The 144,179-nt window shown below is 42.3% G+C and overlaps 2 protein-coding genes and 2 pseudogenes across 25 annotated transcripts in view; all 4 read left to right on the forward strand.

Annotated features, from left to right (window-relative positions):
* The first annotated feature begins 852 nt into the window (after nt 1–852).
* On the forward strand, nt 853–31,500 carry LOC139393272 (BRCA2 DNA repair associated). 12 transcript variants are annotated; one of them, XM_071141777.1, is made up of 29 exons: nt 853–985; nt 1,744–1,769; nt 5,125–5,199; nt 5,327–5,575; nt 8,268–8,328; nt 8,502–8,551; nt 8,652–8,680; nt 8,777–8,888; nt 8,977–9,038; nt 9,277–9,367; nt 9,479–10,252; nt 10,385–14,098; nt 16,111–16,209; nt 16,321–16,390; nt 16,572–17,098; nt 17,365–17,543; nt 19,447–19,631; nt 19,995–20,165; nt 20,634–20,762; nt 21,012–21,270; nt 22,818–22,973; nt 23,287–23,434; nt 23,845–23,996; nt 24,520–24,724; nt 24,945–25,114; nt 27,387–27,519; nt 28,746–29,020; nt 29,218–29,337; nt 30,617–31,500. In XM_071141777.1, the coding sequence occupies exons 3-29, from the start codon at nt 5,148–5,150 to the stop codon at nt 30,995–30,997; spliced, it is 8,553 nt and encodes a 2,850-aa protein (XP_070997878.1). In that variant the 5' UTR covers nt 853–985; nt 1,744–1,769; nt 5,125–5,147; the 3' UTR covers nt 30,998–31,500. The 12 variants fall into 12 exon arrangements, with proteins under 12 accessions (XP_070997878.1, XP_070997882.1, XP_070997887.1 ...); XM_071141781.1 differs by having other exon boundaries at nt 872–985; nt 8,505–8,551; nt 8,780–8,888; XM_071141786.1 differs by having other exon boundaries at nt 872–985; nt 8,505–8,551; nt 8,780–8,888; nt 16,572–17,050; nt 23,884–23,996.
* Nucleotides 31,501–32,239: 739 nt separating this feature from the next.
* Nucleotides 32,240–66,096, forward strand: LOC139392531 (NEDD4-binding protein 2-like; annotated as a pseudogene).
* Nucleotides 66,097–84,241: 18,145 nt separating this feature from the next.
* On the forward strand, nt 84,242–91,691 carry LOC139392532 (uncharacterized; annotated as a pseudogene).
* Nucleotides 91,692–138,077: 46,386 nt separating this feature from the next.
* Nucleotides 138,078–144,179, forward strand: part of LOC139393152 (protein IWS1 homolog) — a 35,738-nt gene continuing 29,636 nt past the window's right edge. For 4 of the 13 annotated variants that reach the window (XM_071141542.1, XM_071141541.1, XM_071141533.1 and 1 more), the window contains exons 1-4: nt 138,078–138,144; nt 138,426–138,472; nt 140,315–140,400; nt 140,767–141,316. In XM_071141542.1, the coding sequence (XP_070997643.1) occupies nt 138,430–138,472; nt 140,315–140,400; nt 140,767–141,316 (679 nt within the window). In that variant the 5' untranslated portion in view covers nt 138,078–138,144; nt 138,426–138,429. Of the gene's footprint in view, nt 138,145–138,396; nt 138,473–140,314; nt 140,401–140,766; nt 141,317–144,179 lie in introns of those variants that run through there. The other 9 variants (XM_071141530.1, XM_071141528.1, XM_071141540.1 and 6 more) reach the window with 5 other exon arrangements.

Here is a 144,179-nt window from a genome sequence, read left to right on the forward strand (position 1 = left end):
CCAAAATTCAAAAGTCAGATTAGGAAGGAAGAGGTGGCATTTGCTAGATTGCGCCTAGGACATTGTACAAAAGCTCATCATTAGTTTTGGTTGGCAAGCATGTGAATGGCACAGATAGAACAACGAGACAGATATTTCACTGGATGTATAAATATGTAGCATCCGCTTGGTGTTTCCACCAAATATGGTAGTGAAAGGAGGCCCAGTGGCCAGCAGTTGGAGAAGACAGATTTTGGCCTACATTCTGCAAAAGTCATAGATTAAACATTGGATATCAATAGTTTTCTGTTCACAAAACTAGAATATGTTATGAACATAGTTGACGAAGTTTTGTAGACTTTAGCTTATGCCAAAGTATATATTTTTATTTTAAATGCGTTATTTAGGAGTGCAAAGGCGAATTGAACTATTGAACATGCGTATTTCACAGACTAGACTTGGCCCGTTCGTGCTTGCCTTTGCCCACCTCCTTGATTGTTCTGCCCACAAGGACTAATTTGTTACCATTGGAAACGACAGGCTGTGGTCTATCTTTGTTTAGTTATAAAACATGTTTGTTAATGTGTCGTTATATTGTTGTAAGTATTTTGAAGTGACTGAAAGATTGAAGTGTAGGGTCACTGAGGTTGGACGAGATTTTGAAGATGGGCTTATTTGAAGAGTAGGGCTCTTTTTTATTTTCTCAGAAGTACTGCGTTAGGTAGGAGGATTTAGAAATGTGGCGCTAATGTTGTAAATCGTAATTGACCCACACACTCCAGCAGAGTAGGTGTCGGCATGCACCTTAAACGTATGTTTGCGGACCGCCCATTGCACCATGGAAAAAGAAGGTTCTGACTGATACAGTCTGACAAACATTTTACGTTACCTTATTAAGCAGTCAAAGGAAGTCATAGCTATCGGTCTGTTTTCTGTGTAAGGACTGCTAGCTACAGTGCACTCATGTTTACCCCTGCTGTGAGAAGGAGAACAAGACATTTGTTATGTAATTTATTTTTATATCTTGCACCTAGCGTGCTAGCTGTCATCACTTTTTTTTAATCAGTGTTGGTTTGTTGTTAGCTATCTAGCTAGTTAACGTTAGATGTCTTTATGTAACGTTACCAATCTTCATATCGTTAACTTTTCAGCTTACTAACGTTAGCTCTCTCTAGCTAAGTATGGACTAACAGTGGTAACTCGTTATCTGTTGTTAGCTATCTTGCTAGTTATCTTTAGATGTCTTTATGTAACGTTACCAAGCTAGTTAAATCTTCATATCGTTAACTTTTCAGTTGACTAACGTTAGCTCTCTAGCTAAATATGGACTAACAGTTAGTGGTAACAACTCCTTGTGACAACTGTATTAGTTAGCTACTAAGCTAGGTGCGTTTTAGCAACGCTAGTATTTAACTTACGAACTAGTTGTTTGACCCCCTGAAAAGTCTGCCGGAAGCCAGCAGTGAAATACAGTTCAATTTCAATTTACTATGTTTACTATGATCATTATGCAGGGGGAATATGGAACATATACCGTGGGTCTTGCAGTTCCTCCGGGAGGTCAGTTCCTTACTGCTTACCTCAAGTCAAAGTCCCCCACAATGTCTTGCTTTTTTGTGCCGTTTATGGCGCACTTGCAGGACTGTTATTTTGACATGAGGTAAGCGGAGAGGAAGTGGGTCTACAACTGACCCATGTTTGGAAAGTTTAATTAATGTTCTATTATATGCTTTTTCTCAACTTCAACTTCGCCCCCATCATAAGGACCAACCTTACGGACAATTGGCAGAGTAAGTTGAAATTACATTTTTATTTAACGAATGGCTTTCGGCTATGGAACGCCATTTGGGTATTTGCGTGTCAAACAATATACACGTCAAAAAATATATGCACGTCAAAACACTATTTGACTCGTCAAATAAACTTTTAATTTGACACGTCAAATAACACAATTCTATTATAGAAGGTTGTGTGTACTGAATTTGCACGTGCAGGCCAAGCGCCACCACTGTCAAAGCTGTACAAAAATATGCCTGTAAACAAGTACACCATCCACGAACGATGTGTTTACCATACCGTGTTGGTAATAAGTAATTATTTGTTCGACCGAATGGGATAACGTCTGTGTGAGCATTTTTAAATACGATAAGGATCCAACGAACATGATCAATGTTTGCATGTATATTTGATATTTGATGTTATTAGCAACTTCTGGGGTAGCTAGCTTTAGCTTGGTACCTAGCTTGCACCAATGCAACCAGCTTGAAAACAATGACCAGTAGAAACTGCAGTCATTATACATTTTCTTAGCAATGATTTAGGAATCCATGTGAGTAAGTGTTAGCTAGGTAGTCACTTGTTGTTCTATTAAAATCGAACTTCAGTTCATGAAAATAACTAGCTAGCCAGCTACTTAACCTTGTTGCCCAAAGCTAACGTTATAAACAGCCAGCTAGCTGAATTTGGCTAGTGAGGCTTGACCAGACCGGGTTATTGTGTTGTGAAGTTAGCCACAATAGTGGAATGTGCTTTTCACCTTCAAAATAAGTCCCTTTTTGAAAGTGATGCAGAAGGAATCATGCCTAATTTAGACAAAACAATGTTAAACAAGGTTGGAATGTGGAGCAATGAAATGGGTTATCAGTCTTCGGTGACACCCACAGAACACAACTGAAGAGTTGATGCAAATATTGGCATCATAGCTCTTATTAAATTAAAGGTTAAATAAAATAAAAAGTAAAACATACAACAAAAAATGCAGGACTTTGACTGTGGGAAATTACCTCCCCAGTCAGAGTATTGACATTAATATTGCACTGTACCGCCTTACCCCCTTAGCTAACATGCTAAGTAGTTGCAAAGTATCTTAAAAGTAGCTAATAAAATGCTAAAGTTGTCTGTGAGATTCTAACTTGCAAGACGTTACTGTTATATGCCCACCTACCCACCCCGACCAACCACCCAGTAACCATTTGTCTTATGTTACATTTGGTATGGTTATATTTGGTATGGTTACATATAAAACTAATTTGAGTGTCCCGGATTTACATTTACTATGTCACGTCTCGTCTATAAGAACAGGCTGAGCTAACAGATGGCTTGCCACAGAGTGTATTCAGAAAGTATTCAGAACCCTTGACTTATTCCACATTTTACGTTACAGCCTTATTCTAAAATTGATTAAATAGTCTGCCTTCTCCCCCGATTGCTCAGTTTGGCCGGGCGGCCAGCTGTGAGAAGAGTCTTGGTGGTTACAAACTTCTTCCATTTTAAGAATGATGGAGGTCAATGTGTTCTTGGGGACCTTCAATGCTGCAGACATTTTTTGATACCCTTCCCCAGATCTGTGCCTCGACACAATCCTGTCTCAGCACTGTATAGACAATTCCTTCGACCTCATGGCTTGGTTTTTGCTCTGAAATACACTGTCAACTGTTGGCCCTTACAGGTGTGTGCTTTTCCAAATCATGTACAATCAATTGAATTTACCATCTCAAGGATGATCAATGGAAACAAGATGCAACTGCGGTCAATTTTGAGGGTATACCGCGGTCAGTATTCAGGGTCTGAATACTTACAGTACCAATCAAAAACACATATGGAATCATGTAACCAAGAAAGTGTTAAACAAATCAAAATATATTTTATATTTGAGATTCTTCAAAGTAGCCACCCTTTGCCTTGATGACAGCTTTGCACACTCTTGGCATTCTCTCAACCAGCTTCACCTGGAATGCTTTTCCAACTGTCTTGAAGGTGTTTCCACATACTGAGCACCTGTTGGCTGCTTTTCCTAAACTCTGCGGTCCAACTCATCCCGAACCATCTCAATTGGGTTGAGGTCGGGTGATTGTGGAGAACAGGTCCTCTCATGCAGCACTCCATCACTCTCCTTCTTGGTCAAGTAGCCCTTACACAGCCTGGAGTCAAATGATAGTCCCGCTAAGTGCAAACCAGATGGGATTACATATTGCTGCAGAATGCTATGGTAGCCATGCTGGTTAAGTTTCCCTTCAATTCAAAATAAATCACTGACAATGTCACCAGCAAAGCACCACCACCTCCATGCAGTGGGAACCACACATGCAGAGATCATCCGTTCACCTACCCTGCGTCACAGGCACGGCGGTTGGAACCAAAAATCTTAAATTTGGACTCAACAGACCAAAGCACAGATTTCCACCAGTCTAATGTTAATTGCTTGTGTTTCTTGACCCTAGCAAGTCTCTTATTGCTGTCCTTTAGTAGTGGTTTATTTGAATCAATTTTACAGCGAAGGCCTGTTCCACAGTCTCCTCTGAACAGTTGATGTTGAGATGTGTCTGTTACTTGAGCTCTGAAGCATTTATCTAGGCTGCAATTTCTGAGTCTGGTAACTATTGAACGTATCCTCTATAGCAGAGGTAACTCTGGGTCTTCCTGTCCTGTGGCGGTCTTCATGAGAGCCAGTTTGATCATAGCGCTTGATGGTTTTTGCGACTGCACTTGAAGAAACTTTCAAAGTTCTTGAAATGTTCTGCCTTGACTGACCTTAATATCTTCAAGTAATGATGCTGTCGTTTCTCTTTGCTTATTTGAGCTGTTCTTGCCATAATATGGCCTTGGTCCTTTACCAAATAGGCCTATATTCTGTATTCCACCTCTACCTTGTTACAAGGTGACTACCTCATGAAGCTGTTTGAGAGAATGCCAAGAGTGCAAGTCTGTCATCAAGGCAAAGGGTGGCTACTTTGAAGAATCTCAAAAATAAAATATATTTGGATGTGTTTAACACTTTTGGTTATTACATGATTCCATATGTTAGTTAATAGTTGATGTTTTCACTATTATTCTACAAAGTGGAAAATGTTAAATAAAATAAATACCTTGAATGAAATGAGTAGGTGTGTCAACCTTTGACTGGTACTGTATGTAAATAAGGTCTTTGTTTTTATTAATGTCTAAACTTTCGCTTTGGCATTATGGGGTAGTGTGTTTAGATTGCTGAAACATTTTAATTGATTAAAGTTTAGAATAAGGCTGTAAAATAACAAAGGGTCTGAATAGTTTGCGACTGCACTGTAGGTTTGCCAGTCGTGAATGCTGCATATAGACTAGCTATTTGCTTATCTAGCTAAGTAAACTTTAATAATCAACTCGTTTCAGGCATACCACAGATGACCTAAGACATGGACATAAGGAGAAACATGTTTGATGCTTTCAAGGATCAAATATGGGAAGGTAGCAAGTCATGTTTTTAACTTTGCATCTAATTTTCTCATTATAATCATATTAATGTACCTGCTAGCAATGATATTGTCATATAATTTATACTGACTCTTCTCTATTCCATATCCTTTCAATGAAGAGTTGGGACCTTTGAACCCAAACTGGTTTGAAGAGCTCACTGCTAAAGCTTCCAGTCGGGATTGGGGTGATACAGAGAAAGATAATCCCGGTACTGCAATATCTTGTGGACAAGATGGCAGTTTCAAAACACCATTGGGGAAATGTCCCCTTGATGGTGATATGTTCTCTACCCCGAAGATTTTCAGGCAAAGAAGACCACAGTCTCCTGAGACATTGATAGAAGATGCAGTGTTTTTTCCTGATCAAGGTAGAGAAAGATTTGTTTGCACTGTTAAAATAAACTATTCTAAATTTCATCATTGACTTACCCTAGCCCAAAATGTACTGTTAAGGATTGTTGGCAAGCCTACTCCTTTCACATCCAAGGACCTACACTACTGTTTAAAAGTTTGGGATCACTTAAATGTCCTTGTTTTTTAATTTGAAAGAAAAGCAGTACAATTGTCAATTTTAAAATAACATTGTATTGATCATAAATACAGTGTAGACATTGTTAAAATTGTAAATTACTATTGTAGCTAGAAACACCTTTTTTAATTATAATTTTTTTTGTTTAATATCTAAATAGGTGTACAGAGGCCCATTATCAGCAACCATCACTCACTTCCAATGGCACGTTGTGTTAGCTAATCCAAGTTGATCATTTTAAAAGGCTAATTGATCATTAGAAAACCCTTTTGCAATTGTTAGCACAGCTGAAAACTGTTGTCCTGATTTAAAGAAGCAATAAAACTATTGAGATGCAACTTACATCTTGATGTTGGTCACACAGAAAACATTGGTGAAGTGAAATTAAAACAACTTATTTAAAAAATGGAAAAGTGATGCATGCATATGTAATCACCCTTTTGCTATGAAGCCCCTAAATACGATTTGGTGCAACCAATTACCTCCAGAAGTCACATCATTATTTAGATTGCACACAGGTGGACTTTATTTTAGTGTCACATGATCTCAGTTTACATAGTTGAAGTCGGAAGTTTACATACACATTAGCCAAATACATTTAAACTCAGTTTTTCACAATTCCTGACATTTAATCCTAGTAAAGATTCCCTGTCTTAGGTCAGTTAGGATCACCACTTTATTTTAAGAATGTGAAATGTCAGAATAATAGAGTGATTTCTTTCAGCTTTTATTTCTTTCATCACATTCCCAGTGGGTCAGAAGTTTACATACACTTAATTAGTATTTGGTAGCATTGCCTTTAAATTGCTTAACTTGGGTCAAATGTTTCGGGTAGCCTTCCACAAGCTTCCCACAATATGTTGGGTGAATTTTGGCCCATTCCTCCTGACAGCTGGTGTAACTGAGTCAGGTTTGTAGGCCTCCTTGCTCACACACGCTTTTTCAGTTCTGCCCACAAATTTTCTATAGGATTGAGGTCAGAGCTTTGATGGCCACTCCAATACCTTGACTTTGTTGTCCTTAAGCCATTATGCCACAACGTTGGAAGTATGCTTGGGGTCATTGTCCATTTGGAAGACCCATTTGCGACCAAGCTTTAACTTCCTGACTGATGTCTTGAGATGTTACGTCAATATATCCACATAATTTCCTGCCTCATGATGCCATCTATTTTGTGAAGTGCACCAGTCCCTCCTGCAGCCAAGCACCCCCACAACATGATGCTGCCACCCCCGTGCTTCACGGTTGGGATGGTGTTCTTCGGCTTGCAAGCCTCCCCCTTTTTCCTCCAACCGTTATGGTTATGGATGGTCATTATGGCCAAACAGTTCTATTTTTGTTTCATCAGACTAGAGGACATTTCTCCAAAAAGTACGATCTTTGTCCCCATGTGCAGTTGCAAACCGTAGTCTGGCTTTTTTATGGTGGTTTTGGAGCAATAGCTTCTTCCTTGCTGAGCGGCCTGTCAGGTTATGTCGATATAGGACTCGTTTGACTGTGGATCTAGATACTTTTGTACCTGTTTCCTCCAGCATCTTCACCAGGTCCTTTGCTGTCGTTCTGGGATTGATTTGCACTTTTTGCACCAAATTACGTTCATCTCTAGGAGACAGAACACATCTCCTTCCTGAGCGGTATGATGGCTGCGTGGTCCCATGCTGTTTATACATGCGTACTATTGTTTGTACAGATGAACGTGGGAGCAATTTCCAAACGCCTGAAGGTACCAAGGATGAGCCAGACTTGTGGAGGTCTACAAAAATCGTTTTCCCCTGAGGTCTTGGCTGATTTATTTTTGGAATATTCCATGATGTCAAGCAGAGACACTGAGTTTGAAAGTTGGCCTTGAAATACAGCCACAGGTATACTTCCAATTGACTCAAATCAAAGGCTTCTAAAGCCATGACATTTTCTGGAATTTTCCAAGCTGTTTAAAGGCACAGTCAACTTAATGTATGTAAACGTCTGACCCACTGTAATTGTGATACAGTAAAATAATCTGTCTAAACAATTGTTGGAAAAATTACTTGTCATGCACAAAGTAGATGTCCTAACCGAGTTGCCAAAACTCTAGTTTGTTAACAAGAAATTTGTGGAGTGGTTGAAAGACGAGTTTTATTGACTCCAACCTAAGTGTATGTAAACTTCTGACTTCAACTGTAGCTAATTGGAACTGATGGGCGCCTCTCTTCCGTAAAGCTTTAACATGGAAATATTCCTTTTTGGGAATCTTGTTAAAAATGTGTCGTCATTTTATAATTTCTTTCATGAAAATAAATGAAAGTGAAGTTCCAAAAGTTTCCAAAACCGTATCGCAAGTGAGGATCTTTAACGTGTGGACAGAGCGTCAGAACAGTTGTACAAATTCCTGCTCCGTCATAAGTTCTTTAACTGAGAACCCTTCTTTGGTGAACGAGTGCTAGACCTACCTCTAACCAGTTGGCCTATCTCCTTTTTCCTGATTTTCTATGTTATCCCTGATTACGTGGCTGCGGAATGTGTGCACTGGTATTTTCCATTTTGCTGCTCAGGAACCTCTGCAACTGAAAAAATGGACACAAGCCCATGCTTATTTGGAAAATCAATAGACAGGTGAGAATGTCTGTCTCTTTTGTGCTGATACGTTGGCTTTTCACAAATGTGCTCATCTAAAAGTATACCTTGCTTTGCTAATGCCTGGATCCTGATATTCTGACCACCTGCTCAGAATGTGATGTCAGAACACCTGCTCTTGTGATGGTTGACATCAGTGGTTCTATTTTCAGCAGGACCCCCAGTAAATCCTATAGAACAAGGCTGCATGGAGACAGTTTTGGTAAGCTGACTGGGGACTTTTCATTGTTGATCGATGTTGATATTTATTATATTGTTATTTATTGTTTTGATTAAAAATTTGCACAACTTTCTTTTTACAGGGCTGCTTGACACACCGAAACACTCTACGGTAGGTGCAGCTGTTCTTGGGGAAATCTTTTTAAAACCAAACTAGTGTTTTTAAAGTTCCAATACACTTTTTTTTTTAAAGATCTTTTTATTTCAGCAGGCACACTCTGCCAAACGTATATCTGAAAGTCTTGGTGCACAGTTAGACCCTGATATGTCCTGGACCAGTTCTCTCAATACACCTGTCATGTCGCCCACCATAATTTTGAGTAAGTATGATACTGTATGAATTTGGGGTTTTATTATAATGGGAGTTTTACATTGGTTGTCTAAAATGGCATGTCCTCACCCTTGCAGCTAAAAGTGAGGAGCATAGTCCTATGTGCCCAGTAAGAATTGCTACCGATGAGCAGGTTATGGTGAGTATTCCATACAATCCTAGAAAAACTCATGGCAGGTTAAGGATAAACAGATTTGTCTTCTTCTAAAGATGTCTAATGCTATTGACTTGCTTTAATTTTAAAAACTAAATTGGATAAATAGTACAATATTGCTCCAGTACATTGGTGTCCCCTTGATTACACTTGGATACTCTACCCATGCTCAAGGCATTTGTGTATCAGACTTGTAGAGAAGGATTTGTCTGCCCTCATATAGTTTGTGCGAAAGCTTTTCCCTTCGGCCAAGGAGTCTAGAAGCACAATGCTGTCACCAGAACAGAATGATAGACCTCTCTGTCAACACAATGGTGAGTATTTGTTGAATGGTAACTACAGTAGTAAATATTGTAGAAGTTACTCTGCACAATAACACTGTGTAACAGATACAAGTACTGATTATTTCTCTGATATACCAACAGGACTAGATTCCCACTTGCCTGGTGTGATTGACATCTCCCCTGGCTTTCAAGACACGTTACCTGGTGACAGTGGCAGCCATTGGAAACAGACTTTACCAGATGCTATTGAGGACGGAGAAATCTGCAGCACAATGACCGGTGTCCTAGATGGAGCCGAGGATGTCCTCTCCATATTCTTCAGCAACAAAAGTTTGGCTTTACAACGGGTGAAGACCAACGAGAGAATCAAAAGGAAGCAAAGTGGCGCAACTAAGGAACACGTACCTACTTCTACAACGGAACATGACAAAGTATCCAGTGGGAGAGCAGGAGAATACCAACACACCAGGGAAACATCTGAGCCTCTTGAGTCCAGGACTGACATGAAGTCTGGGGATTTGGCGACTTCTCAGTGGACTCCAATAAATGTACCTAACTTTTTAGGCTATGATATGGATTCATTTCACCATGAGGGGTCTTCCTCTACTAAACACATAATTCCACAAGGTGGCAAAAGTGAAACATTCCGTGACTTCACTGGAAGCCAGCGGCCGGATCGTGGTTCCTCGAAGCACACTGTCCAGGTGGAGTCTGCTCTTTCCAGAAGAACATTACCATGCACCAGCCAGCCAGAGGGATCTCAATTGACAGGGTCTGTAGTCGAAAGCTCTCTAGAACACACATTTCCCAGGAAAACAAGGACATTTGTTTACTGTGTCCAAAATCCACTTCTGTCAGTGCAAGAGAAATATGTTACTCAGATGTTACCTGCATCACCTGGAACTGCTCCCAGAGGTAAGATTGTAATGCTGTTTTTTAATCTCATTCCATTTATTGTATTGATTTCTTTCATTCAATGAAACGATTTCACTGATATATATTTATATATATTGATACATATGCTTTTATTCTCTTCCATCATGTTAGGTGAAAATCAGAACATGAAACAAAGTAAAACCATACCAGATGAAGCTGAGTTTAATAATCTTAACAAAACTGCCTTGGATGGGAAAAAGCCGCTAGTTCAGAAAAGTGCAACTGAAGAAAATATTGTTTCACAAGCACCAACCAAAGACCCTGATCTTGATATGTCACAGCTTTGCAGGGTATTTGCGCAAGATTTTAGCCAAGTAATTGACTACAGTCAACCATGCAGCAAAAGAGCAGATGCTATTAAAAATGGCTTCTCTGCATCAGCTTGTCTCTCAGCAATGAGACTAAGGAACAGAAAACTGTTGAATAGACTAGAATGGGGTCAGAAACCTGAACATTTGAACTCTGGCATCAGTGATGAAATGCATATTCCTGGTTCTCAGTTTAGCAACTCTGCAAACACATCTAGAATGAAGAGTACAGTGTGTGATAGCGGCTTCCCCCCCTCCACCCTTTCTGATGTCACACAAACAGAATCATCCAACGTTCACCCTAGCTCTGAAAAAAGTTATGGAAATCAATCATCTAGAGGGTTTAAAACGGGTAACAACTGGATTATCTCTTTGCCTCCAGAAGCAATAAAGAAAGCAAAAGCATCATTAGATGACTTAATTGAGGAAAATATGACTGATGTTGTTACTGCTGCCAGTGAAGTGAAACCTGTGTTGTCATGTGTGACAGGAAGCCGACTGTCCACAGAAGTGAAGTTCATTAGTCCACTCAACATTGCCAAAAGGTCAAAGCAAACCAGCGTAAAATTGAATGGTCAAGTTCATGTTCCGACCCATCAGAGCATCAATGTTTCGATTTCCTCACACCCTGGGTCTGGTTTCAAAATGGCCTCCAATAAGAAGATACGCTTTTTTTCAGCAAATCTGGAGAAAGACGAGGATCTGTTTGAGATTAAGGATGAAATACCTGCAGTCAATATTCCCGAGATAAGCCTTCCTGAGGAAGGTAACATGTCATGTGGATTGGAGCTTGTTGATGGATCTCATTTACCACCTCTACTCTATACACACCAGAGGTCTGTTAATAGCCAAGGTCCATTGACAGCCTCACAGAGAGCTGATGTTTCAGAATTGTGCAGTCTCTTAGAAGCTGCAGACAGCCAATTTGAGTTCACACAGTTTAAACCAGCAAAGCTGAACTTCTATGTTCCAGATGGTAGCCCCCCTCATCAATCTGAGAAAGAATTGGATCCCGACTTTCTCACAGGCATAGATTTCGATGACAGTTTCAACTCTGATGTTGAGACGCAATCTGTGAAGATGGTCACCCCTGACAAAAAGACAACTATTTCTCATTGCAAGGAAATTTGTCAAGTAACAACCACCAAAATTAAATCTAGTGGGGCATCATCCAGCAATTCAACAGAGAAATCCAAAGAACATGTTATCCACAGAAGAGTACTTTACATTCCCAGTTATAGCTCTGAAAACATAGCTGAGCATTCCTTTGGTTTGTTGACAAAATCCACAAACAAGAACCATCTACTCGATATGGATACGAACACCAGTGGAATGGAGTGTGAACGCAAAAAGTTGGATGTGGGTTTTAAAACTGCTGGCGGAAATGCTATGATAGTTTCAGAGAAGTGTCTGAGCAAAGCAAGGGCCTTGTTTGCAGATTTTGAGGAAAAAAACTGTGCACCCAAGTGTGCAGTAAAAAATACGGAACAAGTTGAAATTTCACCTGTTCAATATAGAGGCGAAGTTGACACAAATGTTGATTCAAATGTGACACATTTTCATGGCCCTGAAAAGAAAGTAGATCTGAAGGAACCAAATGATGAATACATTGACAAGATTAAAGTGGACTTTACACATTCTCACACACATGGGGATGGTGGTTTCCAGACAGCCAGTGGTAAAGGAGTGACCATCTCGGCAAAGGCCCTTCAAAACACCAATGCAGTCTTCAAAGACTGTGACGCTATGGAAAGTTCAGGTTGTGCATCAGAAAAGCTGAGCAAAACAAGTGTTGTATCAGAGACTGGCAGTAATAATTTTGAGAGAAACAATTGTGGCTTCAGCACTGCTCGAGGGAAGAGACTTGATGTTTCTGCAAAATCTCTACTGACTCTCCTGAATGACTGTGATGAATTGGAAAATTCTAAGCCAGGGAAAATCCCCAGCTTGAATGCAAAGATACCAAGTCAGAATATTCAGCAGAAAAGTGACTGTGATTTTAAGAAACCCAGTATTAAAGCAGCCTCCATATCAGCAAGGATCCCTTTTACAGCAAAAACAAAATTTGATAGTGGCATGTCACATGATGTTCTAGGGGCAAAGAGCAAAATGCTTGAACCAGAAAATTCTCAAACCCATGCTAAAGATCCTTTGAAAAATGGATGTGGGTTCAGCACTGCCAGTGGTAAAAGAGTGTCTGTGTCAGAAGGGGCGCTATTGAAAGCACAGGCTCTTTTGAGTGAATGTAATGTAGATGGAGAGGAACTTTCTAAATCAAAGAAAAAGATCAGAGTAGATCTTCATAACCCAACACAGAAGCACAGTGGATTTAAGACTGCTGGTGTCAAAGAAGTTACCGTATCACCTAAGGCCCATAAGCAAGCACAGGCTCTTTTCAACAACTGTGATTTCAATATGGACAGCTTAATCAGTGCTGAAGCAAAGCAAGCGAATATAGACGTAAAATCTGCTGATGGTCTGATGAACAATCCAGGGAAAAGCTATTGTGCCTTCATGACAGCTGGTGGAGAGAATGTGCATGTATCTGAAAAAGGTATTTTGAAGGCGAAGAGCATTCTGAATGAAAACCTTAACTGCACAGACTCAAATGCCATTGAGGAGGCTTGGTTTTCAGATGGTAGATTTTTGTTACTCACTGAAGATGGTACAGGTGTCAAAAAAGGAGCAAGGAACAAATCAAATGATTCTGACCTCAACGGGGATGAAAAGAGCTGTGATTTCAGCACTGCCGGTGGGAAGACTGTGCATATGTCCGATGGAGCACTCCAGAAAGCAAAGTCTATTCTGAACGAATGTGATGTAATTGAAAATCCACAACCTGAGAATGGCCACAACGTGCATCTGGAAAAGATTCCAACAAAGGAAACGCATGAAATCTCTCATGGTAGTGCAGCCAGTGGGAATGGGGTGTTTATTTCAGAAAAGGCTCTTCAGCATGTGAAGTCTGTGTACGTTCTGGGTGAGACTGGTAATGTAAAATATTCAGTTGGCAGTAATCCAGTCAGAAGCCATTTTGGTTTTAGCACAGCCAGTGGTAAAGGACTGTCTGTTTCAGAGAAGGCACTTCAAGAAGCGTGTGATGATACACTTGCCAGGGATACTGACCCTCACAAAAGATCTGAAGGAAATAGGCCACTGAAGGTCCCTTCTCCCCATATTAATGTTCAGCGTGTGCCGGTCAAAGCAGTTCGACTGGAGGACCGTGAAGTGATCCAGACCATTGTTGGAATGGAATGGAAGTCTTCATCTGTAGAATGTCAAGCGGAGTATTCCTTGTTAAATTTTGAGTCCCTTGGATTCAGTGGCTGCTCTGTGACCCAGAGGAGGTACTTTGCCCAGGAGGCCATGGATTGTACCAAGGCTCTTTTAGAGGACGAAGACTTGACCGATCATTGTCCTGGAACACCAATCCAAGCTAACCCCATGTCCTGCAAGGGGGGTTTTGAGATGAGAAGTGGAATTGGGAAAAGGTCGGCAGAGGATTTAGGGATGACAGGTAAGATATACAGTACCAGTCAAAAGTTTGGAAACACTTACTCATTCAAGGGTTAGTTTATTTATTTTTTAAATTACATTGTAGAATAATAGTGACTACATCAAAACTATGAAATACCACATGGAATCATGTAGTAACCAAAAAAAAGTGTTAATTAAATCAAAATATATTTTAGATACTTAAAAGTAGGGTTCGTTCCTTGTTCCTTGTCAATCATTGGATCATTTTTTAAATTAGCATTCAGACTATCTTTAATTAAATCATTCTAAAACCTTTATTAATGCAATTGCAGACAGAAGTTGACAACAGGAACATAGCATGCATGTTTCCGAGTAAGTTCTGCAAAATAGAAAGGGGTCCGAGTTGTTGTTTTATTATTCCTACAATCGTATATCTTAGTGATGTCACTGCCTACGTCATTACCTTTACTCATGAGACCAAAACCATGCCTACACAGCTATATAAACAAGTTTTAGTGTTCTCTAAAAGCTCTGCAGTAAATGTCCACTCCCCAAGTTGATTTATAGTGAAATGTCTGACTAGTCTCTTATCTCTTAACTTCTTATGGTATAGGGGACGGTTGCGTCCCACTTAAAAAAAAAAAACTGGGAGAATGCAGCGCGGCAAATTCAAAAAATGATATAAAAATCACATGTAACATACTCAATTAAAGCTACACTCGTTGTGAATCCAGCCAACATGTCAGATTTTAAAAAGGCTTTTCGGCGAAAGCATAAGAAGCTATTATCTGATGACAGCACAATGTCAACCAAGAGAGTAGCATATTTCAACCCTGCAGGCACTACACAAAACGCTGAAATAAAATACAAAACATGCATTACCTTTGACGAGCTTCTTTTGTTGGCACTCCACTATGTCCCATAAACATCACAATTGGACCTTTTGGTTCGATTAATTCCGTCCATATATATCCAAATGTCCATTTATTTGACGCGTTTGAGCCAGGAAAAAAACAGCTTCCAAAAAACGCAACGTCACTACAAAATATTTCAAAGTTGCCTATAAACTTTGCCAAAATATTTCAAACTACTTTTGTAATACAACTTTAGGTATTTTTAAACGTTAATAATCGATCAAATTGTAGACGGCGCAATCTGTTTTCAATACAGGAAGTAAACAAACCATGCTCCTTTTTACGTCTTACGCAACTCTCGATAGTGTAACGTTGTTGCTGGATGTGCTTCTTCTTCATTGCACAAATGAATAACTTCAACCAAATTCCAAAGACTGGTGACATCCAGTGGAAGCGGTAGGAACTGAAAACAGGTTCCTAAGAAATATCCCATGGCAATGACAGCTCAGGGAACAGTCAGATGCAGCAACAACAAAAAAAATCTGAACAGTTAGTCTTCGGGGTTTTGCCTGCTACATAAGTTATGTTATACTCACAGACATGATTCAAACAGGTTTAGAAACTTCAGAGTGTTTTCTATCCACATCTACTAATAATATACATACAGTGCCTTGCGAAAGTATTCGGCCCCCTTGAACTTTGCGACCTTTTGCCACATTTCAGGCTTCAAACATAAAGATATAAAACTGTATTTTTTTTGTGAAGAATCAACAACAAGTGGGACACAATCATGAAGTGGAACGATGGAAATGGAACATTTATTGGATATTTCAAACTTTTTTAACAAATCAAAAACTGAAACATTGGGCGTGCAAAATTATTCAGCCCCCTTAAGTTAATACTTTGTAGCGCCACCTTTTGCTGCGATTACAGCTGTAAGTCGCTTGGGGTATGTCTATCAGTTTTGCACATCGAGAGACTGAATTTTTTTCCCATTCCTCCTGTGTGTGTGTACACACTGTATCTATCAGATCTAAAATAACAAAAATGTGATCAGATATTGTAATTGGGAGGAGTATTGTTAGACATAACCTTTTACTTGCATATATATATACAGGGTTGTGTGTTTACCAATCTTATATTGTTTTGAAGAAAATGATTTACAGCATTGTCCTTTATGTGATATTATATTCAATAGACCAGCCTCCTCTGAAAAGAAAACTCTTGACCAAATTCGACAGAACTGTGGATTGTATTCGACGGTCAAAACTCACTCCAGCTAAAAGCAGTTCAGATGGTAAGACAGTTGACCTTTTCTAAGTAACGAATTATCAAGTAACACAATTCCCTGTACAATGAAAATGAACATTGACAAGATGGTTCATCAATGCATATTTGATTGTTTCAGGTATATTTAAAGACAGGAGAGTCTTCAAATATAATGTGGCTCTTCAACCTAATGTCACGAGGCCATATCGGTAGGTAATCAATTTAAAACAATGGTATTTCTGAACTAGAGTACAGTACCTGTGTGTATTTGTTGTTTTCACGTAGTTCAAACAACATATGTATTTTGAAATTATTTATCAAATAAAATGCATTCATTCATTCACCTAGCATGAAATCTGTCATTCTCATCACCTATGTTTGTCTTTCCAGCGCTATTCAGAGATGTGTAGACACAAGGCTGAATAAGCCCGAGCCACAGAAGACAACGTCAGATCCAACTGCCGAAGACCGTAAACCAGTTAGCTCCAAGACAGCTGTATTTGTCCCCCCATTCCGGAAGAATGTCAAGCTTGAGCCACAGGGGAGCAGTGGTCTTCAGGACAAGACTAGAGCGCCTGGTGTGTTTGTTTCCCCGTTTCTAAAAAACAACCGCTTAACCAGGGAGGGTTCCTTTAAGCCTTCAGAAGATAATCATTCTCCCTTCATCTCTGAAATGCCTACCAAGACCACATCTGTTCCACTTCCTGAGTACAACCCCATCACTGACACTGGTAGTGATAACGCAAAGGAGTCCATTAAGGAACAGGACCCACAAAATATTGACAAAACGGACCGAGGTGATGATTGTGGCCATTGCCTTCCTGTCACCCTAGGAGGAGAGGGTGCCACTGCAGAGGATTCTATTGCAGGTCAGCTAGCCCCTGATGCCACCGGTACCCTTCTAGATGTTGTTTATGGTACAAATATAATAATTTATCTTGCCTTTTTATCATCTTTGGGATATTGTAAACAATATTATTAGTTTCAACATGGTGTGACAACACGTGAAAGAAATTATGCTGATCAATTCACTGGCTTGGGACTAAATGTGTGTACTGAATCAGAACATGTATTTATCCGGAAGTAATTAACAAGAAGGCATTTGAATCGGGACTGATAAATTGTAACCGATGTGCACTTATCAGGAGTCGACTTAATGTGAAAAAGTAATGTGTGTGTGCAGATGCAGAGTGCTTGCAGCTTGCCCGAGACATGCAGGACATGAGGATCAGGAAGAAGAAGCGGCAGACCATTAGACCTCTCCCTGGCAGCCTGTACCTGGCCAAGACATCTGGGGTGGCCAGGCTGACCCTCAGGGAGGCTGTTGGAGGTTGGCACCCTGTACAACACACACACAAACAGGTACTGTAACTAACACACAAACATACTTTTTTTTGCCACTGTATGTGAACCCTTTGGAATTATCTGGATTTCTGCGTAAATTGGTCATAACATTTTGATCTGATCTTCATCTAAGTCACAACAGACAAACAGTCTTCTTACAATAATTTGTGTATTATTAGTTTATTTGTTTATTGTCTTTATTGAATACATCATTTAAACATTCACAGTGGAGGTTGGGGAAAGTAATGTGAACTCTCAGGCTAATGACTTCTCCAAAAGCTAATTGGAGTCAGGAGTCCGCTAACCTGGAGTCCAATCATTGAGACGAGATTGGAGATGTTGGTTAGAGCTGCCCTGCCCTATAAAAAAACACTCAACATTTTAGTTTGCTATTCACAGAAAGCATTACCTGATGTGAACCATGCCTCGACAAAACCGATATCAGAAGACCCAAGATTAAGAATTTTGGACTTGCATAAAGCTGGAAAGTGTTACAAAAGTATCTCTAAAAGCCTTGATGTTCATCAGTCCATGGTAAGACGAATTGTCTAGCACTCTTGCTACTCTCCATAGGAGTGGCCGTCCTGCAAAGATGACTGCAAGAGCACTGCGCAGAATGCTCAATGAGATTAAGAAGTGTCAGCTAAAGACTTACAGAAATCTCTGGAACATGCTAACATCTCTTTTGACGAGTCTACGATACGTAAAAAACACTAAACAAGAATGGTGTTCATGGGAGGACACCACGTAAGAAGCCACTGCTGTCCAAAAATAAACATTGCTACATGTCTGAAGTTCGCAAAATATAATCTTTATGTTCCACAGCGCTACTGGCAAAATATTATGTGAGCAGATGAAACTACATTTGAGTTTGTTTGGAAGGAACACACAACACTGTGTGGAGAATAAAAGGTACAGCACACCAACATCAAAATCTCATCCCAACTGTAAAGTATAGTGAAGTGAGCAACATGGTTTGGAGCTGCTTTGCTGCCTCAGGGCCTGGACAGCTTGCTATCATAAACTTGGGAATTCATTTTTCTGTTGACCAAGACATTTTGCAGGAGAATGTTGGGCTATCTGTCCTCCAGTTGAAGCTCAACAGATGTTGGGTGACTCAACAGGACAACGACCCAAAACACAGAAGTAAATCAACAACAGAATGGCTTCAACAGAAGAAAATATGCCTTCTGGAGTGGCCCAGTCTGAGTCCTGACCTCAACCCGATTGAGATGCTGGGGCATGACCTCGAGAGCAGTTCACACCAGACATCAGAAGAATGTTGCTGAACTGAAACAGTTTTGTAAAGAGGAATGGTCCAAAATTCCTCCTGACTGTTGTGTAGGTCTGATCCGCAATTACAGAAAACATTTGGTTGAGGTTATTGCTGCCAAAGGAGGGTCAACCAGTTATTAAATCCAAGGGTTCACATACTTTTTCCACCCAGCACTGTGAATGTTTACACATTGTGTTCAATAGACATAAACACATATAATTGTTTGTGTTATTAGTTTAAGCAGACTGTTTGTCTATTGTTGTGATGAAGATCAGATTAAATTGTATGACCAATTGATGCAGAAGTCCAGGTAATTCATAAGGGTTCACATACTTTTTCTTGCCACTGTAACACACACAAACAGATATTGTAACCTACACATACAAACATACTGAAACACACAGACAAACAGGTAGTGGAACACAGACTGACAAACAGGTGTTGGAAGACACACACAGACTGATACTGTAAAAACAGACCGATAAACACACTGGATTGGTAGAGGTGGAACAGGGCTTTTGAAGTCTGATTTAGAAGATGAACAATGCTGAGGGGCTTGGGGCTTGTCTGTTGAACTTGATAAGTGTGTTCTTTTTGGGGGGGGGTAATGACTGATGTCTAATCCTCATTGTGGATATTACTCAGCTGTATGGCTATGGAGTGCACCGGCATGTTTGGGATATCAGCAGTGAGAGTGCTGAGGCGTTCCGCTTTGTTTGCCGACACTTCTTCAGACGCGAGGCGTTTGTAGAGGGGTGCATTCAGCTGGCCGACGGGGGTTGGCTCATTCCTCGCAACGATGGAACTGCAGGGAAACATGAGTTCCACAGGTACAGTTTTATTGATTGTTTGGGACAGGTAACATTCGTTCCAGCTGATGAAATTGTTAATTTTCAACTTTGCTATGTATTCCCTTGAACATATTTATTATTAATTTGGATTAATGTATGTATATAACAGGTATACTGATGCTCCATCTACCGCTATATCGAAATAGTTTTTAGAAACAAATGTAAATAAATTTGTACTTAAATAACTAGTTAAATCAACTTGAATAAATATTTGGTTTATAGGTTACATCACTGATGCTGCAGTTAACACTACATCGGAATACTTCGATGGTGAACTTGATAAAAATGTATACATTTTTAAATAATGAATTAAACTGAACATAAGCTCCCCCTCTACTTCAGAGCATTGTGTGACAGCCCTGGCGTGGACCCCAAGCTGATCAGTGAGGACTGGGTGTTCAACCACTACCGCTGGGTGGTGTGGAAACGGGCCTGCATGGAGAGGGCATTCCCAGAGGTGATGGGCAGCCTCTGTCTCACACCAGAACAGGTGCTCCTACAACTGAAATACAGGTACAGCAGCAACCAAAAAGTTAGCTCTGGTGCAGGTCGTTGGTGCACTTTCCTTCACTAACGACCTGTATCAATGTGGCACATCGGTACAGGACGATAGTAGGGGAATGCGCACTCATGCCCTGGACCAGAGCTACCAGCAAGTAACCTCATACTGCGTAAGAACATTAAATGATTTTGGATAAAGAGTGTGTATGTGTTTTGTGTAATGTACATGCCTATTCAGCCTTTTATGTGACCAGGATATTTCAAATTCTGTTTTTATATGGTGAACCCATAACAATGTGTACAGTGCAGTGAGGTTGAAGAGAAACTTGCATACATAAACTGCAGACAAAACAAATTATTGTGCGAACTAAATGTAACACTTATTTGTGTGTGTGCCACACACAAATAAGTGTGCTGTGATTTTTGCTGTGAACCACAGCAGCAAGTAGCAAGGCTATTGAATGTGTGTGTGTGTGTCAGGTACGACTTGGAGGTGGACAACAGCAAGAGGTCAGCTCTAAGGAAGATCATGGAGAGAGACGACACGGCAGTCAAGACCCTGGTGCTTTGTGTATGTGGTGTTGTCACCAAAGGCCATAACCCAACAAGGTGAAACGGAGTAGAAAAATAAATGACTTTGTTCAATGTGAAGTTTGAAAAAAAAAAAGGCGATTGACTTATTCAAAATTGACTTCATGTCATATAGTTCTGTAGAAATTGTTATGTTATTATTGTTTATAACCTCGGTTCTATGAAGGTTGAGAAGGAAATGCAACAAACTGGTATGGAGCTTGCTTCCCCATGAGTGTGTTGCATTTAGTAAGCCGACTGAAAGAGAACCCTATGTGCATCACATAGGCAGAGCTGGAGTGAGACCAAGACCAAAACCCCACCCGGGAGCGCCGCAGGGTCTAAAGCGAAGTCGTCCCCTGTAGGCTTGATCTGGCTGACGGATGGCTGGTACGCCATCAAGGCCCAGCTGGACGTCCCACTGACCGCCATGCTCCACCGGGGCCGCCTGGCGATTGGGGGAAAGGTGCTGGTCCACGGGGCCGAGTTGGTGGGATCTCAGGATGCCTGCTCCCCACTAGAGGCTCCTGACTCCCTCATGTTGAAGGTAAGAACTGGGTTGTGTTCATTAGGCACCAACCAGAAGAAAAGAGGCTGTAACTGGGAGGAACTGCTTGCACTTGTCTAATAAGAAACGCTGTTTTCCATTGCGCCCCGCAATGAACTCAAATGTAAGAAGACAATATAGCCGATATGGGCTTAGAAGACACTCAGTATTCAGAATGATATATTCCAACTACATATTACTGCATGTAAATGTACTGTAAATTATTTTAGAATTCAGCCTGACTGTGCTACCAGTAGGGCTGGCACGGTAATTCTTTAATCGTGTAACCGACGATTATTGAACGTGATAAATCTTTGTTGCTCCTTGTTTTAGCAAGGTGTTGTAGCAAACAAGTCTTCAGTTGCCTAGGCAAAGCACCTCTCCCTGCAGCAGCCAGGAGCAGAGGAGAGTAGAAAATGTGTGTAAACCAGGCTTTGTTGGTAATTTTTTATGTGAATGTATGTATATATATATATATATGTGTATATAATATAAACATTTTCAAATAGCAATTATTAACTGTGACCGACAAATAATTCATCCAAAATTCCAGAACTGTCACATCCCTAACTACCAATAACAGCTAGTACTACTACTACTACTACTACTACTACGGATCTTCCCGGGTCATTTTCAGTAGGGCACACGAGTCCTGCACAGGCATGATTTTTAAGCCCTACCCATGCCCGATTGCTTCTGCCAAATTTAAGGCCTTGCCCAAAATCAAAAATAACTTCCTCCATTAGTAAATCCATTAGCTGTTCCTCTCTGTCACTCGCTCTCTGAACGCAGCTCGCTCTGCTCATGGATGCTCTAAGTATCCATAGCACCGGCTCTACTGGTGCTGCTCTGCTCAATGACGAGACATGAGAGAGCAGTTAGCTACTTTTCGTCACTCTAAAATCGGACAACTCAAGGACCGTTATTTTTTTCTGTGAAATAATCTGTCCTGTTTTATACTGTATTTGACGAGGTTGAAGCACTTCTGACACCATGTCATGATCTTAGTCAAATAAGACAGCAGCAGAGCACGAGCAAATGTGTCCGCTTTAAAATGTTAGGGATCAATTTAGTGATATCTGAGCCCTACATGGCCCTAAACCGATATATAATGTTGGGCTCGGTTCGAGTAGGAGAGCTCTGTAACAAAACATTTTGCCACTGCTGTCGGTGTATGCACACTAGGGACCCCAATGGTATAGCAACAAGTTGGGTTGTACCCACCCTCCCTTAGCCTGTATTTCCATTAACAGTATTGTCCCTTACACACTAGTTTGGGATCCCATTAGTTTGGGATTGGGCATAACCTAAGCGAAACATTTTTGTTTTGTTTCAGCAGCGATTTTGAATGCTATTGCTCTTACCAAGCTCCGGGGACAAAAGCAGTTGATAGGCTACAGGGGGAAGCTGTAAGATAATGAATTTAACTGATTGGAAGTGTCTCATATTGGATAAGTTCCGATGGTACCTCCGCATTACACTCCATTTTGGACTTATTTCTTCTGTTTTGTGCCTAATGAACACGACCCTGATGTATGTGGTTTCAGATTGGGGCCAACGGCACCAGAGCGGCGCGTTGGTACACCAGGCTAGGGTTCTACAGCAACCCTAGTCCGTTCCTCCTCCCCCTCTCCTCCCTCTACAGCAACGGAGGCCCCGTGGGCTGTGTGGACATTGTGGTGCTGAGGAGCTACCCTACCCAGGTGTGTTTCACTGTACACATTAGCTCTGGTCCATTGTGTTAGTGTGCGTTTACCATTTAGTGGAGGAACATGCACTAACAACCTGAACCAGAGCTAGGCACACATCATCCACTTAATGAATCACCTAAGAAGGCATTGCTAGGGCCAGGAATTTTTCCCAGATCACGTAACCTGAACAAGGAGAAACTCTGGACCCCTAGCTGTGAGTGATGTACTCTGAAAGGGCGTGTTACATATGTATAACTTAGGCCCAGGTAACACTCCTGGCCCTTGGTGAGAGGTTTATTCAGAGAGGTTGTGTGTGTCCCTCCAGTGGATGGAGAAGAAGTCGGATGGAGGGTTTGTGTTCCGCGCAGGCCGTGCAGAGGAGAGGGAGGCACGGCGTCATGGCAACGCCAAACACAGAGCCTTGGAGATACTGTTCGCCAAGATCCAGGCCCAGTTTGAGAAGGAGGAGGATGGTAGGAAATCCTGGTTCCATCTCAAATGGCAACCTATTCCCTATACAGTGCACTACTTTTGATCAGGGTCCATAAGGAATAGGGTGCCCCTATTACTGTCTATTATTATTGACAGGGATTGTTGAGGTTAGATGAGATCTGTCATATTAACAGTTACATTTTCTAGTTTAATTTAGTCCATAGACTTGTTCAGGTTCCTATATCTCAAATATATTTACAATATTATTTTCATCTTCCTGCATCTATTATGTATTGCAAATTCTTATAGAATTTAGTCTGACTGCTACCAATAACATCAACTACTACTACTTCCTACTAATCTTCCAGTCGTTTTCAGCAGGGCACACTAGCAAAACATTTTGCGATGTACATCTGTGTAAGTTCAGGTCCCGCCTCCCCTTTTCACTCAGTTACAAAACCTTTTCCGCCTACTGAAAATCACCCAACAGTTTGCGGTAAACCCAGAGGCCGAAGACGGACCCTGCGTGGTCGAGACATTGAGACACTGCTGGACGGGGAGGAGCTGTACGACGCGGTGGAGAATGACCCAGTTTATTTGGAGGTGACCATAATCACCCTGTCCAAAGCCATTTGATCAACATTGGTGGGTTTAAATAAAGCATCAGCCTAATGGGACCTGATCAAAAGTGGTGCGCTAAATATACAATAGGGTGCCATTTGGGGCATAGCCCTTGCTAGGAAGGAGTCTTAGTTATGGTTAAGGATACATGACTGACCATATCAAATCAGTTATGTATAGTCACTTTTATATGTTGCTTTATTTCAATCCCACCAATGTTGATATAACTGATTTGGTTAGATGGATGTCCGAAACAAGTGTAAAAAACAAAACAAATTATGACAGACAACCATCCATGATTCTGGTGTTTGATGTTGACAAAACATGACTATTTTTGGTCTCTTTGTGTCAATATATCCTCATAACAGTTGAGCAAAACATAATAATTTCAGACATTTATTTATACAGGGAAAAATGCCAAGTGTACAGTTAAGTTCTTTTAATTCCCAATTTATATTTTTGAGTCCTAAGTAAACCTACTGACTTTCATATTGTTTTGTGCTAGGGCCGTCTGAGTGAGGAGCAACGGGAGGCGTTGAACAGCTATAGGCGTTGTGTTGGTGAGAGGAGGCAAGAGGCACTGCAGGAGCGGTTTCGCCAGGCTCTGGAAAGCACCCAGGAGGGAGAGGGCAGGAGCTGTCACAACCGAGACGTGACTCCCATCTGGAAGCTCAGCATCGCTGACTCCAGGGCCAAGCCGGGCAGCAATGGTGTGAATGGATCTTTGTATATAGCACAATCAGGGATGTAGTGGAGCCTTTTTTCGAACTTTATTCAGACCAAGGAGAAAGTAAAAGGGATACAGATATGGGAAAAGATAAAGTTATAAGGTCAACACAGGGATTTAACCCTGGACCCCGAAGGGGTAGTAGACCAGCGTAGTCCTTGTTTAATTATTGGTTCCTCACCTAACCAACACACTCCTTCCAGCAGTGTACCTGTTGAATATCTGGCGCCCCTCCATGGATCTGCAGTCCTTGCTGAAGGAGGGCTGTCGATACAGGGCCTACCAACTATCCACGTCGGAGGGCAAGAAACGAGCCGGTAATACCTCCATTCAGCTCACCGCCACCAAGAAAACCCAGTTCCAGAATTTACAGGTAACACTGAACTTAAACGACAGTGTGCGAATACAAATGTAAATTCTAAAATAATTTCCCAATCTCAAATCAACCCTAAACTATACCCTAGGCACTTGTGTATACACTCACCGACCATTTTATAAGGTACACCCATCTAGTATTGGGTCAGGCCTCCAGAACAGCCTGAATTCTTTGTGTCATGGATTCCTGCCAGGAAAACATTCCCCACACCAGTAAACCACCAGCCTGTACCAGGCAGGATGGGTCCATGGACTTGTGCTGCTTTAGTGAAATCCTGACTCTGCTGTTGCTATGATGCAACAGGAACTGGGACTCGTCGGACCAGGCAACGTTTTTCCACACCTCAATTGTCCAGTGTTGGTGATCGTGTGCCCACTGGAGCCGCTTCGTGTTTTTAGCTGATAGGAGTGGAACCCAGTGTGGTAATCTTCTGCAATAGCCCAATATGCCCTTCTGCACACCGCGGTTGTATTGGGGCCCGCCTGTTAACTTGCACAATTCTTGCCATTCTCCTTCGACCTCTCATCAATAAGCTGTTTTTGAACACAGGACTGCCACTGACTGGATGTTTTTTTGTTCGTTGCACCATTATCTGTAAACCCGAGACAGTCGTGCGTGAAAAGCCTAGGAGGACGCCCTTATCTAACAATCAATCAAACATTAACTGAAAGCCTTGATGCCTGTCCGCCTGCTTTATATAGGAAGCCACGGCCACGTGACTCACTGCTGTGAACGGGGTGGTGTATGTAATAAACTGGCCGGTAAGTGTAATAAACTGGCCGTTAAGCATAAACAACCTTTGACTTTTTCCACATTTTGTTGTTCCTAGTTGGAATTAAGTCTAAGAGTGTTCCACACATGGATTGTGCAACATTTGTCCATTAATCTTAAAAATAAATAAAAAGTCAGGCTCTGTTACATTGGTTGTTGACCAGTAGCTAGGTTTAAATCCAATTCGCTACAGATTTTCATGCATAAATACAATATGGTTATATCAATATTTGTGCATAAAAGCAGTTCCACTGCCATAGATTTAAGTCAAAACACATTGTAGAAGTCTTGCAAATTTTACTCGGCCACTCACAAACATTCACAGTCTTCTTGGTAAGCAACTCCTGTGTAGATATTGCCTTGAGTTTTAGGTTAATGTTCTGCTGAAAGGTGAATTCATCTCCCAGTGTCTTGTGGAAAGCAGGCTGAACCAGGTTTTTCTCTAGGATTTTTTTTATCCTGGAAAAACTACTCAGTCCTTAACAATTACTAGCGTACCCCTTAACATGATGCAGCAACCACTATGAGTGAAAATATGGCGAGTGTTACTTACTAATGTGTTGTATTGGATTTGCCCCAAACATAACACTTTTGTATTCAGGACAAAAAGTAAATTGCAACAAGGCACTAAAGTAATGCAGCAAAAAATGTGGCAAAGGAAACAGAATGCAGATTTTTGATTATTTTTATTCTATACAGGCATCCTTTTCGCTCTGTCAATTAGGTTAGTATTGTGTAGAAACTATTGTTGATCCATCCTAATTTTCCCCCTCACAGCCATTAAACTCTAATTGTTTTAAAGTCAGTTGGTCTCATGGTGAAATCCCTGAGCGGTTTCTTCCGGCAACGGAGTTAGGAAGGATGCCTATCTTTGTAGTGACTGGGTGTATTGATGCACCATCCAAATTGTAATTAAGAACTTCACCATGCTCAAAGGGACATTCAATGCTTTTTTTTTTTTTTTTGCCTTTTTTTTGTTGCTTTTTTTTACCAATTAGGTACCCTTTGAGGTATTGGAAAACCTCCCTGGTCTTTGTGGTTGAATGTGTTTTGAAATTCACTGTATGTGTGGGGGGTACTAACAGAGTCATTCAAAAATCATGTTAAACACCATTATTGCTTACAGTGAGTCCATGCAACTTATGTGTCTTGATAAGCAAATGTTTACTCCTGAAAGTATTTAGGCTTGCCATAACAAAGGGGTTGAATACTGACTCAAGGCATTTCAGCTTTTCATTTGTAAAAAAAAAAAAAAACATAATTCCGCTTTGACATTGTGTGTGTGTCTAGGCCAGGGACCAAAAAATCTAAATGTATCTATTTTGAATTCTGTCTGTAACACAACAAAATGTGGAAAAGGTTGAGGGGTGTGAATACTTTCTGAAGACACTGTATTACACTGATTTGATCCTCCCAGGTCCTCACAAGTGCCTAGTGGCAAGGGTTTTAGGGATTGATTTGGAATTGGTTGTCTCGTGTCATTTTCTCCGTCACCCAGGCTTCTGCAGGGTGGTTGTCTGAGATTTTCCAAGCCCGAGAGGCGGTCGGCTTCCGCGTTCTCCTGAACTTAAAGCCGCTCTGTGGAGAGGTGGATCTGGTAGGCTACGTCATCTCCATCACAGACAGACAAGGTGGGTTGTTCATCAGGGCACACAACTGAAATGTTTTGTGACAAATTAGCGTCTCTAGGTGCCTGATGGACAGGACCCTGTTTGGTCTGTAAAGAGTTCAGTTCTCAACTAGGTTATTCAATTCAATTTATTTGATTCATCCCAGCTACCACTAGAGTGAAAGCACCGCCAGCATTCAAAAGTGACCAAAACATCAGCCAGGAAGCATAGGAACTGAGAAGTGGTCTGTGGTCACCACCTGCAGAACCATTCCTTTATTGTGGGTGTCTTGCTAAATGCCTATAATTTCCACCTGTTGTCTATTCCATTTGCACAACAGCATGTGAAATGTATTGTCAATCTGTGTTGCTTCCTAAGTGGACAGTTTGATTTCACAGAAGTGTGATTGACTTGGAGTTACATTGTGTTGTTTAAGTGTTCCCTTTATTTTTTTGAGCAGTGTGTGTGTGTGTGTGTGTGTGTATGTGTGTGTGTATGTGTATATATATATATATATATATATATATATATATATATATATATATATATATATATATATATATGCATATTTGTGTGTGTGTATATACATATATGTATATGTTTTTATATAGATGTGTATTTATATGTATGTGTGTAACAATTAAGTACCTTGTAATGTGATTGCTTTTCAACAACAAGCAATTTCTCAAGCAAGATTTTTTCTGGAGTGGTCTGAGTGGGGAGGGGAAAACTAGCTGTTATTGGCAGAGATGTTTGGAACTGTCTTTCTTATTGGTCTATTAACTAATTTAATGCTAGGTGATGTCAGCAGTCCGGACAAAACTCCATCCCACCAAGACAGGCTAAAATTTCAGGCGGTCTTTTCAAACCGCTCTTATTCTAAAAAGGCATAGTCATTTAATTATTATTATTCCAACCTTGTAGTATGGAAATATGTAAAACACAGGAAAATCACATTTTTGACTGCACTTGGCATTTAAGTACTTTTGTGTGAGCATTTTTTAGATGTTTGAATATAATTAGTTGTAAATACATGCCAATACTTTCCACGTTTTTTTCCAAATACATTCCAATGTTCAACTACTTGTATTTTCAAAGATATTTTGTCTAAATACTTACTTCAAAATGTGATCACAGGTCTTGGACAGGTCTTGGACAAATACATAACCATATATGGCAATGGTATATCAAGAACAAGAGTGAACAGATGGATTTGACCAACTCTGTTGACATGCTGTTGCCTGCAGGTCACTCTCCAGTGGTGTATCTAGTGGATGGCTGGCTGGACTTTGTCGAGGTGCGCTGCTGCAGCAGTCTGGTCCAGCAGGGCTTGGAGGAGGTGGTCAAGCCTTTGGCTCTAGTGGCCCTCAGTAACCTTCAGCTCAGAGCCCATCCCTCCTCCCCCACCCCCATCCGCAGCGCCATCCCTGGCCTATACGCTGGAGATCTAGTCTCGTTTTCCACCAACCCTAAGGAACCACATCTACAGGAGGCTGCTGCTAAACTCAGGACCCTTGTCCAGGTAGCTAGGGATTGAGGGCATTTGAAGGTTTCGAAACATCACAATCAAACCTGAAGTGTGATAGACAGAAAAGCTATTATACAGGGAAATTGGACACGTTATTCCTGTGAGGTCAATATTTGTCTTCCTCACTGCCACTGATTTGAGGATATTTGCAACAAACTGATGTTTGAATTTATTGTGTGTGGTTTGAGCAGGGCCAGGAACACTTCTTCAGGACTGCAGAGGAGAGGTTATCTAACTTAGTCCAGGTGTCTGTCCAGTGTCTTCCTCCGCTGCCATGGAAAGCAGATGCCAAACCAGATTCAAGGACTACTGTGAGTTTTTGTTGGTTTCCCAATTCTGGTCAAGCTGGAATGACAGTTGATAATAAAATAAATAATAATGTACATTCCTATGTACACAACACAAGTCTGTATCAATGTTATTCACCACTACACATCAAGTCACATCTACACATTGTACATTCAATTAACAAAGAATGTGTGTCAGGGTTCGCAGAAGGTGCTTGAAGTACTGGAATTTGGCACTCTGAAAATCAGACATTTTCTCAAGTTGGTAATTGAAAAGTACTTGAATTCAAATGAGAGAACAGACAATGAATTTTTTTTTTTAAATTAAAAATGTATTGGTCTTGCGAATTAATTTCCGGGCAGACTACAGAGTATTATTTCCTCGTGTTTCGTGCTGTCGTTGCCAGGCGAGCTCGCTCATTCTACCCACACTGCCACTCACACTGCCAGGAAGGTACAGAACTGACTGATTAGGTGCCGCCGAATGTCACATCGATAGCTAAAATGCTGGGTAGATTCAATCCTGCCTTTTATGGGTATGTCTGGGATCTTTCATTTCAGCTCATGAAACATGGGACCAACACTTTACATGTTGTGTCTTATATTTTTGTTTTGTGAGCATGGGTGAATCGGCCCTGAAGAGTCACATGAAGGGGGGGGGGGGGGGAGAAGACAAATTGTGACTTTCTCAAAAACAACCTCCTGAGATTTTTTGCCAATCGCCTCATTCATATATCAAGCGGGTTCTGGTGACTGTTCACATGCCGTTTTCCTCACACAGCCCACCCACCCTTCTCCCGCCGGCGACACTAAAGCTGCCACTCGGAAGCTAGGCGCTTTTTCGTAGCTATTAAGTAGGAGATTCAAAAGTAATTCAGCTGTAATGGGACTCCCAATCACGGCTGGTTGTGATACAGCCTGGAATCGAACCATGGTCTGTAGTTACGCCTCTAGCACTGAGATGTAGTGTCTAAGACCGCTGCGCCTCTCGGGAGTAATGTAAATATGAAATGTGTGTTCATCAGTAGGCATCTCCCAAAATCATCAGTACTGACTTAACACTCATGTATATGTAGTGAAACAACATATTATTGAGTAGAACTTGTAAGGTAGTGATGAATCGTTAGAATTTTTTTCCATGAGGTTATCGATCTACTGGCAGCAACGAGAAACAATTGCATAGTACTAACTATTACAAATTGATGGTCCTTGAAAATAAATATTAGTGCTTGAAAAAGTACTTAAGTCCTTGAATTTGACTTGCCACTCTCTGTACGAACCTTTAGTGTGTGTTGTCTTCCAGATGAAACCCCAGCAGTCAGTTCGAAGCGTTGGCCCCTTCACCCCTCTGAACAGTGTCGTCCCCCCTCCACCCGCCTGCTTCTCAGGGGGGGACAACAAAGTCCCCAAGAGCTTGAAAAGAAAGAGGGGCCTGGACTACCTGTGTCGCATCCCCTCTCCCCCTCCACTCTGCCCCTTGGGCACCATGACATTACCCTCGCCGTGCGTCAACAAGACCTTCAACACCCCTCGGAGGGCTGAGACCCACCGGATCCTAAAGACACCTCTGGCCCCCGCTCCACAGCATGTCCACCTGCCCCTAGAGGATGAGTGGGTGGAGGATGAAGAGCTGTTCATGATTGACACTCAGGCCTTACACGATGGCATAGAGAGAGACACGTGACAGAGAATGTATTGGACTGTTATTTTAAAGGTTTCAGAAAACATCAGCACAAAGCTGGTCAGCTTCTCCGAGCCCACATGTTGAATTTGTGTGTTGGGAATCCACCTGGAAAGATGTAGTGCCTTTTGTAAGCTACGGGAGGGGGGGATTTTAGAGGCTAACCATGACATGATTGGTGCCAGATGAATGTCAACACTAGCAAATGTTGGAAAATTATCATATGGAGTTGTTTGTAACATCAGGCTGAATCAAGTTAGGATTTGGTCCATCTTGCCTTTTTGGGCCAAGGTATTGATGCCAACAAGGAGCCCAACAAAATGCATCGGACAGAAAAGGGGTTGTCTTGGAGAACTCCTGAAATAGTTTAGTGAAATGGCATTCGAAGAACCGTCACGAACTGTATGATATAAATGAAAAAATACTGTAACATTTACGTCCTTGTGTTTATGACCGTTTGTGCTCACATCTGCATGTTCACAATAAATGTTCTAATGTATTGGTAATATGAGTATTTTGTGTAATTTATGAACAGGATTTTACTGGTGTGGTCAAACACTTAAACAGCAACAGCAGGTGGTGACGTTGCTACAAAACTGCCTCCATTTTTTTCACAAACAGTCGGTCTTTACGATAATTCCCATTAAAATAATGTTACCTAGCTAATTTAAAATCATGAAAATGTAACATGTAATACTTCATCACTTTATGGTAAGTAGCTAATATATTAGCACAATTCTGGCAGCTGCCTATGGCTATTTTATCAGTTATAAAAATCTTGCAACGCAGTAACTTTGCAAGACTTGCTTTAACATTGGCTAGCTTGCTAATGTTTGTAGCTATACTCTGTTGTAGCTGTATGCTCTTAGTTTCATCTAGATTGTATATTTTGAATTGCTTTAACTAATATAAATATGTTTTCTCATGTTGTTTTGTCTAGTTAACTAACCTCAGCCATTCTTTGAAACTAGCTATAGTTAAAGCTTGATGCTTGTCAATGAAGTGCAGAAATAATGTTTCTTTAAAAAATATCTTAACTTTCTGGCACTGATTTCAGCTTTAACTAACAAGCTAACTTGCTTGGCAAGTATTTGCTAAGTATTGCTAATCAAACCCATGAACTACAATATGTAGTAGAGGGATTTTTTTCCTTCGTAGCATGCTGATTCAAAGGATTTACCCCAACTTCTCGATGGCATTTCCGTGAGACAAGTCTGAAACTTCTCTCACTGGAAAAAATGGAGAATGGCTGGAGTGTTTAAAAGTGGAGACAAATGGAGCCTCTGCAACAGACAGGTCCCGGCATAAAGGGCAGAGCCAGTTATCAAAAAGCTGGTTACCAGCAGCGCTGCCTTCATTGGACCTGTACAGGTGAAGTCGGAAGTTTACATACACCTTAGCCAAATACATTTAAACTCAGTTTTTCACAATTCCTGACATTTAATCCTAGTAAAAATTCTCTGTCAGTTAGGATCACCATTTATTTTAAGAATGTGAAATAATGGTATAGAGTGATTTATTTCAGCTTTTATTTCTTTCATCACATTCCCAGTGGGTCAGAAGTTTACATACACTTAATTAGTATTTGGTAGCATTGCCTTTAAATTGCTTAACTTGGGTCAAATGTTTCGGGTAGCCTTCCACAAGCTTCCCACAATAAATTGGGTGAATTTTGGCCCATTCCTCCTGACAGCTGGTGTAACTGAGTCAGGTTTGTAGGCCTCCTTGCTCGCACAGGCCTTTTCAGTTCTGCCAACACATTTTCTATAGGATTCAGGGCTTTGTGATGACTGCTCCAATACCTTGACTTTGTTGTCCTTAAGCCATTTTGCCACAACTTTGGAAGTATGCTTGGGATCATTGTCCATTTGAAAGACCCATTTGCGACCAAGCTTTAATTTCCTGACTGATGTTGCTTTAATATCCACAATTTTCCTCATGATCTATTTTGTGAAGTGCATCAGTCCCTCCTTCAGCAAAGCACCTCCACAACATGATGCTGCCACCCCTGTGATTCACAGTTGGAATGGTGTTCTTCGGCTTGCAAGCCTCCCCCTTTTTCCTCCAAACATAACGATGATCATTATGGCCAAACAGTTCTATTTTTGTTTCATCAGACCAGAGGATGTTTCTCCAAAAAGTACGATATTTTTCCCCATGTGCAGTTTCAAACCGTAGTCTGGCTTTTTTTTATGCCGATTTTGAAGCAGTGGCTTCTTCCTTGCTGAGCGGCCTTTCAGGTTATGTCGATATAGGACTCGTTTTACTGTGGTTATAGATACTTTTGTACCTGTTTCCTCCAGCATCTTCACAGGGTCTTTTGCTGTTGTTCTAGGATTGATTTGCACTTTTCGCAACAAAGTACGTCCTTCCTGAGCGGTATAATGGCTGCGTGGTCCCAATAGCATACTATTGTTTGTACAGATGAACGTGCTACCTTCAGGCTTTTGGGAATTTCTCCCAAGGATGAACCAGACTTGTGGAGGTTTACAATTTTTTTTACCATAACCGACCTACTGTAATAACGAGCCTTGCCCACACTGGTATGACAACGAGCTATTCCAGCCCAGGAGACTGATGCCTTGGGGGACCAGCTATGGTCCTAACTCAGATCACAATCACTGGCAACCTCCCCCACCTTTCCACACTCAGCCATACCCCAGGTTCCACAGACTTCCACACCACCTCCCGCCACCACCTCCAAACCCCTGCCTCCCGCCACCGCCTCCCGCAGACCACCAGTAACACCCCCAAAGAGAGGGCTCCCAGCAGGTCCTACATTTCCACAAGTTCCTTGTCCCTGATGGGTACAGGAACTCTCCAGTCTTGGATGACCATGGTTTTCCCCCACAGCACTCTAAAAGAGTGGGGGCTATGGTTGGAGTGATGAGTATGAACAGCAGGGTAATGACCAGCAAGGTTCTTCTCAATGGCAGCAGAGGTTTGACAGAGGATCAGCACCAACCACCAGAAGATACAACATATGACTATGATCCTTCTCTGGTTCTCATTCTGATGAGGGGAGCCCCGGGATCTGGGAAATCAACACTGTCCAGGTGTGTTTTTATCAGGGAAACGTTGTCGGGTAACAAAGGTTTTAGAAAAAGTATATAGACCGTTCAATAATCAGTTATAAAACTGTTGAAATTGGTTGAAATTGTGTGATTCTCTATTTGTCAAGCATCAAAATGACAACAAAAACTACGTTGCCCTTTAGGGTGAGGTTTATAACCCCCCCCCCCCCCCCCCCCCCCCCCCGTTGGTGCATAAAGAATATGATATCAGTTCAGTTGGTGTCTGGGACATTATATCTGATGATAGGACAACATAAATTGTATCTTGGAAAGTCAGATTCACATGGAATTGTTGTGCAATTTCAATGTTTAAATATGAAACTATTTGTGAAAAGATTAAATGTAATTTTAGCCTCCTAAATAAGATAAATGTTTCATTGTAGAATGTAGGTCCACTCAGTGGCCACACCCAAGTGAACAGACATTTAGTAAATAAATAATTAAGACAATTTGTGTATTGCTGATTCAACTTGTTAGCTAGGGTTCGTGCAGATAACCGAGTACTTACGACAATCAGAATGAGACCGATCGAGGTGACGATTAATATTGATATAAAAGATCTTCAAGAGTGGATTCAGGAGATAACCGCTCTATATAAATTAATGCTAACCTGGTGCCCCAGGTTATTAATGGTTTACTTGTCGCATGGTTTAATTCAATCACGTAATCAATTAAACGTTAGGTTATCGATTTGATAAAATAGCATGTCATATAATTAATCATAGAGACTCTACTCATGTTTGAATGTATTTCTCTCTTCTTCTTTTTTTTAAAGCATTTGTTTTGAGCCATTGCATGTGTGTTACTCTAGGGAACTGCTGTCCACAGGCTCCAGTGGGCTGAGTACAGATGACTACTTTTCCCTGGAGGAAGGCTACCCCTACGACCCCAGTCTGCTTGGGGCCGCACACTATTGGAACCAGAACAGAGGTTGGCTCATAGCAGTGTCTTTACAAAAGTCCATCGTTGCTATAGTTTTAAAATTTGTTTTTAAGCTATATTCTGATTTTATTGAACACCCAGAAAGAGAGAATGACAGTGGGAAAGATAGAAATTGTGTCAAAGGGTAGTAGGCCTGATTCAAACCTATGCCGATACTGAAGACGCATGTTGGAAGCTGAGGCATTCATGTTAGACCAGCCAGGCCACCATCATTGGTATTAATATGATGTATTGTTTAATTGGATATAGTGTTTGTTTTGTAAACATGTAAAAAAGATGCATGGATTAATAGTTTTACATCAATGCTTTGTATTCTTTCAGCCAAAGAAGTCGTGTAAACGCTGTTCTCCTGTCATTATTGATAACACAAACATGCAAGCTTGGGAAATGAAGCCATACGTTAAACTGGTAAGTTTTTATCCTGTTATATTGTCTGTGTTGCAGAATCCATTGTTCAGTTATCAAAAATCAACCCATTTTATGTAAATTTTAATAAATATGATGAATACTTATTTTTCACAATGCAGGGCTTGGCAAGAGGATACAGTATCAACTTTAATGAGCCTCACACCAGTTGTAAATGTAATTCTGTCCATGATTGTCTGCATTAAAAGATACCTGTACTAATGTCATGTAAGATGCCATGCCCATGTATTTAGAGAATATGCATTGTACAAATTATATACAGTACATCAAAGGGCATTCACTCACAGAGGAAAACTGGTCAATTTAAGAGTGTGCTACTAAATTAATGTCAACCTAGTTTTCTTTGCCCCATGTCATAAATCACATACAATTATTCATTACATTATTCTCTACAATATTATAACCTTACTTAGCAGTGATGATGAAATAAGAACTTTTTTTTTTTTTTGTGACCATGCAAGTTTAGACTGACTGTCGCTATCAATTTCGGCGTTTGAACGTGGTAACATTTGGAGGCGTTTCCACACTGGACCAATCAAAATTAACTTGATACCCTGGTCAGTTTCATCTCCAGATCATTGGCTTTCTTTGGCTATAACCACGATCAATCTATGTTGAGAGGCTGTTTATATGGTGATTTATACGCCCACACCAGCAGAAATACACTTTTTCGATCTGAAAGACGATGGCCAGAGTTTACCCATGTTGTAGTACATCGAAATATTTCAAAAGGTTGTCATTTTAGCCAGTAAGTATGATAAAGTTGGAAATCCGAAGTGAGACATTCGGGTAAATCTGTGTCAATGCGCTGTCTTTTCTTATGAGATGACATGTGTCGTGGAAATATTCAGTCAATAATATTTCTCAAATACCGGAGCCTGAGCCGAGCTGGTTCATGAAGTAACTCCCTTTCCAGCCTTGGCACACACAGGTTTCATCCTTACGTCACACACATAATAACTCCTCTTTATGTTAATGATTCATCCCCTCTGGCATTTAGCCACCATTATCTTTTTGCCTTGCACAAATTTTTGTTTGGTTTCATTTTAGGGCATAGAAACATTGGAGCCAAAGCAATAGTACAAAAATAAACAGACATGCCCACTCCCAAGACAGGTGCATGTCTAATGCCGTCTAATGACCTAGACACACAGAGTGCACTGATTTTACTCTAAGGTGTCACATATGTACTAGAAAATGTCCAATACGTGCAATTTATTTTTAGCCTGTTATATTTCATGGCTGGGTTTTATTTGAATGTTCGCAGCACTGCATTGGTTATTAATCAGAAATACCTGAAAAGTTATTCCTCTTTACAACTGAGTGGAGCTAAACAGCCTTGCAACCACTTAGCTGCCTGAGCCCATTGTACAAATTAAAACAGTGGTTGCAAACTTGTGTTTTTTGTACCTACACTTTTTTTTTTACCAGAATTATTCTAATCCATTGGATAATTTGTCAATTTTCACTTATTTTCTAGCTCGTCTGTATTAATTATATATATCTAACCATTTTATAAATGGTGTAAATGCATTATATGATTGCATTTTGTATCCCCTCTCCCCCCGTTGCCCCAAGATCAATGTTTTTGACAACGACAAGTTTTTCTTTACTACATGCTCAATCACTGCTTTGATTGTGTCTATCCTATAATGAAAAGGCACCCGCTAAAGAAAATTCAAGGAACTTGTTTATATACACATGACCAAAAGTATGTGGACACCTTCTCATCAAACTTCTCATTCTAAAATTATGGCCATTAATATGGAGTTGGTCCCCCTTTTTGCTGCTATAACGGCCTCCACTCTTCTGGGAAGACTTTCCACTAGATGTTGGAACATTGCTGCAGAGACTTGCTTCCATTCCACCATGAGCATTGGTGAGGTCAGGCACTGATGGTGGGCGTTTAGGCCTGGCTCGCAGTCAGAGTTCCAATTCATCCCAAAGGTGTTCGATTGGGTTGAGTTGGGGGCTCTGTGCAGGTTTTGGGGTCCATTTCCTTGTTCCTTGTCAATCATTGACTCATTGGTGAAATTAGCATTATGACTCTTTAAATCATTCAAAAACATTTAATGCAATTGCAGACAGAAGTTGACAACAGGGACATAATGCATGTTTCCGAGTAAGTTCTGCATTAAAGAAAAGGTCCCACGTTATTTTATTAAAGTGCTTTGATGCACCTGTACTGACCTCACCTTCTGGGTGATAGCGGGATGAACAGGCAATAGCTCAGGTGGTTGTTGTCCTTGATGATCTTTATGGCCTTCCTGTGACATCGGGTGGTGTAGGTGTCCTGGAGGGCAGGTAGTTTGCCCCCAGTGATGCGTTGTGCAGACCTCACTACCCTCTGGAGAGCCTTACGGTTGTGGGCGGAGCAGTTGCCGTACCAGGCGGTGATACAGCCCGACAGGATGCTCTCGATTGTGCATCTGTAAAAGTCGTGGGAGAACCCGGGAGTACAGGAGAGGGCTCAGAACGCACCCTTGTGGGACCCCAGTGTTGATCAGCGGGGTGGAGATGTTGTTACCTACCCTCTCCACCTGGGGGCGGCCCGTCAGGAAGTCCAGTACCCAGTTGCTCAGGGCGGGGTCGAGACCCAAGGTCTCGAGCTTGATGACGAGTTTGGAGGGTACTATGGTGTTAAATGCTAAACTGTAGTTGATGAACAGCATTCTCACATAGGTATTCCTCTTGTCCAGATGGGTTAGGCAGTGTGGTTGCGATTGCATCGTCTGTGGACCTGTTGGGGCGGTAAGCAAATTGGAGTGGGTCTAGGGTGTCAGGTAGGGTGGAGGTGATCAAAGCACTTCATGATGTCGGAAGTGAGTGCTATAGTCGTTTAGCTCACTTACCTTCGCTTTCTTGGGAACAGGAACAATGGTGGCCCTCTTGAAACAAGTGAGAACAGCAGACTGGGATAAGGATTGATTGAATATGTCCGTAAACACACCAGCCAGCTGGTCTGCGCATGCCCTGAGGACGTGGGTGTGGATGCCGTCTGGGCCTGTAGCCTTGCAAGGGTTAACACGTTTAAATGTTTTACTCACGTCAGCTGCAGTGAAGGAGATTGCGCAGGTTTTGGTAGCGGGCCGTGTCAGTGGCACTGTATTGTCCTCAAAGCGAGCAAAAAAGTTATTTCGTCTGTCTGGGAGCAAGACGTCCTGGTCCACGACGGGGCTGGTTTTCTTTTTGTAATCCGTGATTTGACTGTAGACCCTGCCACATACAGTGGGGCAAAAAAGTATTTAGTCAGCCACCAATTGTGCAAGTTCTCCCACTTAAAAAGATGAGAGGCCTGTAATTTTCCTCGTAGGTACACTTCAACTATGACAGACAAAATGAGAAAAAAAATCCAGAAAATCACATTGTAGGATTTTTAATGAATTTATTTGCAAATTATGGTTGAAAATAAGTATTTTGTCACCTACAAACAAGCAAGATTTCTGGCTCTCACAGACCTGTAACTTCTTCTTTAAGAGGCTCCTCTGCCCTCCACTCATTACCTGTATTAATGGCACCTGTTTGAACTTGTTATCAGTATAAAAGATACCTGTCCACAACCTCAAACAGTCACACTCCAAACTCCACTATGGCCAAGACCAAAGAGCTGTCAAAGGACACCAGAAACAAAATTGTAGACCTGCACCAGGCTGGGAAGACTGAATCTGCAGTAGGTAAGCAGCTTGGTTTGAAGAAATCAACTGTGGGAGCAATTATTAGGAAATGGAAGACATACAAGACCACTGATAATCTTCCTCGATCTGGGGCTCCATGCAAGATCTCACCCCGTGGGGTCAAAATTATCACAAGAACGGTGAGCAAAAAACCCAGAACCACACCTAGTGAATGACCTACAGAGAGCTGGGACCAAAGTAACAAAGCCTACCATCAGTAACACACTACGCCGCCAGGGACTCAAATCCTGCAGTGCCAGACGTGTCCCCCTGCTTAAGCCAGTACATGTCCAGGCCCGTCTGAAGTTTGATAGAGAGCATTTGGATGATCCAGAAGAAGATTGGGAGAATGTCATATGGTCAGATGAAACCAAAATATAACTTTTTGGTAAAAACTCAACTCGTCGTGTTTGGAGGACAAAGAATGCTGAGTTGCATCCAAAGAACACCATACCCACTGTGAAGCATGGGGGTGGAAACATCATGCTTTGGGGCTGTTTTTCTGCAGAGGGACCAGGACGACTGATCCGTGTAAAGGAAAGAATGAATGGGGCCATGTATCGTGAGATTTTGAGTGAAAACCTCCTTCCATCAGCAAGGGCATTGAAGATGAAATGTGGCTGGGTCTTTCAGCATGACAATGATCCCAAACACACTGCCCGGGCAACAAAGGAGTGGCTTCGTAAGAAGCATTTCAAGTTCCTGGAGTGGCCTAGCCAGTCTCCAGATCTCAACCCCATAGAAAATCTTTGGAGGGAGTTGAAAGTCCGTGTTGCCCATCAACAGCCCCAAAACATCACTGCTCTAGAGGAGATCTACATGGAGGAATGGGCCAAAATACCAGCAACAGTGTGTGAAAACCTTGTGAAGACTTACAGAAAACGTTTGACCTCTGTCATTGCCAACAAAGGGTATATAACAAAGTATTGAGAAACTTTTGTTATTGACCAAATACTTATTTTCTACCATAATTTGCTAATAAATTCATTAAAAATCCTACAAGTGATTTTCTGGATTTTTTTCCTCATTTTGTCTGTCATCGTTGAAGTGTACCTATGATGACAATTACAGGCCTCTCTCATCTTTTTAAGTGGGAGAACTTACACTTTTTTGCTTCACTGTACCTCTCATGTCTGAGCCATAGAATTGCGACTCTACTTTGTCTCTATACTGACACTTAGCTTGTTTGATTGCCTTGCGGAGGGAATAGCCACACTGTTTGTATTCGGTCATGTTTCCGGTCACCTTGCCCTGATTAAAAGCAGTGGTTTGCGCTATCAGTTTGGTGCGAATGCTGCCATCAATCCATGGTTTCTGGTTGGGGAATGCTTTAATAAACGCTGTGGGTACAACATCACCGATGCACTTGCTAATAAACTCGCTCACCAAATCAGCGTATTCATCAATGTTGTTGTTTGACGCAATATGGAACATTTCCCAGTCCACGTGATCGAAGCAATCTTGAAGTGTTGAATCAGATTGGTCGGACCAGTGTTGAACAGACCTGAGCGCGGGAGCTTCCTGTTTAGTTTCTGGCAGGGAGCAACAAAATGGAGTCGTGGTCAGCTTTTCCGAAAGGAGGGCGGGGGAGGGCCTTATATGAGTTGCGGAAGTTAGAATAACAATGATCCAGGGTTTTACCGGCCCTGGTAGTACAATCGATATGCTGATAGAATTAAGGGAGTCTTGTTTTCAGATTAGCCTTGTTAAAATGCCCAGCCACAATGAATGCAGCCTCGGAATATGTGGTTTCCAGTTTACATAGAGTCAAATGACGTTCGTTCAGGGCCATCAATGTGTCTGCTTGGGGGGGAATATATGCGGCTGTGATTATAATCAAAGAGAATTCTCTTGGTAGATGCGGGCGGCATTTGATTGTGAGGAATTCTAAGTCAGGTGAACAGAAGGACTTGAGTTCCTGTATGTTGTTATGATCACACCACGTCTCGTTAATCATAAGGCATACCCCCCCCCCCCCCCCCCCGCCCCCGCCCCCGCCCTTCTTCTTACCAGAAATATGCTTGTTTCTGTCGGCGCGATGCGTGAAGAAACCAGCTGGCTGTACCGACTCCGATAGCGTGTCTCGAGTGAGCCATGTTTCCGTGAAACAAAGAACGCTAGTCTCTTATGTCTCTCTGGATTGCTACCCTTGCTCGGCTTTCATCTATCTTGTTGTCAAGAGACTGGACATTGGCGAGTAGTATGCTCGGGAGCGGTGTGCCCGTCTCCGGAACCTGCCCAGAAGACCGCTTCGTCTGCCCCTTTTACGAAGTCGTTGTTTTGGTTCGCTGGCTGGGATCCAATCCATTGTCCTGGGTGGTAGGCAAAACCGAGGAACCACTTTGGGAAAGTCATAATGTTGGTGAGTTGACATTGCTCTTATATGATTATAATACTCTGTCTGTTCCTTCCTAACCTGCGTTTGCAGCTGCTGTTGCTAACTCAACGGCTAGGAGGTATCACTTCTGTCGTGAATAAGAGTTCAAAGTTCATACCATTCGCAACCAAAGCTCACGCTGATGTTGGCTTCGTTCTGTAGTTTTTATCTGAACCATTCTGACATTGGACCTTCGTCCTCCCATCCTCGGAACAGGAATATTGTCGTCAAGGCTTTATATAGGAATGGAGAGGAGGGTGTGTTTGAAAAGTTTTATAGCCCATGTCCCTTCACAGGGGCGGACCACTGATTGAGCAGAGCCCTAACCTTATAAAAATCCAATTCTCACATTTCATCCCATCACGAATAATTTCATATTCAAACATTTAAATTGAACAACAATTCCATGTGAATCCGATAACTCTGATGTGTAGACTTTCCACTGTAGAGTTTGTCATCTTATCATTGATGAGAATGTCTCAGATGACAACCGAACTGATATCATATTCATTAAGTACCACCGCATATGTTCAATTGGTCGGATTACCAGAATATAGTTAATTTCCCCCACCTTCTGATGTTCCCAGAATCTCTATGTTAACCAAGGTGTTTGCAAATGTAACATCAGTAGGGTAGAGAAAGGAAAAAGGGGGGAAGAGGAATTTATGACTGTCATAAACCTACCCCCAGGCCAACGTCATGACACCAGCCTTTCAAAGCACTTCATGGCTACAGATGTGAGTGCTACGGGTCGGTAGTCATTTAGGCAGGTTACCTGAGTGTTCTTGGGCACAGGGACTATGGTGGTCTGCTTGAAACATGTTGGTATTACAGACTCTGACAGGGAGAGGTTGAAAATGTCAGTGAAGACACTTGCTAGTTGGTCTGCGCATGCTCGCAGTACACGTCCTGCTAATCCGTCTGGCCCTGCGGCCTTGTGAATTTTTACCTGTTTAAAGGTCTTACTCACATCGGCTGCGGAGAGCGTGATCACACCGTCTTCCGTAACAGCTGGTGCTCTCATGCATGTTTCAGTATTATTTGCCTCATGGCGAGCATAGAGGTAGTTTAGCTCGTCTGGTAGGCTTGTGTCACTGGGCAGCTCGCAGCTGTGCTTCCCTTTGTAGCTGTGCTTCCCGTCTGGGTTAGAGTCCCGCTCCTTGAAAGAGGCCGCTCTACCCTTTAGCTCAGTGCAGATGTTGCCTGTAATCCATGGCTTATGGTTGGGGTATGTACGTACAGTCACAGTGGGGATGACGTCATCGATCCACTTATTGATAAAACCAATGACTGATGTGGTGTACTCATCAATGCCATCAGAGGAATCCCGGAGCATATTCCAGTCTGTGCTAGCAAAACAGTCCTGTAGCTTAGCATCTGCTTCATCTGACCACCTTATTTTTTTATTGATCGAGTCACTGGTGCTTCCTGCTTTAATTTTTGCTTGTAAGCAGGAATCAGGAGGATAGAATTCTAATCAGATTTGCCAAATGGAGGGTGAGCTTTGTATGCGTCTGTGTGTGGAGTAAAGGTGGTCCAGAGTTTTTTGTTTTGTTTTTTCTCTCTCTCCTCTGGTTGTTTATTTAACATGCTGATAGAAATTTGGTAAGACGGATTTAAGATCCACTGCGTTAAATTCCCGGGCTACTAGAAGCGCTGCCTCTGGGTGAGCGTTTTCCTGTTTGCTAATGGCGGAATACAGCTCGTCAGTGCGGTCTTAGTGCCAGCATCAGTCTGATCAGGAGGCATTTCCGCACTTTGGACCAAACAAAATCAACTTGATACATTAATTTTCATCTCCTGATCCTCTAATCATGGTCAGTCAATGTTGAGAGGGCCGTTTCTATGGCAATTTTAAGAGGGAAGACAATCAAATCTGGAACAGATTTTTTTCGGGGATGGTACATAATGAAATTCAGTCTGTTAGCTCTGTTATTGCCTGTGTTTCATTTAGAAAAAGCCCATGTTATCACACACAAACCTGCAGCCACAAGCTAGCTTGTCAGTTGGTGTTCGAAGTTGATGCTGTTCTGCCCACCGAGCAGTGACAGAGTTCTATTGAGCAGAGAACACTTTTTGACCATGTTCGTAATAACATTCTTTTCACTTTAATCATGCTAAATTCACTGATGAAGTAGTAACACTTTTGAGCTATATATGGTAGAGACCTAAGGTTTTTCTGGTACAGTTTATTTTCATAAACATACAATTATTATTTCATTCTATGGATGAACACCCCATAATATTAACATTTGACATATTTTGATAGACCAAAGTATTAGCTATCTCACCATGTAAAAGAACAAGCTAATATAATGTTGTTCCTTAAATGCAACTAACTGGATTTATTTAAACTCCTTCAGACACCATAAAAGGCATTTCATTTACAATTACTGTCCAACAAGTATTTAAAGGCCTTGATTGTTTAATTCTAACAATAGATTATTCAAGTATGTAATACAAATATCCAAACTTAGTTTTCTTTCATAGCACTATTAAAAGCTCCAGGGCTAATTTCGTTAGCATTTTGACATGTTTTTTTTATTTTGTTTAGAACATAAAACATTTCACAAAGCATCATTTATCAATGTCGCTCTTGCTGCGGGTGATTCTTTGATCCACCTCTACACAGACGACACCATTCTGTATACATCTAGCCCTTCTTTGGACACTGTGTTAACAAACCTCCAAACGAGCTTCAATGCCATATAACACTCCTTCGTGGCCTCCAACTGCTCTTAAATGCTAGTAAAACTAAATGAATGCTCTTCAACCAATTGCTGCCCACACCCGCCTGCCCGACTAGCATCACTACTCTGGACGGTTCTGACTTAGAATATGTGGACAACTATAAATACCTAGGTGTCTGGCTAGACTGTAACTCTCCTTCCAGATTCATATTAAGCATCTCCAATCCAAAACTAAATCTAGAATCTGCTTCCTATTTCACAACAAAGCCTCCTTCACTCATGCTGCCAAACATACCCTCCTAAAACTGACTATCCTACTGATCCTTGACATGGACGATGCCATTTACAAAATAGCCTCCAACGCTCTTCTCAGCAAACTGGATGCAGTCTATCACAGTGCCATCCGTTTTGCCCCATATACTGCCCACCACTGCAACCTGTATGCTCTCGTTGGCTAGTCCTCGTTATACTCATCACCAAACACTCTGCCTCAAGGTAATCTATAAGTCTTTGCTATTTAAAGCTCCGCCTTATCTCAGCTCACTGGTCACCATAGCAACACCCACCCATAGCACGCGCTCCAGCAGGTATATTTCACTGGTCCTCCCCAAAGCCAACACCTCCTTTGGCTGCTTTTCCTTCCAGTTCTCTGCTGCCAATAACTGGAACGAATTGCAAAAATCACTGAAGTTGGAGACTTATATCTCCCTACCTAACTTTAAGCATCAGCTGTCAGAGCAGTTTACCGATCGCTGCAGCTGTACACAGCCCATCTGTAAATAGCCCATCCAACCAACCTCATCCCATATTTGTTTTTGTTTTTCTTCTCTTTTGCACACCAGTATATCTACTTGCACATCCTCATCTGCTCATCTATCACGGCAGTGTTAATCTGCTAAATTGTAATTACTTCGCCACTTTATTGCCTTATCTCCTTACTTAATTTGCACACACTGTATACAGATTTTTCTATTGTGTTATTGACTGTACGTTTATTTATTCCATGTGTAACTGTTGTTTTTGTCGCACTGCTTTGCCAGGTTGTAGTTGTAAATGAGAACTTGTTCTCAGCTGGCCTACCTGGTCAAATAAAAACATTATCCCTTAGGTCTAGCACAGCAAATACATCAATTGTTTAAGCATATGTTGCAGAATGGTGTTAAAAAATATATTTTTTCAGAATACTGCCAAAAACATATGGTCTCCATCAGTGACGGAGTTGACAACAGATACTCAAAATACATTTTTGTCTGTTTAATACAAACATTTGGAAATTACCCAATAAAAACAACCATTCTGTCTGATCTTTCAGCACTGTGACTGAGTTGATGTTTCACACTTGTCAAAAAAAAAATCTTAATTCAGGAGGTATACACAGTAGCAATTATTCCCGAATGAGTGAGCGTTCATGTGCAAAGTATTAGCATTTCAATTGTTATAATTTTTAACTTTAGTGTCTTATCTCAGTCGATCCCCACTTCCCTTTTGTCCACCAAGCCGCGATGCCGGTTTAGCCCACTAGGGCACATTCCCCTATCATTTCCTTGTACCAATATCTACTTGTTTGTTTGTGCATTTCTGTGATTATTTAGTTAGTAAATAAAGGATTTAAGACAATTGATGTATGGATGACTCATAGTGAAGACTGGGTTTGTGCAGATAACCAACAATTTACGATGCCTGGAATGAGACTAACGTGAGGTAAAGAATAACTCATTAATTAGAAGACTAATTGATCAGATATTAAAATATCTGAAAGTTATATTAGGAAAATTATAACTTTGTAATCTGAAAATTTTCCTTGGTGCCCCGACTTCCTAGTTAATTACATCTACTTGATTAGTTAATCACGTAATAATAATTACAGAGAATTAATTTGATAAATTAAAAATAAGTCTTGAGTTTAATGATGCCAAAGACACGACAATGTGTTCTAAGATTATCCCTGTCTAGGGGCCTGTCTGCTCCTCACTGTTCTCATTGTGGAGTTTACAACTAGATTTGCTTTCTGCTCTTGCGGCCTAGTACGGTTTTGCAAGTGGTCTCGACCACCCCACCGGCCTCGACAAAGCTTATCATGGGCGAGTATTCCCCCCCTTTGTGTCTCGGGACCCCCCCACCAGCGGGGGATGTTGGTATACGAGGCACAAACGAAAAGGTCGGACCCTATGTACAAGTTGTCAGCGACCGCGTCATGAGAATGGCTGTAACCTTTTCACCAAATCTCCTGGTGTTTGTGCTTCAAAACACTCAGTGGCTGTCGAGGCCTGTCAGTCACCACAGCATCCGTGTTTGGCAACCTCTTCAGTACCTGAGAACTGAGACAAGGATATCTTTCTGTGATATTGCAAAGTGTTTCACCAGTGGGAGTCATCGGGTCAGTTGCTGGACTGACGCCATTAGTGTCCTTGTAAGGGGTGACAGTCCACCACAAAGCGGAAGATGTATAATCGGAAGCAGAGTACACTTTGCGCGCCGACGCTTTTACTGCTTTGGTGGCTGCGGTGCTTGCGGAAGTGTCCGAAGGACAAGAGAAGTTCATCACAGCAACAATATTGCATGACTCCAAGGAGAAGGGAGGATGCTCATTCACAGAGACTGCTGGCTCGAAATCATAAAAATAATGGTCAATCAGGTTTGCTGATGGAATGTATTGACATCTCGTAATATCTCCTTGGATCGGATTCTGCACCAAGAGGTTTCTAAACGTCTTTTTCCCAAGGGATACTTTCAACACATACCCCTCATGGATGACTGCGCTGCAGCTAGCGTTGGGGGAAGACAATGTGGTCAGTGGAAAAGGCAATGTGGCCTGTGACCATAAATGTCAGTGGTAGTAACCGATCCATAAAGTCTGCTCCAAGTAGCAGGGGTTCAGATTCGAGGCTGGTAACATACACAGAATGAACGAGCAATACGTCCTGGAAGTGTAGTTTCAGCATGAGACTCAATGTGAGAGGCGAGGTAGTCTGAGTGAAACCTCGAAGTGTAGTGTCGCATCGTTCCACTTTTAACCAACGTTTAGTTGGCTTCAAAGCCCTTTTGAGATCATCGAACAATGTTTGAGAGATGAGCGATATTGTCGCGCCCGAATCAATTAAGTTAACTTCTTTGGGGTAGGGGGCAGTATTTTCACGTATTTTCACAGTATTTTCATTTTTAAACTGCCTGCTACTCAGGCCCAGATGCTAGGATATGCATATTATTTGGATAGAAAACACTGAAGTTTCTAAAACTGTTTGAATGATGTCTGTGAGTATAACAGAACTCGTATGGCAGGCAAAAACCTGAGGAAAAAATCCAACCAGGAAGTGGGAAATCTGAGGTTTGTAGGTTTTCAAGTCTTAGCCTATCCAATATACAGTGTCTGTGGGGTCACTTCCTACGGCTTCCACTAGGTGTCAACAGTCTTTAGAACCTTGTTTCAGGCTTCTACTGTGAAGTGGGAGAGAATGAGAGCTGATTGAGTCATGGGTCTGCCAGAAGGACATGTGCTCAGTCAGGCGCGCGCCCCCGTGAGAGATAGCTCCGTTCCCTCTCATTTCTAAAGACAAAGGAATTCTCCGGTTGAAACATTATTGATGATTTATGATAACAACATCCTAAAGATTGATTATATACATCGTTTGACATGTTTCTACAAACTGTAATATCACTTTTTTGACTTTGTCTGGACCTAGTGCCTGCGCATTTCGATTACTGTACTAAATGCGCAAACAAAAATGAGGTATTTGGACATAAATGATTTACTTTTTCGAACAAAACTAACATTTATTGTGGAACTGGGATTCCTGGGAGTCCATTCTGATGAAGATCATCAAAGGTAAGTGAATATTTATAATGCTAATTCTGACTTTTGTTGACTCCATAACATGGCGGGTATCTGTATTGCTTGTTTTGGTCTCTGAGCGCTGTACTCAGATTATTCCTTGGTGTGCTTTTTCCGCAAAGCTTTTTAATAATCTGACACAGCAGTTGCATTAAGGAGAAGTATATCTTTTAATTCCTTGCATAACAGTTGTATTTTCATCAACATTTATAATGAGTATTTCTGTAAATTGACGTAGCTCTCTGCACTGTCACCGGATGTTTTGGAGTTCAAACGTAACAATGCGCCAATGTAAACAGAGATTTTTGTATGTAAATATGAACTTTATCGAACAAAACATACATGTATTGTGTAACATGAAGTCCTATGAGTGCCATCTGATGAAGATCATCAAAGGTTAGTGATTAATTTTTATCTCTATTTCTGCTTTTTTGTGACTCCTCTCTTTGGCTGGAAAAATGGCTGTTTTTTGTGACTAGGTACTGAACTAACATAATCGCATGGTATGCTTTCGTTGTAAAGCCTTTTTGAAATCGGACACCGTGGTGGGATTAACAACAAGTTTATCTTTAATATGGTGTATGTAAACATGTATGTTTGAGGAATTTTAATTATGAGATTTCTGTTTGAATTCGTCGCCCTGCACTTTCACTGGATGTTGGTCAGGTGGGATGTTAACGTCCCACGTACCCTAGAGAGGTTAAGCAGTCCTCCAGGACTGTTTCCAGGTATAGCCATTCAGATTCGCGTTTAGTGGACATATTTCCCACAAAGTGGAGTGCTCGTTCGCAACGACGTGATGTGCCATTTCGGTGAAGGTGAAAGCAGATCGACTTTTTGGATATTGAGTGGGTTTGGCTTTAACCTGTTGCGACTCTAGGGGCAGTATTTTCATTTTTGGGAAAAAAACATTCCCGTTTTAAACGGGATATTTTGTCAGGACAAGATGCTAGAATATGCATATAATTGACAGCTTTCGGTAGAAAACACTCTAACGTTTCCAAAACTGTAAAGATATTGTCTGTGAGTATAACAGAACTGATGTTGCAGGCGAAAGCCTGAGAAAAATCCAATCCGGAAGTGCCCCATATTTTGAAAGCGCTACGTTCCGATGAGTCCCTATTGAGCTGTGAATACCCTATCAACCAGCTTACGCTTTCTACGTATTCCCCAAGGTGTCTACAGCATTGTGACGTAGTTTTACGCATTTATGTTGAATAGCCGTAGGCGGCTACATTGCGTAAGTGGTCACATGATGGCTCCCAGGGTGACTCTCACGTAAAATACAGAGGTAGCCATTACTCCAATCGGTCCTACTGAAAAACGAATTGTCCCGACGGATATATATATATAAAATTACCTTTATTTAACTAGGCAAGTCAGTTAAGAACAAATTCTTATTTTCAATGACGGCCTAGGAACAGTGAGTAGATAGATATTAGAAAAACACTTTGAGGATTGATTATAAACAACATTTGCCATGTTTTTGTCGATATTATGGAACTAATTTGGAATATTTTTCGCCGTTTTCGTGACTGCAATTTCCGGGCGATTTCTCAGCCAAACGTGAAGAACAAACGGAGCTATTTCGCCTACAAAAATTATGCCTGCTGCTAGCAAGGCATAATGCTATGCTAGTCTATGATAAACTTACACAAATGCTTGTCTAGTTTTGGCTGTAAAGCATATTTTGAAAATCTGAGATGACAGGGTGATTAACAAAAGGCTAAGCTGTGTTCCAATATATTTCACTTGTGATTTTCATGAATAGGAAGATTTTCTAGGAAGATTTATGTCCGTTGCGTTATGCTAATTAGTGTCAGGCGATGATTACGCTCTGGACCCGGGATGGGGAGTCACAAGAAGTTTTAACAAAGCTTTTGACCTTTTTCTTCGCAATCTTTGTATCAGAGTCTATAGACAAAGTCTGTGGGCTTGTTTCTTGATCAATCAGGCCCTGGATAGGGTCTTGAGTGAGAGCGGGAGAAATTCGATTTTTAATGTCCTTGTAAGGGTGTTAATTCTTGCAGACCTGGTATCCGGCAATTCCCCGTCTAGTCCTATCTTTTACCCTTTCTCAAATTTTTCTCGCTTTAGTTCTTCATATAGTGGAACTTCTAGAGAACATTGGTCTACGTTTTGATCATCCTTTAAAACCCTTTGTTACCCTTGTGCTCTGACACTTTGTGTGGGTTGGGTGCAAGAATGTAGAGAACAGGTCGATTGTAGTGGTAGTCATTTCGATGGCGATGTACTTTACAGTTATTTCGACCGTGGTTATTGGTTTCATCTCTCAATGCTCCAATACCTGATAATGCACCCTCCTAACTGGAGTGAGTGCTCCTGGTCAAACTTCAAGCCGAGTGGTCAGGGCTCTTAGCGTTGCGAGCTTTTGGTGCTTCAATTGCTGTGCTTGCAAGCTCCCTGAGTTATAAGATAGGCAAGCCAACGTGGGCTGTAGGGCCCAAGAAGGTAATGAAAGTGGGATACATGTTCGACAGAAACATTTGTTTGAATGGTAACAGCTCTTCCATTCCTGTTTCAGTGAGTAGGCCAAAGTAAACTGAACGAAGCCTATGATCTGAGCATGTTTAACATTGTTAGCCAGTGAGCTATCGTGTTTGCGAGTCACAACCACTGAATTCTAATTTCAAAGCTGTGGCAAGTTTAGCGTAGTCGTTTAGCACGTGGTGCTGTTTTAGACGAATGAACCTAGTCAAGTCTATTTGGCATTTGCTTCAACAAGATAAAGCCTGTCAGAACCCGTAAGCATTCAGGAACCCATCCAATGCGTCCTCTATGTCAGCTAGGAACGTCTCAGTATCGTTTGGCTGACCTGGAATGGGGTCTAAAGTGGGGAAATTCTTGACGAGTTTGTCAAGGCGTTCCGTGGCCGCTGGCGGAGAGGGGAGGGTTGGCTTCATCCTGTGAGGAAATTGGCGCCAAGAGGAGAAGCAAAGCTTTGGCTGTGTTGGCGAAGAGGCGCCATATTACTCAGTTACGAATGGCCAAGAGAAGACTGAGGGACACATGAGGGAGGCCAAGTCTGAAACCTCCAATCATCTCCACTTCTTTGAGTACCGGACTCCGGTTGCTTGGTTGGGTAGTCGCGTGACCGTTCTGGAATTCCACCAGATTGTACCTAAGGGTGGTATTCTGCTGCATTGCAGAGTCCACTTGAGCGCTTAGAGTACTGATTTTGGACACATGAGTGTCACACTTGCTCCTTTCGGTCTCAAACTTATCTGTCATTGTTTGCAGATAGAGCTCCTGAGTACAGAGCGAGAGATTCAGTGATGAGATTTCCTCCGCATGCTTAGAAATCAATATTTCCATCTTCATCACCTGAGTTCTCTCATCATTAATTTGGTCAGCGACTTCAATGAGTTCTGCTGATTTGTCGTCCAACTTAGTCATTGTGTTCATTATCTGATCGTCTTTGGTCTGCAGCATTTGGAGTAGAACATTGTTACTTTGAGTAACGTTCAACCAAACTGCATGCATGTTATCAAATTGCGTGCTCCTGTTTGTAGATAACTCAACAGATTTATTTTGTTTGGAGTGGACTACATCGTATTTAGTTTTGGCTAAATCGAGTTCTTCCTGGAGACAACGATTTTGTTGAAGAGTTTGTGCTCGTTCATCATCATAAGTATTTGCCATTATTTTTAATTGTTTAGATTTCAAACACAGTTCCTTGGCTAGCAGAATGTTTTAATTTCCTGCTTTTGTCAATAGTTGCTCGGTTCTCTCCACCTGTCATGTCAGTCATGTCTTGCACATGCTTCAGCTGTGCACTGTGGTATTGGACCGATGGCAGTCTTTGATGGCGATACATAAGGGCTAAAGTGGAGAGTGTTTCGCAATTTCTGCTGTTTTTCTGCTAATGGCATAGTTAGGGTCGGTATCGCTGCTGATGTCAGATATCAATCCTTTTATGGGAGGAGGTTCACTAATTAGAGGAGGAGTGGTGACCACCTCTGATAGCTTGCACAATAATATTTAGAGGAAAAATTAAGCTTTTTTTCAAAATTTGGGTTGGGAATTCATTGGAAGCTGAAAAGATGATTTTCATCTATTTATAGATGTTAATGAACCATCAGTACTGTATCAGTAATGTGGGAGTTGGATGTGAATGAATTTATCAAAAGCAAATTGATTAATCAATGATAATGATTAATCATACCTGGTTAGGCTATCTGGCAATTAAACTTTAATAAAACTGAGTTCATATAGGTTAATATGGGAACGTTTAAAATGTAACCAATTAAATTGAATGAGACGATGATATCCAATCAATTGAGATTGTCTGGATTATCATAAGTGTAAACAGTAGTTTAAATGTTAGGGTACATTCATCACCAGGTTCACATGTCCCTAAGGCCGAAGCCACATGGGATTCCCGCTGGAGGCAGGACTTCATTCAATACTGGGTAGTCCTGAATGAACTTTGATTAAATCTGTCAAATTTGCAAATGCAAAGTTAATGATACATCAAAACTGTATAGGTTATTTGGGAATTAAACTTTAATTAATCTGAGAGCCTTGTTGCTCTAGGTTAATGTGGAAAAGTTGAAATTGTCTCATTGTAGAAAACCAATCAATTTAGATATTATTTAAAAGATCTATCTGAAAAGGTAAGTCTGGCAATTTTACTTATTAGTTCAATTGAATGAGATATCGATATCCAATCAATTGCGATTGGCTGGTTATCATAAGTAACCACGTGATGCACTTTTGGGTGTCACCTAAATTAAATACAGAATCTTATGTATTCTAATAACTGGCCATTCTGAAAAGGAAAATGCAACTTACACTTTTACAATTTACACTGAGCTGTGCTTCGATAAATGGGTCGAAGATGGAAGACTGGTTTCCCCAGCAGAGATCACCATTGTCCTTAGATTCTTCAATCTGGTCATAGTGTTGTAGAGTGGATACGTTGAAGTCCCTGTCGTTCTCAGGAGATTGTCTGTCCTTTCCTAGGTCACGTACGTTTACAGCTGCAGCTGATAACTCAACGTCTAGGATGTATCTTCTTCTTTAGTGAATAAGATTTAAAAGTTCATACCAAGTTGCCATACTCAGCTCGTGCTGTATTCTAGCAGGTCTAGTCAAAATTCATCCTTCCAGCGTGGTGATCGTCACCTCCACGTTGAAATGAGCCCTTTTAAATGTATGGACACCAGTCCTTACGTCATCGGGAACTGAGGTTGACTTCCGTACTGTGGGAGAGAAGGGCGTGTTACATAGATCTCAACCAATGTCTGTTCACTTGGGCGTGGCCACTGAGTGAGCATAGTTTACTTATGAAAACAATTCTCTCATTTAGAAGCTAAAATTACATTTAGTCTTTGCACAAATAGTTTCATATTTAAACATTTAAATTGCACAACAATTCCATGTGAATCTTATCACTAGAATGTGTAGACATTCCAATGTCCAATTTATGTCATCCTATCATCAGATATAATGTACCAGACACCAACTGATTTATCATCATATTTTTTATATACCAATGGACACTTTCAACTGGTTGAGAAAGGGAAATGTTGTTCCATTCCCCAACCTTTTGATGTTACCGTTCATCTCTGTGTTAACAAAGGGCTTTCCAAGAGTCCATTCTGTATAGTGAAGAGAAAAGGTGAAAAGGTATTTATGGTGTGGGAGGGGGGTCATAAACCTCACCCAACAGGGCAGCGTCATGACAGTGCCTAGGGTCGTTGTCTGTTTAAAGGTAAACTTTCACCCCAGTTTGAGGTCCTGAGTGCTCTGGAACAGGTTTTCATCAAGGATCTCTGTACTTTGCTCCGTTCATCTTTGCCTCAATCCTGAATAGTCTCCCAGTCCCTGCCTCTGAAAAACATCCCCACAGCATGATGCTGCCACCACCATGCTTCAACTTAAGGATGGTGCCAGGTTTCCTCCAGACGACACACTTTACATTCAGGCCAAATAGTTAAATCTTGGTTTCATCAGACCAGAGAATCTTGTTTCTCATGGTCTGAGTCCTTTTAGATGCCATTTGGCAAACTTCAAGCGGGCTGTCATGTGCATTTAACTGAGTAGGTGCTTCCCTCTGGCCACTCTACCATAAAGACCTGATTGGTTGAGTGCTACAGAGATGGTTGACCTTCTGGGTGGTTCTGCCATCTCCACAGAGGAACTTTGGAGCTCATTCAGACTGACCATCGGGTTCTTTGTCACCTCCCTGGCCAAGGCCCTTCTCCCCTGATTGCTCAGTTTGGCCGGGCAGACCAGCTCTAGGATGAGTCTTGGCTTGGTTTTTGCTCTGACATGCATTGTCAACTGTGGGACCTTATATAGACAGGTCTGTGCCTTTCCAAATCATGTCCACTCAACTGAATTTACCACAGGTGGACTCCAGTTTGGTTGTAGAAACATGAAGGATGATTAATGGAGACAGGGTGCACCTGAACTCAATTTTGAGTCTCATAGCAAAGGATCTGAATACTTATGTAAATAAGGTATTTTTAGTTGTTTTCTTATATTTGCAAACATTTCTAAACCTGTTTTTTGCCTTGTCATTATGGGGTATTGTGTGTAGATTAATGAGGATTCATAGTATGGTTTACTGTAGATATAGTAAGCCATACCTAGACTGTACAATGGTGAACAACCATCCCCCAACACGTAACAAAACCTTACTGTCTGCGTGTCTCTCTTTGTCTGCCTATGTGTCCATGCAGATCCAGGGCATCAATTTGCTGGTGCGGTGGCTTCTCGGAGTGAAGAACAACCAGAGTAAATCGGGCAACTCCACTCCCCCCAGCCAAATAAAAATGTGGTCCACTTTTTTAAATAAAAAAACGCTTACATTTTGGGGGGTTTAAATTTAATTCTTCACATTTTCAAACAGTCCATTTATATTTTCCAACGGGGCTATACATTTGGGTGAGTTTTTCTCGCCTAAGTAGCCCCAGTTTCACTGGCAAAAAATAATCTAGTGTTCAGCGAAATAACAACACAATGCCAAATACAAGTAGCCTAGTCAAATAATGAACATCCAATCACATTAACCGTTACTCCCTTGCTGGAATTCCACTAACGGTCCTTATGTAGCCAAACGTAGCTGCTGCTCATTCCGTTTGCTGGCTCGAGACACAAACCAGCTCTACTGGTAGTATTACAACTACCAGCAGTGCTACACCTGCACCTGATGACAACACAAGTCGTTCTGCTTCCCGAGCACATCCAATGCTAGCATCAGTAATTTTACATTTGTTGTTAGCCCAGCTATTATGGGCACTGACAGTTGTGAATCTGATGCAGCTGAAGAGCTACTGCCCCCTTAACCGGGAAAGCACCGAACAACAGACAGGGACGTAGGACCATCGAAGAGGTGCAAATATGATGAGAACTACATTGATTTGGGGTTCACTTATATTGGGAGGTAGTGCCTTTCCTCAGCCACAGTGTATATGTGCAAAAAGTACTATCTCGATTAAACCTCCACATAATCTTCCGGCGCCGACAGAGATGGCCGCCTCGCTTCGCGTTCCTAGGAAACTATGCAGTTTTGGGGTTTTTTACGTGTTATTTCTTACATTAGTACCCCAGGTCATCTTAGGTTTCATTACATACAGTCGAGAAGAACTACTGAATATAAGATCAGCGTCAACTTACCATCAGTACGACCAAGAATATGTTTTTCGCGACGCGGATCCTGTGTTCTGCCTTTACAAACAGGACAACGGAGTGGATCCCATGCAGCGACCCAAAAAAACGACTCTGAAAAAGAGGGAAACGAGGCGGTCTTCTTGTCAGACTCCGGAGACGGGCACACCGTGCACCACTCCCTAGCATTCTTCTTGCCAATGTCCAGTCTCTTGACAACAAGGTTGATGAAATCCGAGCAAGGGTAGCATTCCAGAGGGAAATCAGAGACTAACGTTCTTTGCTTCACGGAAACGTGGCTCACTGGAGAGACGCTATCTGAGGCGGTGCAGCCAACGGGTTTCTCCACGCATCGCGCCGACAGAAACAAACATCTTTCTGGTAAGAAGAGGGGCGGGGGCGTATGCCTTATGGCTAACGTGACATGGTGTGATGAAAGAAACATACAGGAACTCAAATCCTTCTGTTCACCTGATTTAGAATTCCTCACAATCAAATGTAGACCGCATTATCTACCAAGAGAATTCTCTTCGATTATAATCTCAGCCGTATATATCCCCCCCAAGCAGACACATCGATGGCTCTGAACGAACTTTATTTAACTCTTTGCAAACTGGAAACCATTTATCCGGAGGCTGCATTCATTGTAGCTGGGGATTTTAACAAGGCTAATCTGAAAACAAGACTCCCTAAATTTTATCAGCATATCGATTGCGCAACCAGGGGTGGAAAGACCTTGGATCATTGTTACTCTAACTTCCGCGACGCATATAAGGCCCTGCCCCGCCCCCCTTTCGGAAAAGCTGACCACGACTCCATTTTGTTGATCCCTGCCTACAGACAGAAACTAAAACAAGAGGCTCCCACGCTGAGGTCTGTCCAACGCTGGTCCGACCAAGCTGACTCCACACTCTAAGACTGCTTCAGATAACAATATTGACGAATACGCTGATTCGGTGTGCGAGTTCATTAGAACGTGCGTTGAAGATGTCGTTCCTATAGCAACGATTAAAACATTCCCTAACCAGAAACCGTGGATTGATGGCAGCATTCGCGTGAAACTGAAAGCGCGAACCACTGCTTTTAATCAGGGCAAGGTGTCTGGTAACATGACCAAATACAAACAGTGCAGCTATTCCCTCCGCAAGGCTATCAACAAGCTAAGCGTCAGTACAGAGACAAAGTAGAATCTCAATTCAACGGCTCAGACACAAGAGGCATGTGGCAGGGTCTACAGTCAATCACGGACTACAGGAAGAAATCCAGCCCAGTCACGGACCAGGATGTCTTGCTCCCAGGCAGACTAAATTACTTTTTTGCCCGCTTTGAGGACAATACAGTGCCACTGACACGGCCTGCAACGAAAATATGCGGTCTCTCCTTCACTGCAGCCGAGGTGAGTAAGACATTTAAACGTGTTAACCCTCGCAAGGCTGCAGGCCCAGACGGCATCCCCAGCCGCGCCCTCAGAGCATGCGCAGACCAGCTGGCCGGTGTGTTTACGGACATATTCAATCAATCCCTATACCAGTCTGCTGTTCCCACATGCTTCAAGAGGGCCACCATTGTTCCTGTTCCCAAGAAAGCTAAGGTAACTGAGCTAAACAACTACCCCGTAGCACTCACTTCCGTCATCATGAAGTGCTTTGAGAGACTAGTCAAGGACCATATAACCTCCACCCTACCTGACACCCTAGACCCACTCCAATTTGCTTACCGCCCAAATAGGTCCACAGACGATGCAATCTCAACCACACTGCACACTGCCCTAACCCATCTGGACAAGAGGAGTACCTATGTGAGAATGCTGTTCATTGACTACAGCTCGGCATTCAACACCATAGTACCCTCCAAGCTCGTCATCAAGCTCGAGACCCTGGGTCTCGACCCCGCCCTGTGCAACTGGGTACTGGACTTCCTGACGGGCCGCCCCCAGGTGGTGAGGGAAGGTAACAACATCTCCTCCCCGCTGATCCTCAAAACTGGGGCCCCACAAGGGTGCGTTCTGAGCCCTCTCCTGTACTCCCTGTTCACCCACGACTGCATGGCCACGCACGCCTCCAACTCAATCATCAAGTTTGCGGACGACACAACAGTGGTAGGCTTGATTACCAACAACGACGAGACGGCCTACAGGGAGGAGGTGAGGGCCCTCGGAGTGTGGTGTCAGGAAAATAACCTCACACTCAACGTCAATAAAACTAAGGAGATGATTGTGGACTTCAGGAAACAGCAGAGGGAACACCCCCCTATCCACATCGATGGAACAGTAGTGGAGAGGGTAGCAAGTTTTAAGTTCCTCGGCATACACATCACAGACAAACTGAATTGGTCCACTCACACAAACAGCATCGTGAAGAAGGCGCAGCAGCGCCTCTTCAACCTCAGGAGGCTGAAGAAATTCGGCTTGTCACCAAAAGCACTCACTAACTTCTACAGATGCACAATCGAGAGCATCCTGGCGGGCTGTATCACCGCCTGGTATGGCAACTGCACCGCCCTCAACCGTAAGGCTCTCCAGAGGGTAGTGAGGTCTGCACAACGCATCACCGGGGGCAAACTACCTGCCCTCCAGGACACCTACACCACCCGATGTCACAGGAAGGCCATAAAGATCATCAAGGACATCAACCACCCGAGCCACCGCCTGTTCACCCCGCTATCATCCAGAAGGCGAGGTCAGTACAGGTGCATCAAAGCTGGGACCGAGAGACTGAAAAACAGCTTCTATCTCAAGGCCATCAGACTGTTAAACAGCCACCACTAACACTGAGTGGCTGCTGCCAACACACTGACACTGACTCAACTCCAGCCACTTTAATAATGGGAATTGATGGGAAATGATGTAAATATATCACTAGCCATGCTACCTTATATAATGTTACTTACCCTACATTATTCATCTCATATGCATACGTATATACTGTACTCTATATCATCGACTGTATCCTTATGTAATACATGTATCACTAGCCACTTTAAACTATGCCACTTTGTTTACATACTCATCTCATTTGTACATACTGTACTCGATACCATCTACTGTATCTTGCCTATGCTGCTCTGTACCATCACTCATTCATATATCCTTATGTACATATTCTTTATCCCCTTACACTGTGTACAAGACAGTAGTTTTGGAATTGTTAGTTAGATTACTTGTTGGTTATTACTGCATTGTCGGAACTAGAAGCACAAGCATTTCGCTACACTCGTATTAACATCTGCTAACCATGTGTATGTGACAAATAAAATTTGATTTGACTCTTACGCAGACATTTAGAAACAAAACATGGCAATTTGAAAAATAAGCCACAGGAGTTTTTTGAGCAAAAACTTTGAGTAGTAAGACATGTATAAAAGCAACAGATAACATTAATAGGAAGGTGCTCGAAGTGTCTTATATGGCGAGCTACCGAGTGGCTAGGACAGGCAAGCCCCATACTATTGTAGAGTACTTCATTCTTCCTGCTGCCGTGGATTTGGCTGAGACAATGCTGGGAAAAGGCCAAAAAAACTATACAGACAATGACTTCATCAAACAACACTGTTTCACAAGGCATCAGTGGCATAACAGGAGATGTTTTGAATCAATTATTGCTTCGCATACAAGCCAGTGAATTCTATGCGTTACAGCTGGATGACTGAACAGACGTGGTAGGCTTGGCACAGCTCCTGGTATATGTCCGTAACGTTTATGGGGGGGTCAATTAAGGAAGACATCCTCTTCTGGAAACCAGGACAACAGTAGAAGATATTTCTTAAGTACTGGACAGCTTTGTGACATCAAATGGACTTTGGTATCTGTACTGATGGCGCAAAAGCCATGACAGGGAGACATAGTGGAGTGATAACGCGCGTGCAAGCAGTTGCTCCCGACACCACTTGGGTACACTGCAGCATCCACCAAGAGGCTCTTGCTGCCAAGGGAATGCCTGACAGCTTGAAAGACATGTTTAGCCAATGTTTAAAAACAGAATCCTGAACCTCTTCCTCTTCCTCACTAGAGTTTATTCCCCCGCTCCCCATAATTTGTCCTGCCTCAATTCAAACTCAGAAAATAAAACTCCTAACATTCCATATGTGAGTGTACCCCTTTAAGATTTATTGTCTCTGGGAAACATGGAAATCCCCTTAAACCCAAACGTTTACTACAAACAAAACCTAATAATTATGATAATCCTATTGTACTCCCTCAAATCATTCGTTTTAAATTTCCTCAATGTTTCATGTAACTCATTCAGTCTTTCTCCAAATAGTCTCCCCCAAAATGCTTGATAGGAACACCCTGCCATTAGACCCACACAACTGTGATAAACGTGCACTGTCCCATTTTAAAATAAAACAAACTCAGCCTGCAATCCACTTTGCGGACCTTTCATTGTTCCCCGTAATGAAAACAGATAATGTTTAGAATACGTTAACTTCTTGTTCAAATTCACTGGTGTTACCTAAACAATCAAACCAAAAATCAATAACCGGGAACTACCACAACTTTTTACGATTCAACTATTCAGACCTCCCTCCCTCTCTTATAGCCAAATATAGCCCAGTGAACGCCACCAATCTGTGATGGCCACCTAGCAATTGTGTTGCTAGTTTTAGCATCTTTTCAGACTACCCTGACGATATTCAGCTACTTTTAAAAATGTATTTGGAACTTTTAACAACTTCTGAAAAGTGACAAAGCTATAATGCACACATTTTCCCTCTAAATGACACAAACTATTTTCTCTGTCACCCTCAGTCACAACATCATTGCCTGGCGGCAAGAGTGCATTGTGAGTGATGTCAGTAACAGGCGCTCAACCCGTGCCCAAGCCGCAGCGACTTTCAAAGGAATTGCAAATCATTGTTGTCTAACTGCAGCAGCAGTAGTACGGGTTCGATAAACCAAACCCAATTTATCACAAATGTTGGATCTTGAATAGAACTTACAACATCAATCAACATCTCTCAATCAAAATTGTACTGCCAGAAGTACAGAAAAGAGTGTACCTGAACAACAGTCAAATCAATTTGAGTAACATTATTGCGTATTCAACGTAATGACGCAGTTTTACGTTATCACGAAACAATTCAACCTACCTCTTGGCAAAGATGTATCCCCTATTTGGATTGAGTTTTGCTTTAATTCTATCGTAAAATCAAACTTTCACTACTCCAAAATTTAAACGTAGCATGTACTTCGCTAAATTTCTAAGAACATTTCAATGGGCACAAATCTATCATAATTGTCTCTTTATTATGATTTAGAATTCATTAGATTTAGGTAACTGTCTCTTCTATGATTCAGTAATTTAAATTTGACTCAATACGTTATTCGAGTAGGCTATTTAGGCAAGACAGCGAACAATCTATTAAAAAGTTCAATTTACCCCTTCTATCAATTTAAAGCAAACAAGCTATTAAAACGTTCAGTTTATATCTTATACAATCACTAGCGACCGTATCTGTTCAGGCAAAACATACAAATAGTTGAATTACAATCAAAAACTCCAAATTTATTCCCAGCATTGGCTGGGAACAGAACCCGGGCCTCGCGCATGGCAGGTGAGAATTCTACCACTGAACCACCTAAGACATGTGAATGATTAAGACTCTCCGCAAATAAACCCTCTTTACAATTGTCTGTATTCGTAACTCCGGCACCGAGACAACAAAAATAGCCCTAAATTAAAGGTCCAAGCTTTTCCTCAGCGAGGATTCTCATTAATCTCGCTTTTGTTGTTTCTGACTCTCTCTTTTTCTCCCGATTGTCGCGCCTGACCTTCCCCTTAGTTAAATTACAATCTCGGTGATTATGTCCTACTCTGTCAAATTTTTTGCAGGGAGCATTACACTCCTTGGCGAGATGTCCTGTCTTATTGCAATTGAAACACCCTCTATTTTTCTTTTGACTCACCCTATCCACTTTTCTCTACTTTTTTCCTTCCTCTACCTCTAGGATCCCTCCCTCGGCTCCAGCAGGCTCCACATATGTGGGTGGTGGTTGTGCGGGTAGCTCCTGCAGCCTTATCCTCACCACCACTATTTCATCAACAGGATCACCTCTGTATGGTTGGTATACTAGAGAAGGATATAGTTTTTTTACTCTAACTTTTTCAGCTGCGGTAGCGGAGGGCAGCGTATCTTGGCTCTCTTTGCCTTTTTTTTCTCGCCTTCTACTCTTTTCCTGGCTTCCGAAAGCCAGACTCTAGCTGTGTACAACCCCTGTTTATTCTGCTTCTTCACATCCTTACCGTTAATCCCGGGACCTCCTTTGAGGTCCGTTACTAGTAGCTATGGTATTTATCACTATCTATGTGTATGTATTTATATGATCTATGTATGTTCTGTTTACCGTTACCTAGTTACAATCTATGTGTATGGATTTATATGATTCTCTTCCCTGGAAACTTTATCATAGCGTTGCTGTCGATCGGACATTAGATCTCACTTGCACAACTATAAATTATTACCCAGGGGCCATACATCCCTAGTTAACCTCGGGTTGTGTTATCCAATCTCACTCCGCTACATTAAGTAGCGGAACTTGTCCTCCTTTTTTGGATATTATTTATTTCAGTATTGAATAGGTGCAGTTATCCCATTCGCATAGAATTACCTTTCCTTCTCACCAAGCCTAGTTTATATCCTCACCTGTTTTACTACTTAGGTTAGGACTTTATTTAGGTATGTCTTTTGAATTAATGGCTGTCCTATTTGTACAAAACGAAAGTCCTATCTAACAACACTTACTATATCCCACCCCTAATAACCCTCATGGCTTGCAAGGCCCGGATCTATTAAGATATTTTATTTATGGTAGCGCACCTTACCTCAGGTCATTTCGGACCTGCGACACACAAACCCTTGCATATTGGTCATACAGGTAACCCACCAAATCTGTTTGGAATAGCGAAGCTCCTATTATTGATAAATTATAACATTTTTAGAACATCAAATCAAAGATAACTTACATCATTCCCCCCAAATTCGAGAATAAAGACTATTTACCGTCGTCTTGTAGACTGGGAAAAGCAATGTTCATGAAATTCCGTCACCGTCTCTGTCGGCCTTAGATATTATATCAGCCTGTTCTTTGAACCCCAATCCAGGGGCCAGGTCTTTAATTTACGGGTCAATGACCCGCCCGTACACGGTTTTCGGCGTACTACCTTCTGACGACAGGGACAGATTTTTGGAAATCCGCTCGAAGGACCAAATTGTCAACGGAATTTTACAATTCCTATATGTGTTCATTAACCAATTCAATTAAAATCACTCTGTCTGTTTCTAAGAATTTGTAAGATCCTTATTTGCATAAAATAGACAGAGTCTTATCAAAATTAGCAAATAGCATTTATTCTCGGAGCGCACATAGAACCTTGTACAACTGTTTATATATCAAATATGATGTCATAGGTTATAAAATGAATCTCCTCCTCTCGACCAGGACAAAGCAGGTTCAAAAGTTCATTCCAACTTACTAGCGCACACTCATGACACACACTATATAGTCCACTATAAGTCTCGCCATAATTTATCACTACTTAGCAGACAGTTCCAGATACGGAAAACCTGGAGAGGCTCTCGCTGTCTTATTTGATCGCCACAGAGTTATAAATGAGTCGGTTCAAACATAGGTTAATGAACCTCTTTGCTTACTTAAGACACACACACACACATTCCTTCCTTCAATGGTTATCATTTCCAATTACCCCTTATCCATGCTACATATCCTCTTTCTTAGGAACTAACATTATTAATCAGATATTGTAAAACAGGGTAGAGTTTAATTAGTTATAGTTCTATTTAAATGTAGATATTGTTTAGTCATTATTCATACAATTCCTAACACCTGGACTCCATCACCTCCTTGATTACCTGCCCTATATATGTCACTCCCCTTGGTTCCTTTCCCAGGTGTCATTGTTTCTGTTGTTTCATTGTTTCTGTCTGTGTGTTGTTCGTGTTTTATGTTGCGTTTTTTTCATTAAAAACCTCGCTCCCTGACTTTGCTTCCCGGCTCTCAGCACACATCGTTACACCTAGTTCTTAATTTAATTGGCAATATAAATTTATATTTTCGTGCTTGCAGCTCTGTCTCTTTTAAGTTGGACCAGTTGATTATGCTTTATCTGGGTTGTGTTCGTTTTGGCATACTGTGGCAAAAGGTTTTGCAACAGAAAACCATTGCTTCTTTTCAAAGTTTAGTTAAAACCTTCCTGTTAAACTGTTTTGTACCATTTTTATCCTGTTTTGTACATACTGAACATGATCCTGTTTTCGTGTCTTTTTCTTCCTTCAGGACGAGCGTTATCAGGTGCGGCAGGCCTTTACCCAGAAGCTCCATAGGGGTCTATGTCGTCTGCTGGAGTACCTGCCTGTGTTCGCTCTGTGCGCCAAGGAACCCATGAAGGAGCGGCGGGCGCATGCACGTCAGTGACTGGTCAAAAACATCAACTCAGGAGGAAGTACCTGAAACAGCACGCCGCCATCAGTGGTAAGACATGATCAGGAGAAATGGCAGTTTAGGGCCTGGAGTTTTAAAGTGATAGTTCACAGTTTTTCAATATAAGATTATTTGTTTGTAGGAATATGAATTACATTTACATTTACAGTATTACATTTTCACAATCATTGTTACATACTCGAAAAATGCTCGCCAGGAGATTCTGGTAATTGCTATATAAAACTTAAAAGCTGTTGAAAAGAAGCGAGAACAGCCTAGGTAAATTGAAAATAAGCTAATACCTAGTGCCTTCCGGAAGTATTCAGACCCCTTGACTTTTTACACACTTATTCTAAAATGGGATAAATAAAAAAAATCCTCCGCAATCTACACACAAAACAGATATCTTATTTACCTAAGTATTTAGACCCTTTGCTTTGAGTCTCGGAATTGAGCTGAGGAGCATCCTGTTTCCATTGATAATTCTTGAGTAAATTCAATTGATTGGACATGATTTGGATAGGCACACACTTGTCTATATAAGGTCCCACAGTTGACAGTGCATGTCAGAGCAAAAACCAAGCCATGAGGTCGAAAGTAATGTCCGTAGGGCTCCGAGACAGGATTGTGTTGAGGCACAGATCTGGGGAAGGGTACCAAAAAATGTCTGCCGCATTGAAGGTCCCCAGGACCACAGTGGCCTCCATCATTCTTAAATGGAAGAAGTTTGGAACCACCAAGACTCTTCCTACAGCTAGCCGCCTGGCCAAACTGAGCAATCGGGGGAGAAGGGCCTTGGTCAGGGCGGTGACCAAGAACCCAATGGTCACTGACAGAGCTCTAGAGTTCCATTGTGAAGATACACCTAGAGAACCTTCCAGATTGACAATGATCTCTGCAGCACTCCACCTATCAGATCTTTACGGTAAAGCTTCCAGACGGAAACCACTACTCAGTTAACGACACATGACCGCCCGTCTCGAAGCTTGCCAAAAGGCACCTAAAGACTCTCAGACCATGAGAAACAAGATTCTCTGGTCTCATGAAACCAAGATTGAGCTCTTTGGCTTGAATGCCAAGCGTCACATCTGGAGGAAACCTGGCACCATCCCTACAGTGAAGCATGGTGGCAGCATAATGCTGTGGGGATGTTTTTCAGCGGCAGGGACTGGTAGACTAGTCAGGATCAAGGCAAAGATGAACAGAGCAAAGTACAGAGAGATCCTTGATGAAAACCTGCTCCAGAGCGCTCAGGACCTCAGACTGGGGTGAAGGTTCACCTTACAATAGGACAATGCAGGAGTGGCTTCAGAACAAGTCTCTTAATGTCCTTGAGTTGCCCAGCCAGAGCCCGGACTTGAACCCGAACATCTCTGGAGAGACTGAATATATCCAACCTGACCTCGCCATCCAACCTGACAAAGCCTGAGAGGATCTGCAGAAAGGAAAGGGAGAAACTTCCCAAATACAGGTGTGCCAAGCGTGTAACGTTATACCCAAGAAGACTCAAGGCTTTAAACGCTGACAAAGGGGCTTCAACAAAGTACTGAGTAAAGGGTCTGAATAGTAATGTAAATGTGATATTTCCATTTTTTATATACATTTGAAAAGATTCTAAAAAAGCTTTTGCTTTGTCGTTATGGAGTATTGTGTGTAGAATGATGGGGGGTGTGGGGGGAACTAAGGCTGTAATGTAGCAAAAAGTTGGAAGCATTGTATACAACAACAAATTCTAACAATTTCTTTAAATGGCTCTAACTAGGGCCTATGGGTTTTCCTGGACTCGTTATGTTATCAGGAATAACTCTTGACCCTAGGGATGGATCAAACATCGTAATTGTTGATTGCCTGCCCCACACTGTAGTCAGCAGTGTGCCATAGCGCTGTGTGGCATGGTCCTCATGATTTGTGTGTGTGTGCTCGTATGTGTTCTTCTTGTAGAGAACCTGTTCTCGCTGCTGCCAGAGTACGTGGTGCCATACGCCATCCACCTTCATGGAAAAATGTACCGATAAATTGCCCAGAAATGCCGTCATTGTACGAAAAGGGGCACACCTCCCCACACCAATGAGCAAAAGCATATATTGTTTACCTTAAAAAAAGGATCAGTGTGGTTTCATGAGATAACACATTGATAGCATACATTGAAGGCTAAATTGTAATGGAGATGTAAAAAATGTGCAACTCAATAACATACATAAGCCTACATAAGTACAGTGCCTTGCGAAAGTATTCGGCCCCCTTGAATTTTGCGACCCTTTGCCACATTTCAGGCTTCAAACATAAAGATATAAAACTGTATTTTTTTGTGAAGAATCAACAACAAGTGGGACACAATCATGAAGTGGAACGACATTTATTAGATATTTCAAACTTTTTTAACAAATCAAAAACTGAAAAATTGGGCGTGCAAAATGATTCAGCCCCTTTACTTTCAGTGCAGCAAACTCTCTCCAGAAGTTCAGTGAGGATCTCTAAATGATCCAATGTTGACCTAAATGACTAATGATGATAAATACAATCCACCTGTGTGTAATTAAGTCTCCGTATAAATGCACCTGCACTGTGATAGTCTCAGAGGTCTGTTAAAAGCGCAGAGAGCATCATGAAGAACAAGGAACACACCAGGCAGGTCCGAGATACTGTTGTGAAGAAGTTTAAAGCCGGATTTGGATACAAAAAGATTTCCCAAGCTTTAAACATCCCAAGGAGCACTGTGCAAGCGATAATATTGAAATGGAAGGAGTATCAGACCACTGCAAATCTACCAAGACCTGGCCGTCCCTCTAAACTTTCAGCTCATACAAGGAGAAGACTGATCAGAGATGCAGCCAAGAGGCCCATGATCACTCTGGATGAACTGCAGAGATCTACAGCTGAGGTGGGAGACTCTGTCCATAGGACAACAATCAGTCGTATATTGCACAAATCTGGCCTTTATGGAAGAGTGGCAAGAAGAAAGCCATTTCTTAAAGATATCCATAAAAAGTGTCGTTTAAAGTTTGCCACAAGCCACCTGGGAGACACACCAAACATGTGGAAGAAGGTGCTCTGGTCAGATGAAACCAAAATTGAACTTTTTGGCAACAATGCAAAACGTTATGTTTGGCGTAAAAGCAACACAGCTCATCACACTGAACACACCATCCCCACTGTCAAACATGGTGGTGGCAGCATCATGGTTTGGGCCTGCTTTTCTTCAGCAGGGACAGGGAAGATGGTTAAAATTGATGGGAAGATGGATGGAGCCAAATACAGGACCATTCTGGAAGAAAACCTGATGGAGTCTGCAAAAGACCTGAGACTGGGACGGAGATTTGTCTTCCAACAAGACAATGATCCAAAACATTAAGCAAAATCTACAATGGAATGTTTCAAAAATAAACATATCCAGGTGTTAGAATGGCCAAGTCAAAGTCCAGACCTGAATCCAATCGAGAATCTGTGTAAAGAACTGAAAACTGCTGTTCACAAATGCTCTCCATCCAACCTCACTGAGCTTGAGCTGTTTTGCAAGGAGGAAAAAAATTCAGTCTCTCGATGTGCAAAACTGATAGAGACATACCCCAAGCGACTTACAGCTGTAATCGCAGCAAAAGGTGGCGCTACAAAGTATTAACTTAAGGGGGCTGAATAATTTTGCACGCCCAATTTTTACGTTTTTGATTTGTTAAAAAAGTTTGAAATATCCAATAAATGTCGTTCCACTTCATGATTGTGTCCCACTTGTTGTTGATTCTTCACAAAAAAATACAGTTTTATATCTTTATGTTTGAAGCCTGAAATGTGGCAAAAGGTCGCAAAGTTCAAGGGGGCCGAATACTTTCGCAAGGCACTGTATATATCGGTGAAGATATTTGAATTTATACGAATTATCTTTGAAAGACAGGGTCCTGTAAAAGGGTCTTTTCTTTTTTTGCTGAGTTTAGTTAGTATACCAAAAGTTCCCGGATGTTGTACTACATATGCCAAAATATAATAAGTACACAAGCAGTGGACACTGGATGCGTTCGTAAATTCGCTCTGGCTATCTACTCCGATTTCAGAGGACTCTTGTCTGAGTGTTTGAGAGCTCAGAACATCTGATGAATTTATGAATGCTCAACACCCGTTGAATTTGGCTGGTGTCAGTAAACATCGGTATAAAAGCGTAATTAAATTGTTGCTAGCAGCACAGTTAGTCAACAAGGCTCTGGATAACATGAAAACTATCTAACCAGCTATGCTAGGGCGAGTAAAATGGTCAGAGAGAGGTGTTTTCTCATTTGTGTCTGGAAGTGGCTGGCAAGCTAGCCAAAGTTAGACAGTTAGCTTGGGTGCTTGACTGACGTTCTGCGCTTGGACCAACCCTACTCCTTGGCCAGAGCATCCACTGTGCGCTCTAAACACTCCAAGAGCAAAATACTCAGAATTTCTGAATGGACAATTGGACAACGCTCTGAATATACTAACTTCCAAAGCACTCTCTGAGCGCACTCTGGCACTCCAGATTGAATTTATGAACACACCTAAAGTCGTAAAATGTCTAGCTAGTAATTTATTAGGCTAACAAGCTAGCAAGAGGTTGCATAGCAATAGCATCAACTTCCGGTAGACAGGCGTAGCGCTAGTATGCTATCAGTTATCAAGCCGCAAGTATTTTGCGGAAGAATCATTGCCACAGTTATACATTGCTACCTGCGAAAGAGTCACGAGAAGCTGGCAAATGTGTCTTACTTTTCTACTGATCGATCAGAACGTCGGCGCCATACCTAAGCTTGACAGTCCACTATAAAGATGAAGAATGGACATTTCAGACTTCATACTTCCCGTTGACCATACGGGTGAAATAATAGCCCAGGGTCTCAGATGCACTGGCATCGTGGAAGCTAAGCGAAGCCAGACGGGTGTGCATGACAACCGACAGCGGGGATAAAAGCACTGCGCTTGAACAAGTGGACCCGCCTTCAAGTGCTTTGGACACAGGCTTCACCTCGCCATCGGTAAGTGTACTATTGGATAATAAAAATGCGTTCCAAAAAATGAATCTTCAGACCAGCTGTAATCTTTTTTTAACCTTTAGTTTTTTGTGATTGTGATTCAACTAATCCAATAGCAAATTAACCACAGGCATGTTTAAATAATAACAACAATATGGACAAAATGTCACTGATTTAAATACATTTTCAATCAAAACTATGAAATATGTAAACATACACACGGCCTATGCAAACTGCTACAATGGTCAAACATTCCTAAACAATAGCATTGATCAGTGTTTGTGTGTTCCTTCTTGTGTATACATGCATAATTTTATGCAGGGTGAAAAGTTTTTGCCAATATGTTTTCTTTGTCAAATAGGAATTAGGTTTATCAGGAAATGTTACATCATGATGTGTGGGAATTCTGTCTTTGTCACATTGCTGAAAATGGTGCTATTCTAAATATCCTTTCATTGTTTATTTTTTATTCTTTTTTATTTTACAGAGAATGATGTGAAATACCCTCAGATTGACCATGCAATCGGGTGATATGCAAGAAGGTTGTCAGTAGCTTCTCCAGCTGCAAGAAGAGGAGAGATATGTTTTTGGTACAGGCTGAGCTACCCACTCACCAGCTCATCACAGTGGCCCCAACCAGGTGGGGTTCAAGACAGAAGATGGTTGAACGAGTCCTGGAGCAGGAGAAGGCCATAGCCCCAGTTTCTGGCCTCAGAGAAGAAAAGCAGGCACCTGGTGCCTAGCTGGCAGGATAGATGTTTTGGAGTCAGTAACTAAAAAGATTGGTATTGGAGCTCCAGTCTCTGCTAGCTGAGAAAGCACATCTCAGCCTGGCACAGCTGTGCGCATGCACCAAGAAGAAGAAGCTGAACCTGTGGCTAAGAAGAGCAAGAAAACACTTGCAAGCTTCTTCAAGAAGACAGTGCCTCTGATGGGGTCATGATAGGGCTGCACCAAATGTTTGATGTATTATAATAATTGATTATAATATGTTGTATTAATAGAAGGGGAGGGGCTATGGGACTCCTCCTCCTCTACATTTATAGGGTCCTAGACTACAGATGAAAAGATGTCACAAAGCATGCCTCAAGCCAGAGTCAGTAGACAGGCTTGTGTTCCTCTCCAGAAACCTATAGGAGCAAAGTAAAATAACATTGTTTTGTATGATAGCAATTTAGTATGTATTATTTTGCAAATTTTCAGGGATACATGAGGCATGTTTCCATTCTTATTTAAAAAATGGTATGTACAATGATGACAGCCTGGCAAGTTGTGTTGTTAATTTGTTTGTTTTGTACATATAGGCTTAGTGGCATTGTTTATTTCTTCATTTTAATAAAGAAAACACTTATTTGAAGTATGTCTTTGTCTTTTTTTGTTTGTTTCGACAGAACAAGAAAAATGGAGATTAATATATATCGTAAATTGTCCAAATTTCTGAAAAATATAGAGGTTACTTTTACGCCATTATCGTCCAGCCCTAGTCAACCCCCCCTCTCCCCTTGCCTCCAGAACAGCCTGCATTTTTCGGGGCATGGCTTCTACAAGTTGTAAACGCTCTATGGGGATGTTGGTCCATGCTGACGCGATGGCATCATGCAGTTACTGCAGATTGGACGGCGGTACACCACTGCCACCAGCCTGTACCGTTGACACCATGCAGGATAGGTCTATGGACTCATGCTGCTTACGCCAAGTCCTGACTCTGCCATCAGCAGCAATTGTCCAGTGTTGGTGATCACGTGCCCACTGGAGCCGCTTCTTCTTGTTTTTATTTGATAGGAGTGGAACCCGGTGTGGTTGTCTATTGCAATTGACCATCCATGACAAGGATCGACAAGTTGTGCATTCCGAGAAGCTGTTCTGTACACCACTGTTGTACTGCACCATTATTTGTCTGTTTGTGGCCCCCTGTTAGCTTGCACGACTCTTGCTATTATCCTTCGACCTCTCTCATCAACGAGCTGTTTTCACCCACAGGACTGGATACTGGATGTTTTTTATTTGTCGCACCATTCTCAGGATATCCTAGACACAGGAGGGTCACCGTATACTGGATCCAGTGTGCTTGGCACTGATGATCATATCACGCTCAAAGTCACTTAGGTCACTCGTTTTGCCCATTCTAGTGTTTAATCAAACAGTAACTGATTGCCTCAATGGCTGTCCACCTGCTTTATGTAGCAATCCATTGGCACGTGACTCACTGTCTGTAAGAGCGATCCATTTTCATGAACGGGTGGTGTACCTAAAACTGGCTGGTGAGTGTACATGGAAAATAGGAATGAACTCTTTATGGCTGGGGGGGCAGTATTGAGTAAATTGGATGAATAAGGTGCCTAAAGTAAACGGCCTGCTCCTCAGTCTCAGTTTCTAATATATGCATTTTATTATTAGTGTTGGATAGAAAACACTCTAAAGTTTCTAAAACTGTTTGAATGATGTCTGTGAGTATAACAGAACTCCTATTGGCAGGCAAAATCCTGAGTTGAAATCAAAACAGGAAGTCAGAAATCTAAGCTTGTATGTATTCACCAGAGTCCCCAATGAAATCCCCTTGAGACATTAATGATGTTGCACTGCCTCCTAGGTGTTCCACTAGATGTCAACCATCAATATAAATTATAATGAGGCTTCTATGTTGTTGAGGGAGTGAATGAGAGCAGAATATATCAGATGTCCATCAAGCAGCCATTTTGTGATCGCGCTTTTTCCTCATGATAGTCACTTCAAATCAAATCAAATCAAATTTATTTATATAGCCCTTCGTACATCAGCTGATATCTCAAAGTGCTGTACAGAAACCCAGCCTAAAACCCCAAACAGCAAGCAATGCAGGTGTAGAAGCACGGTGGCTAGGAAAAACTCCCTAGAAAGGCCAAAACCTAGGAAGAAACCTAGAGAGGAACCAGGCTATGTGGGGTGGCCAGTCCTCTTCTGGCTGTGCCGGGTGGAGATTATAACAAAACATGGTCAAGATGTTCAAATGTTCATAGATGACCAGCATGGTCGAATAATAATAAGGCAGAATAGTTGAAACTGGAGCAGCAGCACAGTCAGGTGGACTGGGGACAGCAAGGAGTCATCATGTCAGGTATTCCTGGGGCATGGTCCTAGGGCTCAGGTCCTCCGAGAGAGAGAAAGAAAGAGAGAATTAGAGAGAGCATATGTGGGATGGCCAGTCCTCTTCTGGCTGTGCCGGGTGGAGATTATAACAGAACATGGCCAAGATGTTCAAATGTTCATAAATGACCAGCATGGTCGAATAATAATAAGGCAGAACAGTTGAAACTGGAGCAGCAGCACAGCCAGGTGGACTGGGGACAGCAAGGAGTCATCATGTCAGGTAGTCCTGGGGCATGGTCCTAGGGCTCAGGTCCTCCGAGAGAGAGAAGGAGAGAATTAGAGAACGCACACTTAGATTCACACAGGACACCGAATAGGACAGGAGAAGTACTCCAGATATAACAAACTGACCCTAGCCCCCCGACACAAACTACTGCAGCATAAATACTGGAGGCTGAGACAGGAGGGGTCAGGAGACACTGTGGCCCACTCCGAGGACACCCCCGGACAGGGCCAAACAGGAAGGATATAACCCCAACCACTTTGCCAAAGCACAGCCCCCACACCACTAGAGGGATATCTTCAACCACCAACTTACCATCCTGAGACAAGGCTGAGTATAGCCCACAAAGACCTCCGCCACGGCACAACCCAAGGGGGGGGGGGGGGCAACCCAGACAGGATGACCACATCAGTGACTCAACCCACTCAGGTGACGCACCCCCTCCAGGGACGGCATGAGAGAGCCCCAGTAAAGCCAGTGACTCAGCCCCTGTAATAGGGTTAGAGGCAGAGAATCCCAGTGGAAAGAGGGGAACCGGCCAGGCAGAGACAGCAAGGGCGGTTCGTTGCTCCAGAGCCTTTCCGTTCACCCTCCCACTCCTGGGCCAGACTACACTCAATCATATGACCCACTGAAGAGATGAGTCTTCAGTAGAGACTTAAAGGTTGAGACCGAGTTTGCGTCTCTGACATGGGTAGGCAGACCGTTCCATAAAAATGGAGCTCTATAGGAGAAAGCCCTGCCTCCAGCTGTTTGCTTAAAAATTCTAGGGACAATTAGGAGGCCTGCGTCTTGTGACCGTAGCGTACGTGTAGGTATGTACGGCAGGACCAAATCAGAGAGATAGGTAGGAGCAAGCCCATGTAATGCTTTGTAGGTTAGCAGTAAAACCTTGAAATCAGCCCTTGCTTTGACAGGAAGCCAGTGTAGAGAGGCTAGCACTGGAGTAATATGATCAAATTTTTTGGTTCTAGTCAGGATTCTAGCAGCCGTATTTAGCACTAACTGAAGTTTATTTAGTGCTTTATCCGGGTAGCCGGAAAGTAGAGCATTGCAGTAGTCTAACCTGGAAGTGACAAAAGCATGGATTAATTTTTCTGCATCATTTTTGGACAGAAAGTTTCTGATTTTTGCAATGTTACGTAGATGGAAAAAAGCTGTCCGGTCTTGATATGTTCTTCAAAAGAGAGATCAGGGTCCAGAGTAACGCCGAGGTCCTTCACAGTTTTATTTGAGACGACTGTACAACCATTAAGATTAATTGTCAGATTCAACAGAAGATCTCTTTGTTTCTTGGGACCTAGAACAAGCATCTCTGTTTTGTCCGAGTTTAAAAGTAGAAAGTTTGCAGCCATCCACTTCCTTATGTCTGAAACACATTCTTCTAGCAAGGGCAATTTTGGGGCTTCACCATGTTTAATTGAAATGTACAGCTGTGTGTCATCCGCATAGCAGTGAAAGTTAACATTATGTTTTCGAATAACATCCCCAAGAGGTAAAATATATAGTGAAAACAATAGTGGTCCTAAAACGGAACCCTGAGGAACACCGAAATGTACAGTTGATTTGTCAGAGGACAAACCATTCACAGAGACAAACTGATATCTTTCCGACAGATAAGATCTAAACCAGGCCAGAACTTGTCCGTGTAGACCAATTTGGGTTTCCAATCTCTCCAAAAGAATGTGGTGATCGATGGTATCAAAAGCATATCAACTTGGTATCAACTTGCCTTCCATTGCTCACGAAGACCAGAAGGAATACTCCGGTTGGAACTTTATTGAAGCTATATGTTAAAAACATCCTAATGATTGATTCTGTACTTAGTTTGAAATGTTTCTTTGACCGGTAATATCACTTTTTGAAGTTTTTGTCCGATATAATGCTGACCAGAATTAGCGTTTGGATATGTCTACCAAATGCGCTAACAGAAGAAAGTATTTGGACATAAATAACGGACATTTTCGAACAAAACAAACATTTATTGTGGACCTGGGATTCCTGGAGTGCTTTCTGATGTAGATCATCAAAGGTAAGGGAATATTTATCATGTAATATCTTGTTTATGTTGACGCCATCTTTGCGGCTGTGGTGTTTTTACTTTTGAGCGCCGTCTCAGATTATTGCATGCGTTTCTTTTTCCGTAAAGTTTTTTTGAAATCTGACACAGCGGTTGCATTAACTTCTTGAGCATACTTGAGACGCAGACGTCTCAAGTATGCCCCTGGAAATGCAAATGCGCTACGCTAAATGCTAAATGTACTCGTTACAACTCAATCTTTGATCAAAATTCACAAGCAGGGTATTGAATTAAAGCTACACTCGTTGTGAACCTAGCCAGCAAGTCAGATTTTTAAAATGCTTTTCGGCGAAAGCATCAGAAGCTATTATCTGATAGCATGCACCCCCCAAAATGCCAGCACGACACGTAAACAACAGATTTTGCGGTAGCCGGCGCTACCCAAAACGCAGAAATAAAATATAAAACATTCATTACCTTTGACGAGCTTCTTTCTTGGCACTCCTATATGCCCCATAAACATCACTATTGGGTCTTTTTTTCGTTTAAATCGGTCCATATATACCCAAAATAGCTTTGTATGGGAGCTGTGTCATTCAGAAAAAATCATTGTTTTTAAACGCTGCGTAATTTTTTAAAATTAATAAAGTCGACGATAAACTTTCACAAAACACTTCGAAATCCTTTTGTAATCCAACTTTAGGTATTAGTAAACGTTTATAATCTATCAAAATGATTACAGGGCGATGTCTTTTCAATAGGTCTTCACTTGCAAAAACAATGGCTTCTAATATCTTCCTCAACTGCATCCGGGTGAAGACTGGGAAACTGGAGGTCAGATAGAAGGATTTTCCAACAATTAATTCAATTGAAAATGAGGACAATGGCGCCATCGTGCGGAATTTGTATGAATTTCAGGCAGATCGCCATTAAATTCTGTTCTCTTTTAACAATTGGTGGAAGTGACTTATGGAAATTATTTTTAGCTTTCAGAGAGCAGTTTTTCTTGCGTTTTTCAATGAAACACACGATCTGTTATAGTCACAGCCGTGATTTAACCAGTTTTATAAACTTCAGAGTGTTTTCTATCCACACATACTAATCATATGCATATACTATATTCCTGGCATGAGTAGCAGGACGCTGAAAAGTTGCGCGATTTTTAACAGAATTTTCGAAAAAGGAGGGGGTAGAAGTAAGAGGTTTTAAGGAAAGGTTTATCTTTAATTCCATTTGTATAACTTGTATTATCATCTACATTTATGATGAGTATTTCTGTTGAATGATGTGGCTATGCAAAATCACTTGATGTTTTTGGAAGTGAGAAGAACACTTTCATTTTCGGTTCGGGTTCCTCAAATAATTTAGTGGTTTTCCGATTTTCGGTTCTGTTCCCTGAACCGGTTCCAACCCTTGCTGAAAAGAAACTGAGGAATGCCTTGACAGGATTTAAATACAAACTAAAGGTGTGAAGGAGCTTCTCAGTGCATTCCTGACAATTAGTGACAAGTTTGTGGCATAGAGTGTGAGTCAACAGGGGAAATCAACTTGGTTGATCAAGTTCATCTCAGAAGTAAGCTGCTCCAATCAGGGCATTTGTACAGCCACCAACCAGCTGCATGGGACCGTACTGGACACGATTCACATTACCATATCTCCATAAATAATTGGTACATACAGCCCAATGGTGGCTTAAAATGTTTGAGATGGTGTGGAGAACATAATAAAATGACCAAGTATGTCTTACATATGTTTCCTTTAAATTTTATGCAGAAATGTGATAGAAATGTCCCCTAAAATTACTGTTCTGTAATTTTAATTGGCCAAAACCTCATTAGTAAGTGGTATTTTAAGCCAAATTGCTCAATTGAGTGGGTAAAATTTCAGCATGCTCTTAAATATTGTGTGATATCTGTGGAATAGAATTATATATACAGTACCAGTAAAAGGTTTGGCGATACCAACTCATTCCAGGGTTTTTCTTTGTTTTTGCTATTTTCTACATTGAATGCCAAGAATGTCATCCCACCGAAATCGGTCCCTCTCCTTGTTCGGGGGGCGTTCGGCGGTCGACGTCACCGGCCTTCTAGCCACCGCCAATCCACTTTTCATTTTCCATTTGTTTTGTCTATGTCTTACACACCTGGTTTCACTCACCCAATTACCTGTTTATTATTTAACCCTCTGTTCCCCATGTTTGGTTGTGAGTGATTGTTTGTTGTATTGTGGTCTGTATTGTGGTTCTGGATTTATTCTTGTATTTTGATGACTTTGAGTAAAGTTACTTTTATTTACTCATATCTGCTGTCCTACGCCTGACTCCTCTGCACCAGCTACACATAGACCCTTACAGAATTATTCTACAATGTAGAAAATAGTACAAATAAAGAAAAACCCTGGAATGAGTAGGTGCCCAAACTTTTGACTGGTACTGTATGTCTAGCTTTCTAACCAGGATATCCATGCTGTTGTTGTCCCCAGGTGCAACGGAAGACAGGCAGGTGAAGATGAGACAGAAAATTTGTTTTTCTCCACTGTCAGGAGGCCTGTGACCAGGAGGACAAGGACAGTTGGAGAGGAGCTGTACATCAATTTGCCTAGGCTGTGTATCTGTCCTTGATTGCCACACACACATCCACCTTGGTTTGTCTAACAGTGTTATGTGTGACGCCAACCACGTAAATGATCCAAACTGATGAAAATAAATGTAAATAGTCTCTCTTGCCTTTGTACCCCCTGTGCCAGGAGGCAGTTGTATAAGCTTGTTTCTCCCAGCTCTAAGATATCGCACCAGCTATAACTGTCATAGTGAATGTTCGGAATCAACTTTTAGCAGTACTGTATCAGTCATTTTACAGTATTTTTTTTCCTTCTGTATCATTCTGTGACAAGGATGAACAGTGTCTTAGATGACATTTGTTCAGTTTTAATTTTATACCTTCATTTGTGTACTCCTGTTTGTGTTTTATTGTGCATGTGCAAAGGCACCTCTGCAGAAGATGAAAAAACAACAAGCTATGAAGTGAAGATTAAATCAAGTATTTGGTCCATTTTGCTGCCATGTATTGTGTTTTGAGATTTAAAATGAAGAGTATTATACAGAAAATAATATATTTTCAACTAATTAAATTCGTTTTTTGGCCTTGTGCAGAGGAGAATGCAATTTCTTAATATATTTTCCAGTCTGTTTAAACAAAATATTCTATATGAAATGTGTTTCCTTCATATTCCTCTGTGGAACATGGAAGCTCTGCCAGGGGTATTGGTCATGCTGCATGATGGCTGTGTCCCAAATAAAATGTGCTTCATAAACAACAGATGTAGACTAACAGTGAACTGCTTACTTACAGGTCCCTAAAGATAATAAAACATAAATGTAGTGACATGAGGAATATATACACAATGAACAATGAGTAAAAATAACATGGCTATATACAGGGAGTACCAGTACCGAGTCGATGGGCAGGGGTACGAGGTAATCGGAGTAGATGTACAGTACTGTACATATCAGTAGGTGTATAGGGACTAGGCAACAGGATAGATAAGACAGTAGCAGCAGCGTATGTGGTGAGTGTGTCTGGTGTCCATATGCATGTGTGCGCATGTTGTGTGTGTGTGTGTGTGTGTGTGTTGGGGTGTCATTGTAAGTGTGTGAGAGTTAGTGCAAAAAAGGGTATATGCAGGCAGTCCGTGTAGCCATTTGATTAGCTATTTAGCAGTCTTATGGCTAGGGGGTAGATGCTGTTCAGTGTCCTGTTGGTTCACAGACTTGGTGCACTGGTACCACTTGCTTTGCGGTAGCAGAGAGAACAGTCTATGGCTTGGGTGGGCACTGTCGTGCCCTCTTCACAACTGTGTGTGTGGACGATGTTAATTCCTTAGTGATGTGGACACTGAGGAACTTGAAGTTCTCAAACCGCTCCACTACAGCCCCATCGATGTGGATGGGGGTGTGCTCTCCCCTCCGTTTCTTATAGCCATGTCTTTTGTCTTGCTAACGCTGAGGTAGAGGTTGTCCTGGCACCACACTGTCAGGTCTCTGTCAAAAGTAGTGCACTAAATATATATTTTTTAAATTAAACCTTTATTTAACTAGGCAAGTCAGTTTAAGAACAAATTCTTATTTACAATGACAGCCTACAGCGGCCAAACCTAGACAACACTGGGCCAATTGTGCACTGCCCTATGGGACTCTCAATCATGGCTGGTTGTGATACAGCCTGGATTCGAACCAGGGTGTCTGTAGTGACGCCTCTAGCACTGAGATACAGTGTCTTAGACCGCTGCGCCACTCGGGAGTCCAATATATAAGGATTAGGGTGTGTTTGTCAAAAGTAGTGCACTGAGTATATAAAACATTAAGAACTCTTTCCATGTCACTACAGATCCTGGTTCGATACCGGCCTGTGTCGCAGCCGGCCACAATCAGGAGACCCATGAGGCGACACACAATTGACCCAGCGTCGTCTGGGTTAGGGGAGGGTTTGGCCGGCCAGGATGTTCTTGTCCCATTGCGCTGTAGCGACTCCTGTGGAGCATGCACACTGACGCGGTAACTTGTTAAATCCACTTCAATCAGTGTAGATGAAAGGGAGGAGACAGGTTTTAAAATGATTTTTCTAAAGCCTTGAGACGATTGATATGAATTGTGTATGTGTACCATTCAGAGGATGAATGGACAAGACAAGATTTTAAGTGCCTTTGAACAGGGGGGGGTATGGTAGTAGGTGCCAGACTCACCGGTTTGTGTCAAGAACTGCAACGATACTGGATTTTGTTACGCTCAATAGTTTCCCGTGTGTATCAAGAATAGTCCACCACTCAAAGGACATTCAGCCAACTTCACACAACTGTGGGAAGCATTGGACTCAAAATGAGCCAGCATCCCTGTGGAACGCTTTCGACACCTTGTAGAGTCCATGCCCTGACGAATTGAGGCTGTTCTGAGGGCAAAATATTAATAAAGTGTTCCCACTCAATATTAAGAAAGTGTTCCTAATGTTTGGCATACTCAGGGTATATAGGGTGCAATTTGGGAAGCAACCTGTTCTGAATACTTACCACATCACTGAAATTACAAGGGACACAACATGTAATCACTGCCCCAGTTGAACATAAACTAACACCCAAATATCCCAGAATGCGCATGGCACAAATTCTGGGACATCTTAATGGAGTGTCCTTAATCTGCCAGGTATATGTTATAATCTGGTGGTAGTAAATGGTAATCCCAGCCCAACTGGTTCATGGAAAAGCACCTTTGTGTATAATAGCAGTGATTTGTTTATTGTTCCTGTAGTATTGTGATGATTGTGCATTCAGACCATGCTCCTTTGAACAGTTTTGTCTGACAGGACATGTGAGCACCCAGTTAACAAAGTTCCCCCAACTTTAGAGAACATTCCTTTAAGAGTCTCATTAGGTCATTAACTATGTTTTCATAGGAATGTTCCCCTGATGTGCAAGGAATGTTTCCAAGAGACCACCCCCTCAATGTCAATTAGAATTGACCTAGAACGTGGTTACCATGTTTTCAGAATTTAAGATATTAATGTTCTGGACACGTTTCAGTGGAATGTTGCAAGAACATTCATGTGTCCAGATTTCTGTGGGTCATGAGAATAATCCATCAACATCCCACCAACAATACGCAGAACATCGTCACTGTATGTGTGTGTATTGTGTGTTGGTCATGTGAGATAGCTGACCAATGGCAATCATGGATTAGACGCCGCCAGTATGATTTGGTCGCGGACTGAATGGTAGTTGAATTAGTTAGCATTTTTAGCTAACCTGAACCTTTGTTTTAACCTGCTACGGAAACTCAATTCTGACATAAACTGTACCCCATCTAGTCAAAACAGGTTAGAACGCCAATTTATTTCAGCATTTATCAACAAAGCCTTCCTATTTGTCCATCTTGCTGTTGTTGCTGACATGTAACCGAAACGAAAAATTGTCAGACAGAAGAATATACGGTAAATATGATGCATGTTAAATTGTTATAACGTTGCCGATTGAACGGGATACAAATTTGAGTATGCTACACGAAGAACTGTGTATATATAGCTTTTCGTAGGGTAAGGGTACATCAATGTAGTCAACCCAGATCTAAAAGATTGATATTTGTTTTTTTTTTACTAGGCAAGTCAGTTAAGAACAAATTCTTATTTTCAATGACGGCCTAGGAACAGTAGGTTAACTGCCTGTTCAGGGGCAGCAACCTTTCGGTTACTAGTCCAACGCTCTAACCACTAGGCTACCCTGCCGCCCCAGTGTTATCAGCCTAATAGAAGTAAAATAATCTGTTTGTAAATACTGTATGGGGAAATTCCACGTTAACAGAGTGACACTGAGACTCAGATTTTTCTGCTCAGATGCAACGTTTGGTAACAGAATGATGGCACAAACCTTCATTCTGTTACTAAACTTTATATCTGCCCTGTACAAGTAAATATGGTTTTGTACAATATTCAGTGAACATTGTTAAATGTAGTCCTGCATATAGTTGTGTGGTTTGTTTAACTTTGCACTCCTTGGTTTTTGTTTTAAAGTGAGAAATCTGAATCTTATTCACTCTGTTACAGGAATTGCCCTATGGAACTCTAGGGACCATAGTCAATCGTTGGGTAATGAGTCACCAACTGTCTCTATCTAAGTGGCATGCTTCACTGAAAAACCGGTTCTGTTGTGGTTTATGAGACTTAGTATTGTGCTCTCCTTCTTCCAGTGATTTAGCCATTGATATAGCTTTTAGTCCAGGACTAGGCTTAATGTGTCCAGGAGACCTGCCCTTATAGCACAGGTGGTAGATGTTGTGCATGTTCCCTATAACTGTTTGATTGCTCAAGCCCTGCTCTGGCTGTTCCTCTTTAATCGCTACTCTGCAGAGGAAGTAACACTAGCTGACTGTGAAAGGCCTTGTATCGTCATTAACCTAACTGACTCGCATTGCACAGCAGAAAGCCTTTAGTAACTGCTGAGATTTAAAGTTCAGTAGGCTGTGTCTGTTCAAATCATAGAGATCGATGGAGGGCGCATCTTTATATCTGTGCCATTATAGAATCTGTGACAGTTTGGGCAGTGCCATTGAGGCTACAACACAGGAATCCCCACCCAGTTGACTACTTTCACTACTTTAAAATGGTGGAAGCATGGCGGAAGCACTCAATGGCGCTGCCCATGCTAAAATAGCCTTTTGGCCACCAGAGGCCTCATTCTCTATGGTTCAAATAATGAAACATTTGATTCTGAGTGAAATATTGCGTCATATTTGGAACTGTATGTATTGAGAGTTGGTGTTGAATGATTAGTTCATCTTGTGCACATTTGCGGCTGAAAGTCGAATTACAGTATAGGCCGACAGATGGAGGGGAAAGGACAGCGATGAAGGGTCTAGCCAGTTTCAGAAAGTTCCTTCACAACAGTGTGTGTCAGCATAGTGCTCATGGTGAAAACTGATTCTGCTGGTAGTGGCAACCTACTAGATTTGGATGATATAGGGTTGATGATTGGCTCAACAGCCTAGAAGTAAACCTCAGTTGATGACAGCTCATTGTTTACAGTTAAAGTCGGAAGTTTACATACACCTTAGTCAAATAGATTTAAACTCAGTTTTTCACAATTCCTGACATTTAATCCTAGTAAAATTCCCTTGTTTAGGTCAGTTAGATCACCACATTATTTTAAGAATGTGAAATGTCAGAATAATAATAGAGAGAATTATTTCTTTCAGCTTTTATTTCTTTCATCACATTCCCAGTGGGTCAGAAGTTCACATACACTCAATTAGTATTTGGTAGCATAGCCTTTAAATTGTTTAACTTGGGTCAAACGTTCCGGGTAGCCTTCCACAAGCTTCCCACAGTATGTTGGGTGAATTTTGGCCCATTCCTCCTGACAGAGCTGGTGTAACTGAGTCAGGTTTGTAGGCCTCCTTGCTCACACACACCTTTTCAGTTCTGCCAACACATTTTCTAAAGGATTGAGGTCAGGGTTTTGTGATGGCCACTCCAATACCTTGACTTTGTTGTCCTTAAGCCAATTTGCCACAATTTTGGAAGTATGTTTGGGGTCATTGTCCATTTGGAAGACCCATTTGCAACCCAGCTTTAACTTCCTGACTGATGTCTTGAGATGTTGTTTCAATATATCCACATAATTTTCTGTCCTCATGATGCCATCTATTTTGTGAAGTGCACCAGTCCCTCCTGTAGCAAAGCACCCCCACAACATGATGCTGCCACCCCCGTGCTTCACGGTTGGGATGGTGTTCTTCAGCTTGCAAGCCTCCCCTTTTTCCTCCAAACATAACGATGATCATTATGGCCAAACAGTTCTATTTTTGTTTCATCAGACCAGAGGACATTTCTCAAAAAAGTATGATCTTTGTCCCCATGTGCAGTTGCAAACCGAAGTCTGGCTTTTTTATGGCGGTTTTGGAGCAGTGGCTTCCTCCTTGCTGAGCGGCCTTTCAGGTTATGTCGATATAGGAATCTGTTTACTGTGGATATAGATTTGTACCTGTTTCCTCCAGTATCTTCACAAGGTCCTTTGCTGTTCACTTTTTGCACCAAAGTACATTCATCTCTAGGAGACAGAACGCGCCTCCTTCCTGAGCGGTATGACAGCTGCGTGGTCCCATGGTGTTTATACTTGCGTACTATTGTTTGTACAGATGAATGTGGTATCTTCAGTTGTTTTGAAATTGCTCCCAAGGATGAACCAGACTTGTGGAGGTCTAAAAAAAAAATCTCTGCGTTCTTGGCTGATTTCTTTTGATTTTCCCATGATGTCAAGCAAAGAGGCACTGAGTTTGAAGGTAGACCTTGAAATACATCCACAGGTACACCTCCAATTGACTCAAATGATGTCATTTAGCTTTTCAGAAGCTTTTAAAGCCGTGACATCATTTTCCAAGCTGTTTAAAGGCACAGTCAACTTAGTGTATGTAAACTTCTGACCCACTGGAAAAATTACTTGTGTCATGCACAAAGTAGATGTCCTAACCGACTTCCCAAAATTATAGTTTGTTAACAAGAAATTTGTGGATGGTTGAAAAACGAGTTTTAATGACTCCAATCTAAGTGTATGTAAACCTCCGACCTCAACTGTATATATTTTTTTTATTGTATTATTATAATTGTGTGTGTATATGTATTTATTTATTATTATGTGTATATTTATTATATATATATTCTAATTAGCAACTCATTCTGAAACACTGAGGAATGTAACAATTTCATTAATTACAAACTACATGACCCTCCCTTGGATTATATTTTTTTTAAATACTAAAACCTCCAGTTACCGTTCTGTACATTTCGGTCTGTCCCTAATGACATTAGGATCCTCTCTTTTGGTTATCCTTTAGCCTTACTTGACCTCTAGCAATCATGCTAAATCTGCTGTGATGTTGCTGGGTTTGACATCTGTACTGACATTGTAATTCTCACACCGATCATTATATTGAATACTTTTGTTCATCATGTAGGAACATTAAAAGGCCAGGGTTGTGTTCTTTAGGAACAAAATGGCAGAAAATGTTTTGAAATGGAACAACAACCTGTCCTGAGCTAAAAGGCCAAGGTCTTGTTTTGTACACACAACAGATTTTGGGGGTGGAAATGGGTCAAGGGACTACCTGTCCTGAACTTAGCCCATAAAACCACTGGTTATGTCCCAAATGGCATCTATTTCGGGAATAGGAGCACCATTTGGGATGCAGCCTCTGCCTTGAAAATCCAACCCGTTGTTATCGTCTTCCCTGTAGCTGTGCGGCTGAGGTGGGCTGAATTTATGAGCGAGCCTGGATGACTGTGATGGAGGACGCTGCCACTCGGCTGGAGAGGGAGCATGTTCACAGCGTCTATGAGAAGATTGCTCCCTATTTTAACGACAGCCGCGACAAGGCCTGGCCCAAGGTGCGCCAGTTCCTACTGGAGCATGAGCCTGGCAGTATCATCGCTGACGTGGGTATGTACGCTACTGTGTCTGTTCTACTACTGATGGACATGCATTAAGTGGGTATGTGTCTGGCTTTTTACTGGCCTCTGTCTGTCTTACCACTATCTGTTGTTGCCCGAGTTTAATTGAAACGAACAAAAAGGCCAATAACCTTAGGCAGAGTATGTTTTCTACCTGCTATTGATTGATTTCTTGATGCAATGTTTCGTTGTCATCAAGCAAATCGTTTTTTTTTTGTTTTACGCATGCAGTCAGCTACTGTAAGATGTTGTGATATCCTTCATTTCACGCTAAGGAATTGGTTTTCACACTCGAAAGTACCAGTCATTCTGATTCTGAGGCCTTGCTTCAAGTCATGATGTCAATGTCAAAACACAAGTAGCACACCAAAAGTAGTGCCATTTTGTATTGGCCTCATGCATGTCTTTCTTCTGGTTGACATCTAGGCTGCATCCTGATTCTCCGCCATTCTCCCAAAGGGTGCATATGCACATGCACATTTCCAGTCAGGGATAAACCATGGTGGAAACTCCCTACAGCCAATGTTTACACCAATCCAATTCTTTGAAATCCATTATGGCAAGTGCACACTTTGGGAGAAGGGTAGAGAACTGGGACCTGGTGTTTGTTGTTGATTGTCTGCCATCATCCACATCACAGGCTGTGGCAATGGCAAGTACCTGCACGTCAATGGCAGTGTGTTCAAGCTGGGCTGTGACGTGTGTCTCCCCCTTGTGGACCCAGCTCGGAGCCAGGGCCACGAGGTTCAGCTGTGTGACTGCCTCAGGCTGCCCTACAGGGACAGCTGCTTTTACGGCGTCCTTTCCATCCCAGGTAGGCCTATACTTCACTCAACATGGGAGGGTAGTGGTCTAGCGGTTAGTGTGTCTAACCCCAGTTCAATCAAAATGGGTTTGAATCCGGCAAACAAGCTTGCATTCTAACTCGCACTCCTGCTACCATTACTGTCTTATTTTCACTGTCCCCCCACTCTCTCCTCGGGCGTAACCCTACAATGTTTGCGTATCGGAAGTGCCTGGATAGGTGTTATCAGTGACTTGGGATGAAAGAAGTGCAGGAGCTGTCTTTTTCCAAGTCGGTCCATTAGACTATTGTATGCTCACTGAAGTTCTCAAATTACATTATGCTATAGAGACCTCTGATTATTCATTGTTAAGGGTTTATACCCATTTTCCATGACTTCTCCATGACTTTGAACTACATGTTTATGACTATTATTATAGCCTACATGTAAGAGTAAGTATTATTGACACTGGAAGGCTGCTGTGTCTGATCCCATGTAGGCCACCATCTCCTGCAATTGTGCCCTTGATCAAGGCACTTAACCCCCCACAAAGTAGAACTGCACTGTTAATCACATGTTGTCATCCCTCCATCTGGAGAGCTCCTGGGTGTGCAGGCTTGGCTTTTGATCCAAGTCTGATCATCAGGGTCCTGTTGAGCAGCTGATGTTTAGGTTACAATGTGGTAAGACCAGGGCTGGAACAAAAGCCTGCAAACCCAGTAGCTATCCTGGAGGATGGTTGCCACGCTTGATATAAATAAAGTATTGCAACATTACAACCAAATACTTTTGTCTTTTTTTAAATGATTCCTTCATTCAATGAATCAGTGCTCAAACAAATAAGCTTTGAAGTAGCCTACCTTATCTAATTAGACATGTTTATATAGCCTGCAGTATAAGGCTAAAACATTCATGTTTCAGGGGAGATCTTTGCACATCAAGGTATTTGTCAATTAGGCTATTCTTAGACCTTTTTTTAACGTTGTTGCAATTACATGGCTTACAATAACCCAGCTTTACAATGATGCAGATTTTTTTAGTCCAGGATTCCCCAACTGGCGGCCCAAGTTTGCCGAGCAAAAAAAAATAAATTATACATTTTTTAAATTCCTTTCATTGTTGGATATAAAAGATTGTAAAAACACCAGTTATTTAAATGTTGGAAATCTGTTCCCAAGTATTCCCACACATAATAAAGATACAAATGGAAGCAAGGTTTGAAATTATAATGTTTTTGTCATATCTGTTTGGGATTATTCTACAAATTATATGTAATTATGTTCTGGCCCCCCGACCATCCTCTCACAAAAAAAACGGCCCCGGCTAAATCTATTTGATCCCTGATTTAGGCTATCTACAGTGCCGTTGGAAAGGTGACAACAACATGAATGCTTTGTTAGCTAGTTAACTGTAGCAGTTTCTTACTAGTTATTCTAATTGGCTAGCTAGAGGCTTTTTTACCCGAAATTGATCAATTGAAAGTGTGAGTTCACAACTCCTGAGACATGGTTAAGAAAGATTGTTTTGAACACTGACATAAACCTTTTTGGTTATAACAAGACAGATCTTCCAAAGGTGGTGGAGTTGCAATCTTTACAAAGGAACACCTTCCTTGCTTGGTTGTCTCCACCAAGTCTGTGATCGATTTGGTGTTTGGAGCCACACTGGCTTTGCAAACCTGAGTTGTCTAACCAAGGCAGCAACGAGACACCAAAGTACGGCTGGGCACTTACAAGCAATGGTGCTTTTGAAAACTTTTGGGGACACCCGAGTGGATCTACAGCTCAACGAACAAGCGCACAGGGCAACGAAGCTGCACAATGAAAAGGTATTGTACTCTTCCCCTGCAAGTCTCTGTATAAAAATGTCAATTTCAAGGTGACGCAATGCCTGGTTATACTGCGTTTCTGTCTAAATGTATAGTGTCTAGAGCCATGGCATCATAATGATGGTAATAAGAGGTGGATTAATTCGGGTGGGACTGTGTAAGACTTCACTGAAGGCCCAGGCCCCAGAACCGCGGCACGCTACTGGATTTAGATGACCATCCTACCCATGCTAGACTACGGAGAAGTAATTTATAGATCGGCAGGTAAGGGTTCTCTCGAGTGGCTAGATGTTCTTTACCATTCGGCCATCAGATTTGCCACCAATGCTCCTTGTAGGTCACTTCCCTGCACTCTATACTACTCTGTGAACTGGTCATCCCTGTATACCCGTCGGAAGACCCACTGGTTGATACTTATTTATAAAACCCTCTCAGGCCTCACTCCCCCCTATCTGAGATATCTACTGCAGCCCTCATCCTGCACATACAACACTGTTCTGACAGTAACATTCTGTTAAAGGTCCCCAAAGCGCACACATCCCTGGGTCGCGCCTCTTTTCAGTTCGCTGCAACTAGCGACTGGAACGAGCTGCAACAAACACTCTTCATTCAAAGACTCAATCATGGACTGACGGTTGTGGCTGCTTCGCATGTATTGTTGTCACTACCTTCTTTCCCTTTGTGCTGTTGTTTTGTGCTGCTGCCATGTTGTGTTGCTGCCATGCTATGCTGTTGTCTTAGGTCTCTCTTTATGTAGTGTTGTGTGTTTTGTCCTATATTTAAATGTTTTATCCCAGCCCCCGTCCCCACAGGAGGTCTTTTGCCTTTTGGTAGGCCGTCATTGTAAATAAGAATTTCATCTTAACTGACTTGCCTAGTTAACTAAAGGTTCAATAAAAAAATGTATACCTGTTGCTGAAATGTCGCGCCTTCTCCTCTGGCAGTGGCCCACTGGCACACACGGACCTGCACTGAAAGGTCTTTACGATAATGGCTGATATGTAGATTTTTAAGTGGTTGATAATGTTTAAGTGTGCATTCATGAATTACATTTTTTTAAATTATGAAACTAATTTATTGACTTTACAAACACTAATTTGACAATTTGGAACATGCTCATGCTCATTCAGGCTGGCACATTTTCAATCTTTGCAATCTCAAAGCCTACTGTCACGTAGATTCACAGACTAGCGGCAAATAAACTTGAGCAAAACGGAATCAGGAAATTAATGCCCACTCTCCATTGCTATTCAATGCAGATCCTGACTTCATTCCTCTTTGATCAACCTTTTTTGCCTTAGTGTGTGAATCTGGGCCAGTGATGAGCTTCTTTGTTTTACAGAAGAACTGCTGAACCGTTACTCAAAAAACGTAGAAGTGCCAGTACGGCGCTCCGGCTGGTAGGGGTGGTATCCAGACGATATCCCTATTTGGTAAAAGACCAAGTCCATATTATGGCAAGAACAGCTTAAATAAGCAAAAATAAACAACAGTCCATCATTCCTTTAAGACACAAAGGTCAGCCAATCTGGAAAATCTTGAGAATTTTTAAAGTTTATTCAAGGGCAGTCGCAAAAACCATCAAGCGCTATGATGAAACTGGGTCCGCCACAGGAAAGGAAGACCCAGAGTTACCTCTGCTGCAGATGATACGTTCATTAGAGTTAACCGCACCTCAGATTGCAGCCCAAATAAATGCTTCACAGAGTTTAAGTAACAGACACATCTCAACATCAACTGTTCAGAGGAGACTGTGTGAATCAGGTCTTCATGGTCAAATTGCTGCAAAGAAACCACTACTAAAGGACACCAATAAGAAGAGACTTGCTTGGGCCAAGAAATACGAGCAATGGACGTTAGACCGATGGAAATCTGTCCTTTGGTCTGATGAGTCCAAATTTGAGATTTTTGGTTCCAAATGCTGTGTCTTTGTGAGTGAACGAATGATCTCCACATGTGTGGTTCCTACCGTGAAGCATTGAGGAGGAGTTGTGATGGTGTGCTTTGCTGGTGACACTGACTGATTTATTTAGAATTCAAGACACACTTAACCAGCACGGCTACCACAGCATTCTGAAGCGATCCGCCATCCCATCTCATTATGTTTTTCAACAGGACAATGAACCAAAACACACCTCCAGGCTGTGTAAGGGCTATTTGACAAAGAAGGAGAGTGATGGAGTGCTGCATCAGATGAACTGGCCTCCACAGTCACCTGACCTCCCACCCAACTGAGATGGTTTGGGATGATTTGGACTGCAGAGTGAAGGAAAAGCAGCCAACAAGTGGTCAGTATATGTGGGAACTTCTTCAAGACTGTTGGGAAAGTATTCCAGGTGAAGCTGGTTGAGAGAATGCCAAGAGTGTGAAAAGCTGTCATCATGGCAAAGGGTGGCTATATATATTTTGATTTGTTTAACTCTTTTTGGTTACTACATGTGTGTTATTTCATAGTTTTGATGTCTTCACTATTATTCTACAATTTAGAAAATAGTAAAAACAAAGGATCCCTTGAATAAGTAGGTTTCAACTTTTAACTGGTACTGTACATTTTGGGATTTTTAAGTGAATGATGTGTGTGTTCGCATGACTCTTACTTCTACCCCCTCCTTTTTCGAACATTCTGTTAAAAATCGCGCAACTTTTCAGCGTCCTGCTACTCATGCCAGGAATATAGTATATGCATATGATTAGTATGTGTGGATAGAAAACACTCTGAAGTTTATAAAACTGGTTAAATCACGGCTGTGACTATAACAGATCGTGTGTTTCATTGAAAAACGCAAGAAAAACTGCTCTCTGAAAGCTAAAAATAATTTCCATAAGTCACTTCCACGAATTGTTAAAAGAATTGCAATTCATACAAATTCCACACGATGTCGCCATTGTCGTCATTTTCAATTGAATTAATTGTTGGAAAATCCATCTATCTGGCATCCATTTTCCCAGTCTTCACCCGGATGTTGTTAATGAAGACATTAGCAGCCATTGATTTGCAAGCGAAGACCTATTGAATATACATCGCCCTGTAATCATTTTGATAGATTATAAATGTTTACTAATACCTAAAGTTGGATTACAAAAGGATTTCGAAGTGTTTTGTGAAAGTTTATCGTCGACTTTTTTAATTTAAAAAAATGACGCAGCGTTTAAAAACTATGTTTTTTTCTGAATGACACAGCTTCCATACAAAGCTATTTTGGGTATATATGGACCGATTTAAACGAAAAAAAGACCCAATAGTGATGTTTATGGGGCATATAGGAGTGCCAAGAAAGAAGCTCGTCAAAGGTAATGAATGTTTTATATTTTATTTCTGCGTTTTGGGTAGCGCCGGCTACCGCAAAATCTGTTGTTTACGTGTCGTGCTGGCATTTTGGGGGGGTGCATGCTATCAGATAATAGCTTCTCATGCTTTCGCCGAAAAGCATTTTAAAAATCTGACTTGCTGGCTAGGTTCACAACGAGTGTAGCTTTAATTCAATACCCTGCTTGTGAATTTTGATCAAGGATTGAGTTGTAACGAGTACATTTAGCATTTAGCGTAGCGCATTTGCATTTCCAGGTGCATACTTGAGACGTCTGCGTCTCAAGTATGGTCAAGAAGTTAATCTGTCTTAACCCATCACCCATTATATTTATCAACTGGTTTTACTCCATTGTTTGTTTACAAACACTGTACATCTTCACAACATGGTTAAAAATCTTTTTGATCTAATTTCAGTCAGTCCTTGCAACCATAGCTCTGTCTGAATTACATTTCTCCAGCTCCATCCCTCTGCTGTTTTACCCAAAAAAGTGTCTGGTGCCATTTTGTTTGAATCACAGATTGCTCATTTAACAAACTGTTCATGTTCAGTGCTTCACTTCAAATCAAAGTGGTTGAGTGACATGAATGAAATTATGAAATCAAGGCAGGTTACCAGGTGACATGAGATAAGCACTTCCTGGCACAGCCGCCCTAGTTGCCTAGGCAGCTGGGTCACCAAGGTAACAAGAGTTTGTTTGGGAAATAATCAATGGTTTTATTGCAAGGTAAAGTGGTGTCTAATTACCAATGCTGTGAGTAGGCAGGTATTTGGGTGCTCATTTGCCCTAGGACAGTATTAATAAACACTGGCCCTTCAGTGGCCTCGGGTGGTAGAACAGTTGCTGCCACTGCCTTCAGAGCACATGTATAACGGTGTTGGTGTGGGTTTAAATCCAGTCCATCAGGGTTGGCGTCAATTCAGGAAGAAGAGATGGCCTGCAGTCCCCAGCAGTGCCAGAGGCTGTGGTTCTTCTCACGCTCCCTGGACTCAGTCTTTGACTTTGGCAGTCTGACCATCTCCAGGGCCAACGACAACCACTCCCCCTCCACAGAGAAGACCAGTGTCTCTACCGCCTTGGTCCAGGGGTGTGGCTGACTTGGTCACCTCCTACCAGATGGAGGGACCAGGGCGGCCAGGGGAGAGGGAAGCAGGCCCACCAGGAGACCTCAAACAGGACAGCAGTCAGAGCCCCCAGGACAGTGAAGGGGAGCCAGAGGCTGCCTCTTGTCTGCGCTATTACCACGTGTTCCGGGAGGGCGAGCTGGCGGAGCCCTAACCCTAACCCTTACTCCTGCTTCGACCATGCCAACTGGTGCGTGGTGGCCGAGAAGGTCCAGGTCTGGAAGATATGACTTGGTTTTAATATGTTTGATTTGTATTTTTTATAATTTATTAATTTTGCACCTCAAATGTGCAACACTTTTTTAAAGATATTTTGAATGTACTGTTCACATTCTTACGGTGTTTTAAGAGTTACTGTGTTTCGCAAATTTAATAGCACCTAATAAGCAGTATCCAGAGGGCCAGGATACTGCGTCCCAAATGGCACCCAAATGACTGCGTCCCAAATGGCACTCTATTCCCAAGACTTCTATCCTCAGTTCCAATGCTGCTATCGATGGACCACCAATAACAATCAATGAAAAATGTCTGCTAAGGATCTGCGTCATTTCAGTTTTCCCCTCCAAACTTTTGCTCTTCTGTTTTTAGCCACAACCCTTGAGACCATTAGTGGTGGAATGGGTCTCTCATATATGCAAATTCAGCCTGTATTTGTCTTCAAATGTTCCGCAATATACAAGGGGAATCAACCTAGCAGCAACTTTCTGTGATGTGTTGGTATCCCTTTCTATGGACCACCTGTGTATAATGGGTCATGTTCTAAGGAGCCTTGTGCTGTTATTGAGAATGCTTAAGGCAAGTGCTATAATTTCAATACTGTCTGTGTGATTTGTGTTAATATTTTGTCCAGCTGAACTAATAATTTTTTGGTCAAATGAACAGACACATCCTAGATGATACTGTGAAATGTTGCATTGTATGTATGTTGCTGCTTGCTGAATGTCAGTGGTTCGCACATGAATAGCTCTCGGGAAAACTTGAAACATTTCTGTAGTCAGTGAACCAGGGAGGTTGCCTGTCAGTGCAGTGCAACTGTTCTAGACCCACTTCTATGTTACTGGTATAGAGATGGATATCACCCTAGCATACATAAAATGTAATGTTTACTTTTTAAAAGTGAACATTTTTAAGTATAATTTGTCCGTGTATGATTTTGTTTACCCCATTTTTAATAAATATTTTTTATGAATCTCCTTATTGATTTATTGGTCCTAATCAAATGTTTATTCTACCAATGTTTAACATTTCCTGATACGCCGTGGCCAGGGATGCGGGTACAGACAACATTAACTGTCTCAGACACATTTAATAGACTACACTACATAATACTATTAGTGCTATCCTGTGGCATGCCAGGGAACTACATTAACTCAGCAAAAAAAAAAGTCCCTTTTTCAGAACCCTGTCTTTCAAAGATAATTTGTAAAAATCCAAATAACTTCACAGATCTTCATTGTAAAGGGTTTAAACACTGTTTCCCATGCTTGTTCAATGAACCATAAACAATTAATGAACATGCACCTGTGGAACGGTCGTTAAGACACTAACAGCTTACAGACCGTAGGCAATTAAGGTCACAGTTATGAAAACTTAGGACACTAAAGAGGCCTTTCTACTGACTCGAAAAACACAAAGAAAGATGCCCAGGATCCCTGCTCATCTGTGTGAATGTGCCTTAGGCATGCTGCAAGGAGGCATGAGGACTGCAGATGTGGCCAGGGCAATAAATTGCAATGTCCGTACTGTGAGACGCCTAAGACAGCACTACAGACGACATGTAACAACACCTGCACAGGATCGGTACATCCGAACATCACACCTGTGGGACAGGTACAGGATGGCAACAACAACTGCCCGAGTTACACCAGGAACGCACAATTCCTCCATCAGTGCTCATGCTGTCTGCAATAGGCTGAGAGAGGCTGGACTGTAGGCCTGTTGTAAGGCAGGTCCTCACCAAACATCACCGGCAACAACGTCGCCTATGGGCACAAACCCACCGTCGCTGGATCAGACCGGACTGGCAAAAAGTGCTCTTCACTAACGAGTTGTGGTTTTGTCTCACCAGGGGATTCGGATTCGCCTTTATCGTCTAAGGAATGAGCATTCCACCGAGGCCTGTACTCTGGAGCGAGATCGATTTGGAGGTGGAGGGTCCGTCAATGTCTGGGGAGGTGTGTCCCAGCATCATCGGACTGAGCTTGTTGTCATTGCAGGCAGTTGTTTTCTTGCTCTGCAAGGGCCACGGCTTTTGTTGGGCGATAGGTAACGTTGCTTTGTGGGAAGGCAGTTGTCGATGTGTGCAGAAGGTCCTTGGTTTGAGTCCAGGTTGGGGAAAGAAGAGGGATGGAAGCAATACATTTACACTATCGCTAACACAACTGATTCAAATAAAGGCTTGATGTTGAGTTGATTAGTTGAATCAAGTGTGTTAGTGCTAGTGTAGCTGGGGATATGTGAAATTCACTCCTTTTTTAATAGTGCGGTGGGTTGAAATGCTTTAGGAGGGCAGTCACGTCTGTTAGCGAGGCAGAGGTCCTGAGTTTGAAACTCGGTATGAGCTGAATCAGGGGAAAGAGGTACTTGCTAAGCAAGCAGCGTGACATCCTTTACAATGGTGCCGCTAGACTCGGATCTACACTCCGCTCAACTGCTGGGGTTGCTGTGGAGTGGGTTTGGGGTGTGAATGTAGCAGATGGGGAAGCTCTGTGAAACTCACTCCTCAGCCTGAAGTGTTGACCCTTGGACCATTGAAGAAGGCCTTTTGCAATTGGTTGGAATGCTTCAGGAGGGCAGTCTGTGTGTTTGTGATGCAGACGTCCTGAGTTCTAGTCTCGGTATGAGCCGATCATGGGGAAGTCGGTTCTCTAAGCAAACCGCTTGACCGTGACGTCCTTTACATTAGGGCAAACATTAAACGTGCAACCGTTTGGGTCCCCAGGATTGGGAAACACTGACCCAACTCGCCCTGCTCAGTCAGCCGCAGCCTCCCCAGCTTGTCATCCCAGTGAGGTTCGACTCAAGCATCGTACAGTACCAGATTTGGACGAAACGTCTCTAGCAGCCAGGGAGTATGGGTCTCAACTAACCCACAAAACAAACAATAATGTTGTGTTTATCAGTAGAACTTTAGCATGTCTGAATTACATTTCTACCTCACAGGAGAGACAGTTGATAAAAACATAAAAAAGTAAGTCTTAGCCTGATTGTGGGAGAAAACATAGAATGCATAGGGCATTAAGCTCACTGGCTATCCTCAGAACTGACATTGCTCAAGTCAATGATTCTCTGTAATACTATACATTTAATGGGTTTCATGTCCAGGGATGCTTCCCAAATTGCACACTATGTAGTGCACTAATTTTGACCAGGAAAATAATTAGTTTACGTGTTTTAGATAATTTATGTCAAAGGTTAATACATTACATTTTATCTTTGTAATTTAAGAAAGTATACAACTGTTTGTAAACTTTCAAATGATATCAAACTCAACAGTATTTTTTTCAGTGGTGAAGATATAGATGTGTCATGGTAAGGTGGGGTATGCAAAATCCAGTGATCTCAAAGCATTGGGACGGTGACAATATGTTTTTTGTCTCTGTACTCCAGCACTTTGAATTTGAAATGATACAACGACTGAGGTTGAAGTGCAGACTGTCAACTTTAGTTTGAAGGTATTTTCATCCATATCGGGTGAAACGTTTAGAAATTGCAGCACTTTTTGTACATAGTCCCCCAATGTTAGGGGACCAAAGGTAATGGGAACAATTCACTTACAGTATGTGTAGTAAAAGTGTCACCGATTGGTGTCACCTCGTTAGTATGTTTTACACCTGTGCTGGTTTGTCATCTCGTTTGTCAGAAGGTGTTTCCTCCTATGTTTAAAAGCATCTGTCCCAGTGCTCGAGTTGGCTTGAGAGATATGAAGGGTTAACACCTTTAGTTGGCTTGCCGTATTTGGTAAAAAAAAAATGTAATCCTTTATCTGATCTTCCATGTTTTTGTGTTGCTTCACCAAGCATTATTCAAAAGCAGTTGTCAAAGAGTTTGTCTATACTGCTTTGGTGGAGGAGGAAATCCTTCCATAGAGGAAGGATGATGAAAATGGTCCTCGGGTGGTAGAATACACTCCATAGATGTACAACTGAGAATGACCATGCTGGTCATTTATGAACATTTGAACATCTTGGCCATGTTCTGTTATAATCTCCACCCGGCACAGCCAGAAGAGGACTGGCCACCCCACATAGCCTGGTTCCTCTCTAGGTTTCTTCCTAGGTTTTGGCCTTTCTAGGGAGTTTTTCCTAGCCACCGTGCTTCTACACCTGCATTGCTTGCTGTTTGGGGTTTTAGGCTGGGTTTCTGTACAGCACTTTGAGATATCAGCTGATGTACGAAGGGCTATATAAATACATTTTATTTTATTTGATTTGAGAGAGGTAGAATTAAAGAAAAAATGGGTACAACAGAAATTAGAGCTAGAGCTTGAGCTCAAGGAAAGAGAAAGAGAACGTGCAGCCAGACAACAAGAACAGGAATGTGAGCATGCCATTCGATTGAGAGAGAGAGATCTGGTAGCACTCCAAATCCAGTCAGGCCATCCTGCAACCTCAACAGTGTTTCATCTTAGCCGATTTGTACCGCCGTTAAACGAAAAGGAGGTTGACGTATATTTTACTCTGTTTGAGCGGATTGCCACATCCCTAAAATGGCCGCAAGGTATTTGGTCACCGATCCTGCAAAGTGTTCTTGTGGGAAAAGCCCAAAGTGTAATCTGCTTTATCTCTTGACCAGAGTTCAGATTATGACACTGTTAAAGCTGCTATCCTTCTTGTTTACGAGTTGGTCATAGAGGCATACAGACAACAATTCCGTAAATTACGGATGTTGAGTTTGCAAGGGAACAAGCATGTAATTTTGATCGGATGTGTGGTTCTCAAGAGGTCAAGGACCTTGAGGATACAAAGACACTCATACTTCTCGAGCAGTTCGAGAATTACCTTCACGGAAGTGTTGCTACCTACATTTATGAGCACAAGGATCTCACTCTTGAGAAAGCTGCAGTTCTTGCAGATTTTGTGTTGACACATAAAACTACTGTAACAAAGCACCCAGTAGTTATACCCACGCAAAAGGCAATACGGAGGAGACACCACCTACTGCGAGGTGTTAGTCTTTTTCTATAGTGCCCCAAGATAAAGATTGGCAGAGAACAGTTTTTTCATATCTGCCAGTTTGTCATTACTGCAGTGAGAAAGGACATACAGTTGAAGTCGGAAGTTTACATAGACCTTAGCCAAAAACATTTAAACTCAGTTTTTCACAATTCCTGACATTTAATCCAAGTACAAATGCGGTGTCTTAGGTCAGTTAGGATCACTACTTTATTTTAAGAATGTGAAATGTCCGAATAATAGAGTGATTTATTTACGCTTTTATTTCTTTCATCACATTCCCAGTGGGTCAGCAGTTTACATACACTCAATTAGTATTTGGTAGCATTGCCTTTAAATTGTTTAACTTGGATCAAACGTATTGGGTAACCTTCCACAAGCTTCCCACAATAAATTGGGGGAATTTTGGCCCATTCCTCCTGACAGAGCTGGTGTAACTGAGTCAGGTTTGCAGGCCTCCTTGCCCACAAATGTTCAATAGGATTGAGGTCAGGGCTTTGTGATGGCCACTCCAATACCTTGACTTTGTTGTCCACAAGCCATTTTGCCACAACTTTGGAATTATGCTTGGGGTCATTGTCCATTTGGAAGACCCATTTGCGACCAAGCTTTAACTTCCTGACTGATGTCTTGAGATGTTGCTTCAATATATCCACATAATTTTCTTTCCTCATGATGCAGTCTATTTTGTGAAGTGCACCAGTCCCTCCTGCAGCAAAGCACCTCCACAACATGATGCTGCCACCCCCGTCCTTCACGGTTGGGATGGTGTTCTGCAGCTTGCAAGCATCCCCCTTTTTCCTCCAAACATAACGATGATCATTATGGCCAAAAAGTTCTATTATTGTTTCATCAGACCAGAGGACATTTCTCCAAAAAGTACGATCTTTGTCCCCATGTGCAGATGCAATCCGTAGTCTGGCTTTTTATGGCGGTTTTGAAGCAGTGGCTTCTTCCTTGCTGAGCGGCCTTTCAGGTTATGTCGATATAGGAATCGTTTTACTGTCGATATAGATACTTTTGTACTCGTTTCCTCCAGCATCTTCACAAGGTCCTTTGCTGTTGTTCTGGGATTGATTTGCACTTTTCGCACAAAAGTACGCTCATCTCTAGGAGACAGAACGCGTCTCCTTCCTGAGCGGTATGACAGCTGCGTGGTCCCATGGTATTTATCCTTGTGTGCTATTGCTTGTACAGATGAACGTGGTACCTTCAGGCATTTGGACATTTCTCCCAACGATGAACCAGACTTGTGCAGGTTTACAATCTTGATTGATTTCTTTTGATTTTCCCATGATGTCAAGCAAAGAGGCACTGAGTTTGGAGGTAGGTCTTGATGTACATCCACAGGTACACCTCCAATTGACTCAAATCATGTAAATTGTGTCAATTAGCCTATCAGAAGCTTCTAAAGCCATGACATTATTTTACAAGCTGTTTAAAGGCACAGTCAACTTAGTGTATGTAAACTTCTGACCCACTGGAATTGTGATACAGTGAATTATAAGTCAAATCTGTCTGTAAACAATTGTTGGAAAAATTACTTGTGTCATGCACAAAGTAGATGTTCTAACCGACTTGCCAAAACTATAGTTTGTTAACAAGAAATTTGTGGAGTTGTTGAAAAACGAGTTTTAATGACTCCAACCTAAGTGAATGTGAACTTCCAACTTCAGCTGTCTATGCAGGCCTCAGCCACTACCATGAGAGCACTTGATTCAGTGTATCATGCAGCCCTCAGGTTCATTACAAATCAAAACGTCTAACGCATCATTGTGATCTCTACAGCGCTGTTGGCTGGTCGTCATTGACCTTGCGTAGGCTTAAACACTGGTATACACTGATTTATAAGGCCATATTGGGTAAAATGCCATTTTATCTCTGTTCTTTTTTAGTCAGGTCTGTAAATAAATATAAATTACGGTCCCATTCTTATTTGCTTCTAACAGTACCAAAAATTAGAACAGGTCATGGTAGAAATAGTTTTAGTTACTTAGCTCCGTGGTCCTGGAATTCTCTCCTGAAAATTAAAAAAAATTGATGATCTAGTTTCATTGATGGAGTTTCAACACTTGATCGATGTATTTATCAAAGAAGAGTGTAATTGTCTTTAGGCAAGACTTTTGTGTTTTTAACGTAAAATGTTTTTGTTGTACGTGTGTTTAATGTTGTGTTAGTGTATGTAAGTTGTTTTGTCCCCCTGCTGCTATTGGACCAGGTCTCTCTTAGAAAAGAGATGTTATCTCAATGAGAAAAACCTGTTTAAATAAAGGTAAAAAAATATACGTTGTCACATGCGCCGTGAAATACTTCGTACGAGCCCTTAACCGACAATGCAGTTCAAGAAATAGAGTTAAGAAAATATTTACTAAATAAACTAAAGAAACAAATTTTATAAAAGTAACACAAAATAACAATAACAAAGCTATATACAGAGGTACCAGTACCGAGCCAATGTGCGAGGGTACAGGTTAGTGGAGGTAATTTGCAGAGTGACTATGCATGGATAATAAACAGCGAGGTGGCCATTTGATTAATTGTTTACTAGTCTTATGGCTTGGGGGTTGAAGCTGTTAAGGAGCCTTATATGTAATAGTCAATGTAGGTTTTCCCAGAATAAAAGCTTTTTAACAAACCCTTTGGTCCCTGTGGACCAATTTGGGTAAGTAAGTCTCAAGACATGACATTTTGGAACACAGTTTCATATCTGTGTTTGTGAAAATACTGGGTGGAATCCTTAGTGCTGTATTCACATCACTCCCAAAATAACCTTTGTGAATGGCTGTATTAAAGGGATACTTCAGGATTTTGGAAATTATCTCCCAAGAGTCAGATGAACTCGTGGATACCATTTTTATATGTCTGTGTAGAGTATGAAGGAAGTTAGAGGTAGTTTTTCGAGCCAATGCTAACTAGCATTGGTGCAATGACTGGAAGTCTACGGGTATCTGCTAGCATAGTGGATCTAATTGATTCCAACATTTTAAAAAGACCCCAGGAGGAATACCTTTCCACCCAGCTGATTTGCCATTATTATTTCTATCCAATGCCCTTTTGAGTTCATTGAGAGAGATTTGGGCTCCCAGCTAGTTGGCTTCCTCTGTTGAGAAAAGAGTTCTTAATTATTTTAGAAAGGACTTAGTCTGGCTTGGTGTGGATTTACAATCAGAGGTGTACAGTTATTTATAGAAGCTGGAGAATCTTTGATTTATTTGGGTTCAGATTCAATAGTTGCTATATCAGCTAATTGATCATTGCTGCATAACTTTTTGGCAAGTAAACAACTGGGAAGTAATAGTTGAGTCTTACTCGATGGATGGCAAATTCTGCTCTCTGTCTCATCAGTAAAAAATATGTCTTGACTCTGGAAAGAGCAATGGCTACCTGGTCTGAAAAAGTATTTGTTGAGAATGCTCTAACACAGATAACATTTCCAAATCTTCTTTAATTGTGATTTATTAAATCCAGATGCAAATGCAGTTGCATAATTTTTTATAAAACCTTTAGTGCCATCCCATAGATTGTGGGGGTCATCGACTTAATTCATAATGATCAATAAAAATGAAGTTAGTTTCAACTTTTTAAATTTCAAATTGATCACAGAATGTAGGATTTTTTTGTAATGAAATGTTGAGACGTCATCTTGTGGCACTTTTAGGAGATTCTGAAAATTCAAGTTGGCAGTAAGCATGGTAGTCAGACAAGCTCATATGTATAATTTATATTTAGTTGATTCAAGAAAATAGAGGTGTAGATAATAGTATGAAATCGATTAGTCTAAATTATTTATGCCTGTTTGAGTAGAATGTGTACTCTTTGGCTTTTAGATTATGTGCTCGCCAGGCATCAAATGAAATACAATTTTATTAGTCACATACACATGGTTAGCAGATGTTACTGCGAGTGTAGCGAAATGCTTGTCATTCTAGTTCTGACAGTGCAGCAGTGTCTAACTAGTAATCTAACAATTCCACAACAACTACCTAATACACACAAATCTAAGTAAACATTCATGATGGAATAAGAATATATAAATATATGGACCTAGCGGCAAAGGCAAGATGCAATAGATGGTATAAAATACAGTTTATACATATGGGATGAGTAATTCAAGATATGTAAACATCATTATTAAAGTGACTAGTGATCCATTTGTTAGAGTGGCCAATGATTTCAAGTCTGTATGTAGGCAGCAGCCTCTGCGTTAGTGATGGCTGTTTAACAGTCTAATGGCCCTGAGGTATAAGCTATTTTTCAGTCTCTCGGTCCCAGCTTTGATGCACCTGTACTGACCTCACCTTCTGGATGAGGTTGTAATCAGAGAGTATATGCTGGAGAGCCTTGGTTGCATGTGGATTATAGTTGATTTGTCCCACTTGTTCAAAAAGGCACTCATATCGATCGATCCCAATAACCAGATGGAATTCAGTTAATTCTAATAATATGCTATTCAGATATTTTTAAAAACATAGGAAAATATTAACTTAAATATTGACTAATTTTCTTTTCACTATGGATACATTTAAGGAAATGGATTCTCCCCTCTTGGTCTTTGCCTTTACCCAAGATGGTAACTTGAGTTACTTATGTATCATTATGATTACACCTTTAGATTTGTTTGGGGCTGATGAAATAGCAGCTAGTTTGTACAAATGGTTCTCAATTCTATGCGAGTCCTTTTGGAGCAGGGATGTTTCTTTGAGCATTGCTATATCAACATGGTTTCTTGCTAGGATGTTTAATTGGACAGTCTAGGCCTTTCAAATTCCAAGAGAGAATAGTTAGCGTTGCCATTGTAAAAAAAGGATCATTAAGGATGTAATTGTTATCTTTAGTGTTAATAAGCCCATGGATGTGAACCAAAAGGCAGGACCCAAAGGGAAACCCACCCATTGGTCATTCCCCATCCAGAACCCACCCATTGGTCATTCCCTAACCAGAACCACCCACCCTGCAATGTTTATCAGCTTCCCCTACCCAAACAGTTCATAAAAAAGATTGCTCATGAAAGAAGTTGGGTTGCCTACTTCCACACCAGTTTCAAGTCCTGTGACCTGCACATTGAATTAACTGAATTATTTTTGAGTGATTCGGTTTTATTTTTTAGTAGGTTGATTTCCCCTTCCAACTTCTAGTGCAATGTTTCCCGGTCACATAGGCCACTGTCTCAAAACTTTCCACTTTAGTTGAGTAGGTATCCACTTTAGAAGTGAGCAGTGCAAGAGATTCATTGATTGGTTTTAATTGCTAGTCGAGGGCAGAGTTAATTTCCTCACGAACAAACTCTCAGAAAGTAGTGGCCAACTCTCTATTGTCGGGTGTTGATAGCTGCCATGTTCCCACAGGTGAATTGTGAATGGACAGATTATGCTACCTGCTGGAGTGAAATAGAGCTACTGTTGCTCCTTGTAACACAGTGAATGTCCCACACCTTAATGTGATGTTATATACACTACCGTTCAAAAGTTTGAGGTCACATAGAAATATCTTTGTTTTTGAAAGAAAAGCTATTTTTTTTGTCCATTAAAATTACATAAAATGTATCAAATACAGTGTAGATATTGTTAATGTTGTAAATGACTATTGTAGCTGGAAACTGCTGATTTTTTATGGAATATCTACATAGGCGTACAGAGGCCCATTATCAGAAACCATCACCATCACATCACCAACTTGCAGACTTGTTTTCGAGTTGCTGTGCGTTTTGTTGCCAACCTGTTTTGCTACCTGACAAATTTACGGTTTTTACTTTTTAATTGCCGTTTATATTTTTGTTTTTTCCTCCTCAACTTTTTCACTCCGGACGCTTTATCTGGACACGATTCGTCAGGACCTCCAACAGCCGAAGCTAAGTAGTAACATTAACATGATGCCTTCTAATTGCAGTCGCTGTACTCGCCTTACGGCGAGGATAGCTGTGCTACAAGCCCAGCTTCAGACGCAATCGCTAGGCAAGGGAAATTTCAGTGTAGGAAAGGATGAAACAGCGTCTGTGCCACCAGTAAGTACAGATAGTAGTATAAATCCCCTGGCACAGTCCCCGCAGCCGGACAACTTTCTCACGGTTTCTGGAAGGAAATACTGTAGGAACGCTCAACCGGTGTCGCTCATTCAGCCGACAGAAACTTTCAACCGGTTTTCCCCATTAAGCAGCGGGTCGGAGTCAGAGGCCGAGTCTTCTCTGGTCTCTACTCCTCCCGTTACGGGGTCTGAGACACCGAAGCTTCCCACCATTAGCTCTGACAAATTGAAAACTCTAGTCATTGGCGACTCCATTACCCGCAGTATTAGACTTAAAACGAATCATCCAGCGATCATACACTGTTTACCAGGGGGCAGGGCTACCGACGTTAAGGCTAATCTGAAGATGGTGCTGGCTAAAGCTAAAACTGGCGAGTGTAGAGAGTATAGAGATATTGTTATCCACGTCGGCACCAACGATGTTAGGATGAAACAGTCAGAGGTCACCAAGCGCAACATAGCTTCTGCGTGTAAATCAGCTAGAAAGATGTGTCAGCATCGAGTAATTGTCTCTGGCCCCCTCCCAGTTAGGGGGAGTGATGAGCTCTACAGCAGAGTCTCACAACTCAATCGCTGGTTGAAAACTGTTTTCTGCCCCTCCCAAAAGATAGAATTTGTAGATAATTGGTCCTCTTTCTGGGACTCACCCACAAACAGGACCAAGCCTGACCTGCTGAGGAGTGACAGACTCCATCCTAGCTGGAGGGGTGCTCTCATTTTATCTACCAACATAGACAGGGCTCTAACTCCTCTAGCTCCACAATGAAATAGGGTGCAGGCCAGGCAGCAGGCTGTTAGCCAGCCTGCCAGCATAGTGGAGTCTGCCACTAGCACAGTCAGTGTAGTCAGCTCAGCTATCACCATTGAGACCGTGTCTGTGTCTCGACCTAGGTTGGGCAAAACTAAACATGGCGGTGTTCGCCTTAGCAATCTCACTAGGATAAAGACCACCTCCATTCCTGTCATTATTGAAAGAGATCATGATACCACACATCTCAAAATAGGGCTACTTAATGTTAGATCCCTTACTTCAAAGGCAATTATAGTCAATGAACTAATCACTGATCATAATCTTGATGTGATTGGCCTGACTGAAACATGGCTTAAGCCTGATGAATTTACTGTGTTAAATGAGGCCTCACCTCCTGGCTACACTAGTGACCATATCCCCCGTGCATCCCGCAAAGGCGGAGGTGTAGCTAACATTTACGATAGCAAATTTCAATTTACAAAAAAAAAAATGACGTTTTCGTCTTTTGAGCTTCTAGTCATGAAATCTATGCAGCCTACTCAATCACTTTTTATAGCTACTGTTTACAGGCCTCCTGGGCCATATACAGCGTTCCTCACTGAGTTCCCTGAATTCCTATCGGACCTTGTAGTCATAGCGGATAATATTCTAATCTTTGGTGACTTTAATATTCACATGGAAAAGTCCACAGACCCACTCCAAAAGGCTTTCGGAGCCATCATCGACTCAGTGGGTTTTGTCCAACATGTCTCTGGACCCACTCACTGTCACAGTCATACGCTGGACCTAGTTTTGTCCCATGGAATAAATGTTGTGGATCTTAATGTTTTTCCTCATAATCCTGGACTATCGGACCACCATTTTATTACGTTTGCAATTGCAACAAATAATCCCCAACCAAGGATCATCAAAAGTCGTGCTACAAATTCACAGACAACACAAAGATTCCTTGATGTCCTTCCAGATTCCCTCTGTCTACCCAAGGACGCCAGAGGACAAAAATCAGTTAACCACCTAACTGAGGAATTTAACCTTGCGCAATACCCTAGATGCAGTTGCACCCCTAAAAACATTTCTCATAAGAAACTAGCTCCCTGGTACACAGAAAATACCCGAGCTCTGAAGCAAGCTTCCAGAAAATTGGAACGGAAATGGCGCCACACCAAACTGGAAGTCTTCCGACTAGCTTGGAAAGACAGTACTGTGCAGTACCGAAGAGCCCTTACTGCTGCTCGATCATCCTATTTTTCTAACGTAATTGAGGAAAATAAGAACAATCCGAAATTCCTTTTTGATACTGTCGCAAAGCTAACTAAAAAGCAGCATTCCCCAAGAGAGGATGACTTTCACTTTAGCAGTGATAAATTCATGAACTTCTTTGAGAAAAAGATTATGATTATTAGAAAGCAAATTACGGACTCCTCCTTAAATCTGCGTATTCCTTCAAAGCTCAGTTGTCCTGAGTCTGCACAACTCTGCCAGGACCTAGGATCAAGAGAGACGCTCAAGTGTTTTAGTACTATATCTCTTGACACAATGATGAAAATAATCATGGCCTCTAAACCTTCAAGCTGCATACTGGACCCTATTCCAACTAAACTACTGAAAGAGCTGCTTCCTGTGCTTGGCCCTCCTATGTTGAACATAATAAACGGCTCTCTATCCACCGGATGTGTACCAAACTCACTAAAAGTGGCAGTAATAAAGCCTCTCTTGAAAAAGCCAAACCTTGACCCAGAAAATATAAAAAACTATCGGCATATATCGAATCTTCCATTCCTCTCAACATTTTTAGAAAAGGCTGTTGCGCAATAACTCACTGCCTTCCTGAAGACAAACAATGTATACGAAATGCTTCAGTCTGGTTTTAGACCCCATCATAGCACTGAGACGGCACTTGTGAAGGTGGTAAATGACATTTTAATGGCATCGGACCGAGGCTCTGCATCTGTCCTCGTGCTCCTAGACCTTAGTGCTGCTTTTGATACCATCGATCATCACATTCTTTTGGAGAGATTGGAAACCCAAATTGGTCTACACGGACAAGTTCTGGCCTGGTTTAGATCTTATCTGTCGGAAAGATATCAGTTTGTCTCTGTGAATGGTTTGTCCTCTGACAAATCAACTGTACATTTCGGTGTTCCTCAAGGTTCCGTTTTAGGACCACTATTGTTTTCACTATATATTTTACCTCTTGGGGATGTTATTCGAAAACATAATGTTAACTTTCACTGCTATGCGGATGACACACAGCTGTACATTTCAATGAAACATGGTGAAGCCCCAAAATTGCCCTTGCTAGAAGAATGTGTTTCAGACATAAGGAAGTGGATGGCTGCAAACTTTCTACTTTTAAACTCGGACAAAACAGAGATGCTTGTTCTAGGTCCCAAGAAACAAAGATATCTTCTGTTGAATCTGACGATTAATCTTAATGGTTGTACAGTCGTCTCAAATAAAACTGTGAAGGACCTCGGCGTTACTCTGGACCCTGATCTCTCTTTTGAAGAACATATCAAGACCATTTCAAGGACAGCTTTTTTCCATCTACGTAACATTGCAAAAATCAGAAACTTTCTGTCCAAAAATGATGCAGAAAAATGTATCCATGCTTTTGTCACTTCTAGGTTAGACTACTGCAATGCTCTACTTTCCGGCTACCCGGATAAAGCACTAAATAAACTTCAGTTAGTGCTAAATACGGTTGCTAGAATCCTGACTAGAACCAAAAAATTTGATCATATTACTCCAGTGCTAGCCTCTCTACACTGACTTCCTGTCAAAGCAAGGGCTGATTTCAAGGTTTTACTGCTAACCTACAAAGCATTACATGGGCTTGCTCCTACCTACCTCTCTGATTTGGTCCTGCCGTACATACCTACACGTACGCTACGGTCACAAGACGTAGGCCTCCTAATTGTCCCTAGAATTTCTAAGCAAACAGCTGGAGGCAGGGCTTTCTCCTATAGAGCTCCATTTTTATGGAACGGTCTGCCTACCCATGTCAGAGACGCAAACTCGGTCTCAACCTTTAAGTCTCTACTGAAGACTCATCTCTTCAGTGGGTCATATGATTGAGTGTAGTCTGGCCCAGGAGTGGGAGGGTGAACGGAAAGGCTCTGGAGCAACGAACCGCCCTTGCTGTCTCTGCCTGGCCGGTTCTCCTCTTTCCACTGGGATTCTCTGCCTCTAACCCTATTACAGGGGCTGAGTCATTGGCTTACTGGGGCTCTCTCATGCCGTCCCTGGAGGGGGTGTGTCACCTGAGTGGGTTGATTCACTGATGTGGTCATCCTGTCTGGGTTGCCCCCCCCCCCTTGGGTTGTGCCGTGGCGGAGGTCTTTGTGGGCTATACTCAGCCTTGTCTCAGGATGGTAAGTTGGTGGCTGAAGATATCCCTCTAGTGGTGTGGGGGCTGTGCTTTGGCAAAGTGGGTGGGGTTATATCCTTCCTGTTTGGCCCTGTCCCGGGGTGTCCTCGGATGGGGCCACAGTGTCTCCTGACCCCTCCTGTCTCAGCCTCCAGTATTTATGCTGCAGTAGTTTGTGTCGGGGGGCTAGGGTCAGTTTGTTATATCTGGAGTACTTCTCCTGTCCTATTCAGTGTCCTGTGTGAATCTAAGTGTGCGTTCTCTAATTCTCTCCTTCTCTCTTTCTCTCTCTCGGAGGACCTGAGCCCTAGGACCATGCCCCAGGACTACCTGACATGATGACTCCTTGCTGTCCCCAGTCCACCTGACCGTGCTGCTCCAGTTTCAACTGTTCTGCCTTATTATTATTCGACCATGCTGGTCATTTATGAACATTTGAACATCTTGACCATGTTCTGTTATAATCTCCAGCATGGTTCCTCTCTAGGTTTCTTCCTAGGTTTTGGCCTTTCTAGGGAGTTTTTCCTAGCCACCGTGCTTCTACACCTGCATTGCTTGCTGTTTGGGGTTTTAAGCTGGGTTTCTGTACAGCACTTTGAGATATCAGCTGATGTACGAAGGGCTATATAAATAAATTTGATTTGATTTGATCACTCCTGTGTTCCAATGGCATGTTGTGTTAGCTAATCCAAGTTGATCATTTTAAATGGCAGCTTCATTAAATAGTACCTGCAAAACACCAGTCTCAACGTCAACTGTAAAGAGGAGACTCCAGGATGCTGGCTTTCTAGGCAGAAAATGTGCTTTTCTTTCAAAAACAAGGACATTTCTAAGTGACCCCAAACTTTTGAACGGTAGTGTATGTTGACAATTATTTTAATCCTTATTCTCTTTCATACTGGCTTAAGGAATCCATCATCTTAAGATTTAAAGTAATGCAATTACTACTACTAACTTTATTTTAAAAATCTATGGCTATAACTGTCCAATATTACTTTAAGTTCACAGGCACTATGCCTGTGATCTTGTTGTCATTGCTTAATATATTATAATCCTCTTTAGTTAAAAGAGAAGGAAGAGTTTTGGTTGTCTTTGGAATATGAACTTTAGACCTAGATGAGTCATTCTTTGTGCATTTGTATGAGCACAGATTACTTTTGTCATGATAGGATTAAATGCATGTGTCTAAGAAATACTGTAATAACCAGCCGTTCAAAACACAGCCCCTCCCTGAAAAATAATTTAGATTTGGTTAGTAGAGACCCTACACTCTTAGAAAAAAGGGTTCAAAAGGGTTCTTTGGCTGTCCCCATAGAAGCACACGTGTTGGTTCTACATGGAACCCAAAACGGTTCTTCAAAGGGTTCTCATATGGGGACAGCCGAAGAACCCTTTTAGGTTCTAGATAGCAATTTTTTTCAAAGAATGTACTATTTTCCACCCCAGTTCGAGACAGGTAAAGTGTTCTCTACAGTCCAATATGTATTTCATTTACAGTGTAGTGCATTGGGGCCAATGGATTTGGCAGAGCAAAAGGCCAGAGGCACTCTAATCAAGACAAATGCCAAGAACAGGTATGCCTGTCTGTTAGTACTTCATCTAATGACAAACCAGATTTCTATTGCATCTTGGTGTCTCATGGTAATATTGGCATGTGTGTCAAGTGCACAATGACGCCAGACCCTCCTAATTAACATTCCAAACCTTAATTCCTCTCACTTCTTACCTTTTTTATCCAAGATCTTACTGGAGACCAGTGTGTGGACTAAAATATGAAATCATGTTTATATGGTTTTGGTACACATATTTGAAGATAGGCTGACAACATTACATGCTAAAACAGTAGCTGTTCATGGTGCTGATATGTGTTGCACTGTTCAAATGTCATCATAAAGCTAGCAGCATGACCTAGCTTTTTGTCCAAACTCACCTGTGTGGTATTCCAGGGACTAGTGAGTAGACTGGCATCGGCACCTATAATAGTGTTTTCACTATATGCCATTCATAGGCCTACAGAATGTGAGCAGTAGAAAGCGCTGCTGGGCATATAGACCTCCACGCCCCATGAAATGACACCAAATATATATTCTACAGATCCTACTGAGTACTCCCAACCCCACTTTTACATCAGCACAAGTAAGTTTTTTCACTATAAGCCTATATGTAATGCATACACAGTGATTTGCATTGTGGCCAATGCAATGGGCAGAGTAAAAGGCCAGGCATTATTTAGTGCCCCATGAAATGACGTTCTACAGACCCTACTGAGTACTCCCAACCCCACATTTGGGGGGCAGAAATAATCATTTTTACACTATAAGGGCAATATTGTCACATACCAGTCTGAACATTGTATTTTTAAATAGTGGTCTTAAATAAATAAATAAACTATTTTTGTTGGGTACTTTTTACACCTTTTTCTCCCCAATTGGTAGTTAGTCTTGTCCCATTGCTGCAACTCAGGAGAAGTGAAGGTCGAGAGACATGCTTCCTCCAACACACAACCCCACCAAGCCGCACTGCTTGCTTAACCCGGAAGACAGCTGCACTAATGTGTTGGAGGAAACACTGTACAGCTCGGTGTGCATGCGCCTGGCCCGCAACGAGCGCGAAGGACATCCTAGCCGGCCAAACCATCCCCTAACATGGACAACGCTGGGCCAATTGTGGGCCTCATGGGTCTCCCGCATCCCGGGATCAAAGCTGAAATATCACATTTACATAAGTAAGAGTCTTCTTGGGAAGCTACAAGCTTGGCAAACCTGTATTTGGGGAGTTTCTCCCATTCTTCTCTGCAGATCCTCTCAAGCTCTTTCAGGTTGGATGGGGAGCGTCGCTGCACAGCTATTATCAGGTCTCTCCAGAGATGTTAGATCGGGTTCAAGTCCGGGCTCTGGCTGGGCCACTCAAGGACATTCAGAGACTTGTCCTGAAGCCACTCCTACGTTGTCTTGGCTGTGTGCTTAGGGTCGTTGTCCTGTTGGAAAGTGAACCTTCGCCCCAGTCTGAGGTCCAGAGCACTCTGGAGCAGGTTTTCATCAAGGATCCCTCTGTACTTTGCTCCGTTTATATTTCCCTCGATCCTGACTAGTTTCCCAATTCCTGCCACTGAAAAACATCCCCACAGCATGATGCTGCCACAACCATGCTTCAACGTAGGGATAGTGCCAGGCTTCCTCTAGACGTGACGCTTGGCATTCATGCCAAAGAGTTCAATATTGGTTTCATCGGACCAGAGAATCTTGTTCTCATGGTCTGAGAGTCTTTAGGTAGCTTTTGGCAAACTCCAAGCGGGCTGTCATGTGCCCTTTTACTGACGAGTGGCTTCCGTCTAGCCACTCTACCATAAAGGCCTGATTGGTGGAGTGCTGCAGAGATGGTGGTCCTTCTGGAAGGTTCTCTCATCTCTCCACAGAGGAACTCTGGAGCTCTGTCAGAGTGACCATCAGGTTCTTGGTCACCTCCATGACCAAGGCCCTTCTCCCTAACCATTCCTTCGACCTCATGGCTAGGTTTTTGTTCTGACATGCACTGTCAACTGTGGGACCTTATATAGACAGTTGTGTGCCTTTCCAAATCATGTCCAATCAATTGAATTTACCACAGGTGGACTCCAAACAGGTTGTAGAAACATCTCAAGGATGATCAATGGAAACAGGATGCCCCTGAGCTCAATTTCGAGTGTCATTGCAAAGGGTCTGAAAACATATATAAATATGATATTTCTGTTTCTACAAACCTGTTTTCACTTTGAGGTATTGTGTGTAGATTTAAAGGGAAAAAAATGTAATCCATTTTTAGAATAAGATTGTAACGTAACAAAATGTGGAAAAAAAGAAAGCGGGCCTGTATACCTTCCGAATGCACTGTATATGGTTTTATATGTCTGTCTGCATGGCTCCCTATCGGCCTGTGAGTTCCTACTGCAGAATGGAAGCGATGTAAACTACCATGACCAGCGCGGTCAAGGAGCCCTTCACACTGCAGCCACCTGGGGCCACACATGGTGAGGGTCACACCAATAAATCAAATCAAATCAAATTTTATTTGTCACATACACATGGTTAGCAGATGTTAATGCGAGTGTAGCGAAATGCTTGTGCTTCTAGTTCCGACAATGCAGTAATAACAAGTAATCTAACTAACAATTCCAAAACTACTGTCTTGTACACAGTGTAAGGGGATAAAGAATATGTACATAAGGATATATGAATGAGTGATGGTACAGAGCAGCATAGGCAAGATACAGTAGATGGTATCGAGTACAGTATGTACAAATGAGATGAGTATGTAAACAAAGTGGCATAGTTTAAAGTGGCTAGTGATACATGTATTACATAAGGATACAGTCGATGATATAGAGTACAGTATATACGTATGCATATGAGATGAATAATGTAGGGTAAGTAACATTATATAAGGTAGCATGGCTAGTGATATATTTACATCATTTCCCATCAATTCCCATTATTAAAGTGGCTGGAGTTGAGTCAGTGTCAGTGTGTTGGCAGCAGCCACTCAGTGTTAGTGGTGGCTGTTTAACAGTCTGATGGCCTTGAGATAGAAGCTGTTTTTCAGTCTCTCGGTCCCAGCTTTGATGCACCTGTACTGACCTCGCCTTCTGGATGATAGCGGGGTGAACAGGCGGTGGCTCGGGTGGTTGATGTCCTTGATGATCTTTATGGCCTTCCTGTGACATCGGGTGGTGTAGGTGTCCTGGAGGGCAGGTAGCTTGCCCCCGGTGATGCGTTGTGCAGACCTCACTACCCTCTGGAGAGCCTTACGGTTGAGGGCGGTGCAGTTGCCATACCAGGCGGTGATACAGCCCGCCAGGATGCTCTCGATTGTGCATCTGTAGAAGTTAGTGAGTGCTTTTGGTGACAAGCCAAATTTCTTCAGCCTCCTGAGGTTGAAGAGGCGCTGCTGCGCCTTCTTCACGATGCTGTTTGTGTGAGTGGACCAATTCAGATTGTCTGTGATGTGCATGCCGAGGAACTTAAAACTTGCTACCCTCTCCACTACTCTTCCATCGATGTGGATAGGGGGGTGTTCCCTCTGCTGTTTCCTGAAGTCCACAATCATCTCCTTAGTTTTGTTGACGTTGAGTGTGAGGTTATTTTCCTGACACCACACTCCGAGGGCCCTCACCTCCTCCCTGTAGGCCGTCTCGTCGTTGTTGGTAATCAAGCCTACCACTGTTGTGTCGTCCGCAAACTTGATGATTGAGTTGGAGGCGTGCGTGGCCATGCAGTCGTGGGTGAACAGGGAGTACAGGAGAGGGCTCAGAACGCACCCTTGTGGGGCCCCAGTGTTGAGGATCAGCGGGGAGGAGATGTTGTTGCCTACCCTCACCACCTGGGGGCGGCCCGTCAGGTAGTCCAGTACCCAGTTGCACAGGGCAGGGTCGAGACCCAGGGTCTCGAGCTTGATGACGAGCTTGGAGGGTACTATGGTGTTGAATGCCGAGCTGTAGTCGATGAACAGCATTCTCACATAGGTATTCCTCTTGTCCAGATGGGTTAGGGCAGTGTGCAGTGTGGTTGAGATTGCATCGTCTGTGGACCTATTTGGGCGGTAAGCAAATTGGAGTGGGTCTAGGGTGTCAGGTAGGGTGGAGGTGATATGGTCCTTGACTAGTCTCTCAAAGCACTTCATGATGACGGATGTGAGTGCTACGGGGCGGTAGTCGTTTAGCTCAGTTACCTTAGCTTTCTTGGGAACAGGAACAATGGTGGCCCTCTTGAAGCATGTGGGAACAGCAGACTGGTATAGGGATTGATTGAATATGTCCGTAAACACACCGGCCAGCTGGTCTGCGCATGCTCTGAGGGCGCGGCTGGGGATGCCGTCTGGGCCTGCAGCCTTGCGAGGGTTAACACGTTTAAATGTCTTACTCACCTCGGCTGCAGTGAAGGAGAGACCGCATATTTTCGTTGCAGGCCGTGTCAGTGGCACTGTATTGTCCTCAAAGCGGGCAAAAAAGTTATTTAGTCTGCCTGGGAGCAAGACATCCTGGTCCGTGACTGGGCTGGATTTCTTCCTGTAGTCCGTGATTGACTGTAGACCCTGCCACATGCCTCTTGTGTCTGAGCCGTTGAATTGAGATTCTACTTTGTCTCTGTACTGGCGCTTAGCTTGTTTGATAGCCTTGCGGAGGGAATAGCTGCACTGTTTGTATTCGGTCATGTTACCAGACACCTTGCCCTGATTAAAAGCAGTGGTTCGCGCTTTCAGTTTCGCACGAATGCTGCCATCAATCCACGGTTTCTGGTTAGGGAATGTTTTAATCGTTGCTATGGGAACGACATCTTCAACGCACGTTCTAATGAACTCGCACACCGAATCAGCGTATTCGTCAATGTTGTTATCTGACGCAATACGAAACATCTCCCAGTCCACGTGATGGAAGCAGTCTTGGAGTGTGGAGTCAGCTTGGTCGGACCAGCGTCGGACAGACCTCAGCGTGGGAGCCTCTTGTTTTAGTTTCTGTCTGTAGGCAGGGATCAACAAAATGGAGTCGTGGTCAGCTTTTCCGAAAGGGGGGCGGGGCAGGGCCTTATATGCGTCGCGGAAGTTAGAGTAACAATGATCCAAGGTCTTTGCACCCCTGGTTGCGCAATCGATATGCTGATAAAATTTAGGGAGTCTTGTTTTCAGATTAGCCTTGTTAAAATCCCCAGCTACAACGAATGCAGCCTCCGGATAAATCGTTTCCAGTTTGCAGAGAGTTAAATAAAGTTCGTTCAGAGCCATCGATGTGTCTGCTTGGGGGGGGGATATATACGGCTGTGATTATAATCGAAGAGAATTCTCTTGGTAGATAATGCGGTCTACATTTGATTGTGAGGAATTCTAAATCAGGTGAACAGAAGGATTTGAGTTCCTGTATGTTTCTTTCATCACACCATGTCACGTTGGCCATGAGGCATACGCCCCCGCCCCTCTTCTTACCAGAAAGATGTTTGTTTCTGTCAGCGCGATGCGTGGAGAAACCCGTTGGCTGCACCGCTTCGGATAGAGTCTCTCCAGTGAGCCATGTTTCAGTGAAGCAAAGGACGTTACAGTCTCTGATGTCCCTCTGGAATGCTACCCTTGCTCGGATTTCATCAACCTTGTTGTCAAGAGACTGGACATTGGCAAGAAGAATGCTAGGGAGTGGTGCACGGTGTGCCCGTCTCCGGAGTCTGACCAGAAGACCGCCTCGTTTCCCTCTCTTTCGGAGTCGTTTTTTTGGGTCGCTGCATAGGATCCACTCCGTTGTCCTGTTTGTAAGGCAGAACACAGGATCCGCTTCGCGGAAAACATATTCTTGGTCTTACTGATGGTGAGTTGACGCTGATCTTATATTCAGTAGTTCTTCTCGACTGTATGTAATGAAACCTAAGATGACCTGGGGTACTAATGTAAGAAATAACACGTAAAAAAACAAAAACTGCAGAGTTTCCTAGGAACGCGAAGCGAGGCGGCCATCTCTGTCGGCGCCGTAATAGAGACACAGTATATGTAACTGATGTATGGTGTTGAATAGTGTTCTATTTAATTCACACCAATGCTTTCACAGACTAGGGTTGGGTGATATTACGATAGTATTGACGATGACTGACAGCCAGATAGCCTAGCGGCGCGTTGGTCCAGTAACTGAGGAGTCTACGTGAAAATCCTGCACTAAGGCACTGTTGAAGGAATTCTAAATTCCTCTGTTTTAATTCCCAATCAAAATTAAACACTCTGTCGATGCATAAGGGTGTGTAAGACCCTTACGTTATAAGAATGGACAGAGCCCCGGTCTTAAAAGTCAAGTACACAGCCTTTAATTCAAGAGAGTACTGAGTTCATACACATTTTACCACAGGTTATAAACTGAAAATGACGTCAGCGTTTTCTAAATGTTCCGTCTCTTCTTGACACTGGTAGAAAGGCTCTATAGATCTCAAGCCTTCCCTCCTCGCCTAGAGCCAAGGTCAGTCAGTGTAGATAAGCATTCTAGACAGTCTGGAGATAGTCCGTCCCTGCCATCTGGAGATAGTTCATTCATTTGTACAAGTAACAGACCGTCATTGTTCCAACTTTTGCCCATGTTCACACACCTCCGTTCCAGTACCAAGGCTGTGTCTCAAGCCTTCCCACATCAGTCTCCCTACCAATTTAATATAATTTACGAGTCAAGGTTTTCTTGTGTAGATAAGCATTCTAGCCAGTCTCATTCATTTGTACCAATGAACAGACCGTCATTGTTACTAAACTCTTGACCACATTCACTTCAGTACTGGGATCAGATAAGAAAATGTATACATATACAGTAACATTTAGTATTTTGATTAGTGCATATACAGTAACATAATTGTATTCAGATTTGTCAGTCCTGATTGAAATGTATACATAATTAGTTATCATTGAAAAAATTCCCTTGACAGGCACTTACTAGCCAATAGGGTGTGATAACATTGTCCAACCCTAACACAGATAGGGAATACAGTATATAGAGCAAGGATGGGCAACACCATAGACTACGGCTGGGTATTTTACAATATCCACACTATGCATGCCCAAGTGGCTATTGGAACAATAGCAGTACCTCGGGTCTGCGCACCCCATTTTGAGAACCACTGCTGTCTTAGGCTACAGTATATCAAAGTCTATTATTGGTTAAAATCAGTTTGACGAGTACACATTAATAACATGTATGCCTCATGTTCCTCACAGGCAAGTGTGTCTACTTCTAAAGAAGGAAGCCAATCAGTATGTAGTTGACGAGAAGGGGCAGGACCCACTCGCCATTGCCATAGAGACAGGACACGCCGATATTGTGACCCTGTAAGTAAATCTACTCAATGAAATGCAGGATAAGTGGACGTTTTGTGGTAGTTTGTTAATGCCCTCTATTTTTTGGGGACTGTCTTCCAGACTACAAATAGCTTATGTGAATGAAGAGATGAGAGACTCAGGGGGATTCTTTGCATCTATGGGTAAAATTCGCTATGTTGATGTTTAATAAAATGCAGATAACTTAATTTGTTTCTCACCTGTACCCTTTACACTTGTACCTGTATACGAGTTGAAAATGGCAGATTTGGGTACTGATAAGTACCTAAATTGGAACGCAGTGGCTGTACAGTAACATGCTATACATGACATCGGAGCTCAGGGTCTCCGCTTCACATTGCTGTATGGTTTTTCAAGGACAGTTTTTCTGAACTTGAGCACTGCACATAACAAGAGGTTGCCCCCATTCCTCCTGCTAATTGGGCAACTTTTGCAAATGTTTTGTCTGAGTGAGGGAAATTCTGTAAATTAAGAGGACTCTGTATTTTGAAAGATGAGACGTTGAGGATTATAATAAATACCACTTTGATGTCATACAAGCAAGCAAACACCTGTTAATCCAATTGTGCACTTCACATTTCCCTATCATAAGTCTCTCATACACAGTGTCAACATTTATGATCATTATGTTCGATTGTACAGTTACAAGATGAGCCGATGTTTGTCTATTGTGAAGAAAATTTGCCGCGGAACATGCACCTGAATGCACACATGACTCTTTTAGGATTGTATTTTATAACTTAGCTAGTCATGTTGGAAAAATAACAAGGTTTCAAATTATGCCCACCTGACCCAGACTGCAGGATGCAACTACAGGATGCAATTTTCTGTTTGAAAAAGCTTGCCTTAGCTTTTCTAACTGCCTGTGTATATTTGTTCCTAACTTCCCTGAAAAGTTGCATATCACGGGGGCTATTCGATGCTAATGCAGAACGCCACAGGATGTTTTTCGTGCTGGTCAAGGGCAGACAGGTCTTGAGTGAACCAAGGACTATATCTATTCCTAGTTCTAAAGGGGCATGCTTATTTAAGATGGTGAGGAAGGCACTTTTAAAGAATGGCCAGGCATCATCTACTGACGGGATGAGGTCAATGTCATACCCCGGCCAGGTCGATTAGAAAGGCCTGCTCGCAGAAGTGTTTCAGGGAGCGTTTGACACACTCTGAGGGGTGGTCGTTTGGTCGCAGACCCATTACGGATGCAGGCAATGAGGCAGTGATCACTGAGATCTTGATTGAAAACAGCAGAGGTGTATTTGGAGGGTGAATTAGTTAGCATGACATCTATGAGGGTGCCGTGTTTGCTGATTTGGGGTTGTACCTGTTAGGTTCATTGATAATTTGTGTGAGATTGAGGGCATCAAGCTTAGTTTGTAGGATGGCCGGGGTGTTAAGCATGTCCCAGTTTAGATCACCTAGTAGCACGAGCTGAGAAGATAGATGGGGGGCAATCAATTCACATTAAGGTATCGAGGGGACAGCTGGGGGCAGAGGTGAATTTTTAGAAGTAGAAGCTCAAATTGTTTGGGTACAGACTTAGATAGCCTGCAGAGTTCTGTATTACTATCTTTGCAGTAGATTGCAACACCGCCACCCTTTGGCAGTTCTATATTGGCAGAAAATGTTATAGTTAGCAATGGAGATTTCTGGGTTTTTGGTGGTTTTCCTAAGCCAGGATTCAGACACGGCTAAGACATCTGGGTTGGCAGAGTGTGCTAAAGCAGTGAGTAAAACAAACTTAGGGAGTAGGATTCTAATGTTAACATGCATGAAACCATGGCTTTTACGTTTACAGAAGTCAACAAATGAGAGCACCTGGGGGTGGGAGTGGAGCTAGGCACTGCAGGACCTGGATTAACCTCCACATCACCAGAGGAACAGAGGAGAAGTAGGATAAGGGTACGGCTAAAGACTATAAGAACTGGCCGTCTAGCATGTTCAGAACAGAGAGTAAAAGGAGCAGGTTTCTGGGCACGATAGCATAGATTCAAGGCATAGTGTACAGACAAAGGTAAGGTTGGATGTGAGTACATTTGAGGTAAACCTAGGCATTGAGTAATGAAGAGAGAGATATAGTCTTTAGAGATGTTTAAACCAGGTGATGTCATCGCATATGTAGGAGGTGAAACAACATGGTTGGTTAAGGCATATTGAGCAGGGCTAGAGGCTCTACAGTGAAATAAGACAGTAATCACTAACCAGGACAGTAATGGACTAGAGAGATATTAGAGAGAGGCATGCGTAGCCAAGTGAACATATGGGTCCAGTGAGTGGTTGGGCTGGCTGGGAACACAGCGATTCAGACAGTTAGCAGGCTAACACGCTAACAGTTAGTAGGCCAGGGCTAAACAAGCTAGGAGCTAGTAGACCGGGGCAAGCTAGCAGTTAGCTGGCCGGGTTAGCAAGCAAGCCGTTAGCATGGGCTAGTAGTTACAGACCGGGCAGGTAAGCTAGCAGTTAGCAGGCCAGGGCCGGCAGCTAGCAGTTAGTAGACCGGGGCAAGCTAGCAGTTAGCAGGCCGGGTTAGCAACTAGCAGTTAGCAGGCCGGGTTAGCAAGCAGTTAGCAGGGGCTAGCAGTTAGCAGACCGGGTTAGCAAGCAAGCAGTTATCAAGGGCTAGCAGTTAGCAGACCGGGCAGGCAAGCTAGCAGTTAGCAGACCGGGTTAGCAAGCAAGCAGATAGCAGGGGCTAGAAAGTTAGCCTTTGGGGGACGTCGCAATGGGGGTAAGTCTGTTTTTACCTCTTCGTGCGGTGACGTCAATAGACCAGTCGTGGAATTAGTAGGGTCCCAAGTAGCTCTAGGTAGCTAGCAGGCCTAGCTGGTTAGCATAATGGACCTTCAGCGGGCGTCGCGCCTGAGGGGCCTGTTGGAGTCCTCGGGAAGATTATATCGGTATTCCGGTCGTAGGGGATCTGCGGGGTTCCCTGCCCCGTAACGGCTGTAGAAGGGGTCCGGATATTGTAGCCCAGGAGTATACTTCGGTGGTAGCACAGGAGCCCTGGCCGGGCTATCTTCAAGCTAATTGGTGCTTGTTCTGGGATGGTTTGCGGTAGGAATCCGGGGATAAAATAACAGGTCCATTATGCGCTGGTTAGAGTTAGGTTGTTCGAACTGACGAGAGCTTTCCGAGCTGAAGGTTAGCTGATGACCGCTGGCAATGGTTTGCTGACTGATAGTAGTTAGCTGGCTAGCTTCAGTAAGGGATTCCGGATCCGAAGTAAATATAAATACTTTAGGGGAAAAAAGCAGATTCACGCCACATTGGGTGAGGCGGGTTTCAGGGGAGTATTTAGATGTTGAGGTTTAGCAAAATATTTTAAAGGATATGCGAGGAAAAATATGTAAAACGATATATACAAGGGACAGGACAAAGACGTCTGACTGCTACGCCATCTTGGAAACTGACTAAGCGGTGTCTCAGATGTTTTCCATTCTTCAAGTGATCCCCCCTTTAGGAACTCTTGCAGGCCAGTAGCCTTGTCACACAATGCATCCTCATTGATGGTCACAATAAGGGGCATTTTTGGGGGGCATTTTACCTGCAGTGTGCCTGCTGCCTTCTGGATCTCTTCACGCAGAGGTTGCCTTTTTAAAAAGGAGACAATGTAAATCTTTTAGATTATCTGTGTGCTTTCTCCATGCTTGCAAGTAGTTCATAGCCATAATGAAGAATGATTGGGATATTTTGAGAAAGCTCTCTTTAGACATGGCTCTATTTTCCTCTAGCTCTCTCAGAAGTCCTCTGACCAAAACTGGAATGAAGTTGTCATCACATCTTGCAGTCAATTTTGCTTCAACATTTCTCAGAATTACAGCGGACTCCACAGCACAATGGTTCTGGCCTCCAAGCATCTTGATCGTGTCACTGAATACAATCAAGTTTCCATGGACAAAGGGCAGCCGAAGTTCAGTCAGTGGATCTTCAAACATTGTTCGCAGGACATCAGGGCATGTGTCTTCAGAAATAAAAAAGGATTTCAATGGCACATACATTTTCAGCACTCTTTCTAGAGCAGGGAGCATGGACAGCCAGCGAACATTGCTGTGTCCTAAAATGTTATGGTACTCCTGGCCAACAAACTCACAAAACCCTTCAGTCTTTCTACTCTGACGGTGAAAATATGAACATACCCAAATATCTTTGTGAGCAGATACTCAACATCATATCCAAAGCTGTTCTGGCCGTGATATGAATGATGTGGGCAGGAAATCGCCTCCCGCTGCAGAATATTTTTTACTTTGGTATGGACATTGACCCTCCCCAGCCTATTCAGTCCTCCAAAGTTGGTATTTGTTTTCGACTGAGAATGTTTTCCAGGTTACATTTTTGGATGACCACCAGGACCTCAGCTGAAATTTTCTCTGCTGTTTCTCCGTTCAATTCAACAAAATCAAGCAGTTTTGTTTCTACAGATGTGCTGCCATCATATATCTTACAATATCTGACTAATATCTACTATTGGCAGCAGCTTTACATGTCCATGATTGGACACATCAATGGACAGGGACACAAATTCAACCTGGTCTAGGTCCTGTGTTACGAAAGTAGTTGCCCATGTTGCTAACACGTTACTCACTATGGCATCACATTTTGTCCTAGCACATGTAAACTTTGGCTCATAAAGCATCCATGTCAGTTGTGCTGTGAAGTCCATAGATCTGTTTTTATTTTTTAATTTTTTTTATTTCACCTTTATTTAACCAGGTAGGCTAGTTGAGAACAAGTTCTCATTTGCAACTGCGACCTGGCCAAGATAAAGAATAGCAGTGTGAACAGACAACACAGAGTTACACATGGAGTAAACAATTAACAAGTCAATAACACAGTAGAAAAAAAGGAGAGTCTATAAACATTGTGTGCAAAAGGCATGAGGAGGTAGGCGAATAATTACAATTTTGCAGATTAACACTGGAGTGATAAATGATCAGATGGTCATGTACAGGTAGAGATATTGGTGTGCAAAAGAGCAGAAAAGTAAATAAATAAAAACAGTATGGGGATGAGGTAGGTAAAAATGGGTGGGCTATTTACCGATAGACTATGTACAGCTGCAGCGATCGGTTAGCTGCTCAGATAGCAGATGTTTGAAGTTGGTGAGGGAGATAAAAGTCTCCAACTTCAGCAATTTTTGCAATTCATTCCAGTCACAGGCAGCAGAGAACTGGAATGAAAGGTGGCCAAATGAGGTGTTGGCTTTAGGGATGATCAGTGAGATACACCTGCTGGAGCGCGTGTTACGGGTGGGTGTTGCCATCGTGACCAGTAAACTGAGATAAGGCGGAGCTTTACCTAGCATGGACTTGTAGATGACCTGGAGCCAGTGGGTCTGGCGACGAATATGTAGCGAGGGCCAGCCGACTAGAGCATACAGGTCGCAGTGGTGGGTGGTATAAGGTGCTTTAGTGACAAAACGGATGGCACTGTGATAAACTGCATCCAGTTTGCTGAGTAGAGTGTTGGAAGCAATTTTGTAGATGACATCGCCGAAGTCGAGGATCGGTAGGATAGTCAGTTTTACTAGGGTAAGTTTAGGCGGCGTGAGTGAAGGAGGCTTTGTTGCGGAATAGAAAGCCGACTCTAGATTTGATTTTCGATTGGAGATGTTTGATATGAGTCTGGAAGGAGAGTTTACAGTCTTGCCAGACACCTAGGTACTTATAGATGTCCACATATTCAAGGTCGGAACCATCCAGGGTGGTGATGCTAGTCAGGCGTGCGGGTGCAGGCAGCGAACGGTTGAAAAGCATGCATTTGGTTTTTACTTGCGTTTAAGAGCAGTTGGAGGCCACGGAAGGAGTGTTGTATGGCATTGAAGCTCGTTTGGAGGTTAGATAGCACAGTGTCCAAGGACGGGCCGGAAGTATATAGAATGGTGTCGTCTGCGTAGAGGTGGATCAGGGAATCGCCCGCAGCAAGAGCAACATCATTGATATATACAGAGAAAAGAGTCGGCCCGAGAATTGAACCCTGTGGCACCCCCATAGAGACTGCCAGAGGACCGGACAGCATGCCCTCCGATTTGACACACTGAACTCTGTCTGCAAAGTAGTTGGTGAACCAGGCAAGGCAGTCATCAGAAAAACCGAGGCTACTAAGTCTGCCGATAAGAATATGGTGATTGACAGAGTCGAAAGCTTTGGCAAGGTCGATGAAGACGGCTGCACAGTACTGTCTTTTATCGATGGCGGTTATGATAGCGTTTAGTACCTTGAGCGTGGCTGAGGTGCACCCGTAACCGGCTCGGAAACCAGATTGCACAGCGGAGAAGGTACGGTGGGATTCGAGATGGTCAGTGACCTGTTTGTTGACTTGGCTTTCGAAGACCTTAGATAGGCAAGGCAGGATGGATATAGGTCTGTAACAGTTTGGGTCCAGGGTGTCTCCCCCTTTGAAGAGGGGGATGACTGCGGCAGCTTTCCAAACCTTGGGGATCTCAGACGATATGAAAGAGAGGTTGAACAGGCTGGTAATAGGGGTTGCAACAATGGCGGCGGATAGTTTCACAAATAGAGGGTCCAGATTGTCAAGCCCAGCTGATTTGTACGGGTCCAGGTTTTGCAGCTCTTTCAGAACATCTGCTATCTGGATTTGGGTACTTGAGAACCTGGAGAGGCTTGGGCGAGTAGCTGCGGAGGGGGCGGAGCTGTTGGCCAAGGTTGGAGTAGCCAGGCGGAAGGCATGGCCAGCCGTTGAGAAATGCTTGTTGAAGTTTTCGATAATCATGGATTTATCGGTGGTGACCGTGTGACCTAGCCTCAGTGCAGTGGGCAGCTGGGAAGAGGTGCTCTTGTTCTCCATGGACTTCACAAGTGTCCCAGAACTTTTTGGAGTTGGAGCTACAGGATGCAAATTTCTGCCTGAAGAAGCTGGCCTTAGCTTTCCTGACTGACTGCGTGTATTGGTTCCTGACTTCCCTGAACAGTTGCATATCGCGGGGACTATTCGATGCTATTTCAGTCCGCCACAGGATGTTTTTGTGCTGGTCGAGGGCAGTCAGGTCTGGAGTGAACCAAGGGCTATATCTGTTCTTAGTTCTACATTTTTTGAACGGAGCATGCTTATCTAAAATGGTGAGGAAGTTACTTTTAAAGAATGACCAGGCATCCTCAACTGACGGGATGAGGTCAATGTCCTTCCAGGATACCCGGGCCAGGTCGATTAGAAAGGCCTGCTCACAGAAGTGTTTTAGGGAGCGTTTGACAGTGATGACGGGTGGTCGTTTGACTGCGGCTCCATAGCGGATACAGGCAATGAGGCAGTGATTGCTGAGATCCTGGTTGAAGACAGCGGAGGTGTATTTGGAGGGCCAGTTGGTCAGGATGACGTCTATGAGGGTGCCCTTGTTTACAGATGTAGGGTTGTACCTGGTGGGTTCCATGATGATTTGTGTGAGATTGAGGGCATCTAGCTTAGATTGTAGGACTGCCGGGGTGTTAAGCATATCCCAGTTTAGGTCACCTAATAGAACAAACTCTGAGGCTAGATGGGGGGCGATCAATTCACATCTGTAACTATGATTGTGTCGCATAGTGTGGTATGCAAAGACACCCTCCTGCACAGCTAAACCATATTCTTCTTGGGAAGGCTCTACCTTCTTGAAGAATGTGGTGACAGAGTGCATACCAACACGAGCAATCAGAGAGGCTTTATGCTTTTTCGTCTGCTGATGTTCTACCACTGCCGTTCTTCTCCGGCTGCCAATTGAAAGAGAGGAATTACAACCATTCTATCGTCTTGACCTGAGCGTATAAATGGAAATTCTCTCATCATGTTTTTCTTAAAAAGTGCATTTCCGCTTCTTGGAAAGAGTCATTGTATCTCCTTTGTCTGCTCTTCTTCACTCTCCTTGTGTCACTCTTCTTACTCTCTTAACTTTTTCTTCTCCTCAAATCTTTCTCCTCTTTTCTTCACCCGTCTTCCTTCCTTTGCTTCTCTTCACCTTTCCACCTCACTCTTCTACACTCCTTGTTTCACTCTTTTTACTCCCTTATTTTTTCCTTCTCCTTCCTCTCCAACCTGAATTAATAAATAGCATACTATTAGATCAAATACTTTGGTTAACAGATTCCCATTGCTTGCCTCATTTTTGTATTTTATCTCAAAAACTTTGTTTGGAATAATACATTGGCAGGCTCTGCAATCATATCTTTACCTTTCCTCCTCTGTCTCCTTCACTCTTCATCCTATCCAGTCTTCCTCCTCTCCACTGCTAATGTTATCCATGAACATTTCTAAATATATTTTCACACAACTTATTATAATGCCAAACCATTAAAATTGTAATCTACAAAAATATTCTCATAATTAATTGTGCATTCATTTAATATAATCATATATTCAAAATAGCCCGCATGTTTACATGTGAACGTTTTTTAAACCTAGCTACCATAACAGTAGCTAGCTAACCTAGCTAGCTAACTTAGTCTACATAGCTAGCATAGCTAACCTAGCTAGCATAACCTATTTAAAACCTTATAGAGCAGATCATCCATCTATATAATAAATTGTGACATTATAACATCACTAGCTAGTATCTCAAACGATTGTAACTTACTTACCTGGCTTGAAAATACGTTTGTGGTGATGTTGTGGATTCACTTGATACTTGCTAGCTTCTGGCCGAGTTTTCCACAGCAGTTTTCTTTAAAACTATCGCGAGCAAGTAGTTGGTAGAAGAAGAAGAGTGAATGAAGCTGCTATAGCGAGCAGCCCCTCTGTTGGCCTAAACAAGCACAGTGCGATTGAGACATCAACCGGTAGGCTCTGCTGCCAGGTCTTTCTTGCCAAGTGGGGAGGTGCCAAGATGGCAGCTTGAACAGATGCTATTTTTACCGAGCTCCATACCAAACTTCAGAAAGATTGTGAAAAAAACAAGTTTACAGTCATTACTATTACTGTTTTTATTTGTTAAAGATATAAGACCTTTCCTGTGACTGGAATATGGATCATTTATTTCGGCATGTCCATGCAAAGTCGTGACAAAAAAAGAAAGGAAGAAGTTAGCCGTTCTATTGCTAATCAACAAGAGAGAAACGTGCTTATAGACAACTGCCATAACTACGCTTGGCCTATGGATAAAATCATGCTTTCGAATGCTGTTGAAGATGATGAATTCCCCTCTTTACTGGTTACTCCGTGCAAACCTACACCCTCCAAAGAACCCAACATGAACTCTGACATTGTGGCGACCCTCTCCTTACTCATCAACTCCAGGTCTGACGCCATTGAGAAAATGGTAGGCGCAAACAGTTTGAATGACGAGACAGAGGCATTGATGCGAGTAACCAGTCTTGTTCAGTACATCACAATACATCCAGGTATCTTAAGCACACTGGTAAAACACAAGAGTTGCAGTAATGAACATTTACCAACAGATGGCATCACTGTGCCATCTTACACCCATAACGTCTTCCCTTTAATAAAATAGGACAGGAGGTGTCAATTCACTAACAAAACAAACCTAGTAATAATTTCCAACATGAGCAGTTTAGTATTTTTTCTTCTTTTTTCTCAGGTAACAACAACACATTTTGATATTCTCTTCACTTTTATCTCTGTCTGTCAACAATCCCTGATGGGAAACCTACAGATTAAGTATTTTTGGTGGCTGGGACAGACGCCCGCAGCGTGAAAAGACAGGGAGCTTGTCTGCGAGGACTGCGGGTTCCCGCACAGGCGTGTCACCTGACTGTCTAAGGGGAGTATTGATGGGCAAGGGAGCGGCCAACCTGTGATCCCCTGGCTCTTCGCCCAGTGCATCAGGCCCCATGTGACTTGCTGGGGTTCCGTCTTTTGTCATGCGACCCCTTTGACCATCAGGGTTCTGAGTAGGTGCTGGCTCAGCAATCCGAAGGTCAACCCTGTTACGACGGTATAGTGATCCATTCACTTCGACCAAGTAGGAGAGTGGGGCCACATTCTGTACACAGGATCCGAGTCTCCAGAGGCCCGTCCGGTCCCCTGGTAGTGGCTTAATTCGCACCGTTTCACCCACCCTGAGCTCAGGTTAAGTCTTTTGCTGATTTGTCGTAGATGAACTTGGAGACCTGTCTTCTGTGACGTAGCTTCACCAGCACGTCTGTCACCACACATGGCTCCAGGAGAGTGCTGGCTTTTAAGCGCCGTGCCATGAGGCGCTTGGCCGAGCTGCTATCCATGCCTTCTGTCGGGGTATTGCGCCACTGCAGGATAGCTTTCCAGGCATCTTTGCCCTCTCGCAGAGCCTTTTTGCAGAATTTCTTTGCGATTTTTACTGTGGACTCCGCCTTCCCATTAGCTTTTGGATGTCGTGGTGAGGAAGTGACGTGCTCAAATTCCCATCCTGCAGCAAATTTTCGGAACTCAACTCCAGAGAATTGGGGTCCATTGTCTGAAATTACCCTATCTGGCTGGCCATAGCGGGCAAACTGAGTCTTGCAGCGTTTGATCGTTGTCTCTGCTGAGAGGTCGGGGAGGAGGTCAATCTCCCAAAAGTCAGAGTAATTATCGACTACCAGCAGAAAGTCTTTGCCACTGTGCTGGAAGAGATCTAGACTTACTATCTGCCAGGGGCGCATCGGTAGCTCGTGGGACATCATCGTCTCTCTCTGTTGCTCAATGGCATATTCATTGCAGATTGTGCATTTACTGACATAGTCTTTGATTTCACTCTGCATTCCTGGCCAATACAGTGTGTCACATGCTTGTCTGTAACAGGCCTCACCTCCTATGTGACTTGAGCGCACACGCGCCAACATCTCAGGGCGCAGAGACCGGGGAATAACGACTCTCTGACACTTGAATATTACTCCGTTTTGAACACTGAGCTCCTCTTTGACTGGCCAATATTCTCTGACGGCTAAAGCAGTTTCTTCCTTGCAGTCGGGCCAGCCCATCAGAATCACAGACCTCAATGCCTGGAGTTGCTCGTCCCTGTCTGTGTGCAGTCTGATTTGTATAAGGCGCTGGTCCGTAACATTGAGGTAGTCAGCCCGGTTGATGTGTTCAACATCCACTTGCTCTGTTTGTAAGCTGCACACTGCGTGTTGTTCATGCATGGAGCGTGTGTGAGTGCCTGATGCAGTAGCCCTGCTGAGCGTATCACTCACATACATCTCTGGCCCTGGCTTATACACCACCTTGAAGTTGTAGTTTTGTAGGGCCAGTAGCATGCTCTGCAGTCGTTTTGGGGAATTCAGAAGAGGCTTCCTGAATATAGCAATAAGGGGCTTGTGATCTGTCTCTGCGGTAATATTGTCGCGCCCGTACAGGTAGTGGTGGAAGCGTTGGCATGCAAACACAATGCTGAGGCACTCCTTCTCTATCTGGGCATAGTTCTGCTCTGTTGGGGTGAGTGCCCTAGAGGCGAATGCCACAGGCTGGCCCTCCTGCATGAGGCAACAGCCAAGTCCATACTGGCTTGAGTCACTCTGTATCGTGACAGGTTTTGACACATTGTAGTATCGCAGTACAGGTGTCTGGGTGACCAGTTGTTTTAATTCCCTCACCGCTGCGTCATGTTTTGGGAGCCAATGCCAGATGGTGTCCTTGTCCATGAGCCTCATTAGTGGCTCACACACCTCAGAGAGCCGCGGTAGGAATTTGGCCAGGTAGATGACGAATCCGACGAAGCGCTGCACTCCCTTCACGTCAGATGGTTGGGGCATTTCCAAGACAGCCTTCACTTTTTCAGGATCCGCCTTCAATCTGGTGGAGGACAAGATGTGCCCATGAAAGCGGACCTCTGGCACTTTAAACTTAAGCTTTTTTATGCTTAGCCTTAGCTTGACCTGTCTGCATCTGACCATCAGGGCCAGCAGCTTGGCGTCATGGTCACATTCTGCCTCCTCATCACTGTCCCCACAGCCCACTACGAGGATGTCATCTGCTATGGGTTCCATGCCACTGAGTCCCATCAACAGCTCACACTGTTTCCGCTGATAAACCTCTGGAGCCACAGAGACACCAAACGGAAGTTCAACCACCTTCCTGCCCCAGGGTGTCCAAAAGGTGGTCATGTAGCTGCTGGGCTCGTCGAGCTTGCACTGCAGGAAGGCATCTCTGGCATCCACGAGCGTGAAGACTCTGGCCTTTGGGAGCTTGTAAAGAACATCCTCCAACGTGGGCATAATGTAATGTGAACGTCGCAGAGCCCGGTTGAGGTGTTTAGGATCAATGCATATCCGTAGCTTGTCTGGTTTCTTGATGATAACCATATTACTTATCCAGTCTGTAGGCTCGGTGACGGATATGATGTGGCCATCTGCTTCGTATTTGTCAAGCTGAGCCTTCGTAGCTGCTTTCATGGCCACTGGTACATTGTGTGGTGCACACTGTACAGGCTGGATTGCTGCTTCCAACTCAAAGTGGACTTCCCCGGGAACTGACTCGACCGGTGCGTTGAAGACATCATGGTACTTGCCTGGACTTTGTCTATAATGTTAAGATCAGCTGGGATGGTGAAGTTAATAAGCCCAAGGCGCCCAAATGTAGAACCTGACAGTAATGGCTGTTGACTAGCCTCAACTATTTCAAACTCAAGGGTGTGTTTCTGGCCACGTAAAACACACTCTGTCACAAACAGGCCTAAAGAGGTCATGAACTGGCCTGAATACAGTTTCAGCTTGGTGCTACTCTGTGTGAGTTTGTCTCTGTCCTTTTGTCTTTAAGGCTCATAACGTTGCATGTGGCCCTGAATCTAGCTGGCATTGCTGTGGTTTATTATTAAGTAGCAGAATGAGAAACCACTTTTGTCCTTTTGCCCTCACTGCCCCTATGCACTCGCTAGTATATACATCCTCTGTGCTGTTGTTCCCTTCATCTGTGTTTGTTTCCATGGAGTGCACTTTACCCTCCTTTCTCTTGCTTTTCATGCAGACCCTTGCGAGGTGATTAGCTGTACCACAGGATTTGCATATTTTTCCATAGGCTGAGCAGTGTTCTTTTCCTCGTCCATGAGAAATGCCACAATATCGGCATGTATTGGGGTTGTCTACTGCAGAGTTGGCTGTAGTATTAGCATTAGCTGTGGCAAAGGGGAATTTCTTTACTGGCTGCCTGAATGTAGCATTGACATTGTCCATATGTTGCCTTTCTATCTCCATGGACCTTATCAGTAAGCTCTGCTGCACGGCATGTCTCCACTGCCAAGACCAGCGTCAGGTCACGTTCTCTCAGCAAATGTCTGCGGGTGCCCTCATCAGTTATGCCATGCACAATCTTATCTCTGATTAGTTCATCTCTTAAAGCACCTTTTCCCTTAACCAAATGACAAAGCTGTCAATGGACTCCCCGTCCTCCTGTTTGCAACAACCGAAAACATAACGCTCGTAGATGACGTTCTTTGCTGGCTTAAAGTAATGTTCAAGAGCATCAAGAATAGCTATAGCGTTACCTTGCTGAGCTGCTGTTAGGTTCAGGTTGTGTTTGTATACGTGTCGCCATTCAGTTCCCATTATAGTCCTCAAAGTGGCAGCCACTACCTCATCGTCCTTTTCCAGAAGTCCAGTTGCTAGCGCATAGTCCTCCCATTCACCGTATCCCAGTTCGTGCTCCAATCCCCGCTGAGCTTCATAGCGGCGGGAGGGGGAATGTTTGCTGCCATGTCTAACCGGTGCTAACAACACTGAAGCTAACTAGCAAACTCACTCTAGCTAAGGCCAATTGTGGCGAAATGTTACTCAAATAAGCATTTGTTTGGTAAACCAGAACAGGTGACTCTAATTTGTGGAAAGCATGGTTAGTTATCCGACTCTGACACCATGTTTGAATGTTAAATGACGAGACAGGGGCATTAATGCTAGTAACCAGTCTTGTTCAGTACATCACAATATCACAGTATCTGAGCACACCGGTAAAACACATGAGTTGCAGTAATGAACATTTACCAACAGATGGCATCACTGTGCCATCTTACACCCATAACAAACACCATGGTTATCGAAGGCTTGAAAAAGACTTTGGAGTTTGCATGTGGTGAAATCAAGGATGTGAACACGAGAGTGGCAAAAGTTCCTTCAGAGCCATGGTATGCATTTCGCCGAGCATCTCAGCCCGGAGGACATAGAAAGAAGAAACAAGTTGTGGCCAACGATCAAGATAGCAGGAATTGAGGGAAAGGCTGCCTACTTCGTCGGAGAACGAGGCTTCATCAACAGTTCAGAAATCCATATTCCTCCCTAAAATCTCACAAGAAGGAACAGATTGATGGTTTCAGCCATTGTATTCTCATTTTCCTTATATTGTTTACCTAACAAGCATCAGGTGACTATTTTTCAGAACTCTCCGGTACCTCAATAATGTATTAGCTTGTTCTTGTATGACCAGACCAGAATACCTATTTTGTTTACAAACTTACGAAGAAGGCTGAAAGCTGTATTTATTTTTTATATATACAGTAACTAAGATACTGTTTAAAAGGGCATACAGGTCTGCTCTGACTTTACATGGGTATTGTTCTATTTAGTTATTAATACTTATTTCCAAGTGAAAAAGGTAGGAACATGTATATGTAAAACATTTTTTATAAAAAAAAATGTATGATCAGTTTTCATATGCACTTAGAATAGTAGGTACCCTTTTATTTAAATTATTATTTTGTATTTTATTTCTCAGAATAGTTCCTGGGTTTTTAGTCTCTCTTACTACAAGAACCCTTGGTTTGGTCTTGAACATAATTTTCAGTTGAGTTGAATTTCAAAGCCAGATAACGTCTAGCTCAAAGTTTATGGAATAAGCTATTTTCACTTTAAATAGACTTAAATGGTGCAGATCTCGGTTCTTTATTGTTTACGTTCACTGCTCCTACGTCTTTGACTCATCCTACTACAGTTTATACTTTTATATCATCTTTGTTGTTTTGTCTTTGTCTATACCTTCTCTTAATGCTAGGGGGTTATGAAACAATGTGAAGCGCAAGGCCTTATTTTTATTTGCTAAACAATTTCAAACAGATTTTAGCTTTTTTCAAGAGTCTCACTCAATTTCGGCTGATGCCAACTTCTGGAGGTCGTAGTGAGGCAACGATATTTGGCTTTCCCATGGATCTGAACGCTCTGCTGGTGTCACTACAATGAAAAATACCTTTGGTGGTAATATTCTACACTCGGAATGTGACCACTTTGGTCACTTTATTTGTCTTGTGATCAGATACAATGCCATTACACTCATTACTGTAAACTTCTACGGGTACAACACCAAACATGAGAATGATGAGTTGCTTGAATCTATAGAGAAACATATACTTCATTGGTTATCTAAATTTCCCAATTCGTTATTATTGATAGGAGGGGACTTTAACATTACTATAGATAATTCAACTGATAGATGGCCCCCAGGTAGGCCAATCAATCAGAATTTGGGTTTAATAATTTGATGGAAAAGTTTGATCTTACTGATATATGGAGAGAGAGGTTTCCGGCTGACAGATCATTCATTCACTTGGAGTAACAAAACAGGTTCCAGACAATCCAGAATAGATTTTTGGCTTATATCCAAATGTATTGACAGTGAGTGTGTTACCACAAATATTTGTACTACTCCCCTCACAGACCATAGGGCCATTTACATTGATATCAAAATATTTACCCCTGATACTAACCTTGGTAGAGCATCCTACTGGAAGCTAAATAGCTCATTATTAAATAATAATATAGTTAAATTTGAGGTTAAAGATCTGCTCTCACACTTTTGGGAAAGGGCTTGTGAAGAAAAATCTTATTGCAAGAACTGGGAGCTCTTTAAATTTGAGGTGTCCAAATACCTTAGAAAATATGGTAGTAATCTTGCTAAGACCAGAAGAGCTGAGGAGGAAAAGGTGATCGTTAAGATAACTTCCCTTTCTCAGAGGTCCCCAGCTGGCCTCTCGGGGGAGGAGAAGATGGAACTAATTGAGTTACAAAATAAACTGGATAATATATATAGATTAAAAGCAGAAGGAGCCTTTATTAGATCTAGGAAAAAATTGATTGAGGAGGGAGAACAGAATTCATCCTATTTCTTTAGACTTGAGAAATTTCACTCTAAAAATAACACTATCCATAAGTTAAACATGGGTGTTATTACAGATGACCAAAAATGAATCGCTAAATACTGTAGCAATTTTTGCAGAAAATTGTATAGCTCTACGTACTGTCAGGAATCCACAGATATGTTTTTTTAACTCACTGAATAATGTTTACTCTATCGGTGATATAGAATCTAAACAGTGTGACGAACCCATCAAAGTTGAAGTAATTATAGAGTCTATCAAACATCTAAAGAACAATAAATCACCAGGTGTTGATGAAATTACATCAGAATTTTACAAATTATTTTCATAACAAGTGGCTCCCTTCCTATTTGAAGTATTTTTAGAGAGTATTAAAAACAATGTTCTCCCTCCTACAATGAGTCCGGGGTTAATAACACTGATACCTAAGTCTAAAAAAGAAGTGCTGCTCATCGATATCTGCCGTCCAATTTGTCTTCTTAATAATGACTATAAATATTAGCCTTACCAACTGCAAAAATAATTAAAGAATTCCTGGCTGCAATCATTGGTGAAACACAGTCTGGCTTCATGAGGAACAAACATATTTCTAACAATATCAGACTAGTATTAGACATACTTGACTACTCAGACCTAATAACCGAGGATAGCTTCATATTATTTTTAGATTTTTATAAAGTATTTGACACAGTAGAGCATCAGTTTCTCTTCCACTCCCCTGTTAGACTTGGCTTTGGGGATTTTTTCTGTAAGGCTATTAAGACTCTCTATGCAAACGGTAACAGCTCTATCAAATTGAAATATGGCACCTCACCTAGATTTGAGTTAAAGAGAGGAATTAGGCAAGGTTGTCCTGTCTCTCCGTACCTATTTTTATGAATCACCCAACTTCTTGCAAATTCTTTAAATAATAGTCCTGTACAAGGTATTTCCATAGCTGATAAAGAAATTATTATAAGCCAGCTGGCTGACGATACTACACTTTTCTGAAAGACGCTAACCAAATTCCCATATCGATCAATGTGATACAATCCTTTTCCAAAGCGTCTAGTCTACATCTTAACATTAATAAATGTGAACTCATAGCTGTCAAATATTGTGTGACACGTTAATATTATGGTATACATATTTAGGCATAACCATTACAAAGGATCAGAAGTCTAGAGGCTTACTAAATTTTAACCCTCTTTTTTTTTTAAAAACCCAGAAGACGCTAAATCAATGGCTACAGAGGGACTTATCTTTAAAAGGTAGAGTCCTAATTACCAAGGCTGAAGGTATCACTAGACTAACACATGGCGCTCTATCTTTATATTGTGACGGTAAAATAAGCAAGGAGATAGACCAGATGCTTTTCAACTTTCTGTGGAGAAACCGTACCCATTACATTAGGAAAACTGTTGCAATGAACACTTATAAGAATGGTGGGCTGAATTTTCTGGACTTTACTACCTGAAATAATACTTTTAAGATCAACTGGATAAAACAATTCCTAAGAAGACCCACTTCTATCTGGAATTTTATTCCTAATTTTATTCCTAGTCTTCTCTACTTTTGGTGGCCTTAACTTCATGTTTTTTGCAATTATAATATTGAAAAAGTTCCAGTGAAAAGTTCTGCTTTTCATCGGCAGGTTTTCTTGTCATGGTCTTTAATTTATAAACACAATTTTTCTCCACACATATATTATATATGGAATAATCGTGATATATTGTATAAAAATACTTCTTTGTTTTTAGAATATTGGTTCCGAAATAATATCCTATTGATGAGACAACTGGTAAATGCAGAGGGTCTTTTACTCAGTTATAAGGAATTCTTATCACTCTATAACACCTAAAGATTTTGCAATTGTTTTAGACGCCATTCCTTCAGGTGTTGCTCTGTTATTCAGAAACGTGTCAAGACCTGACCCTCAGAGCCTACCTTCTATTGACCCTGTTGACTCATCAGTAGGAAAGATTTGTTTCTCTTTTGGTCCATTCAACAACAGAGCGATGTGAATCTTGTTTCAGCAGGATGTTGTACCTTATGTCATGCCTTATTGGAATGGATTTATTGATAATATCGGTTGGAAAAAAGTTTGGAGGTTGCCACACACTTACCTACTTGTTAACAAAATTAAGGAAGTTTCCTTTAAAATGATTCATAAATATTATCCTGCCAACCACTATATGAAGGAATTTAAGGAAAACATCAACTCAAATTGCTCCTTTTGTAATGACCACCCAGAAACAGTGTTGCATCTTTTTGGGCATTGTATTCATGTAAGAAAACTGTGGCAAGACATCAGTAGATTTATAATTGAACACATTTATGAAGATTTTACACTATTGTGGAGAGATGTACTGTTTGGATTCTTTACATACGATAGAAATAAGCTGAAACATTTTTATGTAATTAATTTCATTATTCTTTTGGCCAAATTTCGTATACACAAATGTACTTCCGGCGCCGACAGAGATGGCCGCCTCGCTTCGCGTTCCTTGGAAACTATGCAGTTTTTTGTTTTTTTACGTGTTATTTCTTACATTAGTACCCCAGGTCATCTTAGGTTTCATCACATACAGTCGAGAAGAACTACTGAATATAAGATCAGCGTCAACTCACCATCAGTACGACCAAGAATACGCTTTTCGCGACGCGGATCCTGTGCTCTGCCTTACAAACAGGACAACGGAGTGGATCCCATGCAGCGACCCAAAAAAACGACAGACTCCGGAGACGGGCACATCGTGCACCATTCCTTAGCATTCTTCTTGCCAATGTCCAGTCTCTTGACAACAAGGTTGATGAAATCCGAGCAAGGGTAGCATTCCAGAGGGACATCAGAGACTGTAACGTTCTTTGCTTCACGGAAACGTGGCTTACTGGAGAGACGCTATCCGAAGCGGTGCAGCCAACAGGTTTCTCCACGCATCGCGCAGACAGGAAAAAACATCTTTCTGGTAAAAAGAGGGGCGGGGGCGTATGCCTTATGACTAACGTGACATGGTGTGATGAAAGAAACATACAGGAACTCAAATCCTTCTGTTCACCTGATTTAGAATTCCTCACAATCAAATGTAGACCGCATTATCTACCAAGAGAATTCTCTTCGATTATAATCACAGCCGTATATATCCCCCCCCAAGCAGACACATCGTTGGCTCTGAATGAACTTTATTTGACTCTTTGCAAACTGGAAACCATTTATCCGGAGGCTGCAATCATTGTAGCTGGGGATTTTAACAAGGCTAATCTGAAAACAAGACTCCCCAAATTTTATCAGCATATCGATTGCGCAACCAGGGGTGGAAAGACCTTGGATCATTGTTACTCTAACTTCCGCGACGCATATAAGGCCCTGCCCCGCCCCCCTTTCGGAAAAGCTGACCACGACTCCATTTTGTTGATCCCTGCCTACAGACAGAAACTAAAACAAGAGGCTCCCACGCTGAGGTCTGTCCAACGCTGGTCCGACCAAGCTGACTCCACACTCCAAGACTGCTTCCATCACGTGGACTGGGACATGTTTCGTATTGCGTCAGACAACAACATTGACGAATACGCTGATTCGGTGTGCGAGTTCATTAGAACGTGCGTTGAAGATGTCGTTCCCATAGCAACGATTAAAACATTCCCTAACCAGAAACCGTGGATTGATGGCAGCATTCGTGTGAAACTGAAAGCGCGAACCACTGCTTTTAATCAGGGCAAGGTGTCTGGTAACATGACCGAATACAAACAGTGCAGCTATTCCCTCCGCAAGGCTATCAAACAAGCTAAGCGTCAGTACAGAGACAAAGTAGAATCTCAATTCAACGGCTCAGACACAAGAGGCATGTGGCAGGGTCTACAGTCAATCACGGACTACAGGAAGAAATCCAGCCCAGTCACGGACCAGGATGTCCTGCTCCCAGGCAGACTAAATAACTTTTTTGCCCGCTTTGAGGACAATACAGTGCCACTGACACGGCCTGCAACGAAAACTTGCGGTCTCTCCTTCACTGCAGCCGAGGTGAGTAAGACATTTAAACGTGTTAACCCTCGCAAGGCTGCAGGCCCAGACGGCATCCCCAGCCGCGCCCTCAGAGCATGCGCAGACCAGCTGGCCGGTGTGTTTACGGACATATTCAATCAATCCCTATACCAGTCTGCTGTTCCCACATGCTTCAAGAGGGCCACCATTGTTCCTGTTCCCAAGAAAGCTAAGGTAACTGAGCTAAACGACTACCGCCCCGTAGCACTCACTTCCGTCATCATGAAGTGCTTTGAGAGACTAGTCAAGGACCATATCACCTCCACCCTACCTGACACCCTAGACCCACTCCAATTTGCTTACCGCCCAAATAGGTCCACAGACGATGCAATCTCAACCACACTGCACACTGCCCTAACCCATCTGGACAAGAGGAATACCTATGTGAGAATGCTGTTCATTGACTACAGCTCGGCATTCAACACCATAGTACCCTCCAAGCTCGTCATCAAGCTCGAGACCCTGGGTCTCGACCCCGCCCTGTGCAACTGGGTACTGGACTTCCTGACGGGCCGCCCCCAGGTGGTGAGGGTAGGCAACAACATCTCCTCCCCGCTGATCCTCAACACTGGGGCCCCACAAGGGTGCGTTCTGAGCCCTCTCCTGTACTCCCTGTTCACCCACGACTGCGTGGCCACGCACGCCTCCAACTCAATCATGAAGTTTGCGGACGACACAACAGTGGTAGGCTTGATTACCAACAACGACGAGACGGCCTACAGGGAGGAGGTGAGGGCCCTCGGAGTGTGGTGTCAGGAAAATAACCTCACACTCAACGTCAACAAAACTAAGGAGATGATTGTGGACTTCAGGAAACAGCAGAGGGAACACCCCCCTATCCACATCGATGGAACAGTAGTGGAAAGGGTAGCAAGTTTTAAGTTCCTCGGCATACACATCACAGACAAACTGAATTGGTCCACTCACACAGACAGCATTGTGAAGAAGGCGCAGCAGCGCCTCTTCAACCTCAGGAGGCTGAAGAAATTCGGCTTGTCACCAAAAGCACTCACAAACTTCTACAGATGCACAATCGAGAGCATCCTGGCGGGCTGTATCACCGCCTGGTACGGCAACTGCTCCGCCCTCAACCGTAAGGCTCTCCAGAGGGTAGTGAGGTCTGCACAACGCATCACCGGGGGCAAACTACCTGCCCTCCAGGACACCTACACCACCCGATGTCACAGGAAGGCCATAAAGATCATCAAGGACATCAACCACCCGAGCCACTGCCTGTTCACCCCGCTATCATCCAGAAGGCGAGGTCAGTACAGGTGCATCAAAGCTGGGACCGAGAGACTGAAAAACAGCTTCTATCTCAAGGCTATCAGACTGTTAAACAGCCACCACTAACATTGAGTGGCTGCTGCCAACACACTGACACTGACTCAACTCCAGCCACTTTAATAATGGGAATTGATGGGAAATGATGTAAATATATCACTAGCCACTTTAAACAATGCTACCTTATATAATGTTACTTACCCTACATTATTCATCTCATAGGCATACGTATTTACTGTACTCTATATCATCGACTGTATCCTTATGTAATACATGTATCACTAGCCACTTTAACTATGCCACTTTGTTTACATACTCATCTCATATGTATATACTGTACTCGATACAATCTACTGTATCTGCCTATGCTGCTCTGTACCATCACTCATTCATATATCCTTATGTACATATTCTTTATCCCCTCACACTGTGTACAAGACAGTAGTTTTGGAATTGTTAGTTAGATTACTTGTTGGTTATTACTGCATTGTCGGAACTAGAAGCACAAGCATTTCGCTACACTCGCATTAACATCTGCTAACCATGTGTATGTGACAAATAAATTTGATTTGATTTTGATTTGATGTACATTTACAAACCAAAAAAACCCTGTCTTACCCTACAAAAATAAATTGAGCTGTATTTTAAGACCGTTAAATACTCTACTAACAAAAAAGCTGTTAGAATTGTAAGTGTATGTATGTCCCTTAAGGTCCTTGTGTAATTGTAATGTGATATTATACCCCCTAGCTCGATTGTCCATTGTTTATAATTTATATATACTTGTGTTCCCTCATGTACTTTCTGTATTGATTTGTTGTTAATAAAAAAAAGACAACATATATAGTAAAGTTTGCTTAACTATATATCTTTGTCTGTCGTGACTACAACCAACACAAAGCATATTGAAACAGCTACTATGCTGTTGTTGTCTTAGGTCTATCTTTATGTCGTGTTGTGGTGTCTTGTGATCTGTGTTTTGTCCTATATTTTATTTTTTAATCCCAGCCCCCGTCCCTGCAGGGTGCCTTTTGCCTTCTGGTAGGCCGTCATTGTAAATAGTGAATTTGTTCTTAACTGACTTGCCTAGTTAAACAAAGCTTACATAAAAAATAAAAAAATACAACAGAAGTACCAAAGAATTGCCATGCAAGTAAAGACGCATAGGAACTACGTATATCGAAGCGCGACCAAAACTAAACGCATGCGCATATGACGGCCCCAGTCGTTTGACACCATTTGAAACATCGCAGGACTGTTTTTCTTCAGGTACTTACTAATGTTGATCAATTAGCTATTGTTTTAATTTGTTGACCTGCATGGTACACTATCATTGCTGGCTAGCTTTCTGACCAGATGGTATTAGTTAATTAGCTAGATCTTGACGTTCAAGTTGTGGTTGCTAACTACCTAGCAGGTTGGCCTATTATTTTGTCGTTGCAGATTTCTTGTTTCAGAACTTATATGTTCTCATTGATTTAATAAACACAGATGATATTGATTAATCGGCGAGCCTAAGTACTGAGCTGATTGTCCATAGTGTTTTTCAGACAAATGGATGGCGAAGAGGACGAATTCTTCTCCGGGAACCACTCTGGTAAAAACTGCTTTGATTCCGCCTCGGCGGGGGCTAGCTTGCCAGCTAGGTCCTATTGGTTTGTTGTTTACTGTACCAGCAACGAGTTGTCTGTTCTTTCGTGTATTTATTATGGTTCCCCGCAAGGCAGGTCTTACAGGCCTAGTTTTGTCGCTTCTGGACTACTGGTCAGTTGCCACAAAGAAGAACTTGGGAAAATTACAACTGGCCCAGAACAGGGCAGCACGGCCGTACCTTAAATGAATAATACGCATGTCAATAACGCGTGGCTTCATTTGTAGTGTTGTGGTGGGTTTTTCTTAACTTTTTACTATTTTCTACATTGTATAATAATAGTGAAGACATCATAACTATTAAATAACACATATGAAATCATAGAGCAACCAAAAATATATATTTATATGTGAGATTCTTAAAATAGCCATCCTTTGCCTTGATGACCGCTTTGCACACTCTTGGCATTCTCTCAACCAGCTTCACCTGGAATGCTTTTCCACCAGTTTTGAAGGACATCCCACATATGCTGAGCACTTGTTGGCTGCTTTTCCTTCTCTCTGCGTTCCGACTCATCCCAAACCATCTCAATTGGGTTGAGGCCCGGCGATTGCGGAGGCCAGGTCATCTGGTGCAGAACTCCATCACTCTCCTTCTTGGTAAAATAGCCCTTAAACAGCCTGGAGGTGTATTGGGTCATTGTCCTGTTGAAAAACAAATGATAGTCCCACTAAGCCCAAACCACATGAATGGCATATTGCTGCAGAATGCTGTGGTAGGCATGCTGGTTAAGTGTGCCTTGAATTCAAAATAAATCAGACGGTGTCACCAGCAAGCACCCTCACACCATAGCACCTCCCCCTCTATAATTTACGGTGGAAAATACACATGCGGAGATCATCTGTTGACCCACACCGCGTCTCACAAAGACACAGCAGTTGGAACCAAAAATCTCACATTTGGACTCCAGACCAAATGACAAGTTTCCACCGGTCTAATGTCAATTGCTCATGTTTCTTGGCCCAAGCAAGTCTCTTCTTCTTATTGGTGTCCTTTAGTATGGTGTTCTTGGCAGCAATTTGATCGTGAAGGTCTGATTCACAGTCTCCTCTGGACAGTTGCTGTTGAGATATCTGTTACTGGAACTCTGAAGCATTTATTTAGGCTGCCATTTCTGAGGCTGGTAACTCTAATGAACTTATCTTCTGCAGCAGAGGTAACTGGGTCTTCCATTCCTGTGGCGGTCCTCGTGAGAGCCTGTTTTGTCATAGTGCTTAATGATTTTTACGACTGCATTTGAAGAAACGTTCAAAGTTCTTGACATTTTCCAGATTGACTGATCTTCTTGTCTTAAAGAAATGATGGACTGTTGTTTCTCTTTGCTTATTTGAGCTGATCTTGCCATAACTGGACATGGTATTTGACTAAATATGGCTATCTTCTTTATACAAAAATATGTAATGATGAAGTCAGTCTCTTTGAGCCATGAGTGATTGACATGTGTATTATTCATGTTAACTCTGCATGTACATTTTAAGGGCCAGCCGTGCTGCCGTGTCCTGGGCCAGTTGTAATTTTCCCAAGTTCCTCTTTTTGGCACCTGACCACACAACTGGGCAAAAGTCCAGGATCAACAAAACTCAGGGCCTGGAGGGCCTGCCTAGTTGATATTCTTGTTAACAAGGCAGCGCAGCGCTTTAGTATGGGCAGACCTCTCCCCGTCTGAGCTACTGTTGCATCAATATTATTGTTTACATTGTCGGCATGCCCATTGTATATGATACCAATAGTTGTAAACATTCATTCTGGAATACCAAAAAATGTGTTGGTTGTGTCCTGGTCTTGTAGATGGTGGTGGCACCCCTGTACAGGACGAAAATGCTCCCGGTTCAGATGCGGAAGAGGAGACGAGGAATGAGTCGTGCCACTCAGAGGTAAGGGGATTGTCATCTAAGCAAGACGTGTTCAACACCAGTCTAGTGTGGTGGTCAAACCCTCTTGATTTCCCAACCATCTTGCACATACTGATTAACATTTTAAAAATATGTATAATATCCCAGGGCTCTATGCAGACCTTTTTTTACAAGGAAAAATGGAGGTGCACACAGACATTTAGGAGCACAATAAAGCTAGAATACTTAATTTTTCTAGGCGCGTTGGTGCTCCTAAATTAAAATGTCAGATCGCACAGCAAAATATTTAGGCTCATATGCAAGTTAAATGGTGGCACTGTAGAACCCTGTATCTATCCTAACCTTAGACTTATAAAGCATTTTATATTTCCACTTTTTGTTATGCAGGATGAGAATAGTCATGGTGAGGGAGCAGCTCAGGCCATGGAGACAAATGGTTTGGCCAGTGGGTCAGACAACGAGGGCCACAAAAGGGAGGACAGTGACTCTGAGGAGGAGGCACCAGTCAAACGCAGCACCTCAGACATAGAGTGCACCCCCCCAACCAAACGCAGAGGCAGCAACTCGGACATTGAGGGGCCCCCAATCAAACACAGAGGCTGCACCTCTGACATGGAGGAGAAAGAAACCAAGCAGGCTGCAGCCGGGAGTGACTCTGAGAACGAGGATCAGCCCCCGTCTCCAGCACGGAGCAGACACTCAAATGCACGCAGTGATTCTGAGACTGAGGTGCCTGAACACAAAGCGCAGATCAAGTCTGATGGAAAGGAGGAGGAGTGCGGTGAGAAGAAAGGGAAGTGGAAGGCTGTAATGCATTCCGACAGTGAGGATGAGGTGGAGGCTCGGTCAGTGAAAGCAGCTGCAGGCAGTGGCCAGGAGAAGGATAGTCCCGCAAAACGGGTGGTGGACGATAGTGAGGATGATGACGCAATGCCAAGTAGGTGCCATCTACATCAGCGTATTGGGATGGGGGAAAACAGTTTACTCCTGATAAGTACACAATCAATCAATCTACTGATCCCTATTCGAATATATTTTCTATTCGCTTTCTCCAGATATCGGCATGCTCTGGATTAGTACACACATTCATACTACAACCGTTCAAAGTTATAGCACTATATCAAGTAGGGGTGGGACATTAAGTGAAATTCAGAAGATAAAAACGTTTTACAAAATGAATCACTAAACTACCACTAACAGGTCCCGATCATCATAAAGGGGGAAATTAAACATACCTAACACAACAATACTTTAATGTTAGTAGGATATGCATCTTTCAAATTATTTACATTTTAGTAATTTAGCAGATGCTCTTATCAAGAGCGACTTACAGTAGTGAGTGCATACATTTTTCATACTGGTCCCCCGTGGGAATCGAACCCCCAACCCTGGCAGTGCAAGTGCCATGCTGCACCAACTGAGCCATCCCAGACTGCCACAGTTATAAAGCGTTCTGCATGTCATTGTCATTCACAGTTGGGAAAATGGCAGAGAGTGAGACAGTGAAGCGAGAGCAACAAAGTCCTGTATGGCAATACTTTGAAAAGTTAAATGAGAAAGTTGTGTAATGCAAACTTTGAGGTGGAATTGAGTTCTAGTGGCAGTACACGTGTCAGGTGCAATGCTGATGGGAGGCACTGTGAGACCCAACCTGTTGCTTGCAGCAGTGCGATTAGGGACAGAGATGATTGCAGTTGATATGCAGCCCATGTCAATGGTAGAGGATGTCGGCTTCAATGTTGCCTTAATGGCATGTAGAGCCAGACTACAAGATGCCAAACTGTGAATGTCTGGATGTAGAAATTGTATAATGATTGCTCTGTAGGTACAAAGTGCAAGCTCTCAAACACCAGATTGTTGGAAGTTTATGAACACGCTGTCACACATCACTGCAACGAGCCATCACATTGAGAAGTGCGAACAGGCACACAGCAGAGAATTGGTGCAGTAAGCCCTACCAGACGGCGCTCACAGTAGTAAGGTGAGCGCCTTCTGGTAGGGTTTCCACTAGTTCACAAAGTCATTATTGTCTATATTGTAAAAATGCATAAAAATAAAACCAATAACCAATAATCTTGTATTTTCAGCTGTTTTGAAGCTGGTGTACAAAACTAAAGGTAAAAGTCGCAAAAACAAAACTTAAGCATAGAAACTTAAGCATAGAAATAGCGCATACAGAACGAATCTACTTCTCCTTAAACTTGCTTTCAATAAGAATTACAGATCTATAACTCACATTTCTATGTGAAATTTGTTTGTGTCGCACAAAAAGTTAAACATTGCTGCTTTAATAACCTCTTTGTGCTAGGGGGCAGTATTTTGACATCTGGATGAAAAGCGTGCCCAAAGTGAACTGCCTGTTACTCGGGCCCAGAAGCTAGGATATGCATATAATTTTATAAAGTTTCTAAAACTGTTAAAATAATGTCTGTGAGTATAACAAAACTGATATGGCAGGCGAAACCCTGAGGACAAACCATCAAAAAATAATAATAATTCGGCCTACTACTGTTTCCAATGGAACTGCCAGATTGCAGTTCCTAGGACTTCCACTAGAATTTGTAGTTTTTCTAAGTGGCTCCCATTTTGGCTGTAGTGTTTTCATGCGCGTGGATGAGAGCGCGTTCTTTGTTGTTTATCTCCTGTAAAGACAATAACGATTCTCCGTCTTAATGTATTGTTTATTTATGTATTAGAGTACCTGAGTTTTGATTATAAACGTTGTTTGACTTGTTTGGAGAAGTTTATTGGTAAAGTTTGGGATTCATTTTGTATGTGTTTTGAAGGAGGGAAACCGGTGGATTATTGAATGAAGCGTGCCAGCTAAACTTGAGTTATTTATCAAACAAAAGGACCATTTGTGCTGTAGCTGGGACCTTTTGGAGTGCCAACAGAAAAAGATCTTCAAAGGTAAGGCATTTATTATATCGTTATTTCTGACTTTCGTGGCACACCTGGCTGGTTGAAAAATGTTTTTCATGCTTTTGTATACGCGGTGCTGTCCTCAGAGAATCGCATGGTGTGCTTTAGCCGTAAAGCCTTTTTGATATCTGACACAGAGGCTGGATTAACAAGAGGTAAGAAGTTAAGAGAGGTTGTATAAATAGGCGGGGTTTATGACTCTGTGGCTGTGGTAACTAGTGACGACCGTCTGGTCGAACTGGATTGCGGTAGATTGAACTGCATTGCCCCTTAGTGGTCATACGGAGGACCATATCTGAATAGTGAAGTCACATAAATCATAAAATTTTCTTATCATTTAACGATTAATAAATGGCAGTTTAAACATTAACCACATTTTTTACATTTGTCACATGCGTCGTTCCCCGGTTCAAATGTTTAAACGTTGTGGTTATTTCCACGTGTAGCAGAGAAATAACAACAAATAAGGCACTGACTGATAGCTGTTAGCTAGTATGCTAACCGTAGCTAGCTAATTCAAGTTATGTGAGCACCATTTCAGTTAAGACGGGCAATACTGAAAGTCAGATGAAAAATTATTATTTCAGAAAGACTACCTGTCGAGATGAGTTTCAGCAAAACCATGCCTATACAAGATGTTGACGCTTTTCTGACTTTTTGATAATGTCTGACTTTTGTTGTTGTCTTGTCTGACTTTTGACCCTTTGATAATTCCAGCGACCCTGTTGGATTCCAGACGTCATTAATATGTGGATATGCACACGGACATGATCAAAAAGCTATATTTGCTCAAAAAGCTACAGTGGGGCAAAAAAGTATTTAGTCAGCCACCAATTATGTAAGTTCTCCCACTTAAAAAGATGAGAGGCCTGTCATTT

The sequence above is a fragment of the Oncorhynchus clarkii genome, chromosome 33 (assembly GCF_045791955.1).
Source record: "Oncorhynchus clarkii lewisi isolate Uvic-CL-2024 chromosome 33, UVic_Ocla_1.0, whole genome shotgun sequence".
In the NCBI taxonomy this organism is placed as follows: domain Eukaryota; kingdom Metazoa; phylum Chordata; class Actinopteri; order Salmoniformes; family Salmonidae; genus Oncorhynchus; species Oncorhynchus clarkii.

Excerpts from the sequence above, each read along its gene's own strand:
- LOC139393272 (XM_071141776.1), top strand. The coding sequence starts at position 5,148 with ATGGACATAAGGAGAAACATGTTTGATGCTTTCAAGGATCAAATATGG. Across the intron at positions 5,576-8,267 it reads AGTGTTTTTTCCTGATCAAG|GAACCTCTGCAACTGAAAAA; the intron begins GTAGAGAAAGAT and ends TTTGCTGCTCAG. Across the intron at positions 22,974-23,286 it reads TGAGGAGCTACCCTACCCAG|TGGATGGAGAAGAAGTCGGA; the intron begins GTGTGTTTCACT and ends GTGTCCCTCCAG.